At 42.1% G+C, this 139,357-nt stretch overlaps 17 protein-coding genes across 32 annotated transcripts in view; 9 read left to right on the top strand and 8 right to left on the bottom strand.

Annotated features, from left to right (window-relative positions):
* Window positions 1-1,881, top strand: part of LOC146252029 (serine/threonine-protein kinase WNK2) — a 35,497-nt gene extending 33,616 nt beyond the window's left edge. For all 8 annotated transcript variants that reach the window (XM_084679250.1, XM_084679248.1, XM_084679246.1 and 5 more), the window contains one exon: window positions 1-1,881. This exon is cut by the window's left edge and continues 713 nt beyond it. The gene's annotated coding sequence lies outside the window, so the exon portion shown is untranslated.
* A 174-nt stretch (window positions 1,882-2,055) lies between these two features.
* kctd6b (potassium channel tetramerization domain containing 6b) lies at window positions 2,056-4,565 on the top strand. Of its 3 annotated transcripts, none has more exons than XM_084679253.1 (3): window positions 2,056-2,203; window positions 2,873-2,987; window positions 3,093-4,565. In XM_084679253.1, the coding sequence occupies exons 2-3, from the start codon at window positions 2,961-2,963 to the stop codon at window positions 3,777-3,779; spliced, it is 714 nt and encodes a 237-aa protein (XP_084535379.1). In that variant the 5' UTR covers window positions 2,056-2,203; window positions 2,873-2,960; the 3' UTR covers window positions 3,780-4,565. The 3 variants fall into 3 exon arrangements, with proteins under 3 accessions (XP_084535379.1, XP_084535381.1, XP_084535380.1); XM_084679255.1 differs by having other exon boundaries at window positions 2,062-2,203; window positions 2,877-2,987; XM_084679254.1 differs by lacking the exon at window positions 2,056-2,203 and adding an exon at window positions 2,224-2,734.
* A 1,017-nt stretch (window positions 4,566-5,582) lies between these two features.
* Window positions 5,583-8,006, top strand: LOC146252027 (uncharacterized). The gene is made up of 2 exons (XM_084680488.1): window positions 5,583-5,720; window positions 6,817-8,006. Exon 2 carries the CDS (start codon window positions 6,856-6,858, stop codon window positions 7,855-7,857), a length of 1,002 nt encoding a protein of 333 aa, XP_084536614.1. The 5' UTR covers window positions 5,583-5,720; window positions 6,817-6,855; the 3' UTR covers window positions 7,858-8,006.
* Window positions 8,007-9,106: 1,100 nt separating this feature from the next.
* Window positions 9,107-10,455, top strand: uqcc5 (ubiquinol-cytochrome c reductase complex assembly factor 5). Its single transcript, XM_084680013.1, has 2 exons — window positions 9,107-9,413; window positions 9,736-10,455. Exons 1-2 carry the CDS (start codon window positions 9,260-9,262, stop codon window positions 9,795-9,797), a joined length of 216 nt encoding a protein of 71 aa, XP_084536139.1. The 5' UTR covers window positions 9,107-9,259; the 3' UTR covers window positions 9,798-10,455.
* On the bottom strand, window positions 10,279-12,137 carry ognb (osteoglycin, paralog b). Its single transcript, XM_084680011.1, has 6 exons — window positions 11,990-12,137; window positions 11,741-11,825; window positions 11,465-11,629; window positions 11,120-11,322; window positions 10,867-10,959; window positions 10,279-10,704 (listed from the first exon to the last, which is right to left on the bottom strand). The coding sequence occupies exons 1-6, from the start codon at window positions 12,083-12,085 to the stop codon at window positions 10,534-10,536; spliced, it is 813 nt and encodes a 270-aa protein (XP_084536137.1). The 5' UTR covers window positions 12,086-12,137; the 3' UTR covers window positions 10,279-10,533.
* Window positions 12,138-16,699: 4,562 nt separating this feature from the next.
* Window positions 16,700-21,127, top strand: LOC146252024 (14-3-3 protein beta/alpha-2). The gene is made up of 6 exons (XM_084680012.1): window positions 16,700-16,847; window positions 17,977-18,278; window positions 18,434-18,557; window positions 18,660-18,823; window positions 19,066-19,161; window positions 19,386-21,127. The coding sequence occupies exons 2-6, from the start codon at window positions 17,985-17,987 to the stop codon at window positions 19,440-19,442; spliced, it is 735 nt and encodes a 244-aa protein (XP_084536138.1). The 5' UTR covers window positions 16,700-16,847; window positions 17,977-17,984; the 3' UTR covers window positions 19,443-21,127.
* Window positions 21,128-21,283: 156 nt separating this feature from the next.
* pabpc1l (poly(A) binding protein, cytoplasmic 1-like) lies at window positions 21,284-26,931 on the top strand. 2 transcript variants are annotated; one of them, XM_084680006.1, is made up of 17 exons: window positions 21,284-21,442; window positions 22,166-22,365; window positions 22,540-22,733; window positions 22,844-22,959; window positions 23,218-23,304; window positions 23,604-23,743; window positions 23,890-23,984; window positions 24,190-24,327; window positions 24,453-24,548; window positions 24,632-24,895; window positions 25,116-25,203; window positions 25,283-25,402; window positions 25,607-25,746; window positions 25,829-25,937; window positions 26,044-26,174; window positions 26,321-26,396; window positions 26,713-26,931. In XM_084680006.1, exons 2-16 carry the CDS (start codon window positions 22,170-22,172, stop codon window positions 26,381-26,383), a joined length of 1,977 nt encoding a protein of 658 aa, XP_084536132.1. In that variant the 5' UTR covers window positions 21,284-21,442; window positions 22,166-22,169; the 3' UTR covers window positions 26,384-26,396; window positions 26,713-26,931. The 2 variants fall into 2 exon arrangements, with proteins under 2 accessions (XP_084536132.1, XP_084536131.1); XM_084680005.1 differs by having other exon boundaries at window positions 21,285-21,442; window positions 22,169-22,365.
* Window positions 26,932-27,469: 538 nt separating this feature from the next.
* or90j1 (odorant receptor, family 90, subfamily J, member 1) lies at window positions 27,470-28,414 on the bottom strand. The gene has a single exon (XM_084681442.1). It carries the CDS (start codon window positions 28,412-28,414, stop codon window positions 27,470-27,472), a length of 945 nt encoding a protein of 314 aa, XP_084537568.1.
* A 1,895-nt stretch (window positions 28,415-30,309) lies between these two features.
* Window positions 30,310-36,221, bottom strand: rbm39b (RNA binding motif protein 39b). 3 transcript variants are annotated; one of them, XM_084680009.1, is made up of 17 exons: window positions 36,135-36,221; window positions 35,807-35,937; window positions 35,393-35,447; window positions 33,797-33,846; window positions 33,490-33,684; window positions 33,024-33,089; window positions 32,863-32,916; window positions 32,648-32,765; window positions 32,381-32,533; window positions 32,098-32,235; window positions 31,859-31,924; window positions 31,546-31,750; window positions 31,329-31,418; window positions 31,075-31,210; window positions 30,854-30,959; window positions 30,598-30,676; window positions 30,310-30,486 (listed from the first exon to the last, which is right to left on the bottom strand). In XM_084680009.1, exons 3-17 carry the CDS (start codon window positions 35,441-35,443, stop codon window positions 30,386-30,388), a joined length of 1,608 nt encoding a protein of 535 aa, XP_084536135.1. In that variant the 5' UTR covers window positions 35,444-35,447; window positions 35,807-35,937; window positions 36,135-36,221; the 3' UTR covers window positions 30,310-30,385. The 3 variants fall into 3 exon arrangements, with proteins under 3 accessions (XP_084536135.1, XP_084536136.1, XP_084536133.1); XM_084680010.1 differs by having other exon boundaries at window positions 31,075-31,162; window positions 35,807-36,199; XM_084680007.1 differs by having other exon boundaries at window positions 35,807-36,198.
* Window positions 36,222-38,945: 2,724 nt separating this feature from the next.
* rh50 (Rh50-like protein) lies at window positions 38,946-40,825 on the bottom strand. The gene has a single exon (XM_084679228.1). It carries the CDS (start codon window positions 40,823-40,825, stop codon window positions 39,401-39,403), a length of 1,425 nt encoding a protein of 474 aa, XP_084535354.1. The 3' UTR covers window positions 38,946-39,400.
* Window positions 40,826-48,859: 8,034 nt separating this feature from the next.
* Window positions 48,860-87,123, bottom strand: slc12a5b (solute carrier family 12 member 5b). 2 transcript variants are annotated; one of them, XM_084679223.1, is made up of 26 exons: window positions 87,045-87,123; window positions 64,743-64,846; window positions 64,408-64,548; window positions 62,006-62,152; window positions 58,524-58,578; window positions 58,108-58,238; window positions 57,216-57,463; window positions 56,851-57,062; window positions 56,509-56,676; window positions 55,784-55,882; window positions 55,531-55,588; window positions 55,191-55,365; window positions 54,541-54,659; window positions 54,324-54,422; window positions 53,915-54,034; window positions 53,405-53,509; window positions 52,794-52,962; window positions 52,339-52,534; window positions 52,045-52,214; window positions 51,702-51,833; window positions 51,493-51,600; window positions 50,927-51,052; window positions 50,353-50,540; window positions 50,019-50,033; window positions 49,672-49,805; window positions 48,860-49,524 (listed from the first exon to the last, which is right to left on the bottom strand). In XM_084679223.1, the coding sequence occupies exons 1-26, from the start codon at window positions 87,097-87,099 to the stop codon at window positions 49,433-49,435; spliced, it is 3,366 nt and encodes a 1,121-aa protein (XP_084535349.1). In that variant the 5' UTR covers window positions 87,100-87,123; the 3' UTR covers window positions 48,860-49,432. The 2 variants fall into 2 exon arrangements, with proteins under 2 accessions (XP_084535349.1, XP_084535350.1); XM_084679224.1 differs by lacking the exon at window positions 50,019-50,033.
* Window positions 87,124-103,008: 15,885 nt separating this feature from the next.
* LOC146252018 (putative G-protein coupled receptor 139) lies at window positions 103,009-104,351 on the top strand. The gene is made up of 2 exons (XM_084681441.1): window positions 103,009-103,150; window positions 103,402-104,351. The coding sequence occupies exons 1-2, from the start codon at window positions 103,009-103,011 to the stop codon at window positions 104,349-104,351; spliced, it is 1,092 nt and encodes a 363-aa protein (XP_084537567.1).
* Window positions 104,352-105,236: 885 nt separating this feature from the next.
* Window positions 105,237-109,371, bottom strand: eif2d (eukaryotic translation initiation factor 2D). Of its 2 annotated transcripts, XM_084679227.1 has the most exons (16): window positions 109,168-109,371; window positions 108,731-108,921; window positions 108,557-108,640; window positions 108,349-108,439; window positions 108,085-108,192; window positions 107,698-107,969; window positions 107,464-107,581; window positions 107,330-107,375; window positions 107,127-107,233; window positions 106,874-107,029; window positions 106,692-106,781; window positions 106,465-106,560; window positions 106,258-106,378; window positions 105,980-106,154; window positions 105,791-105,883; window positions 105,237-105,638 (listed from the first exon to the last, which is right to left on the bottom strand). In XM_084679227.1, exons 1-15 carry the CDS (start codon window positions 109,221-109,223, stop codon window positions 105,813-105,815), a joined length of 1,782 nt encoding a protein of 593 aa, XP_084535353.1. In that variant the 5' UTR covers window positions 109,224-109,371; the 3' UTR covers window positions 105,237-105,638; window positions 105,791-105,812. The 2 variants fall into 2 exon arrangements, with proteins under 2 accessions (XP_084535353.1, XP_084535351.1); XM_084679225.1 differs by lacking the exon at window positions 105,237-105,638 and having other exon boundaries at window positions 105,675-105,883.
* A 693-nt stretch (window positions 109,372-110,064) lies between these two features.
* LOC146252016 (MAP kinase-activated protein kinase 2-like) lies at window positions 110,065-117,366 on the top strand. The gene is made up of 10 exons (XM_084680689.1): window positions 110,065-110,925; window positions 113,480-113,619; window positions 113,804-113,868; window positions 113,986-114,065; window positions 114,190-114,316; window positions 114,614-114,689; window positions 114,790-114,914; window positions 115,029-115,114; window positions 115,250-115,330; window positions 115,607-117,366. Exons 1-10 carry the CDS (start codon window positions 110,689-110,691, stop codon window positions 115,748-115,750), a joined length of 1,161 nt encoding a protein of 386 aa, XP_084536815.1. The 5' UTR covers window positions 110,065-110,688; the 3' UTR covers window positions 115,751-117,366.
* Window positions 117,367-119,505: 2,139 nt separating this feature from the next.
* fmodb (fibromodulin b) lies at window positions 119,506-121,118 on the top strand. The gene is made up of 2 exons (XM_084680731.1): window positions 119,506-120,403; window positions 120,616-121,118. Exons 1-2 carry the CDS (start codon window positions 119,506-119,508, stop codon window positions 120,765-120,767), a joined length of 1,050 nt encoding a protein of 349 aa, XP_084536857.1. The 3' UTR covers window positions 120,768-121,118.
* A 1,430-nt stretch (window positions 121,119-122,548) lies between these two features.
* Window positions 122,549-127,369, bottom strand: csf1b (colony stimulating factor 1b (macrophage)). Of its 2 annotated transcripts, XM_084680458.1 has the most exons (8): window positions 127,033-127,369; window positions 126,172-126,285; window positions 125,960-126,022; window positions 125,713-125,883; window positions 123,489-123,705; window positions 123,239-123,372; window positions 123,006-123,052; window positions 122,549-122,910 (listed from the first exon to the last, which is right to left on the bottom strand). In XM_084680458.1, the coding sequence occupies exons 1-8, from the start codon at window positions 127,072-127,074 to the stop codon at window positions 122,892-122,894; spliced, it is 807 nt and encodes a 268-aa protein (XP_084536584.1). In that variant the 5' UTR covers window positions 127,075-127,369; the 3' UTR covers window positions 122,549-122,891. The 2 variants fall into 2 exon arrangements, 1 of the variants encoding a protein (XP_084536584.1); XR_014732085.1 differs by having other exon boundaries at window positions 123,006-123,372.
* Window positions 127,370-129,536: 2,167 nt separating this feature from the next.
* Window positions 129,537-132,392, bottom strand: ren (renin). The gene is made up of 9 exons (XM_084681440.1): window positions 132,380-132,392; window positions 131,836-132,098; window positions 131,557-131,680; window positions 131,252-131,370; window positions 130,884-131,080; window positions 130,656-130,778; window positions 130,340-130,484; window positions 130,145-130,243; window positions 129,537-130,006 (listed from the first exon to the last, which is right to left on the bottom strand). The coding sequence occupies exons 1-9, from the start codon at window positions 132,390-132,392 to the stop codon at window positions 129,845-129,847; spliced, it is 1,245 nt and encodes a 414-aa protein (XP_084537566.1). The 3' UTR covers window positions 129,537-129,844.
* Window positions 132,393-139,357: the final 6,965 nt, after the last annotated feature.

The following is a 139,357-nucleotide window of genomic DNA, read 5'->3' as shown; positions in this document are numbered from 1 at the left end:
GGCAGTATGTCAGGTGAAGTGCTCTGAAGGAATGTAGTGCCTTGAACATTGCTTTTTCTGTGAAACTAAGCATGTCCACATCAGAGTTGTTTAATTCAGTGGTTTGAGTTCTGCTTTGTTTTTAATGCATTGCTGACACATTCCCTCCCCCCCATTGGTTTACATATGAATGCCCTTGTAGCACTGCACTATTAACACAGTATATGCTCTTATTTAAGTAATAAATCATGCTATTTGAATCCATGTTTACTCTCCACCCATGTGACAGAACGCCATAGAGGAGAGAAGTACATTTGCCTTGTGGGAACCGTGTGTGCGGTTGAAAAGACAACAACCGAAAACAGCAGAACTCATGAAGTTGTATCCAGGTTCATTTGTTTAGTTGGACAGAGTCTCATTTGGACATGATTTGATAAGACAAGACAAGTGAGCAATGCTAGGGGTTGGCTTTCAGTGGGAAAGCAGTAGTGCCCAGAGTAATATACAGTGTGCTAAAACATGTATATACATGACTGGTAGTTCAGGTCAGAATGGTGGTCGAAGTCAGAATGTAGCAATGTAGAAGTAGGTAGATTTGCTGAGTGAGACTGAAAGTGCAATTTCACTCCCCAAAAAGCTTTCGTAATGGCCTTGCCACAAGCCTTACCCAAGAAACCTGTGATAGGAGCTATAATAGCTTTTGTTTGCATTTAGTTTGACTTCATTTTCAGATTAACACTTTACTACTGCAAAACATGATCCTTTTTGCTCATCGCTGCTCTTATTAATCACATTGGTGGTTTTGCTTTGTGTGCAATATGTTGAGTTTCTGAAGTATTTTTGTTTTCTAATGAAGCTTGGTTTTGATGCTGCTAGTGGGCCAGAAGTGGTTGCCCTTAAGGCATCCTACTTTGGCCAAACTGATTAAACTACAAACATGGTACCCTAACACAACAATTCCTTCCCCCCCACCCAATTTTTTCCCCCCAGTAGGCCGCTCAAGTCAGTGATATTGCCTTGTTGAATTTAAGGAATTATGTATAATTGACCAGGTTGCTGCTGATTAAGGCCTTGCATTTTAAACTATTTTTGCTGTTTGAGTGTTTGATTTACTTGTTCAGTATGAAACACACATTCAGATAGTTACTTGATTGAGGAGATTTGCACAACAAGACATGTTCTCCGCCAATTCTAACCTGTGAAAATGTGTTTACCAACACTTTGTACATAGTCAGCTTGCTGCCCTGACCATTGATTATGAGCATGGCAAACTGTTCAGATTTGGACATGCGCAGAGATCATGATAACAGCCAGTCTGAAATTTCCCATTCCACTAAAACACTATCAGAAGGTTGCAGCACCCCAATTTTGCCAAGCTGTGAATTGTACAGTTTTTCTGTAATATTTGTAAAATGTGTTTGTTTTGACTGTAGGGGGATTTTGCTTCAATGTTTATTAATCCATCAATTCGGTTTGAATTGGACTTTTATAGGGCATTATGCAGAGTCCTCTGCTTTGGTGAAATACTTCTAGTAGTAAGAGATTTCTGTTCTCTGTTACTCGTCGTATCTGGCATTCACTGCTCCAACTCCCTGTCTGTTCACACTTGGTGAGCAGATGAGGGAAGATCTCAAGTATATTCATATTGATGCTATGTTCATGGATGGAGACATGCAATGCATAGTGCAGACAACAGAGAACAGTTTTTGGCCACATTTCTATCCAGACATTGCCTCTTTTGAATATGCTCTGATAGTTAGTCAAACATTAAAAGTGTGTGGGACTAGCTTCTGCCTGCTGTGTATGTCCCAGTTCATTACCAGACCCAACCCAGTCAGCTGCATTCTAATCGGAAAGACTGTACATGTTTAAAGAAATAAATAAACATTATTTTGTGCTTAACTTTGTGCTTAACTGTGTCTCAATGTATTACTGTAGCTAGCATTTTTGTCTGTTGATTTCATAATGCTCTGCAGTTTCATCCAAAGATAATTCATGTACACTTTATTGGTGCCGACTGAGGACCACATAGATCTAAGATGAGCGCCCCCTAAATTGATTGTGTTATTGCAATGTTTATAATACGTTGGTGCGATGCTAGGTTAGCTGTAGCATCATTTCTTCCAGCTGCCATTCGAAGTAGCCAAATGTCTGTTCCCGGTTAGCGTTAACTATCCGCTATACTCGGTTTGTTACAACGCCTTCGGAGTTTCTTGAGTTGAAGGTAAGACTGTCTTTTTATTTACTCGTTGGCAAGACTATGATATTAAAATAACCGTACTAGTTACACTACACAGCTGCAAAAACACCAGGGATGGAACGCTCTGCTGCAACTCGTGAGCTAACTAGCTATCAACGTAAGCCAACAGGCAACAACATGCACCTAATTATTCGGCAAATTTGTTAGTGGTGCATGCTTTAATTCAAGTTATGTTTTCTATAAGTAGGGGCTGCTATTCAGTGACAAGTACATTCAAACATAATTGCGAGATAGAACTGCTCCATACCATGAAAAGACAGCAAGATGTATACTACGTCTGGTCGGTAGTAAGCTAGCAATGCAATAGGCAGATACTGTAAAGTAGAGCAGAAGAATAATATCGGACTGCATGGCACCTGCCGTTTTGCTAACAATAATTATTCTATTTGTAAGTCCAGAAGTGAACACTAGAGTTAATTAACTCTAGTGTCTTTCAATATGTTCAACAAGCTACGTTCGAATGCGGTTCTATACGGTGGTATGTCGCAGGGGAAGGTATGCATTCTTGTGAACAAATTACAAAAAATGACGGTTCGCTGCTATCCGGAGTGATTGTAGCCTACTGGTGTAGGTCCCTTGCTAAGTCACTTCTCACGGTCTTCAACGAATAAACGTGTGTCTCTTCTCACGCAGGTAGGATTTAAGACAAGTGTTGACTGAACTAAAATCACCAACCTTATCTCTGGGTCCAATCTGGAAGTGGGCTGCTTTAATTGTACAAATGGATAATGGAGATTGGGGCCATAGGGTAAGTCATGGAAGTGTTTAACCACAAAATGAATGCACATTAATACAATTTGACTTCATTTATTCTTTGCTTGTCTTCCTCATTTTCTTTTTGTTGAACTTGTAGATGACTAAACCTGTAACACTGAATGTGGGAGGCCACTTGTACACCACCTCCCTATCTACCCTGCAGCGCTACCCAGACTCGATGCTGGGAGCCATGTTCCGTGGCGATTTCCCTACAACACGTGATACTCAAGGAAACTACTTTATTGACCGTGATGGTACTCTCTTTCGGTATGTGCTGAACTTCCTGCGGACGTCAGAGCTTACTCTACCAGCAGATTTTACAGAGACAGACCTCCTGAGAAAAGAGGCTGATTTTTACCAGATTGAGCCTCTAATCCACTGTCTTAATGACCCCAAGCCACTCTATCCTTTGGACATCTTTGAGCAAGTGGTGGAATTGTCCAGCACTAGGAAGTTGTCCAAGTACTCAAATCCAGTGGCTGTCATTATTACACAGCTTACTATTACCACCAAGGTCCATGCCCTCCTTGAAGGCATCTCTAACAACTTCACAAAATGGAACAAACATATGATGGACACCAGAGACTGCCAGGTATCCTTTACTTTTGGACCATGTGACTATCATCAAGAGGTATCCCTAAGAGTTCACCTCATGGACTACATTATGAAGCAAGGCTTCACCATTCGGAACACTCGTGTGCATCACATGAGTGAGCGTGCCAATGAAAACACAGTGGAGCATCACTGGACTTTTTGCAGGCCAGCTCTCAAGATAGAAGACTAACTACAAATTAGTAAATTATATAAAGTTTTATAAAGAGGTCAAGCCATTCAGTAGTAGAGTAGAAAAGTTACTATACTGCCATGATAATTTAATTAAGAAATACATTGAAAATACATAAGAAATAAATATCATAATTGAGTAATAAAAGAAAGTATACCATCTCTGCATTGAATTATGTCAGCCATGTAGACTACAAAGAACCGTTTATAAAAATTTAAAAAAGTACCAATTGTAAGATGGTGTATGTAGACTATATATGCATGGTGTACATTCAAAACATAAGCTGTTTTGCATGTATATGAGTAATCTATATATTTCCTGCAGTATTATGTTCATAATTAATTTTGATTGTCACTAGCATCGGGGGTTGATGTTTTTTCGTGTCTCGTAAACCTATCCTGACAACCTGTTGTGGCATGCATCTCTTTGATTATACCACATAATTGCTTTTTACTGTAGGTCATAGCACTAGGTCCAGTCCTGTCTGTGCTCCATGGAGCTGAATGACAAATTGTCCTCAATGATAATGTTATGTCCTCAATTATTTGCACCTGCCCATTCTCTTCCATTTGGCAAAAGGTTTTCAGAGACACAAACATGATAAGAGTCAAATTTGTGCTATAGTTTCTCTGATCTCTATACTCTGATATAAGGCATTCTCCTCTTCTCTGGAACAAACATCCTGCTTCAATTAAGGAGGCTGACACCATTACAACATTCAAAGCATTTTGCTTAGTGAGCTTTATGAAAAAAATTGAAATTATAAATAAAGCGAAGCTGACCTTGTTTGTTTGTTGTGTTTTCTAGTTGAAGAGGATAGGGCAGTCTTATTTAGAGTTTCTCTTCTCTGGAAAATACTTCACATTACACAAAACGTGTTTTAGTCAGTTAAACTGCTGCACTAGTTCACACTTGACCAGTGGGGACCTCACCCTTACTGTTATTGTAACTGTTATTTTGTATTCTTTAATCCTGTTTTCTTTTTTCTGTCCCCCTTCCACACCTCCTCAGTGGTGTGGGGGGTTGAGCTCTCAACATCTGCCTGTTGCCAAGTGGACATCATTCTCCTATGATGGATAACAGAGAGTTCCTGGTCCCTTCCTGTCCATCTACCTGGCTGTCCTGTGATGCTGTGCTCCCTACCCTGTGGCTACCACTGGCTAAACTGACATGTGCCAAGTCAGAACTCTGGATGTCTGTATTTCAACCTCCATTTGCACATTTTTACTTTCTACTCTTGATGCATGACTTTGTTTAGCCTTTGGTGTGCACTCTTCTGTCACCAACTGTCTCTGGAAGAGGGGGATCCCTCACCACAATGCTCCACCCAAGGTTTCTCCCACAGTTTTACTGTGTTTTTCCTTGGCTTCCTTGAGGGTTTAGGTTGGTGAGAGGCAGTTATTTGGGCATATGTGAAGCATAGGTGGAAATCCCGGGGGAGACGGGGGACACAACCCCCCCCCCCATCCTGGGAAAAATATGATTTGTCCCCCCCAATGAATCCTTATAAACATAAGGACATTTCAATAATGTTAATAAAATACGTTTAACATATTACAATGTAGGCTGTGTGTTACAGCAGTAATTTTGGTGTCCCCCTCAGGAATTGCTCTTGAGAAAATGTTATATAATTGTCCCCCCCAAAATTGATAGTAGATTTTCGCCACTGACGTGAAGCCCTATGTGACATGTAAAAAGGGCTATACAAATCAAATTTGATTTGACTCAGGTACGATGTGACTGGCTTCACACTCCAGCAGTAGGTGGCGGTGTATCCACTTTACAGTTAGTAGCAATCCGCCTAACAAAACCATAGAAGAAAGAGACAAAGGCTAGTTTGCAATGTTAACATTGGAGCGAGCTAGTTGTTTTTTTTCGATGCGATGACATGATGTTAATAACTGATCTGGACAATTTACCTAAACACCATATACCAATACAGTAAGTGTGGCGTGAATGTTGGTCAAAGTAAGCGCTAGCTGCCTAACTAGCTAACCAACTCTGTGTAGCTAGTGCTAGTAGTCGCCATTGAAGTGGTTGTATGAATAACAAAAGTAGTGATTCCAATACTTGGATATTCGACTGCTAGAAAAGCTTACAAGGGAAACACATTAAAAATGCATTAGACTCTTGGTAAGAGTGAGGTCTTAAAGTCAAAGGACGCTATGTAGCTCACAAACCTTGCTAGCTAATTTATGAAAGCAAGCTAAGTGTAGACCTCAGCCTGTCTCTTCTCTAGCTAGCTATGCTAGTCTGGTTAGATACGCGTTACGGTAGTAGGACATTTAAATTAGCGTATTGTAGCTAGGTAGTTTAATATTATCAAAAGTATAAGAAAAACGCATGTCTCCGCCTTCATCGGCGACATAGTGCCATCTGGCCAGGTCAAATAAGTCATTTATATTTCGTACAGTCATGCTTTGTTGTGCTGTAGGGCAAGCTAGGAATGAGGTTGTTAATAGAATTTGAAAGAATATTTGAGATATTTTATGAACGTGGTCACATGCGTATTCAACCACAAGTGCGCGAAAACAAGCAAGCGTTACAACTTTTTAAAATCTTTTTTTTCTTTCTGGGCTCCCAGTTGTGTCACCGCGTACAATTAGGCCGTAACGCAGGGGCCTAGCGTTAGTTCTTTTCCGGGCCTGGCCATACATGGCCTTCTCTCCCTCCCTGCTTATTCAGACTATCCCCAACTGTCTCTATATAAATGATATATGGTTAATAAAATATAACACCCCCCCCCCCTCCCCCAACATAAAAATAATAACACATATATATTTTTTATTTTATAACAAGCATGTTATAATAAACCTTGACCTTCAACTTGAGGCTATTATTATTAGATGTTTGAACACTTCACATATGTGACCTTACTAGTTCCATGTACTACTATACTGGAACAATACATTCATATTTCACGTGCAATGGCACTATTTTTGGTAATTGGAACAGAGTACAATTAGAACTTTGTTTACCAGATAATTTCTACCGAAATCTTGGCTAGCTTTTTACTTAGCTTTTTATTTCCTTACAGGTGAACAACAAGAATGTGTGACCCGTGAGTGGTAATGCCATGAGTTGTGATTCAGAAAAAGTTGTCCAGTCCCGGTCACAAATTACCTCATCTGGACAGTCTACTCTTCTACAGGCGCTGAGGGTGTTCAGTCCCATGTCTGTGGATCTCCCCCAAAATGAGAAGGAACTGGTCACTTTCATTGAGCAACTCAGAGGTGAGGGTAGCAAGCCTACCATTCTTAAAAGCAAGGACGTATATGGATACAAATCTTGCACTTCAATAATTAGGCCTATGGTAAAGTTGCATAAAACAGTAGACACTGTAGGCCCAAAGGTCCAGGAGCTTTGCAAAAAGAGGGGTAAACAAACAGTGGACAAGACTGAAATAAATTATGCCTCATTAAGTCCTGCAGCCAAAGTTGTCCTGAAAAATCAACCCAAGATTCTCCTGACAAATATGTCACAGGAGACCCTAAAACAGACTGTTTCAAAACCACATGCATTTGTAGCTGGACCAAGCAATATGTCCACTTGCTTGAAACTTACCAACATAAGTGGGCCGTCTACAGGCCACACAGCAAGACTGCAGTTTCACACAGGTGTATGGACGGGAGGCGTTACTATGTCGAACTCCCATCTTCCTCTATCAGCACAGCCATCCGATGGTTCCATAAGTTCAAAGAAAGCAGTATCTCTACGAAGAGGATATTCTGTAGTGTGTTCTCGCAGTTTGGACACAGCTTATAGAGTGCCTCTGCCTCATGTGCATCAGAATGGATGGGTTTTGAGGGAAAGCAATGGAATGCCTTGTTGGAGGGACCAGAAAAGGAAGTGGGTTGAGGAGGCAGAAGAGAAACTGTCTGTGAAGAAGTCCAGCCCTGTCTGGCTGGTTAAAACACAGGAAGACCTTAAAGTGAAACAAAATAATTTAAGATTTAAAGTCATAAAGATTGATGACTCAATAACTGATGATGAGGTTAGGAGAAAAGCCCAGAAGATACTGAAAGTCAACCTGTCTCCTGTCATAAAAATTCAACCACTTATTGCCTATCCTGTGTGAACAGCTGTTTTTACAGTCAAGTATACGTAACTTAGTTAAATTCATGTTTAACTACCCAGTGTCCTCTTAAAACCTGTTTAATTAATTTAATATTTGTCATTTGTAACATGCTGTGCTTGATCTGGGGTTTGTGTCTCAAACAAATAGCCATAAGTACAACATATTTTTATGTATACTGTGAAATACAATGTTTAGGAGGAAACTTCAAAATATAAATAAAAAATGGTCTTTCATGTACTGTATGTAAAAGCTTCCAAGATAGACTTGGATTGTTTGTTTCTTGGATTTATTTTTATTGTAGGTGTCAAGATATTTCTCTTTAGCAAATGCAATTCTAAAAAATGTATAACCGGTTATGAAGACTTTGGGTATGAAAGCTCTTCTCCTCACACTTGTGTAATAAAGCTTTTTTACCATATCTTTGTCAAGCATGTTTTGGTACCATAATTCCATACTTAAAACGTGCTAGTCTTTAATTTGCATTTCATAGTTTTAGTCTTCCTAACTGAATGGAAGTCCTAACTTGTGACGTCAACATTAATACCTGGTGGAGATGTAAAGGGCTGTGCCCTATGTAAACGACATACAATTTATATTTCAAAAATAGGATCTGGTATCATTCGGTCCAGAGTTCAGCGCCTGCTAATGACGTCCGTCACAATGCACTTTTGGAGCCAGGCACACTTTCTTTCGTGCAATTAATCAGGAATTGCATGCAATGTTTGAGTCACTTTTCACAAGTTCAAAAGGTAGGAACAATTTTTGTAAGTTAATGTTTGAAAAATAGATTGCCAGACTAATCTGAAAGGTTATTAGATCTAGAACCGAACATGCTACATTAGGTGTGTTCGACTTCATTCAGCACCGGCGGCGCTGACAACATATTTTTCTTGTTAAGGGTTAGGGTTAGCTACTTATGTTTAAGTTTTTATATTAGACGTTCTCTGGTCCGAGCCAATAAAACCATTTCAGGATATTACGTTGATGTTTTTCAATGGTATACATAGTTTTATACGCCGTGGTCTCTCCGTGATGTTGCCGGCCCGCCGGCATTCCACAGAGGACAGTGTGTATAATAATCTTAACATTCATACGAATTATATTGGAATGTTATGAACCTAAAGTATGTCAGATATAGAAAATAACATAATTCTATACTTTTTGGTTTTCAATTTGTTCATTGTGCTTTAGTCGATGTGAACAATTGCTCCACCCGCACATTGACGTCTAAAACGAGAGAACCTTCTTATGTCACGTACTGCAAACGGATGCTACTGTAGCAGTTAGATTGTAAACCAAAGGACAAGCCAAATCCACATTGCATTTGAGACCATTAATTATCAACTTTATTATTTGTTTTAATGTTATGTACTATTGAGTGTGTTAATCGGTCGAGTTCGACATGTTTCAGAAAAGCCGAAATGTAAAATATTTAATGAGTCTTGTCCCAGGCAAACGTCGCTTCGGGATGTACAGATTCTTGCCGTTCTTTTTTTGTGTTGGAGGTGGGATGGAATGGATCATGATTAACGTCAGGATTGGGAAGGAAACCTTCTGTAAGTAACATACCGCTGCACAATACTGTATGCAACCTGTGGTGTAACCTTATCAGACACCGAGTAAAATTACAGCACCCTTGAATATGTCAAAGCAACCAGGAAAAGTATTGCACACCTGAAATGTGGCTTTAAACTTTAAAACTGTTCAATGCATGGCATTTCCATACTGGTAACACACCTTTGCTATACCTGTCCATGTATTGTAGTTTGTGTACTAGCCCATCCTCAAATGGAGCCCACCACTGCTCTCCTGATTGTGTCCATCCACTTTATATGACCTTGGATTTTATAACATACTTGTCTTCATTTGATTTTTCAGATGACGTTTACAGAAGAAAACAATCAGAGAGACAATATGAGGCAAAGATCAAGCACGATTGATAGTTCTTGCTATATTATGAGCCAAGTGATTTATCGTTGGCAAACGAGACCCTGCACTCCTTAAAATCGTCTTGATGCAAGTAACTGGATTGCTTAGGCTGACTTTGAGAAATCATTGTGAGACTGAGAGAAGTGTGGTACGGAAACCAAATCCCAAAGGTTAATGTCTTGTTGATCAATCACTCAACTGTGTGGATCCTAAATTGTGACGCAACACCCAGTGTAAAGGTGCCTAAAACACTGCTTCAGAGTTTGTCATTTGTCTACATGCTGTATGTAACTGGGAATGCATCATAGCGAGCCATTGTGACAGTGGATTTTTGGAGCTGTGGTTTGAAAAAAAGGCTACTGTAAACCTATAAAGAAATGTTGCATTTTGAAATGTTTTACACCCAATGTACTTATTACTTTCCAATTAATAATAAATTATAGGACTTAATGCAATACTCACATGCCTTGATAAATGAAACAAAAACGAAAATGGTGTTTAACAGGAAAATATATTGTCAAGTTCAACATACAATAAAACAGCAATATGCATAATACAGTCCAGTCTCAAGATAAATTGATAGATTATTATTCAACTGATCAACCTGCAGTCATGAAAGAACAAAGTGTTTTCTGAAGTAAGCTTAATAAAAGGTGATTGTTTAAATCATTCAAATGAATCATGACGTTCCTCTACAGTGAATTGCCTCCTCTGAAACTTTAAATTGGAGCAGGCTATATGGTCATGTCAGTGGTAATTTCCGATTGGCAGAGCCCTAAGACAAACAAAGCTCTTTGGATGCTTAGCCAGCAACAGTGGATTGCCGTCAAGTCGCACCTCTTCCATGTTGGCTCTGATGTAATGGGTGTCATTCGTTTTGCAGAAAGTCTCATCTGATATGGTAGCAATGTTGTTTCTCTGCAGAAAAGACCAAGAAGAAAATAGAAAGTTCATAAAAATATTTATAAATAAAATATTATCTGTGGTCCTCTGCAGAACAGTTGGTGTAATAAGAACAAATTTGTCATGCTACCAAAATATGTTATCATTGTAATGGATTCAAAAGGATTGTCAACACACATATAGGTGCACGATGCGAAGACTCTCTGGTAATGGTGGGATTGCCTCCAGGTCATTGTTCCCAAGGTACAGATACGACAGTTTGTCAAGTTTCTGTAACAGTTTCACAGATGGAAAGATCCCCAGGTTATTTAAGGTACACAATGGTGGCATTGAAACATCACACACACGGCAAGTCATCCATCACCCAGCCTGTTAAAAGTTATTGTATTCAGAGTTTAATTCCAGAAGTTGGGACTTATTTTGGGCTCACCTTAAAAGCAGTTGATTTTACACCCTTGTTTTTAAGACGGTTGAAATTGGCATTGAATGAAATGAGTTTGGCAGGTAACATGGGTAGCTTGGCCAGTCTATTCTCTGCAAGAGTGAGCTCCTCCAGAAGAGTAAGTTTTGCAAATGCCCCATCTTCTATCTCAGAGATGAGGTTTCCAGTAAGATCAATTCTTCTCAGAGTAGCTGTAAAATGTTCAAATGACAATAAGTAATATCATCCTAAATTCAGTTGAGTAATGCATACGTTTTGAAGTCATATTGTACTGGAAATTCAAAAGAACACACAAAGACTATTCTATTCTGTATAACACGGAATTTCATTTACCAACGTCGGCAAAGTCTTTATTGGTTATTTTGGTGATTTTGTTGTAGCGAGCATAGAGATAGGCAGTTTCCTTGGGCAGTGCTGGAACTGCAGTCATCTCAGGGGAGACCTCCTCACAGTATACAGATCCAGTCAGACAAACACACAGGAGGCATGTGGGCAACTCTGAAAACAACATGTTCTTCTATGAATGCATCCCAAAACAATACATCACAATACTTTTCTCCTATACTGTGTGTGATGATGCGGATGATGATACACATATTTATTAATTACCACTGTCATCTGTTGAAGCTCTTGCTATTGGACTTGTGTCTGAATCTCCCAGAGTATCATAGTCCGATATGGTCACAACCTCATTCTATTGATTTGTAGAAAAAGAAACATTCTAAATCACCAACTGGGTCATCATTTTACATAAAAAGCAATCCCCACAAACCTACATAAGCGGTGTTGTTGTATTTAAAGAGAGTGTTGTGTTTCAATAAAGAGAGATTCTTAACTTTAATCACAAGCATGTTTTACCTTAGGTTTCTTAACTTCAAAAAATCTGTTATTTGCAGCTGAAGTGAGCGTCCATGGCAGCAAAATTATGAATAGAAACAAAGTCCTGTGGTCCATTATGTTTCTGACTGGGACGGGAGAGGTGCAGCACTGTCCGGTGGGCTGGGATTTTAAAAGCTTGTGCGTAGGAGAATCATTTTCCATACAGTTTTTATTAGAGACTGTCAGTGGCCTATTGAATAAGACTTAGAAACTAAAGTTAACCCAATGCTTGCTCTCACTGTAGTCAGATCATTTGGAAGTCTATCAGTATTCTAAGTACTCTGAGTACAGAGTATATTTTATAGAGCATCTCAATGCCTCCCAGTACTTTTCTATTTTGAACATGCTAAAACAGAATTAGATGAAAGAAGAGAGAGAGAAAGAAATATCAAACTTTGATAGAAGAATATATCACTAGTCTTAGAACATAATCTCCATATGAAAGCAAAATAATTGTAAATCAAAGTTCAAATTAAGTAAAAAGAAGACATTTTACCCTATTTTAAGAACACACCTTGTGTGTGTTTCAGGAATAGATGGAAAATGTTCCATGGAAAATGTGGCTTTTGGAACATTTATCTGACAAGTAGGACAGTGAAGTGAATGTGAACCTTAAGGCATGGAGCAGTGGGATATGATTACTGGAATTTTGGACCAAATTCTTTTTCATGAAGTGAACTATTGCCAAAAACAGCATTTAACAAGGGAAAGCTTTCTTCTAACCAAGTCCTCCCTTTTAGGAATCATAACACCTCCTAACTCCTCATCTATTTACTTCGAATGGATGTTATTGAAAATGATTGCTATTTTGTCAACACAAAATCTCTTTTACTATATAATCTATAGTATTTTATGAAGTTTGTTGTGATGGTTTATCTACTGACCTACAGTACTGTGCAAATGCCCTAGGCATTAACACAAAATGCATCAAAAGCAAAAATGCTTTAATAATGAAATGACTAGGAATAAACTACAATTTTTTTTGTCAACTGTATACTTTTATACTGTTGCAGAAATCTTGGGTGCTTTTTGCACAGTACTGTTTTTCCAGACTCACATAATAAGAGTGGATTACAAGTTTACCATGTGGTCGAAGCACACTATAGCACATCCCACAACAGAGTAGAGAGTGCATGTATTACTTGAGATACTAGATAAGATAGTAAAAGGAAAACACATGGAATTTGCCTTTCAAATGTTATGTAAGGAACAAATTACATTTCCATAAAGTATTTCCCAGAAAGGTTCTGCTCTAAACCTTGCCATGTATTTCAGTCTAAGGATATTTGATTGCTTGGAGAGGATGTCTTGTTTCGCTGGACTTTAGAGGGCTATTTGTATCTGACACCTATTATTTTTACAGTTACACAATTCCTGTTGGAAAAAACTATCAATGGAAAAACTAATACGTGAGATATTTTTACCTTTTGAGTCCATATCCTGATCACACAATACATGTGTATGTGAATCAAAACAATAAATCATCCTTCCAAAAAGTTATTTTTTATTCTCTAAGCATTTTTGTATTGTTATGTGGTCAGTTATTTTGTACAATGACAATTTTCCTTTTTGGAATTCTTATGTCCCTCCCATTCAGACATTTCTAGCAGCTTGATGCTGTCACTGTTATTCTCAGGGTTTTATCTGAAGCTTTGAAATTGTTGCATTTTTCATCCTGAGATTGTATTAGTTATAATTGACAAACTTATTGTGTGCACTGACTGATATGAACTAGGTCGAGACCAGACTTGATATTTTGCCTTGCCAATCTTCAGATTTACAGTGGAACTACTGAGAAGTTTTAATGCAATCCACAAATTTGTACTCAGTGTGTTTGTCAGTATCTGCTCTTGGTTCTTAGTGACCATAGAAGTATGATGTTTGACAAATTATTCTTTATTCATATTAATTCAAAATACAACACCATAATAACCTTTTAAATGCTTGTGTCATCCATTCTGTGACCTCTAGCACACCTTGAGTATTATATACAGTTATTTAATTACATATGTTACAATCTTCAATAAAATTCACTTCATCAATCCCAAAGACAATTCAAGCACTGCAGCACAATAAGTTATTTAAAGTAGTGGCCACAGTTCAAATAGCTTTGTATTACCACGTTTATTTTAGTTCCACAAATCGAATGGCTGAAAATATATTTTAATGCACTGATGCAGTAAATCAAATTGACAGCTTGTTTACTACCTGTGTAGTCGAAAACCCCAATGCTTTACTTTGTGTAGAGGAAAAACCCAAGGCTTCATTGTTAAAACAGAGTGTTCTGTGTATGCCTTATCATTGACCAATTCCTCACCTAGCATACACTTACCAACCATAGCTCTGTGAGTGTGTTCCAATGTGTCCATGGTTACTTACTGGAGGTTGACTCCCACTCAAGACCTTGTATATGGACACAGCACAAATGGATTAAGCCAGACATATAGCAGGCATTGCATTAAAAAAGAACCAAGAGAAAGGCTCAGAGAAATCAAGTCTTTACAGTTACCAAAGGAATCTACAATCCTGATACCTTTGGTCAAATACAAAAAGAGACACAGGTGGAAAGAGCTGCAAGTTTACACCATCAAAATAAACTTAGTTGGCACATTCACCTTTTCTCCTGGAAACAATGCTACATTCGATGAGTTCAGTGCAACAGTGTATCTTCGACCTCTAGTGGTGGTTTGGGTGAAAAGCACTCTCCAACATACAGTACACAGCAATTATCAAGACACTGAAAGCTCAGGAAAAATGGCACATTCTGTCGAGCAATATTTTGTTGTTTAACAGTCTGTGTGTGTGTGTGTATCATGTATGTTTGTTTGTACATGTGTGGTGGTGTATGTGTGACAGGAACCACACCATGAAGGCCTGCTGCCTCTGCTGATCATCTTCCGCTTCTTCAGTATCATCCCCAACATTCAGGTATACGCACTGGACCACAAACTAATACACCTTACATGTCTGGCTCAATAGTGTATGGCTATGATTCATCTAAAAAGTTACTTGTTTGGCCCCTGATTCTACTGTCCTAACCACCAGCTGATGGCTCTGGTGGCCAGCACCCTAATGAACCTGGTGAAGGACTTCCAAGCCTTTGCTGGGATTCTGGTTTTCACTGGAGGAGTGTGTCTACTCTGATTGTGAATTCACTGAAATTTGATGTGAAATTTGAAGTGTTTACAATAAATAAGAAGGTGTAGAAATATTCTTAGTCAAAACAAAAGTGTGGTTGCAGTACTCTGTCCACTTCACACTCTCTTCCTCCTCTTTTTCCATTTCCACCAGCTGCCTCTCGTGCTTGGCCACCTGTGTTCAAAAGTTAAAAACAGGATCTGCCACCTCCTCCACCACCTGGCCATCTCTCTCTTTCTCCCCAACCTTCTCTGCCACTTCCTCCTCCTCTACTCTCCCTCCTTTTTTGCCTCTTTCACCACTGCCACAGGCTCCACAGACGCCCTAGCCTCCCGGGGCTTGTTGGCAAAGGACTGAAGACAGTCTCTGAACAGGTGGGAGAACTCACCACACAGGTTGCGAGCCCTCCCATTAGGGCACTCTGCGAAGATGTGCCCAGTCTCCCACAGACAACTTCCTGGCATGCAATCACAAGGTTCCTGTGCTTCATGCACTTCTTGCACAATACAGGATGTCCCTGTTAATGCACAAAGTCCCTGTTTTCCCTCAACACAATGATTGAGGGCAACTGATTATTTTTTCTCTTCAGACGAAATGTTCAAGTCTGTTTACTTGTGTCCTTCATGTCCATGCCAATGTTTACAAATCCTAATGCAGACAACTGCGTTATGAGATAGTATGCATTATCAATGTATAATATCAACGTATGCCCAGTTATCAGTATGGCGCATACAATACATTTGTGTTGATTTATATTTCTTACTCATGTAATACAAGGCAGGAAATCCTTGTTTTATTGTCTTTAGACAGGTGCTGTTATACCCAAGTAAACCATGGGAGTGCCAACACCAGTTTTTTTTTTTTTTTACATTTAAGACATTTAGTACATTCGACAAACATTGTCACTGACTGTCTACACGTAAAGCCATATGAGAAACCTTTAGTTGCACCGTTGATACAAATTCAAAGGATTCAGTTTATTTCAGGAATCATACTATCAACATTTTATGCATTAATGCCATGTTTGTAGGTCAGAGTACTGTGCTGTCCGTCCGAAAATCCCGACTTTACGCCGCGTTAAGACGTCAAGTTGTTTAGATGTGCACTCCACAATAGCATCTCATCTGACTGGAAAACAATGAGAAAACAATGTTTTCTCCGAATTCAGATGTTTTCTCGCAATTGTATTACGTATCTCATAGGCTAATTCTGTGATCTTTATGGGTAATTCCGTGATATGCAGTTAGAATTTTTATTTTTTTTATGAATGCAATATGCTTCCGTACCAATCAGTGAGATGGATGGGTGCATACGCATTATTTAAGTAATATTTAGCGTAAAATCCTCAACAAATGATTGATAGATTGCAACATTTTGGAAATTTGATCGATGTGCTCTGTAAGTTCCAATACCTTATTTACGGAGTCCCTTTTTAATATGTAGATAATTCAGATTTGATTGCTCTTTTTTTTTTTTTTACATATTAGGCCGTCATTATATAACAATAAGTGTATATTTTGACATGCACAAAATCAAATATCAACAGGATCGGGAGACATGTTTTGGCCAGTTACTGTTAGAGGAAACAGAAGTGCCAATGTAGCGGAAGTGGTACTGCCCTGAACGATACGAGGAGCGAGACGGAGGACGGAGGTTGCATCGTCCATAGAAAAAAAGCTGGAATTTAAGTCCTAATACTGTAAGTTTTAACATCTAATACTCTGGGCAGAGTATTGTAACAATGTACATGTTAAGTGCCTATTTTGAATTTACGTAATACACCCATATTAGACGTAATTATATTCGCGAGCCATCCTGCGAGCTAGGTCGCTAATCAGACAGCGCTTTTCGTGAAGGCTGAACAAGGACTTGCTAGGTTGCTAAGCTCATGACACTTTGTTCTAGCGTGCTAGCTAACGTAGGCCATGTAAGCAATCGAAAGGAAATGATTTCATTGTTGAAAAATGTGTATGAACAGGGTTACAACGCCATCTAAGAAATGCAGTTGATTATATTTGTCACCGGACAAGATGTTATAAGCCTTGATAACTAACCGACGGACATAATATTTTCTGCGAGTGTTAGGTAGAGCTAGGTAGAGCTAGACAAGCAGCGTTACCCTTAGCACATTTTTGACAGCTCCAATGGCACTAGCTAGCTATCCAGCTTGCTAGCTATACAGCTCGCTAGGTAGCAGGCTCTGAGAGAGCACAGGCCGCTGCGGATTGCCGATGTCTTATTTTGACCCGCCTCGTCTCACGTTAGCAATTTAGCTAGACTAGCTAACTAGATAGTTCTCGTTATTTCATTTTGTTGTGACCGTAACATTAGCTGTTAATGCCGTTAGCACAGGATAGTATTTCATCAAAAAAAAGCTTGCTGCTAGATCAAAATAGTGCGTGTGATTTTATGGTGATTACAATTGGGGTTGGGCCGCTAGCAAGCAAACTAAAGCCAATGGATTGGCTTTAGTTCCGTCAAAATATATATCTATAAGGAACCACTAAAACACAAGGAAATATAAGCTAGCTAACAAGCATTATGTTAATAGAATATTTCTTATTGACAGCAATGAAAATGCCAACAATATCATTATTAAATGTAGTACTTAATAGAAACCACAAGATCAAAAACATTTTCTGAGGGGAGTGTATACCTCAATGAGTGAGGTATATGTTCAATCTGAGTCTTACTGGTCTCAATGACTGTAATTAATAATCTGAAATTCATTGGAAGGCATTAGGCAGTTGGATGTATTTAGGTTGAAGAGGTCAGACAAGACAAATCCACAAAATTATGACATGCTCCTAACCATCTCTTCTTTTTAGACGAAAGAATGGACAAGAACGACCTGGTACAGAAGGCCAAGCTTGCTGAGCAGGCAGAGCGCTATGATGACATGGCTGCTGCCATGAAGTTGGTGACGGAGCAGGGTGGGGAGCTCTCCAATGAGGAGCGCAACCTGCTGTCTGTGGCCTACAAGAACGTGGTGGGAGCTCGCCGCTCCTCCTGGCGTGTCATCTCCAGCATTGAGCAGAAGACTGAGGGAAATGAGAAGAAGCAGCAAATGGCCAGAGAGTATCGCGAGAAGATTGAGACTGAGCTGCAGGACATCTGCAATGATGTGCTGGTAAGAGTTTAAGATTTGGAAAGATGCAGTTCATCAGTGATCTTGACCGAAGACTGTCGGTCTAGCTTTGTGAATTTTGGTACTAAATATTGACCAATGAATGGGTCATTTTTCTTGTACTCCTTATAAATAAAATGTTAATGTTTGTTTTTCAGGTACTTCTTGATAAGTACCTCATTGTCAATGCAGTTGCAGCTGAAAGCAGGGTGTTCTACCTGAAAATGAAAGGCGATTATTACAGATACCTCTCTGAGGTAGCATCTGGGGATGCCAAGAAGAGTAAGTGAAGATGCTATTTTAGAACATGTTGTACTTGCCCTCATACTCAATGTGCAGAATAAATGACATCACTGCATTGTTTAATTGCGTCTCTTTCTACAGCCACAATGGATAACTCTCAGCAGGCATATCAGGATGCTTTTGACATCAGCAAGAAGGACATGCAGCCAACACACCCCATTAGGCTCGGCCTGGCCCTCAACTTCTCCGTATTCTACTATGAAATCCTGAACAATCCTGAGAAGGCCTGCACTCTGGCCAAGACGGTGAGTGCTGATTTAGCTTCTTAAAATGCCAAGTCATGCCTCTTCATCTTTTCCCTTGAGAATCAATATCACACACAGTTTAATTTAAAGAATGCAGAGCCAATGTGACTTGCTCTATCTTTTGGAAATGTGATAGAGTGCACATTTTGATTGTATTTGTGGGGAAATAACAATTTATAAAATGCTGCCAGTGCATTTAAAACAAGTTGATTCATAGATTGTATTCTTATCTCTCTTCTCAGGCATTTGATGAAGCCATTGCTGAGCTCGATACCTTAAATGAGGACTCCTACAAAGACAGCACATTGATCATGCAACTACTAAGGGACAACCTGACTGTAAGTTGTTTGTTCCCTTTTGTTTGAAGGCATGTGAAACTCCACCCAAACATGGAATTTCAAACATTTATTGAGGTAGCAGCAAGTTCTTGTGACATAGGTAAAGGGTGCTGGTGACAGCTCATGGGAACCAATTTACTAAAACGCAGTCAACATACTACTCAACCAAACTACTTAGGGTAGTCATCTCATCAGTAATAAGTGATATCTTACTCTCTTTACAGCTGTGGACATCGGAAAACCAGGGAGATGAGGGAGAGACCGGAGAAGGGGAAAACTAATGGAATTGCACTGTTAATCCACCTACACTCTTATCTTAAACACAAACAGCTTATATACATCCCCCTTCCACTCCATCAGCCCCTACCCCTTCTGTATGACAAGCAGCCTGAATTGCTCCTGACCAACTAGTTTACCCCTCTCAGGTCACTGAGGCGACATGGTAATGTTCAGTTGTTAGCAGGTTCAGTCATTTTGTTTGTGAAATAATGTTGTATTGAGTAGCAAGTCCATGTTGCTGTTGTTTTTGTTGGCTTTGTGTGAATGTGAGAGGGAGATGTGTGAATGATTGTGTATGTATGTGTGGGGGGTGGTGGTTGTGAATTCTAATTGTCCTTCCTTAATTCCTTTGTCCCACCTAGCTGGTTGTGCATTTTTCATCCTTTTTTTTTTTTTTAACAATCATTTTTGTGTGTGATTCGTCATGGTATTTGCAGGTTTTATCGTATGGTAATTAAACTGGCAGTTAATTTTCACCAAACACTGTGATGCTAAGTGTTGCATTTTCTTCCCTACTCCACAATTGCTTTTGAAATTCAGACACCGTACAATCCTGTATTAAACTAACAGTGCAATTCTGCTGTGGGCTCATACAGAAAGGAGGCAGGCTCTATTGTGACACTGACATCTGGGCATTTTGCTCTTAAATCATGTTCACAAATTCACTCTTTCAAAGTTGATTAAGGGACCCCTTAGTTTGCCATGTTAGATTCCCTGTATCATAAGACATTCCACCAGAATTGTATTAGGCTTTCTGAAAGGCAGTACTCTTTGAACTAAAGTGTGGATTATTGTCCTAGTGGTGTAATTCACTGTTCAAGATCAAGTGCTTGAATTCAGTACAATGAAAATTGTATGTGCTTAAATGTTGTTCCATGTATTTTGCAAGATTGACTATCATCTTTCTGTAAAACCTAAAGTAACTGAACCTTTTTTCGATGTTAATTGAGAATGTCTTATCACACTGTATCAACCCTGCTTGCAAAATATTCCTCTTAAAGCGGTTGTTTTCTCCAAAGTTTCTGTGCCTGGCTTTCTGTTATGGCTTCATTTTGTTAGTGTAAATTTTAATTTAAAATAGCATTGTTTGATTCTCCAAGTTAATATACAAAATGCCCTTAGAAAATGAGAAAAATAAGTAGCTGTGAACAAATCATTGTGAAGGTTGCTAATTGGAGACCCCATCCCATCAAGAAGCAAGAAGCTCAGTGTCAGTCCTACACACCACCATACATTCCACATAGCTGGAGACACCATTTCACTTATAGAGCACAGTCTGACCCATTTTATTTTAATGGACTGAGCAGAAATGTCCCCCTAAAGCTGAAAAGAAAAAAAAAAACAATCATCGTTGTCGATCTTTTATGCTTGATTAAAAAAAGATGCAGTTAGTGAGTGTTGAACAGAGCCTGTCTGTATATCAGGTATCTCAACTTGCTTTGTTTTTACTGATCAGTCTAATGGCTAAAATTTGCTTCTGTGACAGTCTATTGCCCAGTGCACAATTGTTGTGAGAAATTAGAATAGCTCTAAAAAGTAAAGCTAAAATGGAGAACTGGTTATTGGTGTAATTATAGATTTGTGTAGCTGTCGTTTAAAACCATCATAGTTTCACTTTACATGTAATGATTAGGAAAGTGTCAAAGACCATTAAGTGAAATAAAGTTTCGTTTAAGATAAGTCAGAATATGTCTCCATCTTCATTTGTTATCTAATGTTGCGTAAGATTGAAAGTTCTGCTGATACTCCATTCGAAAGCACTCAGGACAACGCATAGCCTACTTATTTATATAATTCAAACATAACTCAATTTGGAACTATTTTCCCTTGCGGAGTAATGGTATGGTACGCATCACAAAGGCTCAAATTGAAAGGTGATGGTTACTGAGTGAAAAGTCAGGTGCTTCACGGCAATAATTGAATTAAACAAAAACAATTTCAAAGTTTGAGTACTTTGTAGAGCTTATTAAAAAAAATCGAGTAGTGTTTCGACGGCCGTAAGGTAAGTAGCAAGATCTTACAGTTTTCTTGCTAACTGACGGGTGAAGTCTGTTAGTTTCAACTATTAATTTTAATAACGTGTTTTTGCTAGCTAGATTTTGCGTGACTAGCTACAGTAGCTAACTGGCTACTAGTACGAACAAGTTCAGAACAGGAGTGTTTTATAGTTAGCCTAGACTACTACTACTAAGCTATAATGTTTTCCACAAGACTAGCATTGCAGACATTGTCCCCCGACCCCAATTTCTACAGGCCATGATACTTAAAATATTGAATTAAATATTTGCCAACCAAATAGTGCGACGAGAACGTGTTCTACTTCATCCAAGTTTAATTTACTTTCTTGAATCAGCACAGGCCCACTCACGCTCTTAACCAAATTCTAGCTAGCACCATTTGCTAGCTAGTGCGTTAAATATTAAGGTCTATGACAACGAATGTGTCGATCATTTTGTTGGCAACTGTTACAATTTTTTTTTGTTTATAGGAAATGGAACTTAAACAGATTTGAGTGAGCGTGAGCACAGTAGACCGTTCAGCTATTAGGGCAAAGGGCAAAGGTCAATGACTGACTAAACAAGCGCGAATTCGCATTAACTACCAGCCGACCGACCGACAAAGCTACACAGCTGCTGCTGCTGCAAAAAAAAGGAACTTCAGTTCATCTTGAGGTGGCATTGTGTTGTCACACAGCTTCACTTGTACTCCCTGTATTTATCATAAGCAGGATGAACAGCAGTGGGCAACAAGCATACCCCCTGGCCTCCCTGTACGTAGGGGACCTGCACCCTGACGTGACAGAGGCCATGCTTTATCAGAAGTTCTCTCCTGCTGGACCAATTATGTCTATTCGTGTGTGTCGTGACATCATCACACGAAGATCTCTTGGATATGCATATATCAACTTCCAGCAGCCAGCTGATGGTAAAGTATTTCTTACTGTATCTACCATATACAAACACATCAAAAAATTGTGTATATAAAGTTGAAACATTTGAACACTGAATCCTATGAATATTTCACATTAGCCTTGTTAACTTGAGACCTCACCCAAAATAGGTTAACACTGATTGTTATTCTTTTGCATTTATTTTATAGCGGAGTGTGCTTTGGATACAATGAACTATGAGGTCCTCAAGGGTCGACCTATCAGGATAATGTGGTCTCAGCGTGACCCAGGACTAAGGAAGTCTGGCGTGGGAAACATTTTCATCAAGAACATGGACGAGTCCATTGACAACAAAGCCCTTTATGATACTTTTTCAGCCTTTGGGAATATACTGTCTTGTAAGGTAAGGTTGAAAGTAGCTCTGACCACTCTGAGAGTTCTTGTCAGTTATCATTGGGACGTTTTTGATGCATAACTGTTTAAGCTCCTTCTTAGACAAACTTGTAATTATAGGTTGTGTGTGACGAGAATGGCTCCAAGGGCTACGGCTTTGTTCACTTTGAGACACAAGAGGCGGCAAATCGTGCCATCGATACTATGAATGGAATGCTGCTCAATGACAGAAAAGTGTGAGTGAAGATGCTGCTTTAAACTTCTATTGTTTTAATATGTCATTATTGAAGCAGCATCTTAATGAGTATTGAATTGGGAACAGCCAGAGCTAATGAAAGCTGAGTGACTGATATGCTTTTCAGTTGTCAATGTATAACAAGTGGTCTACTTTTTGTCCTTGACTTTCTGTATACTACAAAGAAGCGAGTAGGAAGAATAGTATTTTATCATTTAAACTGTGATAAAATAATTGTTTAATTCTTTTTTTTATTCAGCCTAGAGACAGGTAGTGAGTTGGAATCTGGGATTGGTGACCCAAAGGCCTGTGTCCTGGGGAAAAATTGTCAGTTGTCCCCATTTAGGTCAGTGGAAATGTTAATGTCAAAACCTTCCAACAAATCAGAAAGCTCTTAGTTTGTTTTTCTCTGGAAGGGATTGGGAAAAGCCAGGTAATAATCAGGGGGAAATAAGTTCACTATCAGTATAGAATGTTGTAAGCCCTCAATACAAACTGTCAGGGATTCTATAGTAATGGCATGGAGGTCATCGCATCGATGTGATTTTGAGTGGTTTGTCGAGTATGCACGTTCTGATCAGTTAATGCATAAATGTTATGATCTGTCTAATGGTTAGTTTTTTGCTTCTCTCGTCCTTGCTTTAGTTTTGTTGGCCACTTTAAGTCCAGAAAAGAGCGTGAGGTGGAGTTTGGAGCTAAAGCCATGAGGTTCACCAACGTTTACATCAAGAACTTCAGCGAGGACTACACAGATGACAGATTGAAGGGGGTCTTCTCACAATTTGGTGAGATCATTGATGAAGAAAAAAGCTATATGTCATTAGCTTTTTTGACAAAAATGCATTGGTTTCAATGTAATTTCAAGCACATGGATTCAATCCACTGTGAAGAAGTCTGTGGCTAGTAAAAATAGTGTTGGCATCTCTCCTAGGCAGGACAATGAGTGTACGCGTGATGGTGGATGAAAGGGGACGCTCTCGGGGATTTGGCTTTGTAAATTACGAAAACCATGAGGATGCTCAAATGGTAAAGTTTAAACTGATGATATAGAAGATGTAGTGTATAGTACTCGTGTATAGTACTCAGAAACAATCACATCACATGTTTTAGTATTGTATTCTTATTTATAAAAAAAAGAAACAAACAAATGTAATTCTTAGCCTCTATTGAAGCTAATAAGTGCTACCTTGTTGACTAGCCATTTACCAGTGTCTTGTTTTGCCTTTTCCAGGCAGTTGAGGAAATGAATGGGAAAGAGCTGAATGGTAAAGTGCTGTATGTTGGGCGTGCTCAGAAAAGGCTTGAACGCCAGGGGGAGCTCAAGCGCAAGTTTGAACAAATTAAACAGGAGCGCATCCAACGCTATCAGGTCCCTTGGGAAGGGGCACAAATGATCTTGTCAACCTAAACATTAATTCACGGACGCAAGCACACCTGGTATAGTAAAGCACAAACATGCATAGTTGATACTGTGTCCTCTGTCTCTGATTTCAGGGGGTTAATCTGTATGTCAAAAACCTGGATGATGGAATAAACGATGAGAAACTCCGGAAGGAGTTTGCCCCTTATGGTACCATTACTAGTGCCAAGGTAACACTTACCAATTGCATTTGTAGGTCTGTGAAGAATCCACAAGGTTATGTGTTATTCTGATCCTGCCTTTTCTCCTTCAGGTGATGACGGATGGGGGACACAGCAAGGGGTTTGGCTTTGTGTGCTTCTCGTCCCCTGAGGAGGCCACAAAAGCTGTGACTGAAATGAATGGGCGCATCGTTGCCACCAAGCCACTCTATGTTGCTCTGGCCCAACGCAAAGAGGAACGCAAAGCCATCCTCACCAACAAGTACATGCAGAGACTTGCCACAGTCAGGACCATGCCTGGCCCTGTAATCGACTCCTACCAGCAGCCAGGGTACTACATGTCTGCTGTGCCTCAGGTACGCAGGACGGGTCATGATGGCGCTCCAGGTTAGAAAGAGCCTGAGGTGGGGACACTTTGAGGAGCCTCGATGCTTTTTCCTTACGTACCGTTGTTGTCATGACAAATCTTCGGGACACTTTCAATCACTCTTCCCAAGATGTTTATCGGCATGAGAGAATAGCTGTATGAGGGCAGTGTTTTATCCTGGTCTCTGAAGTGCTGTATGTGTCCTTCAGCCTCCCAGTCGTTCTTTCTTCAATCCCAATCAGATGGGCACCATCAGAACGTCACCTCGTTGGACTACACAGCCACCTAGACCACAGGGTTAGTGGCAGCTTTGTACTGTGTGTGTGTGTGTGTGTTGGTTTTGGCTCATGGATGTGTCGTTAATTGGCGTCAACAGGTCCGTACTCTGCCCAGTTTGTGAGGACTGCTGTTCCCCGACGTGCCTCCACCCCCATCAGTGGTGTCCGCCAGGCCTCCACCCAGGCACCACGCATCATGAACTACACACAGAGAATGGGTAACATCTATACTCTAAGACACTTGTTTTACCAACAACAATAGTAACATACTCTCCCATGATTCCCATTGTCACTTCCTGCTCTGTGTTCTCCCTTGCTGTCTTAGATTAGATTCAGCTTTATTGTCATTGCACTGTACAAGTCCTACTTGCTCTCGCGCATGTTTGTAAGGTGTCTCTTTTTTTTTTCTTCCTAATTATAAGCTAATATTGGCACGCAGACAGCGGGTGGTCGTGCAGGCCTGTCAGGAGGTATGGTCAGAGGCACCCAGTACAAGTACTCCTCTGGGGTCAGGAACCTCCAGCAGGTCATCACTGTGCCAACACCAATAACAATGCAACAGGTAACCTCACCTAAGGAGGCAATGTACAATAGCTTCCATGTGTGGGTCTGTTCCATGTTAATGTTTGGTACTGTGTGTTAAGGTCATACCCTATCCTGTGATGGAGCAGGCAGTGCATGTCCGGGGCCAGGAGCCTCTCACAGCCTCCATGCTGTCTTCAGCCCCTCTCATGGAGCAGAAACAGCTGCTGGGTATGTTCCTGTTGTAACACTGCTGAGCCATTAGTACCTTCAACACCTTGTGATGTTGCAGAACCTGTAAATGGGTGGATGAGCTGTTGTTTTTGTTTTAAAACAGGTGAGCGACTGTACCCTCTAATTCATGCCCTTCATCCAAAATTGGCTGGAAAAATAACTGGCATGTTACTGGAGATTGACAACTCAGAGTTGTTGCACATGCTGGAGTCCCCCGAGTCTCTGCATTCTAAGGTATCCCCCCTGTCCTGTCCTCAGGTAGAACCAGGCTAAGTGTGGCTTTAGGAGAACCATAAACTGTCTTGTCCAAGTTCAAACCTCTTACATCAGGGTCCCCCCTCCTACCCAACTCTCTCTCTCCCCTCTGTGTGCGTGTCCAGGTGGAGGAAGCTGTGGCTGTGCTGCAGGCCCACCAGGCCAAGGAACACTCTCCTAAGAAGTAAAGGACCCCTTCAGGTGTGCTGCCACTTGTCGTCCTCAGACAACCAGAGCACCACACCATATCAGTTACTGATTACATACACATGGAAACTTTTCAAGTAAACACAAAGTAAGGTGTGTGTGTGTGTGTGGCTGGGGGGGGGGTTGTTGCTGGAGAGAGAGGGTGTATATAGCTAATGCATCATTTTGTTTATGTATCCTATTGGAAATGTGTAGTTGATTAGATCTGACTACACCATGGTACCCTGTCCTTCTGGTGCTATACATTGCATACAGTTTTACAACTGGGAGATATATACAGTTGTATTAAGGCTATTTGTTTAAATTGTAGGACTACAAAACGGCAACGATTTTCTGAAGGAGAAGGAAAAAAAAAAAAAAAAGGAAAATGTCAAAAAAGGAAACTTGGTGTATGTTTAATGTCACTTGATTATTTGACAATTTAATTATTCAATGTTTGCTCAACAGAAATCACCCTGCTGTTTGCAATGGGTTGTTAGATTTTTCTTTTGTTAAAAAAAAAAAAGAATAAAGTGCGTGCAGTAAACCACTGTTCTAAATGATTATTTTTTGCTGTAGTATAAAGTCATCATAATATACATTGGATACTGCTTTACGACAGTTCTGTACACATCAACAGAAACATTTTAGATTTAATAACAGATGTTGTATTCTTATTTCACGAGGATTAAAAAATACTATAAGGAAAGCAAACAGGTGTAGTAACATTGCTATTTAGATACATTTCTGTACAACTGTTGTAGAATTCTGAAGTAAAGCATGCCTGGAATCATAGAATAAACAATAACATGACCAGTTATATAATCAAATATGTTGACCAAGCAAGTTCACAAATAGACATGATGAGGTCCGTCCGCAACTCCCTCTGCCTGCACATGACAGTATGGACAGTGGACAGTATAGACAGACTGGATTTACTTTTTTTACTGGGAAAAATGAGCTGTGATCGTTTCTCATGATCAAATGCATTGGTTCAGTTTGTACACCAATTATTTTGGTGTCCTATTTAACAATGCAATCTGCTATACTTTACCACAACATCAAACAGGATATGCCTTTCCCCCAAACTATTGTAGTCGGTCAGCTGTTGGTTTCAGCATAGCCTTAGGTCGTCTACAGAGAAGAGATCTCTTCATATGCTTCTTGAAATTCTGATCCCTTAACCCATAAATTAAAGGGCTTAGCAGCCTGGGTAGCATATTGGTTATGATGTAAGTACAAAATAAAATGACTGAACGGGATTGAGGGAAGAGTTTGTAGAGGCCAGAATCTAGAATAGGAGAGATAAAGGACAGCATACAGATGGCCAGCTGTACCCCATGCAGAAGAACAGTCTTATGGGCTTTCCTAGCCAAAGACTGATCTGAGGCTGCAGATTTAGCTGAAAACATCACTTTAAAATAAGTGTAGAACAGTATGATCCACACAAAGCACATGTAAATTATATTACAGGCAACATTGTTGTTTTGATGGTAAACGGAAGTAAAAACATTTTGCCGAAAGCAAAGTTTATTTACTGTAAAAAATGAAAAAGGATTTAAAATAAAGGTTAAAATCAGATCTATAAATCCAGGCAGGGCTCCCACAATCCAAATACAGGCTATGTACAAATAAGTCCTGTGTACCGTACAGATCAATGGGTGCTGTAAAGGATAGCAGATGGCTACAAAACGCTCTATTGCCATTCCTGCCAAGGTTAAAGGGGTGTTTAAAAATGTGTTTATGCCTATTAGAATCAGTGTGATACAGAAAGACACATTGATTAAATAAGAAAGATATGCAAAGACTACCATAAGCACAGTACAAGACAGCATGATCATGTCATTTATAACTAGTTGTACATACAGAATATACCTGGAGTTGCTGTGGAATGTTTGGTTGGTGAAGTAAGTGTACAGCAAGGTCCCATTGATGTAGTTGATGATGATAGCTATCAGAACTGCTACAATGGTTTTGAGCATTGCCTCTTCTAACAAGTCTTTACGATAAATGAACTCAGAGGAGTTGCTCATAGTTCTGTCCTTTCACTGCTGTGTCAACACAACAGTGCACACTGATGTTACCTGTTACGGTATATTCACCTGTCATTGACCTCTTCATGAGAGGGTGGGAACGAGATGTTCTCTTTGGGGTCCTAAGTTGCCTTCTTATAGTCACTGATAACATACAAAACATCCCTCAATAACTCTCTGGTGATGGGTGTCATGCAGGAGGATCTATCCACAAGGGCCCTGTTTTAATGTCAAAGCCCAAAGGTCAACAAAGTTTCACAAACAGCACTCTGTTGTCAGTGCTCTCTCAAATGCTGAAATCAAGCATATAGTTTGACTTTTGCACCCCTTTGTTGCTGGCTGTTTATCTCCAAACTAATTAACACCAATAAAAAGGTTTTTAGGACAAAGTTTTTACTTTGATATACGTACATTTCATGATCATGCAATGCATTGATAATGAAACAAAATACTGGTGAAATCCAAACTGAAGCAAAGTATGGTAATATGCCTCCACAGTTTGAATTACTCTCCTTGATCTGTGTCCAATTATGATAAACATGCATGTGATTTACATGTTCACCTGTGTTGACTATGATGGAATACATTGACTGTAGATCAACAATAGCTGACTCTTGTGGGACTAGTAGAGGTGCTCAGTTGATAAACATGATAAGGGCTTTAGGGATCAAGTGATATTTTATGTTCTAATTAGTCAGACCTCCAGCATCACAAACAAACTATTTGTTTTCATTAGAGGCTGTTAAAGGTCAGGACTTGTTAGTAACTAATGGAACTCTGGGGCCAATCAAGGATCACTGACCTTGAACTAGCTAAACCAAGTAAACAAGTTGTCTTAAAGGTGCAATGGGTAACATTATAAAATAAATTCAAATATGAGAAACAGCACCCTCAAATTCTTGTCTGAACTTCCCCGCATTTACCCAGCCGGAGTTTGACAGTGATTTCCCCAAATAAGTCAAAGAGGAAGGCAAATCTATTCCAAAGAGATTGGCTGGAAAATAATTGGCAGGAAAGTAGCAAGCCGTTAAAATTCAAAACTGACATTCCACTGGCACTGTCTCTAAACAACTCTCAGAGGGCCTCATTAGCTTTGACAAGATGGTTATCAGGGACAACACTTTTCTTTTACTGAAAGTACCTATTGTAATCCTTAAACTCCAACTTTCCTTTTCAGAAATATAGCATCTGATCCTGGTGCTGGTCCATGTTATTTCAGTTAAAACAAGATGACCAGTAGTTGTAAACCAAGCTTTTATTACAAATACATCTGACATTGCTCTCTGTTCCAGTTGAAGTTATTGAAAGTAGTAAAAGAAACAGAACATATCACATTGACTACCCAGATTACATATTTTGAAGATCTTAATCAGAGGTTCTGTACAAAGTCTAATCTTTATTACAAAAAGTTATAAATGCAAAGTGGTCTCAAACAAAATGAACACCTTCAGCTGATGACAAGAAAATCATTTTATGATTTATAGGTTTTCCTTTCATGAACACTTCTTGAACATACCTGCTCGTTGAATAATATAAAGCACAACAATCTGAACTTCTAAATGCAAAGGATCACTAAAGGGCTGACATTTTAAAAAGTGTAGTCCTCAACAGCAGTATGTCAGAATCGCACATTGTTGAACTACATCTTCAAAACTGGTTACTTTTTTTGTGGCAGTTTTCAAATGGGAAACTTTCCATTCCCTCTGATTACAACATCAGTACAATTGATACTCCTTAATCAAATTCCTGACTGTTGGATTTTTACAACACATTTTCACTTGCACTAAAGTAGCTAATGAACTAATGTACAAGTGCCGTCACAGAAATGTAAAGTCTTTGTTGAATGACAGGAAATCTCCTTCAAACAAATAATGAAAAGATGCTGTAACTGCCTATTCAGAGCCAATTGAGTTTAATTTTCAAACGTATGTACATTCTAGAATTGATAGGCAACAGTCTCCGTACTGATGTTCACCGGCGCGCTGGCATCAGGAGCTGGGTTACTGTTACTGAGTCAGGGAACAAGTTGTGGTAGGTTGGTAGGGGAACATATGCAGCAGTGATCATTTTTCCTGTTAGAGAGGAAAACAAAATGATCATTATTAATGATCAACATAGCATCCTCCTACTTCATGTGACCATTTTAAAAGGATTCACTAAACTGGATTGAAGCTCAAACACACCTGCAAACCAACGTCCATGGAGAGCATTTACTGCAGCCATTGCTGTTGGTATAGTGGGGCACTTCACATATACATTGCCCTGTAGGAAAGCGGGAAATCATTCATTAACAGTGGGTAAACCTACATGTTATTTAACATCTGAACTAATATTCAATATTTTCATTTCATTGTACTTACGGAATTGTAATTAAGTAAAGTTTGGCGCTGAGGAGAGCAGGTTCTGTTTACCTGCTTACATGATGCGGTCAGGACTCACCTGGGGGGAGTTTTTGTCAACATAGATGTGAACAATCCCTCCGTGTTTGTTACACTCCTCGATGACATCATCCTGGATCTCAATGTCCCAGCCAGGCTCATTCTCCCTAGAAAACAGGAACAGTAATAGACAATGGCAAAGTAAGTTGCATTGTTTTATTACCACTTGATGAAACTTCTCTAATCAAATCATCATTTTAAAATAATCGAAAAAGCGCTTACGACTGTGGGTTGAACATGTTAGAGAGCTGTAGGCAGTGTGTAGCCAGCGGTTGTGTTGGGAGGTTCATGGACTGGTTCATGCTGGAGCCTAGGTTCATAGAAGGGGTGGCGGCCGCAGCAGCGGCGGCAGCAGCAGCTTCAAGAGACAGTTGACAACGTTATTCAAAGATTTGTTATTATTAATTGCATTATTTTTCATAGGCTGTCAATTTCACACGAGCGACATGCTATGATCATACAGCCATCACACCTACCTGTAGCAGCAGCTGCCATGTTTCCAAAGGGGATGGATCCACTCATCTGCAGAGCCTGCTGTGCAGCAGGGGGGATCTGGAGACCAGTACCTGGCAGAACCCACAAACAACAGGTTGGTCCCGAACTGCACGCAGGTTTGGTTTCTTCCACAACAACCTCACTTCAAAATCAAATAAACATCCCACAACTTCTGGTATTGCAACATTTCGGCCTTACCCTCTGCCAGCCTAGCCATAAGCTGCAGACGCCCTGTGGTTCCCAGGTCGATGCCAGTCCTCTCCAGCTCGTCATTGTCCAGGAAGGAGCTGGCCGTGGAGGCGTCAGTGCGCTCTGTCACGTGACCCACCTTCATGGGCCGCCCTGCCAGCTCAAAACCATTCAGCTGCTCCAGGGCTTTCTTTGCACATTCCGCATCTGCAAACTGAAATGTGCCAATACAAAGGCTCGCTCACGGTGCCAAATAAAGCAGAACAGGACACACTGTAACAATCCAGATCTTGTATTAATCACAAAATAGTCGAATTCTTACCGAAATGAAGCCATATCCTTTGGATCTTCCAGTTTCACTGTCCATCATCAGCTGGATACTCTCAATCTGTGGAAGAGAAAACAACCATTCTGGATACAGATTATGTCTGTGTATCGTTAGACTTTGTGAGGCTGAAAACCCATATGGACAGTGCATGATATCACAGGACAAAAAAAAAAAAAAAAACATAGGAATCAGTATGGCACTTTGAAATAGAAGATTGATTATATTCCACCCACCCTTCCAAAAGGCTCAAAGATTCCTCTCAGCATGTCCTCTGTGATGTTGAAGTGCAGTGAGCCCACATACAGCCTCATTGGTCCAGCATTGCCCTTCTGCAGGTTGTTGGCCATTGCTGCGGCCCTGTTTTTCTCAGCCTGCAGAAAGTTACAAATAGTGATGAGCATTAGCTGTTTGATCAGAATTTTAAGACCAAACTGATGATACAATATGGTGGCTTTTCCTATTTTCAAGCTAATGAAGCCGATATTAGAAGCAATTTATAGAAAAACATTGATTCACCTGAGAGGCCTGGACGATAATCGGAACTCCTAGAAGCCTTTGCCCAGTCAGACCAATTGCCAGAGGAACTGAATTCGCTTCCAGAAACTCAATGTAGGCAATGCCTTTTGATCTTCGGGAGTTTCTGTCCGAGATCATGCGCACATCCCGAACCTTGACAGATCAAACATCAGACGAGCATATTGAGAGCATGCTACTTCTCAGACTCAGGTCCATTACACACCAAACAATGATCAAATATGATCAAATTAAGATTTGAGAACATACCTTTCCAACTGCTGAGAAGAAGTCCTCCAGGTCTCGAGGTCTGATCCTGGCTGCAAGCTGCATGCAGAACACAGTACGGGCATCCCTCTCCTCTGGGGTTAAGTTGTCAATTGGTTGCCTTCAAAATAAATCAATCTTCAGTATATGGCATGGTGACCAAAGAGTAGAGAATGTGACAACCAGGGGACGGTAATCTGCACAGGACTGTTTCTTACCTTACAGGACTCTTGTCTTTCCTGAAGGGACTTCGGCTTCTGGAACGTCTCCGGCTGAAATAATATCTCTAAAGATTAATTAATCCGATCATGAAACGCAAACTCCATTGACAGGACATCCAACAGGTCACCAACACGACAAATAATTTAATCATAAAAACCTTAGTTTGTTGGCATGTGGTGGGCCAATTTTTCCTCCTGGACCACCATTAAATTTTGGACCCAAACTAGAGAGAAAAACAAGGCTCAGCTCAGGTTGTATTTTCTGGGTTTCCAGTGTGGACCTGCACAGCTCAGGTGCAGGAACCCTAAGATGAATATGGGGGAGTAGGCAGCATCTGTTTTTCTGCTCTGCTGAAGCAGAACAGAATTACCACTTGACTCATACATTCCTGTCAAGAGCAGGATGGCAAGTGACCATATTGTGTTCTTTACATTTTATGGGAGGGTCCCATCTCTTGTATACAACAAACCTCAGCTCCAGTTTCAGGAATACATCAAACTGTATTGAAAGAACTAAGAGTAATATAGCTAAATTCTTGGACATTTGTTACGTACATTTCTGACAGAATTGGTATGGATTTTTTAAGAGCTGCCGTTTGAGCTGTTTTCTAAACAGTTACGTACAAGGGGCTGCGACGTCCTCTGTAGCGGCCAGTGCGCTCTTTGCTGCGAGAGCGACTGCGACGGCGCTCTTTGCTGCGGCTGCGTTTTTTCTCCCGGCTCTTGCTAGTCTTCCGGTCGCGGTTCTTCTTCCTGTCCTTGCTCTTGCTTCTCTTCTCAGAGCTCGGGCTCTGGCTCCGACTTCGGCTCCTCTTTTTCCTTGAACACAATATGAGATCACCATGACGACCTTTCTGATCATGAATTTTTGCGAGGCGCATGTAAGTACCAGTCAACAGCTAAAGGGTTACATGGACAAAAAGACACTTACTTCTTACTGCGCTCCTCATGTCCATTTGCATTAGAGGACTTGATCTCATCCTAAGCAGGGTCGATAGAAGAACATCATGAGGACGTAGAGGAAACAATTCAAGTCGTCAGGGTAAGAGGGGGAGGGGGTAGGGGCAAGAGAAAATACAGAATATATTCATTTAGTAAAAATACTTTTAACAATACTTTCATGTCTGGACAAATAGGTGTCTTTTAATGACCCCTTTAGACTTTCATCCCACTCCCCCATATAACTACTTTGTACAGTTCTCAGTCCAACCAAACATCAAGTTAACATCTACGGGGAATGTATCTTACATTTAGGCATACTAGTCAGCCTTGGGGAATACTTTGGTCATCTCAACCCAACTCAGTCTGATTAGTCGTACCAATACCACTATCTGTGCCTAAGCCCAATGAGGCCATCATGCATGGCCCACAGCCACTAAAAGAGATCCTGTGTGGTTGGTGTCAGTCCAGTGATCTTCACCCATTTTCGTTCTTGGACTGTAAGAGCTCGATGCCACCTCTGTCACACATCTCGCCCTGAAGCAAACAGGGATTCACACTGCTTAGTAATATCGACTCCGAAGAAAAACTGAAAAGAAAAAATCCACTAGTTCAGCCTAATGTTAACTGGCCATGGCATTTCTGAGCCAGATGAATGGAGGTAAACCATTTAGGATTTAATTTCATGACGGGAAAAACTAATCCTACTGGTGAAATTATTAACTTTGAAATGTATAATGAAAAACAAGTTTCTATTTTACAAATTAAATGAAATCATATAGCACTGGTGTTGAGGCATGCAGTCAAGATGCTGATTTTCCTATCTGAAAACAATTACAAGAGAATTTGGTAAAGAGGCAGTATTCATATTTCATTATAAATTGATTCAATTGTAAAAACAAAAAAACAAAGACAAATAAATAAATAAAATACCACTTAAAACATGTCATCTTAGTGATTGTGTACAACTTTAAAAAAATAGACCACAATACTATTGAAACAGTACTGAACAAATAATCAACTTGTATGTAAGAATTTTTTGTTTGAGCCATTCCAGTGTACATTAAAGCTAGAAGTTATAGCCTACTATGGTTTTAGTTCAGGGTAGAGTTGCAGGCTCAATTTGTATAACAACACTCAATGAAATAGTAAGGTCTCACATGGTAGAACTACTATACACCTTTACCATGCCAACAGAAAATCTGAATACTGCCTCCATGTCTGGTAAAATGCGCTTATCATCCATTTTGCATTCACCTTGTTGCAATCGAACAGGTGATTGGATGTTCTAAGATGAGGCTCTTTAAAGTCCTAGGGGGATCACAGTACATCAATACATTGCGCAATTGCTACCTTACTTTTTTCACAGTTCACACTGGGATCAAAGGTGAATTCATGGGAGTAGAGGTGAGATATCATTAGGCAAGTCTACAAAGAGAGATAGATGGGCATTTATTCAAAATCTGGATCATGTTTGAAAGCATCACACCACTCCACATTCATACAGCAGCAACACGAAGTAATTTAACCGTAGACTACAGGTTTCACAGTATAAACTGTATGAAAATTAAACTTCCAAACCACCCACCTTTCTGTACGGAGCCTCCAGCATGGCTTCAATATCAAAATCGTCTGCCATGGTCCTATGGGAAAGCACACGTCAAACATCTGAACACGTTCGAGATTATGGAGGTATCTTTTCGTGTATTCATTCATTTAATTTACTTTAGCTGGCTCTCTAGCATACTTGTATGCATTTCGTTTGCTTGATTATTCACGTTATGCCAGCTTCAACCAATATAAACCGTAGCTAAACGTTATTTCAAGACAGGCTCAGAAGCTGGGTTGTTTTTCAGTGTCTAGAGCTAGAGACAGTGGTACAAACCTATTAGCTCAATAGCTACGGAAGTAAATTGTAGTTATCTACTACTTAGCCAGCAGGTGACTTTGAATGTTACTTTCAACTAACAGTATACTCATATGTAACTGTAGCTTTAAATACCTTTGGAAAATGCGTCGTGACGAACACTACGGATTCCACAGAAATGTCCTCGCCGTCGTCAAGGCTCTTCGTTACCACCCAAGGAGCGGGTATGCAGCAGGGCCTCACCTCACGTTCCCTCGGCCTGCTAGCTAGCTTATACAAGATCGCCACCAAGTTAGCAAACTAGCATTAGCAAGGCCCAATTTGACCTCGTCACGGGATCTTAACTTTGCGATTGATTCCTCCGTTTTGTTTGCGTTAAATTTGTTTTCTTATACAAAGTTATATATTGATTTATCTTTGCTAACTTTGACATTAGTCATTAGAGTTTGAAGTTTTGTCTCACAGTAAACAATGTCCAGTCTCTGCAAAGCTCCTCGTCCAACGCGAAATGGCGCAGGAATCGGCCTTTCTCATCTCGCGAGAAGTGAATTTACCAGGCATGTCAACTGACTGCTTCCAAAAATCCGTTATCAGAATCCGAATGGGTTTCATTTGCCATGAAAGTTTGCACAGACAAGGAATCTGCTTTGGCAGGAAGGTGCATACATTCAACATATAGGAATCTTAAAATTGTTAATATGTGGTCTAAATATACTTAGGGTACATAAACGAGCAATACTAAGTGGTTTAGAATTAAAATAAAATAGCCTATACAATAAAATATATTATATATTTTTTTAATATACAAAAAATATAAATGGTACAAAAGATAACATTGTGTAAGGCAGTGCAAAATGCCATGTGTTTAAGACATTAAAGTCATTTAAAGTCATTGAACCCTTGGCCTTGTTGAAGAGGCCAACAGCGGATGGGAAGAAACTGTTTTTGTGGCGTGTGGTATTTGTCTACCACTACCAATGCAGCCCCTGGACAATTATATAATGTTTTTAACAGAACCTTATTAAAATCTACGGACACCTATATATATATATATATATATATATATATATATATACTTTTTTTTAATTTTCTTACTTTTTTTTTTATATACAATGTTTTACATCTATTCCAGAATGTATTAAGTTGTCGATATGGATTCGAACTCTGAGACAGTTTTTAGGTGAATGCCAGCTATGCTTCTGGTGAAGACGAGAATCCCATTGCAGAGAGATACAAATATTTAACCTCCCTTGTTAGAGACATGGCTCTTTAACGCCACCTACTGCTGGGATGCTAAAAGCACCTACTGTTTTTTTTATTTATTTTTATCAACCCCATAGTGTTGATAAAAACCGCATCGTAGGTAGGCATATTGTATGGAAGCCTATAAAAAAAGAAACAAAAGATGACAAATTAAGTCATAATTAGGCCTATGAGATACTAAGTCGGAATTATGAGATACAAAAGAATTACGAGATACTAACAGTGCGTGTCCACTACAGAGCGGGCGGCGCGGCGTTCCTGTTTATAACAAAGTTACGTAATGTGACGAACCATATTTCCCGACATGACTTCACTCTCGGTTAGTAAGTAGTTATTCTAGGCCTACTCTAATTTTGCACTAGGAACTGCAACATGGACTTGTAAAATATTGTGTAGCCTATTTTTACACAAATGTTGTGTAAAAGTGGTATTTTGATCGATATTGTGAGTACATTAACCCAAGTCTGCACGCTTGGCCATGACTACTACTACAACAGTGACCAGAGAACTACATCATTAACCTGTCAGACACGCCTCCAAGCGTGGTGAATTGCAGTGTTAAAAAACGCTGTAGTTAGTAGCCTCATCTAATAGCTTACTAAGTGTCATAATTACGCTATCTCATAATTTCGATTTTGTATCTTATAATTATGACTTACGTATCTCATAATTATGACTTAGTATCTCATAATTTCGATTTAGGATCTCATAATTTCGATTTAGTATCTCATAATTATGACTTAATTTGTCATCGATTATTTTTTTACTGACGGAAATGGGCTTCCATACATAGGCTACAATACACGGTGGAAACATCTTATTTAATGAGAACATCTGTTCTTTGGCTTCCATCAAATAGCCTATATTGGAGATTCCAAACAATGAATAGATGTGTAATGGCATTTAATTGATATATAGGTATGAATACCCTCGTCCATCCATCCCAATGCATGCCAGTTTATTTGGTGGAATAGTTAGGCTACTCTATGGCACTCTGCTATACTTTGCTACATAACCTTAAATGTTTCTCAGATTCTGACCATTACGGACCATTAGCCTGCTTTTCACCTAAATTACCTTTCACTTTTCTAAATACTGGATTCAGTGTTACAACATGATAAGGAACACAATGTATCAGGTGGTTGAAATAGTTATTTATTCATGATTATAATATCAAATTATATTGGTGTGGATTTTTGTATGAGTGTTGTGGATTTTTTAAGAGAACCAATCGTTAAACTGAGTTATGAGTGAATTATAGGGGTGTAACAATATATATTGTGGTACAATACATCGCGTTGCAAAAATGTAACAATATGTATCCTAGAGTCATGGCGATTTTTCTTTTAGATATGACATCCGTTTTATTCTATTGATTGAGCTACCAACACGCAACCTCTTGCACCTGCGTCACACGTGCACACAGAATTGATCATTCACAGCTTGAACTGCGCAGTAGTCTAGCAGGACAAAACGAGTTAGGCTGAAACTGAAATAGAAGATTCCCCGTCCCCAGTCCGACGTCTGGCAGCATTTCGGTTTTCCAGTCACTCGACAAGAGGACGGTCAAAACAAACAGACAAAACACGACCTGCATGGAAATACTGTTAAAAAACACTACGTCGTAGTAACTCATTGTCTAATTTAAAACGGTACCACAACGACAAAGTATGTCAATGGGTGCAACTAAAACCTGCTTTAAGAAGTTCTGCCTTCTAATTTCTTGTCAAACATAAGTTTTGTTGTTCAGTGACACACAAATTAACACAAACATTGTTACTTAACATGTTGATCAGATGGCATCAGAAGTAGCGCACGCCCAAACAGCGTCTAACAAGTTCTGATTAACATATCTTCAGCTTCGACATTTAAAGGAGTGCCCTGGAATTGTCAATCATCTGGTCTCTCTAAACAACATATCTATCAATATAAACATTGAACACTCTTCTCCACAATGGATGTCTCAACAGGAAAAGGTAATGCATCTTCTCTTCAACACATTCCCCAAAACTTTAAACTCTTAAATCACCCAAACTTTGTGTCGCTGGATTTCCCTCCCTGGTCAGACTAGCCCCCTAACCAACATTTCTCTAAATCCTTCACCCCTCTTAACCTAACTCCTTTTTTGCAAAAATGTAAGCTAGTCACAGGATGTTCCTTAACAATGAACAAAGGAGCTTACAATTCAACCACAATTAAAACACATTCATTTAACATACAACCCCAAATTTTATTACAATGAGGTTACATAATTGTGTTGTTTGTTGTTGACATAGTTATCTGTGGTTATCACACAGTTTGAGTCAAATGTTATGGATGTTTTCACCTGTGTAATAAATCTATCTTGTGATTGGTAATCCATAATTAATACCTACGTTGAACTGTAAAAACTGTAAATAAAAAACACAATAAAAAATTATTTTGAGAAAAGAACCTGCCTAATTGCTTAGCCAACATGAATATGTTTTAAGCTTCAGAATCCTCAGTTTTTGTATTATTGAGGCCCATTGGAGAGTCATAGTCAGATGGAACTTCAAAAAACAACTCATCATCAAAGCAAAGGTCATCTGATGGTGATGCAAGATATGGCAGACTCAAGACAAATCCTGTGAAAATGCCTCCCAGTGTTGACATACCAATTGTGGAGAAGACAGCTGCTACTTGGTAGAGGGCCTGCTCCTTTGCACTACGACCCAGGCCAGGCTGCAAACCAGGGATCAATGCCTGGAGCTCAAGAAGCTTCGGGTCCCCCTCCATGGGTGCCCTATGACTAAATATCTCATACATGCTAGGCCCATACACTTCCTCAGAGGCTGTCAGTATGGCTGCTACCCCTGCAGTGCAGGATATGAGTCCGGTCAGGCCATGTAGGTTATGTATGCCACACTGATCCTGGACCCTGAGGTGTTGAGCCAAAAAGGGGCTGAGGTATTTGTACCCCAGCATACAGGCAGTGCAGCCCATCATACCCAATGCATAAGCAGCTGCTGGGGATATCATCATATCCACACATGCCCCCACTGTCACCCCTCCAGCCAAGGTCACATTCTGGACGTCAGCCATCGTGATCTTTCCATTCTTGTTAAGCATTGCAGATAGGGCGAAGGCTGTGAGTGTGGACGCGCTCAGGCCAATAAAGGTGTGGAGAACGGCCCTGTGCTGGTCGTCTCCCTTCAGGGTCAGTGCAGAGTTGAAGGAGGGCCAGAACACCCACAGGATCAGGGTCCCCATCACAGACAGGATGTCCGAATGGTAGCTGGTGCTCTCTTTTGCATGGCCCTGATTTAAACACGGCCTGTAGAGCATGAATGTGACACCTAGGCCAAAGTAACATGCAAACAAGTGGATTAATATAGAGCCACCTGCATCGGTGATTCGTATGTACTCCAGCACAACCCATTCATTAATGGCGAAGATGGGAACCTCCAATAGGGCCATGACCAATAGTTGCACAGGGCTGGTTTTGCCTAACACGGCTCCACAAGAAATGAGCACCACAGCACAGGCAAACTCAGCATTGATCAGGTTGGCAACCCCCAGGTGGATCTTACCGTCATCGAATCTGAACTGAAAAAAACCCTGCACTAGAATAGCCCACTGGATAGAAAAGGTAGCAGTGAGGAAGTTGAAAACCATCCCTCCAAAGCCATAGAGTCTGAAAAATGCTAGGAGGCACCCAAAACCCAAGAATATCATGACCTGTATGTCAGCAAAGAAGGGGTAGTCTTGATACAGTGTGTTATCCATGGGGTTGGTGTCATTGCTCTGTAGTCTGGCATTAGCTTGGTCATCGTAGGTAACAAAGGCAGCATAGAGACTTAGGAGGAGCCCCTCCAGGACAAGCACTAGAACAGGGAGCCTGATCCGGAGACTGGTGGAACGCTTCTTCATGCTTGAAAATTTGACAGCCAAATGAGCAGCATTACTTTACTGGCTGTATATGACTGTATCACTACACAGATAAGGAAGGCAGGACATTGGTTGATCTTTCCTTCTGACTGATGATCATAAGCCACATCAGTCTAGCAGGAAACGGCTATTTGTACTTTGGCCCTCATAAGCCAGTTCTGAGAATTCAGCATGTCTGTAACCGTGACTACAGAGTAAAAGCCCCAATAAAACAACAAAATCACAAGAACAAAGACTGCATATCTGACATCCAAATGATCTTTGTAAGCTAGCTACCCGAGGTTACAGTGCCTATGTGTAGGTGTTTGTGCACATGTTTGTGTTCCCTTTCACGAAGCATTATATAATACTTCTTTGATGAAAGCATGGAGAGAAATTACCCACTAAGAGCATTATCACACTATTGTTACCAAGAGGAAAAAGTTTGTTGGACTTTGAACAGTATGCCCTTTCTTTCTGAGACTTGCGTCAAACATTTACAACTTCATGCAACAAAAACAATGGATCGTTTTTATTTTTATTTTAAACCAGGGGGGTATTCCAGGTATCGGGTTTAACAAACTCTGAGATTAACCCTGAACTCTGAGTTGAGTTACTCTAACATGGGAAACTCAGAAGATTCGGTTCCAGAAAAGCTGATATGAATTTGTTAACTCAACTCGGAGTAGCAACTCTGAGTTTAGCGCGTGCATGAATACTACCAAAAGCCAACATCTAGAGCTCCGATACTAGGATTCACCATGGCAACCGAGACAAAAAACATTGTCCTACTTCACCACACTTTAGATGTAAGTTTTATTTTGTGTTCATGGTCAATCGGAGCACATATTCCGGAAAAAAAGCAACACGGTTGTAGCAGCGTAGCCTATAGCTACAATTGGCGTGGGAGACAATCTGCTGAGTCAATGGATTTACTATTTGAATGCAATAGCCAGTCCATACATTGAACATTTAACTCCACTGTCCGTTAATATTACAGGAGAAAAAGTGGTGGACTTAAATAAAATAGGATGTTCAATGTAATATTAGGCTACATATAAAAACATACTACGAACAGGTAATGCATATTTTGATTTTAGGCTACGCTTGTGATTGTAGCCTCGACGTCACCATTATTTTAATCATATTCGACATGATACAAAGTTTAAATATAAATTGGTGCCTATTTCAACTTGTACTTTAGTAGCAGTTTCCCTCAACAGAATGCTTTTTATCTAAGGATGATGATGATGATTAAGATGACGAAGAGACATTAATGACTTCTGCCGCAAAAATGGATGCAGAGAATTGTGTATGGTAGCTACTGGTAGTTCTCTCTCCATGTAGCCTACTTTTATATACAGGCTTTTTTTGTAATTGTCAGTTACACTGACATTACGAGAATAATTAATATGAAAACGATTTGCACATTCTGACAACAGGCCCAAGGGCTGAGAATGTTACTAAAATAAATTACAGAATGTGACGCAAAACGGTAACGTTAACTTAGGTATTCATCAGGGAATTAAAGCACATTAAATCGCAATCTTAAAATCGTCTCCCAGCGTATAACTAAGCAAATAAGATTTTGTTTGAGATCGCTCGGCTGAACCAGGAAATTATATGCCATGTCTGCCAAAGCTATCGGGCTCATAAAGTGGGAGGGGATCGGTAGAAACGCAGAGTTTGGCATGGAAAACCTGCTAGCGAGCAGGTTAGTTTTACGGAGTAAGTTACCATGGAAACTTACCAAAAGGATTTCGTTAACTCTTTCTGGAACGTGGAACTCGGAGTATGCCACTTTTCAGGGTTAAACAACTCAAAGTTTTCACTAAACCCGCTACCTGGAATAGCTCCCTGGAATACCCCCCAGGGTAGCACAAATATTTACAGTTAACGTAAGCCAATTTGGGGATAATGTAAAGACTGCATTTTAGTTTGTCACCAGTCATAGCCTACTGTAGAAACTATAGTCTGCCCCTTGATATCTGCTGCTTTATGGCCCATGTCTGAAGAATTTCTTCAAGAAGAAGAATTGCCCAGCAATGTCTAACCATAATTTAGGATGTAACACATTCACAACAGTCAGCATGGAAACCTGTTCAAACTTGGATTGCACAAGTTATTGAAGTCACTGTCAACTAATATTACCTACAGTTTAAGGTTTTCTTAAAATGACAGTATACATGTCATTTCATAACTCAAGATCAAGAGAAAATCTTTATACCAAGACTGGAGCAAGAATTGGAGCAACAAAGTCCAGCCAAAATAAAAATATTGGTCTTGGTTTCTATGATAAGCATTTTGTAAGTTTTTAAGGCTTTTATTGGCAAAAACAATAAATGTATGCAAAGAGTCCACCCTTTTACAGCAGTCAGTCTGCTCTTATTTACCAATCAGACCGATAGAGTGATTTCACCTGACTAGTTTGTTCATATTTTCCGATGTGCTGATAATATGATTAGTGAAATTATGTTAGCTGTACATTTTCTGCAAGGGCTGAAAAACAGAAACACGTGTTTGCTTTGTGTTTGTTTGGGGCCAATGAAGCTTTCATTTAAAATGCATCTGACCACTCTGCACAATTATCTAGAAACAATTTGAATCAACACCACAACCACTGCAGCAGCAAACTTTTTGATACACAAAACTTATGCCACTGCCAATAGTTTTGGCCATTACTTTACAATGGATTCAACAAATAACACTTCTTCGAGGAGGCTGTAGTAAAATGACTTTAATTTATTGCATTTTGTGCAGACAAATCTATAAAATGGTTTTGGGAAACCATTAGCCATAGACGTATAAGCATTTGACATGGTAAAACAACATGGTAAAACAACTGTTTAAATAGCATTATTTAACACAATAGATAATACATATTCCTATATCTGTAAAATATTAAACTTGCATTGACACACAAAGTAAACATCTAAGCTCTAATTTGCTCTTAACCATTAATGTATTTACAGATGTCCCATCTTTGACCCTTCCCATACAGATACCCTGCACTCTCCCTTACATATTAATGTATATGTGTGTATGCGTGCACAAACACAGACACAGACACACAAACAAAACACACAAACACATACATGCATGCATACACACATTCATGCACACACACACAGAAATGCATTCACGCATGCATGAACACACGCAAATACTGAAACACACAATCACATGCACACACACAGACACACGCACACACACAGAAGCATGGTTGTGCACATGCACACACACATCATATATCTTCCTTTCCTGGGGAAGGGAACCAATAATTGTGAACACAAAACTTCTAATAACTAGTCAAGATATCTATTTTAGATCTATATTAATGTATTTTAAAAATGCATCACAATGCTCTTATGGATCAAGTATAAATACAGTATCATATGTGAAGATTTAGAAACACTAGCTCTTGTTTTTTTGTTCTTGCTCGCATTACGTGCACACACTTCTTAGGAGGATGTGGGAATAATTTACGGTTGCACACACTTCAACATTAGAAAATGGAGACTTAATTAACTTTAGTACAATGAGGTGAGATTTACTTGACTGCAATGAAAACAATACACCTACATGCATATACTTGGTTCTAACATCTGAGGAAACCAGAATTGCAAGGGAACAAAAGGGAATTCTCAGTAAAAGCTAACTACAGAATTATTCTCATATTATGAAATGTTTCAGACAATCCATATTTCTTAATCAAGAATCAATATGGAGAACAGTTATTTGAGAATAATTTGTCATGGTGAACACAAAAGGTTTAGTACAGTACAGTATGGAGCTACTAGAAGGAAGGGTCTAACTCTTGCTTCACAAGATATATCTTTAGAAAATATAAATGGTGATGGTTGTACAGTAAGTCCCCTATTCTGATGATAACACCATACTTAAATATTATGCACTGTGGCATACAGTTTACTTGGGAACCAAATAGTTATTTTTTCTTTGATAATGAGTAGCCAATCTCTTAATTCAAATTAAAGAGCCAAAACACAAAAAGTAAGAAGAAACATCTGCAATAACAGAACATAACTACTAGCATGCATGAAGGATGAAAATAATAACGATTCACTTTGCACTGCATACTTCATACTGTATGTGCTAGAACAATCACAGTGAAAAGCCAGAACCTGCTTCAACTCTAACATAAAGCCTTCACCAATATTACAAAATTGATTTAGCACTAATTAATGGAATTGGCCAAGTAATTTATGTCATTCAACAGGGTTAAAAAAACTGATTTTCTATCAAACTTAACTTTAAAGTATGGAGCTCACAGCAAAACCCAATGACACAGGGTAAGGATGCATGCATCGAAGAGCCCTTTTCAAACCCTGTTTAAGAATACAAATAATCTGACATCTTTAATATTGAATTAATATGTATTTTTTTTGCAATAGGGTTCAACTCTTGTCTGTTTGACACGATTGTTGGGAAACACCTGAATGATGGCTGCTTTCTGCAGCAATTCTGCCTCTGAGAACACTCTCAGCTCTGGGGTCATCAAACATGTTGATCACCACTGCATAAAGGCCTTATTTATCTTTGTCAAGCCCTGGTTTATAGTTACTGATCATCACTGATGAGATAAACTACCACAGTCACACTGCTGGTGGATCAGTTAGTCATTAAGTTTTAGGGGGACGTTATGCCTCTTGAAATGCCACATAACTAGGAGAAACCTTGCGAAACATTGTAGCTGAACATATATCTGTACAAGATGTAAGCAAAATCACTTGTAATAACATTCATTTAAACATAGTAATAATATACTTCCAATCAAAAGATTTGAGACACATTAGGCTCATCGTTTAACTTAAGATCCAGGTATAGTCACTCCGTTAAAATCTTGTGCAGCATTACTCACATTTAGAACAATTAGTATTAAACTAATTTCATTTGTTCAAATTGCATAAAGCCCCGGATTACAGTTTTCAACTCTTAAACACAAATTTGATCTGTAAACACATCTATTCTAGTGTAACTCTTATTTTTTCCTGAAAAATTGTGATGTACCAGTTACAGTTAGCAACATTAACAATAAGTTTAGTCACTGTCGACTGAAATAATGTGCCCCATAAATTACCCTAACCCAAGTCGCCATTGGTCTCTTATGGAAAGAAAATCAACTGGGAAAAAGCAAGAGAATAGCAGTGCAATTAATGGTCGCATTGCAGTAGCATGTGAATCATGAAGATAATGTAAAATTTAGTATCTAATTTAATCTGTACTAATGCAGTGAATGTTCTAGTCTATCACTCGACAAGTGTGGCGGTCAACAACACGGTGCTGCAACGTCATTTACCAGGTGGAGAAAAGGAGACAACATTGTGTGCCTCCATGATATAGCTTGACATCCCACTGTTTTAGTAGACACTGTATGGGTCAACAGTAACAAATGCCATGCAAACAACAATATGATTACATTGTTTCTAATGTCAAACTTTCTGACATATCCTATCATAATTATATGCCCAATTATTCTATTTACATTATTTGATTCTACTTAAATATACTCGTACAGTCTGTACAGCTAAAGGTATATATGAATATTATTTTGATTGTAGGTAGTATTTGCATGACACAATTATTTTTGTAAGTAATTTGCTGGCTGAAGATATGTTTATCATAATAATATGATACAGGGATCAGATTACCATTTTCCCTAATTCATAATTAAAATGATCAGAAATTAAGTTTAGTTCAAACACAGTCAGTCATAGGTTTTAGCTTACAATTTACAGTAATCAGCACATAAGTACATAACTTCTTGAACCATACAACCGACCCTAACCAACAGCAACCCTATTTGGATCTGCAATTATAGCTAAATATTTTCTTCATTTTCCAAGGTCCAAGGTCCACATTTGATGACTGTTACAATAGGGCATCAATCTAAATTTGACATTGAACAGTGGCTACAACTACAATTGTTGATTAGCAGTAACAACTTAGATCATGATTTTATTTTTTTAAACTTCAAGGACAGCAGAGGAAAAAAAAATACTTGTGCCAAATGACCCTGCTTGCTATTTAAGTAATTTTAACCCTGTCTACCTGCTCTTCAGCCCCATTTCCTATGGATTCCCTTACTGTTGCGTTTTGACTCAATATGTACACGTCAATTTGTATAGCAGCATTTGAAATTTCATACATCATGTTTTGAAAGTATACTCTTCACTGAAATACAGCAAACACCAAGCACTAAATATATTTTAATCTATTAAAGAATACATAAATTCAATTATTGTATTTTTTTCTCAAAACAAATAGCATACAAAAAATAATTGATATATTTATCAAGATATATTTTTATATCGTATACTCTATTTCTACCACATGGTAATAAATTACAGTGCCCTCCTTGCATACATCTAATATGTGAAACACTTGTAAATATGAGATCTACCTATATGTACATTTTGATACTTTATATTTGTTTAAAAAAATAATATGATTAAATTATTAGTACAAGGATTATGCTTTAGGCATGTCCTTCACAAATACAATATATATATATATATATATATATATATATATATATATCAAATATATATTTTTTTTTATGAATATTGTTGAATGACTTACCACCAGAAAACTGTGCCACACTAAAATCAGTCTGAACATTATTCCCATTACAGACAAGGTTGTATGAAAGTTTAGATAGATGCTGGATTCAAAATCTGCTATAATTTCATTGTTAAATTCCACTTACACATACTCCACATTTCATTTGACATTTGACTTGTACTAAAAAAGAGGTTGGTATAAAACTTTTCTTCACTGTATATGGCACGATTTGCTGTTGGTATTTGGCAAAAATTGTAGAGTTCACAATTCTAGATTGGAATTATTTTTAACCAAATAAGAAGAAAAGAATGTATTTACTCTTTGAACAAATAGTGTCAATAAATATCTTTCAATTAGTTGACGCTTTAAATCTATTGTTATAATGTATTCTGACGAATTCCATAAGGAATTTTAAAATCATTTATTATCTTCTCATGAATAAGCTATACTGTACTATTTACATAACTAATATTGAGACATTTGAGACATTCACAGTACTCCACTGTATTATAGCAATAGAGACAAACATGTAGCTACCAGTGACCATGTCATCAGGCCCTGATGAAGTGGAGCAGTTGGGGCAGGACGCTTTTAGGAATATCAAATGGCTGCACACTATTTACAGTGATCAGCACTAGGGTTAAAAGTTGAGGTCACGGTGTATCTCGCAGCATATCATTCATTTGACTTTTTCTTCTCAAACACAGATGAAAGCCACAGAGGTTCATAGCATCACAGTATAACAGCCAGGGCTGGGGTTCAACAACCAAATATATCTGAAAGAACCCTCTCTTTTAGTCACATAACTTGCCTGACTTGTGGTATATGACAATACACTTGATCAACCATGCAACTATTTCAATTTACCCAAATGAATTTACCCAAGTGTAGATTATTTATCAAAGTTCATTAAAGATGACCCCTACCCTGGTAAAAGTACACTGCCTAAGCCTCAATTGAAACCGATGGCATTTCTCTCTTTGGCATTTTAAAGCCAGGGAGCCTCAATCCTCCCAATTTCTCGTGTCACACACGGAACACGAGACAACTGCATATCACACATGGTAAGGGCATCTCAAACTGCTTCTTCTGGGCAGTGGAGAATGACACACTCACTATTCTTCATCTTAAATACTAGATAAAAAAGCTTCTGGAAAAACTAAAGCAACTGAAAAGAGTGTAAATATTTGGAGAAAGCCAGAAGGTTTTATCTCTCTCATGTTACTCTGTGCTGTGTCACCGTAGTTGCTCACTGTGGACGGATATGAGATACCATACTCAACTCAACTACCATACCCAACTGAACTTGTCCCCAAGGTGACAATTCATAGGAAGACATGTTCATTATGATTGATTAATTCTCGACCCCTCCCTTATCCTTAGCACAACCAATTTAACACAATGTACATTAGTGCTACATATAAAAGAAACGCACAGACAACACAGACAAAATGGTTGAGTTGTACTGTCAAATTAAAGGAATAAAGAAATTGTAAAAAATAAACACTTATAATCTTTTAAACTAGCCATTCCTCTCATTGAGAGGCCCACATCTCAAAAAAGAAAAACAGCCACATGACAGGTGAAACATTCAACAAGGAAAAAAGAGTTGAAAACAAAAGCCTGATGAGCAGAAATTACCATTAGGTTGGGATTAGTTGGTCTTTGGGAGTCCATTCCTGAAAGGAAATGTCCTACTTTCTCTCAGATGCTTTTTGTAAAATAAAACGTATATGCTAATGTCCTGCTATCTATCACCTGACAATTGAAGTATATAGGTGAGATGATTGCACAAATCTATAGGCTAGACAATGGTCGGAGCAAATATAAGCCTCCATATGATGCTGGTTGTGGTTGTCTGGACATAGCTCGTGCCTAAGGGGTGTGTGTACAGGGGATGACCATGATACATAGTGCAAAGTGGACTGATATGTGATGATTGATGTGGAGGTGGTGTGCGTGGAGGAGGGGGGGCACAACCCATGTAGACACAGGGGGAGGCGGGATTATGTCAGTCAGATTGTCCCTTCAGGAGTAAATGGTGATGACCTCACGTCCGCCCCCACGAACCAATAGGACCCGGTTGAGCCCCTCTGTAAGAACCTCAAGGAACTCCATGTCTGGGGGACACAACAGTGAAGGAATCTGTAGATGTGGATGTGACTGACTTACCTTCCACACCTACATGTGTGCTCTATCTTTCATACAGAAATATACTATTATCAATATCAATATTTGAGCAGTTTATCAAACATGCAACAGGATACAGTTTTCGTCGCCCATGCGGTTTTTAGGCGGTCCGGGCATGTTGAGCAGAACCAGCTTGGCCTCTTTAGACTTCTTCATGATGACCTCATTGAGGCGCAGCGCTGTATGCATGCGCCTCACATTAGACTGGTTCCTGTTGACAGTTGAAGGTCAGTCAGGAAGCAGGGGAAGACACACACATGGAGTCATCGACATACAGTAGACACATGTAACTAGGATACATCAGACCCTAATTAAAAAGGAAATTCCTTTAACAGTATCTTCTCTCTACTTGACCATTGATCAGTATTCCAACTTGTGGTGTCTTTGTAAAACAATTCAAAAGGTGTGATGTGGTGATACTTACAGGCTCTCCCACTCCCTGCAGCAGTGTCATAAAAAATTACACAGTCACTCATTGCATTGAACATACAGTATTATGTACTGTTTACATGATCCTAATCTGATATACGATTACATGCTGGCATGCAAAAAAGCTTGAACATAAACTTTGCATGTTTCAGTTTATGGCTGAAACATACAAAAATAAATATATTGTTGGATATTTTGTTTAAATTAAACAAAATATCCACTTCTATCTTGTTATTGACTTGAGCATGGTATTTCTGTTCCTCCTGTCAGGTCACTGTGTGGTCATTACAGGTCTGGGGACTGATGTAATGAGTGAACAGCACACTCACGGCTTCATGTTGAAGATATCTTTGATGCTGTCTGTGTTGGCTGCTGCCTGGCTCTTCCCTTTCTCCGCCTCTTCTGTCCAGGTCATCTGCACCTCCTGCCCTGGTGTGCCAGCGCCCCCTGGGGGCCCGGTGGGGGAGGTGGGGTTGGTGGAGGTTGGCGTGGCATTCTTATTGTGGATCAACTGCACCTGTTTGGGGCGGGAGACAGCAACAGGCTAAGAGAGGGAGACCACACAACACCATGAGAGGGTGAAGGAGAGAAAGAGACACCTGTCAGTACGGGTGAAACTCAAACGCATGAGGTGTGGAGGAACATGTCCCCAAAGAATACCCCAGCTAGAGGACACTGTCAAAGCCAGAGCATGAATGTTTGACAGATAACAGAGGATTCAGTCAGGCAGCACAGACGATACAGTCCAGTGTAGAGCAAGAAAGACCCCAGAGAATACAAGTCAGCCAATGGAAATGCGAGAGAGACTTTGTGAGCAGTTTAACGATAGCCAGATGAGGTGTGATAATGAGTGCAGGCTTTACAGAGAGATGCTTCATCTACAGAATGGGGGGTTTTCAATACCTCTTCCTCTGGTTTCTCCGCCAGGCTGGCTCCAGCAGGCTCCTCGCTGGTGCTCTGCTGGGGGCGCAGGTTAGACGGGTTCTTACGGCGGATGGAGCCACGGGACGAATCAGTGATGCTCTGGATCTAGTCACCAAAGAAACAATGTTTGGAAATTTAGGATTTAAATATAAATTGTTATTAGCGTTTGAGGCCACGTTTCGGGAAATCTTTTGAAAAGCACGGTCAAACAAGGACTTTAAATTGCTTCATCATTTCATAAGTTCCTGTGGAGCTTTATATACTGTATTTAATCACTTTATTTCAACTAATGAGAGCGATCACACCGGGCAAGTGCAGGCACAGAGATTTAATTTCCAACTCTGACTTGCTAATTATAAATCATTCCCTTGCTGCCTCCCTTGGTTGGTGGCTTTGATAATTAGATGTGATGGTGGGAGGTTGAAAACAAACAACACTAAGCAGAAGCAGAAGCCTGCTACAATATGCCATTACAATGTCACCTCCAGTTATATATTCATTCAGTTACGTAAAAAAAAACAAAAAACCTTCAAGTGATGTCTCACCTCTCTCTCCCTCTCATTCTTGGTCAAGTGCATCTGTTTGAGGATCTGCGAGCGTTGTTCCATCACCAGAGTCTTCTCATAAGTGTAGGCTGAGATGTCACTGTCATGCTGGGGGCGGGGAGATGGATAGATATTCAACACTCTAGAATACATGTTGGGACTGCTTTTTTTCCAGATCTGTCATTTGGAGGAAATGTGAGAAGTCTCACCATCTCCACCACCTCCACCTCCGCATCAATACGTAGGTGGTACAGGAAGGTGATCAGGTCCTTCTTCATCTGGATGCTGTTGTCGTCCAACTGGGCCACGGTGAAGATGCGCATCTTGCACTTCCTCCACACCTGTTAATGCAACCACATTTCTCGTGGGTGGTTCTTTTGCTAAAACTAAAATAACCCATTGGTTACTTATCATCCTCTAAACATCTGGTATCTCTCCATTCATCCTTTTTCCAAACCTTATGATATTCCCATAATGTGCAATCTTGTCATGATAATTCTTATCCTAATCGTGAGAAAACGTGGGATTCATTCCTGAGGAGCCATTGGTCACCTTGTGCTGGCGAAGAAGGAAGGGCAGCAGCATCAGCATGCCTCCATCATGGACGATCCACCACACGTCAATGTGGCCTTCAGTGAAGCGCTCACCATTGGATGGGTACGCAGCAATGTTCTTAGGGACAATCAGGGCCAAGCTGGCAGCAGTTGTCTCTCTAACCACCTCTGCATCCGGGAAGAACACATAGACCATACTGAGAACATCTCTTGCTTTCACTGTCAGATCATTATTCTCAAAAGCCTGGTAACTAACAGGAGGTCTAAACCAACAGATCCACAATATGCTCACCAACAAAGTTCCTCAAGCGCAGGTTTTCTTCAGGCTGTTTCCAGGTGCGTGGCCAGCTGACCAGCACAGTGTTGTGCTTCAGGCCTCCCAGACCCCCAACCTGGATCAGGTGCGACGTGCCATCCCTCAGGTTGGAGGAGATGACCACCTGTGAGAAGCCCTTCACTTTTTCTGTCTCCATCAGCTTCCTCAGAGCCTAGGGGGGGAGGGGGGAGATATGGTGGTCAGTGCACAGGGCTGTGGGGAGGGACAGGATTGTGTGTGCTTTAGTATGCAAATGTCATGTGTAATTACTGTATGTGTCTTGTAGGTCTATCTGAATGCCTATCCAGCACATTTTTCTGTTTGCATGCTACATTTTGTGTGTTTGTCTGTGCATATGTGTATGTGTGCATCTGTGCATCTGTGTAAGATTTGCAGGGTATGTGTGTGTGCCCTTGTGTGTAAACACTAACCTGGTCTGCCCTCTGGGCCTCTGCACTGTTGTTGAGGAAGGTGCCCTCCACAGACGTGCCAACAATAGTCAGACCCTTTCCTGCTTTCAGCTGATTGGTCAGGGACAGCATGCGGGGCTGCTCAACATTCTGCTCTGCATCCACACTCACCAGGACCAGGATCTGGGGCCTAACCAGAGGGAGTACAAACACTGCTACTGCAACTGGGACATGGGTTTGTACAGCAAAAGGACAGGAAATGATCTGCCCAGCATGGCACAGGACAGGACTGACCTGAATATGCTAATGTAAGTGAAAATGCCACATGACACAATGTTCTCCACCAGGGTTAGAGTGAACTACGAAAGTGAGTTTTATTTAGAATGTTTACAGTAAAAGTTGAACATGTTTGAAATTATTCAAATATTTTAATAAACAAAACCTAAAATATTATGGAACTGTTAAATTATTGAAATAAATTCAGAATTAATGGAACTGAAATTGAAATTACTCCAACCCTCTTCTCCACTATTGAGTCAGATCTGTTTATCTGTTTAAAAAATGATTGGTTACTTTGGAAAGTAATTAAAATGTATGATTCAAATGTCAAATGTATGTGTGTGTGTGGGGACCTCCAGTTCTTGGTATGCGGCGGTCCTTCCTCCAGCCTCATGAGGGCGAAGCGTGCAGCGCTGAGGGAGATGCCACGTATCCCATCTCCCCACTCCTTCTCCGCCCTGTCACACACACCACAGGCAGACAGGTTAAGGTGCCCCTCAGCTTGCACATCCTCATGCTGCTGTGGCTTACAGCAGCTTAACAGTCCACAGCTGTTAAACATGCTTAACCTCTAAAGAATCTAAGTAGAAACCTTTTGTCTTTAGCTAAGAACACTGGATCATTTGTGTTTGTGCTAAACAGAAAAGTCAGTCTGTGTTTTCCTTAAAGGAGCCAAGTTCATCAGTGCCACTAAGTTAATAAAACGTGATAACCCACTACAACAGACATGGCCAGACAAACTGAGAATGACAGGGTCTCTCTCTCGCTCCAGCCAAGCTTGTCTAGTTTGATGCAATAATATATATATTTTTCTGCTGATAGTCCAAGGTTATTCTCAGAGGGCTGAGAGCTAGCTCACTCACCCACAGAACTCAATGTATTTGTAGATGCAAGTAGCGATCACCATGGCAACGATGGCATAGTACCAGGAACAGATGAACATGAGCGACAGACACAAGCTCATGCCCAGGAAGGAGAGAGCCCTGCAGGGGACAGGAAGTCACAATATCAGTCTGTTGCTAACTGCTGCTACATTCACACCAGAGGGAGATGGTGACAATAGTGAACACAGATTGGGGACAGGATATATATGTCATATTTAGTCTGTTGCTATTGTGTTGCTGCCAGTAAAGATAAACAAAATCATAGTCTCCAAATTCCCATTGTGACAAACAGGTAGCCTCGTCTGCCCCAAAGTGTGCCCTCTTCAGCTATATTTCACAGCCGTTACAAAACTGTAATTTCGGACAGCATGTTTAAATACTAACTGACCAGTGGTAGAACTTGAATCGAGGTCTCCAGTTTGGGGTTCTCAGTAGAGTCTGCAGGGCACAGGCCAAGTTGACAAACATGTAGCACATCAAGAAGAACCTAAAGAGGAGAACAACTTTGAGCATCAGTAGTCCTGTCCAGTACAGATTTAGGGCAGTAATTAGAAGAACAACCATTAAGGGACTGGAATAAGAAGATTAGCCAAGATTAGCCTTACATGGACAGGATGGGAGCCACAGCATCTAAGGAGGCAATGATGATGCCAATCTCACAGATACTGGCTGTGAGAAGCAAGGCCCATGTGGGCTCCCCATTGGCCTTTCCATGGCCAAACACCTATGAGACACAAAACACAGACATTCAACCTGAATGTACACCCACACATGAGCACAAAGCTAACACTCACACAGTATGACACACGGGCATTTTATGCGCAAAACATTTACACATGCAAATACAGGCCCAGGCCCCCTCCTCAAACACATTCCCCCTCCACCTTGTAGCTACTTTCTCAAGCTCTGAAATACAGTTGAGGTGTTCCAGCCCTCATTCAGGTCACATTGGTCCCCCATGCATGGTCATTAATCATTGCTGTCTCAAACGCTGCAGACAGGTCTGCTGCTCTGCCTGGACTGCTGGTCCTTTTTTAATCAGTGGGCGCTAGACAGCTCCCTTCACAGCACGTCAACTTGAGGTCGGACTGTTAGTCTGGCCATGCATAGGTAATCACCGCTTTCTACTGAAACTATTTGCTTATCTAAGTTGAGTAAACCATAGTCTAGTAAGTGTGTGGATGTGTGCGTGTGTACTGAACAATCTCTGTGTGTGTGTGTGTGTGGTATGGTTCTACGTGATGTGTGTACTCACTCTCAGGAAAGGGATGATGCCATCGCGAGAGATAGCCTGGAGGAGACGTGGCGCTCCGGTCAAACTCTGAAGCCCCGCCCCACAAGTAGAGAAGAAGGAGCCAATCACAATGACCCAAGGGGAAGGCCATGCCAGTGTACCTATCACAAGGTTACCATTGACCCCTTCACCAAACCTAAGGGAGAACATGAGGATTGATGATAAACAGACTCTTTTACATGTGTACTAATTGGTAATGCCTTCTGCACATTTGAACATAAAGCTTCTTAACTTGAAGTAGATCAAAACAAATGTAACTGGAGAAATACTTTTGGAAGTTTGGAATAGAAAAATGACTCACTTGTCCCTCAGGACAACTCCTTCAATGCAAGCTCCAAACAGCACCACAGCAGACATGTCTGGAAGGAGCGATTAAGGACGAAATGATCTCCACTCTTTGGTCAAAACTACAAACAAATCTCCATGTTTTACTTTTACAAATGTAAAATTGAAAAAAATGGAATGTGAATTAGTTAGGAAGAACAGTGATGGTTACAGAGGACAGTACATCATTCAGCACCACGGCCACTCGTGAGCCTGCTGATAAAGGATACACACTATAGATGTGGTTGTGATGGCAGCGATGGTGCCAATGGGGATGGACTTCTGGGCATCACGCAGGTCTCCAGAGCGGTTGGAGCCAGCCATGATACCTGGTAGGTAGACAGGCAGGATGATGACAGGATGTGTTTAACCCAAACATCTGACAGAGACACCTTTTCCTTACATCTTTGCTTTACACGGTATAAATACAAACGGTTTTCATCTAACTTCATCAGATAGTTTTTGATCAGATGAGGTACAACAAAAACAAACGACTTGTCAAAGTCTATGCTTGATTTATTTTTCTTAATTTAGAGTGCAATCTTGCTGTAATGTCACAGAACAACAACAAAGTTGATTTATACTGTTCTATGCGTGGCTGTTGGTAGTGGGACTGTGACTCATGTATTCCCCAGAATTTCTGCTGATGCGTTTTTTTGGCAAAACGTCCACTTCCTCTAGTTTCGCCTCACTCAACTTCACTTGTGTCATCAGTTTGTAGAAAATATTTGAATCTACTCACATTTGGCATCAGGGAGAGAAACTCCCTATTCACTCTTCATGCTTTTTTATACTATAAAGGTGCTCTGCAAAGTACATCCAAAGGCATGACTACTGCCCCAAACAAAGTATTTTCAGTACTGACAAAGCCAATGGTACAGATATGGAACATATCATGTTCAGATAATGGACTCAGAGCAGTGTTCATTGTATAAGACTGCCTACTGTGGCTGACCTGTGACGGAGGGGAAGTAGATCCCCACCAGCAGGGTGAAGAAGCTAGTGATGTCAGCCAGGACGTAGCGGTTGCTGTTGGTCATGGGAGCATCAGGGTCCGCTACGGACGGCACCCCACGTTTCTCCAAGACATCACCCTTATCCAGGTAGTAACCAAACAGGTTCTCTGTAACACAATGAGAGGAAATGGTTTGAGGGTGAACAGTAGGTATCCTAAGTATCCTTAAGTATAAGTATCAGTATCCTTTAAGTATTTTAAAAGCCCTAAACATGCCCTTTAATGACTACTGCTTGATGTGATTGGATCTGGTCCTGCATGCCAGACTGGATGGGATCCCACCTGCCAGGATGCCGCTGGCGACCCCTGGAATGCCCTGGATCTCCGTCACGTTGTTGTTGACAAAGAAATCATCACAGGTGGCGTTCAGGAAGGGCGAGTCACAGAATATGCGCCACAGCTTGGTGGTGACGGTACCGTTGTCTTTCTCGATGACCTTGGCACACACGTCGAAGCCCTTGGAGATCAGTGTTCGATTTCCCAACACACAGATGCTGTAGAGCATAGCAGACACAGCATTACTGCCCCTAGGTTCCAGTAAATGATGGTTATGCAAGAGCCACTAATAGGGGTAGATGTTACCTATAGAAGATTTATAAGAAGCTCTTCCTCCTCTATAAGTTAGATCAGGAAGAAAATTTACTCACGGGAAGTCTGGAGGATCGATGGCAGTCTTGATGACTCCAGCGTACACAGCCACAATGGACAGGATGACACAGGCCAAGAAAAGCAGGGCCAACTTGTTTACATATTTGACCCCCACAAACACCACCAGGGCCATGAGACTGAGCACGATGGTGCCGTACACACGCATGTTGTTGAGCAGGGCCGCCTCGGCCTCGGGCCCCTCCAGGCCCTCCAGCTTAAAGATGGCTGCCTGGGGTAAGATGTAGATCTGGGAGAGGAAGAGAGAGAGGGACGAGTTGGGAGGAAGAATATTATCTATTTGTATTTTATATTAATGTTCTTACCTTGCTTCTATCATCTTAACTGTAGCACGTTGAGATTTGCTTCAAATGTTAAGTGCATTACAAATGAAATCTATTATTATTATTAGAAGAGATGGGAACGATAAGCAGGGAGTGAGGAGTGTTTGGGATAGAATGAGCAAGAGAGAAAGGGAGGGAGGTAGGGAGGGAGAGATGAAGACATTATCTCTGGAAATGGTGAGAACTTGATAAATAATGAAAAGCTTTTATGTTGCAATGATGACTGTGACAGCTCCAACAACTGACTCGCTATATCACAGAGATATTGAATGATAATTCACTATTTTCTGACAAACGTCAGAAAAAAATAATACGTCTGTAGAGTGCTTGTTGAAGAAAATCACTTTATTTAGAATAGAATAGATTAAATGTGCTTTGTAAATAGTGTGGCTATGTGTACCTACAAATGAACAAAATGTAAGCGTGCATCACTACTCCACATTCATAAATATTTCATGTAACCATGCCCAGAATAAAGTTCTGTACAAGAAACTGGGGAATAAAAACAGATAGCATGCAAAGCAGGCCAGATGAAATCAGGGTTCCTCACCAGTAGAAGCTCTATGGAGCCCAGGATGTACATGGCACCCGCAAACGTGGTTCCCAGGTAGAAACAGATTCCAACAGCTCCCCCAAACTCAGGCCCAAGAGAACGAGAGATCATGTAGTAGGAGCCTCCAGCTGGAACACACACACACACACAGGAATACATGTATACACACACAAGCTGTTGGTAATATATATAACTCAATTGGAAAACGTATTTGTTGTGATTTAAGATAAGTATAAAGTGGTATGGCAGTGATTAGGCCATTGCAGTAGCCTGTCCAGTACTTCTACACATCTGAGCAACGGGCACCTCATCAGAGGGCACTAAAACCTAATGGGCTTGAAAGAACAAGAGGATTGCACTGTAGCACCCACACCTCTCCTGGGATACACACACAAACACACACACCAATTTACCTGGCACAACTCCATTTGTCGCAATGGCACTCATGGAAATGGCGGTCAGCATGGTCTAAAAGGAAAAGAAAACCCTTTTAAATGTAGCAGGATAAAAGCTATGTTAGCCTCTCGCATATCACTCCAACCTTACAACTAACGTTGCACTGCACTATATACATGACTAATTATTACAAATTGGTGGCCTTCAAATGAATTGTACCTCAGTAATGTATTCATAATTGTATCAGTAAGAAACCCAAGTGGATTGAAGTGACGTGACACATCATTACATAACAAGCTTGACTAATCATTATATTTGTGTGGGAGCGACCTGCATAGCTTGTTATGTGTGTTCTATCCTTTCAGCTGTGTCCGTGAGCAACACAGGAGACAAGGACATAGGCTAAATAAAGGATTAATAATGAATATGTTGGGCAGACAGACTGTCTGCTAATGCTCAGTGATGCAGAGAGGGCATTTCACTCGACACAAGGCAGTGACAAGGGGAGACGGAGAAAGAGAGAGATAAAGAACGAAGAGAGACAGAGTGAGAGAAAAAAAAGTATAGGTGGGTGTGATAAATGGCAAGACAAACGAGTGGGAGAAGAATATCAAAGGAATGAGAAGCTGATGAAAATACCGGTGAAAGACTAAAAGAGAGGGAGAGAGTGAAAGAATGGGGCAAAAAGTGGGAGGAAGTAGATCAACGTGATGAGGAGAAAGGGAAATAGATGCAAAAGACAAAGGGAAGGGGAGGACATGATATAGTGTTAGTCAATAATCTGAAGACAATAGTTAGCCAAGAAGGAAAGAAATAGCCAGGGGAGTGGAAAAGATGGCTGGACTGATATAAATACTGAATAGGTCAGAATGAGAGTCTGGGAGAGAAAAGGGTGGTTTTAGAGGTAGTGAAGAACAGAGATCCTAGAAAAGGAGTTGCTGTCAGCCACAGAAACATGTATTAGGAGTGACAGAGGGAGGTGAAAGAAAAAGTCAGTGATGAGAGGGAGAAACAGAGGGAGATAGTGGACGAGAGAACAAAACGAGAGAGATGATGGAAGCTGATCAATAACCACAATGTGCATGTGTCTCCAGGGCTCTGCAGCTGGGTGCGTGTGTACATAGATCAATGTTCAATTCAGATCCAGCCTACCTTTTCTGGCAAGCCTGGAGACTGTGCTAAGTGACTCTGTAATCAGGTCCTAATGAAGTGACCCTGGTCTCTGTGGATCACTGATAAGAACCTAATTGTTTTAGTGCTATCTACGTGAAACTGCTGCAAAGATAAGTGGGTGGCTGCTGGCGACTGGGCAGGATGTGTAGTGGACAAGCAGAGCGAACGCGTGGCAGGTTTGCAGTCATCTTGGATCTAGGGTAATGGACTGTGTGAAACACTATGATCATGGATATTGTGTTAGAGGCTACTTATATTTACACTTGAGGATACATCCCGATGAGGGATACATCTATAAAAATCCATGTTTTTTGAAGCAGCACTTCTCCAAACATAGCCACCCATGCTCTTCTCCCATGCATGAAAACCCTGCTGTCAAATCTCCTCAGGTCATCTGAGGGCTTCTCCCCATGCTTGTCCACTAACTGCTGGACAAAGAGGGAGGCGTGGGTGCGTGGTGCTGTGGGCCAGTCCATTAGTACTGTCACACACTGGCACAGCACCTCCCTGTGGTGGCACTAAAGAGGGCTCCCTCGGGAGGCCAGGTCACCACCTCCGTGTACGGCTGCAGGTGACGGGGGAGGGGGAGGGGGAGGGAGCAGGGAGCAGGGGCTGGACGCCAGATCAGAGGAGCTGGGCTGTGTGCTGGTCTTTGATCAGTGCGTGCTTTAGGGTGGCTTCTCTGCCATCATCAACAGTGATGGAGCAGATAGCAGCTCACTGAATCTGCATGGTCCAAACAGGAGGACGCTTGGTGCTGTAGGAGCTCATAAGCTCAGGGAGGGGAGGTGTTGGTCTTCAATGCTATCATGCAGATTTGAGTCTTTTATATTACCATTACTGTGTGTAAAGGCATTTGGATTTGGAAATTGCCCAAATGCCCAAATTGCATAAGGATGTAAAAGAAAAATCATCTGATGGAATAACAAAGCTGCCCAACTGGGTGAAATATGTGTACTTTTTGTAAATGAGAGGATGAGTTGTACATGTATTTGAAAGCTTTTACAGCTACCTCAGGTCAAAATAGGATTAAAATGGGATTTGCACAACAGTGAGAGCTTTTAACATCAAACAGAATGAACATGGGAATGGCATGTTCTGATCTGGGCTGAAAACTGCCCTTACTCTGCCCAGCTCACACTGCCCTTACTCTGCCCAGCTCACACTGCCCTTACTCTGCCCAGCTCACACTGCCCTTACTCTGCCCAGCTCACACTGCCCTTACTCTGCCCAGCTCACACTGCCCTTACTCTGCCCAGCTCACACTGCCCTTACTCTGCCCAGCTCACACTGCCCTTACTCTGCCCAGCTCACACTGCCCTTACTCTGCCCAGCTCACACTGCCCTTACTCTGCCCAGCTCACACTGCCCTTACTCTGCCCAGCTCACACTGCCCTTACTCTGCCCAGCTCACACTGCCCTTACTCTGCCCAGCTCACACTGCCCTTACTCTGCCCAGCTCACACTGCCCTTACTCTGCCCAGCTCACACTGGCACACAGTCCATCCTAACACCCATAAACAAGAGAGAGATAGAGAGAGAGAGAGAGAGAGAGAGAGAGAGAGAGAGAGAGAGAGAGAGAGAGAGAGAGAGAGAGAGAGAGAGAGAGAGAGAGAGAGAGAGAGAGGTAGATAGGGAGAAGGACACAGAGAGGGAGAAGCCAATACACAAGATAGGCAAAGGTACATCCTGTGAGATAGAAAAGAGAATGATGGACCAATTGTCGATGCAAGACAGACATAGAGATATATGGGGAGATACAGACACAGACACAGTACTGGAGAGGTAACGGTGTGCACAGTTGTAATAGTGAAAGGATGATCCAAAATACAAGATTAAATGTAGTGCAGAATGGGAATAGTAGTCATGAAACCAGGACTCAGATGAGAAAGATTGTCTCCAAGTACAGTACAACAGATAAATATGGCTGGAGTCTAGACCATGTATTATTATCCCATGTATGTTGGAAGCGACAAGGAAATGGTTGAGCTTGGGCTTTCATGCTGCTCCCCTCCTACCAAAGTACTGGATCTCATGTCGGGAGAGAAGGCACCAACGTGATGCTGTGTGCGTGTGATCCCACCACAGATGCTAATGATTCAGATGGCATTTGAAGCAGACCATACGTCAGATCTGACTTTTTTTCCAAGCATATGGCTTTGAATGACGCAGTAAATGTTCAAACACGGTGCCTTGGTTTGATATTTTTTCTACGTTTTAAACTTTTGTGTCAGCAGTGTTTGCACTTGGTCAACGTTGGAGATGACCTTTCAGGCATCTTCCCTTCAACCCTGAGTAGGCCATGCTAGACAGAAAATGCACTTACTGTGGAGCAACACATGAAGACGATGATGAAGGAGCCCAAGACCCCTCCGATCCCCACCATCCAGGTCATCCGCAGGAACAGGATCACTCCAAAGATGTTCTGGATGCAGGGCAGGTACACGCCCATCAGAGTGCCCAGCTGAGGAGCCTGGGAAGCAAACGCAGCCCAAGCGAGAGACAGTTCATCACCAGTCTCACACTCACACACAGTAGAACTGATCAAAGACGCCCTTCCTCTGCCATGAAGTGAACAAATAGAATCATTCCCCAATTAGCTGTGGATTATGAGATTGGGTCAGCCCCCCCCCCCCCCCCCCCCCCAACATCCTCTCAACCCAACCCTTTTCGTCCTCCTCAATTCAGTCACTAAGACTCATCACCATCTGAGGAGAAGATGACAACCTCTTTGTTCAGTCAGAATGGGAACATCTCTCTCATTAACCTGTTTGAATGGCTGTGTGAGATAGGGCTGTCTTCTCCTTTTCCTCATTATTTTGGTCTGGTGATAAGTTTTTGGCTCTGAAATGGCGGAAGGTCTTTTGTGTCTGAGGCAATTAAGCCCAAAATCGGGCTTATGCTTCACTGTGTCTTTTTGAAAGCAAGGAACCTATAGTAGATGTGTTTATACTGTGTCTGTGCAAACACATCTCTCCCATCATGTTTATGGCTGTCTACGCATCGTGCACTCACCCATTTTCGAATGACTAGGATAGAGGGAGAAAAGCCCTCATTAACTTCTGCTGGTGTGTCCTGTCTGTCTATGTATGTGGGAGATAAATGTAATTATCTCTACAATGTCTGCCCACGGCACAGTTCCTAAACTACGCACTTGATGAGAAATGGCTGTGTCAACTGAGTTCAAATCTCTCATAGGACCTCAGCAGAATGTGCTGTCATATAGAGCCCCTCCTCACAGTCAGATGGTGGGAGCCGCTGTCCAGTCATGTGGGACGTTTCTCATTACTGAGCAGGATGAAATATTTGTTCCATTACATTGGTTGCTACTAAAACCAATATTTCCCAGGATAAGATTGAAAGGATGGCAGTTTTAATCCCAGTTGTTCATAAAACATTCTCATTTTTGTCATGACAGGAAGTGACATCACTGGCAGTGTTAAACACAGCCCAAGTGAAAGAACTCATTTGTCCTCTCAGTCCTGGCCTGTCTCTCTGACATTCTGATTAAGCGTCTGAAACTCCTCATTTAAATTCGGTGGAGCCCAGGGAAGGGCCGTGAGATGAAGAGAAAATTGAAATATGCATGGAGAGAAGGATGTCATTGCCCTGGAGGTCTGCTGTATCCATGGGGGAGAGACAGCTAGAGGTAGCCCACTGTAGAGACACTCTGACAGGCTGTATGGCTCAGGTTTTGCCCTTGGACCATCAGAGTTCCAGGTGACTCTATCATTTTAGGGCCTTGCACATAAAGCACCCAATCCTCAGCATTCTACAATGGTTTATCTGATCGCTGGAATTGGAAACACTATTTTCCATGATACATACATATGCATCAGCTTTTCTCAACATAAACTAATTCTCTAAACACATCTCTGAAGATGGAAACACACTATTACAAAAATGAACAGTGGGATGTATTAGTATGCAGTGGAGTCATGTGTCCCACATTCAGCACATCACACGTCAAGCTGTTGAGTAAAGCTGGCGTGACGCTTCAAAACCCTCCTTGCGTGGACCATGCTTACCATGCTACAGTAGGAAATACATCCCATCCACTCAGCCATACATCTACCCATTTTTGTCTCTTATCATGTGGTTCCCTTCTGGCCTTCTGGCTGTGGATTCAGGCTGGAATGATGAAAGAAGCGGACCGAAGCAGGAAGTTGAGCGGCAGGCAGAGAGAGCAGCTTGTTGTAGCTGTCTTCTGCTCCGCTGCTCCCATGGGTGATAATGGGCCTAACGTTGCCCTGCTGAGGCCAGATAAATTACCAAACTGCTGTGTAACGGCTGGAAAGAAAAGGGTAGCGCACACGGCCATCAATAACTTTCAGTCCAGCTCTAAACATTGGGGACAAGATCATTAATAATAGGGCCCGTACTTGACCTATTACTATAGACCTTGCCTGGAAGAGGATGGAGGAACACACTCTGCTAGCCGTGATCAGCTCAAAGCTTAATTATGTTTGGAAGTTGTGCCTTCCGCCCGAGATTGAAGGCTCTGAGGAGTGATGAGTCAGCGCAGATTTAATCTCCCCAATCACAAACCTCGCCTTTTGGCGGTAGATTACTTTTTAGAACAGTTTTACGGAACAACATCTGTGACTTTGTGTTTTTTTCCATGTCCAGATCAGAGAAATGAGAACTAAGTCCGCATACGAAAAGGCTTTGTGTTGTTTCAGTGCTTGATGGGGACAGAGAGGACGGACGTAGCAGAGGGGGAGGTACCTTGATGGGCTTCTTGGACGGACGGGCCCCCTCCTCGTTGTTTTCCGCCTCCTCATGCTCTTTGCTGCCCTGGGGCAGGTTGGAGTAGTTGGCCAGACTGCTGAGGAGAGACGACACCATCGGGCTGGTGTCCATCTCCTCCTGCATCACAGACACACCACAAACACACACACACACACAAACACACACACACACACAAACACACACACAAACAGACAGACATGCATCAATACAACAGAATTTAATATGCTGTCTGACGCACCACATGTAGCACGTGTACCATAAATGCAGTCCCTTCATGAAGTGTGTTCCAGTATTGATAATGGATATCTGACCTCAAAAAGAGCCATGGTCTTGCCATCATACTGCTGGCTCTTCTCCACATCACTGGCACTGCTGCTGTTGATGAAGGGACTGCTCTCCTTGGGATTTCCATCACCTGCAGCACACACACACACACACACACACACACAGCACAGGTTTAATATGCTTGTAGTATTCTCTCTGAAAGAGAAATCCAATTGTTTCAACGGGAAAGTAAAATGATTAGGTCCCATGAATATGAATGGGTTGTTTGTTAATAAATGATGTTAGCTTCGTGAAATAATTCATCATTCAGGATTTAATTATGAAGCACACATGGGGTATTCACACGAGCCCTAAAACAGTCTATTTAGATAGAACTGTACACAGATTGTTGGTGAGTGTTCGTGCTGTGACTGCAAAAGTTGACCAGAGACATCAAATGATGTGTATTCATCATCTTCATGTTTATTTCCAAAGCTCACTAGGAAACATCCTACAGAGAGTCAAATATTAGAGAGTTCAGGATTCTGAAGTACATAATAGTGAACTTTAAAGGAGGGAAGACAGTCGTTTGCACACACCCAAACATACTTGAGCAAACAGACACACAAACCCATCTCTTGCTCCAATCAATCCTTTCTGGATCGTCTGGGCTGTATCCCTTCCAGTCTGGCCTGGGGGTGTGATGGTGTCCCCTGCCTTGCTGCCGTCTTCCTACCTGACACACACTCTGTGCGCACAGCCTATTTTTAGCCTGGCGCGGTGGCAAATAGGGGCAGTGGCTGCCTCCCTTCCCCTGCACGTCCCTGGAGAGACCCTCCTCAGACAGCAGTAGAGGAATACTAAAGACCCACTGCAGTGCATCACAGCCAGGCTGCTACCAGCAGCCACAAGCCTCCACACAGGCCAGTGAACACCAGGCCAGCATACAGAACCCACCCTGTAGAGAACCAGCCCATACCCAAACCTTACCAGCTGATGGATTCAAATCTAAAACATCTTTCTAAAACCAAATCAATAACCCCTCCATCCTTTCCATCCCACCTCCAAGAAAACAACCGACCAGAGGGTGGGATGAAGAGACAACTTAAGGCAGAGTGTGTTCATGGAGACAGAATTCCAAAAGATTTTGGTTCATCTTATTAATATGTGTATGGATTTCCCCACACTGAAATAATAAACTTGTTATCTACTTGCGCAAATGGTAAACCTAGATATTTTGGTGTCAGTGAAGTATTCCTCCTATAATCTTTGATTTATTTTTTGTTCTACTTTTGATGTTTTAATCCCCTGTGGAGAACAGGTGCACATTCTTGTTAAATGTTGCCTGTCAAAATCAGCTAAACCTTTGGGGGGGGGGGGATTTGCTTTCTTTTATACTGAGCACATATTGGCTGAGAATGTTGTTAAGGACCTGCGTGATGTTTATTTTATTGCTCTATTGGACTCAGATGAAACAGGTATCTGCATGGCCGTGCTGTGTAGCCTGGTTAGACATGCATTTATTCAGCTGTATGTAACTTCCCACTGTGTCTGTGAAATTCAGCACAGCATCATATGGTTTTCAATGATCAAAGTCTCACATACTGTCGACGAGCATTCACACAGCAGTAAACCATCCATGACTACAATCTTAACTGAACCATATCGTAGCATCGTATGTTGCATTATACAAAGTACTACCATCTGTACCTCCTACTTGGCATCCATACTGCATCTCTATGAAGTGACTATTGATTCCTTTCTTCCCCTCAAATGGATGTCACAGCATGAGACAAGGGACCAATAAAAAGCAGTCCAGAAGGAGTGCTCTATGTCATTAAACATTATTAGTGAACATGGCCATACATAGTACCCATCAGTATGCTGTTCACTGTGAGCTCATATTGACCTGTTCCAGAGCATGTTCTCCTTCATCAGGTGTTCTCCACCCACATGCATATTGGAAATGTAATGTCATGTGTTTTTTCATTGTACTCTAGGCTCTAATTTGCATTCATATTGACTGACACATTAAACTCAACATTGTTTGTTATAAATCACAGAATTTCAAAAATGAAATACATTACACGTTGTGCAGTTCCCCTACATGTGCATTTTCTGTGTGTGTATGTGTGTGTGTGTGTGTGCAAACTATATTGACTTGACCTCTCGTGAATTTACATACACCCTCTTTGTCCTCTACCTGCTGTATTGATCAGTCAGGAGAAGGACATTCAGACACTTTGGTTGTGAACCTACTCCCTCCCTCCCTCCCTCCCTCCCTCCCTCCCTCCCTCCCTCCCTCCCTCCCTCCCTCCCTCCCTCCCTCCCTCCCTCCCTCCCTCCCTCCCTCCCTCCCTCCCTCCCTCCCTCCCTCCCTCCCTCCCTCCCTCCCTCCCTCCCTCCCTCCCTCCCTCCCTCCCTCCCTCCCTCCCTCCCTCCCTCCCTCCCTCCCTCCGGCTCAGTTCTCCCTCTCTACTGATGTCAGGCCTGTGTCTCACCATGCACCTCCACCAATAGCAGGACAGCAGAGGGGTACACAGCTACTGTAGGACATGGGGAGGGTATAGATCCCATTTACGGCAAGGATAAGGTAATTAGGTGAGGAAGGGAGGGAGGAAGAGAGAAGGTGTTTGTATGTGTATGTCTTTTTTAGTGACCTTCACATTACAAATGCCCTCTTAGTGATGAGGCTCCTTAGACCATGCTGCCCTGCCTTCATGCGGTCCAACAAGCCATCGACTCTTTAATAATCCACTGTACACAACAGTCTGTGTGCCACACAGATCAATGGAGTTTATAGTGCACGTCAATTACATCAATACTTATAGGAATGACAATAAATAAAAATGAAATCCATTAGTATCACCATCTACCACCATATACCAAGTATAGGTCTGACATGACAATCACAGTCAAGAAATCAAGCTGACGGTAAAATCCTAGTCATCCTGATAGTTCCTGTGTAATTGGTGAACAAAACAACATCTTGGTCCCCGAGGTGTTTTTAAACAGTGATATACTAGCTGCAGTACCTGACTGAAAGAGCCAAAACACTTGTTGGGAGAGTGCCAGGCAGTGAAGAGCCAAAGTCCTGGAATAGATCGGCTGGAGAGAAAAAGAAGCTGGTGGATAGGACAAGGATACCTCAGGGTCCTCTCTCTCTCTCTCTCTCTCTCTCTCTCTCTCTCTCTCTCTCTCTCTCTCTCTCTCTCTCTCTCTCTCTCTCTCTCTCTCTCTCTCTCTCTCTCTCTCTCTCTCTCTCTCTCTCTCTCTCTCTGTCTCTCTCTCTCTCTCTCTCTCTCTCTCTCTCTCTCTCTCTCTCTCTCTCTCTCTCTCTCTCTCTCTCTCTCTCTCTTGTCTCTCTCTCTCTCTCTCTCTCTCTCTCATGACACTACTTTGGTCTGTGTGAAGAGATACTGAAACTTCTCCTGACCATATCCACTATTCATTACAGTCAAATGAGCAGCGGCAACTCCTAGGAGAGCAAACACTAGCTTAAGATAGGGGAACTGTCTCTAGCCAGCTTTAATACAGCCTTGGACTGGCAAACACTAACAATGTTGTTTATCTGGGAGGAAGAAACAGCCTAGCTATCAGTGTTTTGTCTGACAGCATCCTTCAGCAAGACCTTCCTCAAGAACATTAACATTCCAAACAGTGTACAGAGGAAAACGGACATGATCCATCGGCAAAATCACCCCTCTGCATGATGTTTCCTCAGCATTCTCACAGCTGAAATAAGCCTGTAAATGATGGATCCAGAGAGGCAAAGCAAATGTCATACATATACATGAGCTACTGTTGGGGCTGGCAGACGGTCCAGGCATTGCATACATTAGCCTACAGATGGAGCATCTGCAGACGGCGGACCGTGCACTTGAAACACCCCTGGAAAGATCAAAAGAGGGGAACTCCTCTGCATGTCCAGAACATCAGAAAGCAAGTGATGTTTCCATAGCTATTCTCAGTGCCAGGACAGGAAGAAGCCTGAGTGTTGCGTCACTGACTGGGGGCTGTATCTCGCAGACTCAGCCCACTGCACCAAACACAGCAACGTCTGCTGTGATTAACTCTAAAAAGAACATGCCGTGCCTAACCTCTCCTCCACCATATTCTAGCTAGGGATAACCTATTCAGGAAATAACTGAATAAATAAGTTGTCCTCTGGGCCAAGCCTGTGGAGTGAAACACTGCACTTCCTCTGGTGTCTTTCTCACACTCCCTCTAACTTCCTTGACATACTGAACATCACCCTGACAAAGGTCCAGTTGAGGAAACATTTCACATACTTGACTACCACAAGAAATGAATGTGTGTGATTTTTCAATATGGTGTAAATGCTCTGTTAGCACCTTAGTGGGTATTCCTTCCTGTTCAGTTAATTGAGCTATTATGAACACTTTAAACTGCTGAGGAGCTGATGATGCACAAACAAATGACCAAGAGAACGTTGCAATCCAGCTCTCATGGCGTCAGTGTTACCTCCCAGGTCTCAGACCACAACTTGTCCATTCATAAAGAGCTGTCTGGCTGTAAAGGGTTAGGTCACTCCTAGACTTGGCCACTGGCTGAACCCAGCAGCTCACAGTCATGTTCCTCATTCCAAAACAGCAATGGTATTATACTCTAATCTTAAAAGCAAGGAGAAACAGTCAAAGACCAGCCAGCCAAATAGCTTTAACGCAGCACGTAATCCTTTGAAACTTGGAACATTTCCCTAAAGACGCATTACCTGTCAAATTGGATTAGAAAACATTTCAATTTCATGTAGTTTGGGGTTGCAGTGGGGATTAGAGCATTTATTTGCATTATTGGGCATACCCTCTATCCATACTTGAATTCAATGCTCCTTTAGCCAATACTACTCAGCAGTTACATCTAGACACTATCGTAAAAAAAACTGTATAGCAAATTCATTAGTTGACAGTTATGATGCAGTTCATTCTAGCTAATTAGTGTGTGTTTACTGTCATTACCAAGTAATTGCCAAACACCTGAGGATTTGCTGGACATTGCACTTCAAACCCATTTTTACTCAAACTTGGCTTGTATTTGTACAACATGTTTGTGTGTGCATTTGTGTGTGTGTGTATGGTTATATGTGTGCATGGGACAGAAAAAGCAAGAGTGAGAGAGAGAGAGAGAGAGAGAGCGAGAGAGAGAGAGAGAGAGAGAGAGAGAGAGAGAGAAAGAGAAAGAGAGAGGGAGAGAGGGATAGGGAGAGAGAGAGATAGGGAGAGAGAGAGAGAGAGAGAGAGAGAGAGAGAGAGAGAGAGGGAGAGAGAGAGAGAGAGAGAGAGAGGGAGAGAGAGACAGAAAGGGGGGAGGGGATATATCTCCCTCAGTGCCATCTCATGAGCACTTTGAGCCAAAGTCTCAAAACAGGAGCGTCATACACCAGAACATTTTCTAATCTTTGATTGGATGGCCAGGGGATGGGGGATTAGCTGCCCTTGAGGTCAGGCAGACAAGCATCCCAGTCCTCGGCTGTGGTTAACCTCTCATGAGGCTCTCCTAGAGCTGCACAGTTCCTCATCCAGCCCACGCAAACCCAGTACTCTAAAACATGTCAATGCTCTCACTTCTCACGTAATGAAGCCAGCTGTCAATGTCAATAAATTAACAGTGACGTATTGTCGCTGCAGCCCTGAGATATTACCCCTGGAACTCAATTAAACTCAAGTAAATCTCCTGTATTACACAGTACCCTGGTAAAACAGCAACACAGGCTATATTTATTTTCCGATTCAAGAGGTTATGGGAGCAGACTCACCAGAGGTATGCAAAAACACCAAAGAGTAAAGCCTTCAGGGAGATTGGCCCATCCACCTTGCTTCTCTGTCCAATACAGGTTAGAGATAGCCTAGAGGTCATATAGTACAGTGCATGAATTTCAAGAAAATAATCCATAGGATGTTATCTGCAATGCATCCCTCAACTCCTGTCCTTCTCTCCTCTCTCTAAAGAATTTGGGAACATTAACCTTTTGACCATACAGCTATATAAGGGGGCATGTAGGTCAACATTGTGAGTGATACTTCTGGACAGGTGTATTACCATTATGGAAACAATGTTCTGCTTTCAACCAGTCATAGATGATCAGAATGTCTGAGGTGCTGGTTCATGTCCAATCTGGATTGGACATGACATACTGTATCTAGCTAGCAGCAAGGTTCACTGAACAGCAAGAGGAAAGAGAAAGAAGACGTTATTAGGAGCGACAAGGTCAGATTTTGAGTCTGTCTTGGGAATCTTTCTCAATGCAAGTACCCCCCAATTAGACAGCTTTCTCTCCTGTCAGTGGCCCACCTGCTCACAGGGCCCAGGTCAGGCCTGGCTGCTGCTGCTGCTGCTGCTGATCTGTGGAGATCAGGTGTGTGGAGCCTCACAAAGAAACCTGCCTGTCTCTTTCTAATGACTGACCCCTCTAAATTCAACCTTCTTCTCCTGCTTTCTACCTTCCCGCTGTGCCCCCTTCCCCTCCAGCACGCACACACTCCTGACACCAGCCACAACTCGATGAATCCTTATCTCCCTCTGGCCCAAATCATGGTGTGTTCAAACTGAACCCAGACAGACACAGAGCCTGTTATTGATTATCTCATTGACACAAACTGTAAATCAGAGGCATCTAAAATTCCAGAGTTAACCTCACGGCATTAGTTATGAAGACAACAGTGCCAATACAAATGGTGACTAATTGATTGCTTTGGCTGGAGGGCTCACACACTGAATAATTCATTTACAGACAAATTCTGTGCACTGAATGGTAGATGTAGAGAGCAAGACAACACAGTGCAAGTAAACAAGAAACCACAACCTCAGAAATGTATTGCGTGCTGAATGCCAACTGCATGCACCGTTTTATATTTGTTTAATTGCATGCAGATCCCCTGTTATCATTCAGTATTTCCCTTGCTGTGTGAGAGGAGCCTGGGGGATGTCTCTGAATGAATGGGCACGTTTTCACATGGTCATATGGGGACCACTGGCTCAATGAGCAGACGCTCTGGGCGGATGATGTGGGACGAGGACGGGGAGCTTGCTGACTGGATGAGGGAGAAAATGAAGGGGAACAGACCAACGTCCGTGACGAAGAACATCAACATCATCCTAAAGATTCTGAGGGCGAAATGAGATCCTGATCAGTCACCGAGAGATTAGCTTAGTTGAACAGCTGGTCAAACACTTAGGAGGGGGTTTGCTTTCATAGGAAGGGAAGCCTCGCTTGCAGAAATGAATGCAACATACTACAGAAGAAAACAGTGTTGACGCATCAAAGGTGCTGATAATCAGCACTGAGTCTATGCAAGACTCCCAGGCTTCCACCTGAGGGATTACCAGCTATTGGCTGAATGAGCATTGTCTGTTTGTGGAGGTAATCTGGATGTGTAGACAGAACACAGAGCTACTGTAATCCCTGCCATCCTGCGGACTCATTTTATAGGTCAGACATCACAGGGAACTGAGAGGAAGAGAAGCCTCTGCTGACCCATATCAAGCCTGCCCATGGCATTCGCCTCAAAGATGTGTGATGTGTGATAGTCCATGTGCCTGTATGAATATATGAATGCATGAAAACACAGGCACACACATATGCACACACAAATGGACACCTCCACACACATATGCACACAAAAATTGGCACAGACCAAGACACAGATGAACACATAAAACACACACTCTTATGGATATCTCCAACACACAGGACACAGCAGCAACACACAGTGAGGGCGAAACTCCCTCTGGCAAGTCCACACACTGGTGCTAGCAGCACCCTGAGAGAGGCTGAGGAAAGGCCCACTGTACCCCTGCAGCTCAATGACTAGAGTTATGAATTAGCATATGCAGGGCTGGAGGTTAAGGGCTTAAAACTGCCGACAAAGGGTGTTTAACTCAGAACCTAAAATTGTACATGGTGCTGTCAGAGCCCACTGTTAACCCGCTGGCAGAAAGTGTGAGCAAGGCCCCAGAGTTCATTAGCTGGCTGGATAAAACCCCTGTGCCTCTGTGGCCCAGCTGAGCTATGGCATTTAGGAGAGCGGGATGCTGCATGGCAGATAAGCTGCCATTTTCCTTTCCTTACCGCCTAATTGCCACTGCAGACCTAAAATAATTGACTTGTCATCCTAGTGGCACATTTAAAGGCAACGGCATTATAATGTCTTGGTGACGTGTCCCTGTCAAGTTAATGATCTGGCAACAAAAAAAGCCACTGCAAAAATTAATCATGCCCACTTTTTTGTAGCAAAGCCACATCGCCATAAAATTAATCATGCAATCTGTTTTTAGAAGCCTCTCTCATTCCGTTTTTTCTCCCTTCTCTCTCAGGCAGGGTAGCAGTGACCTGAGAACAAGACAGGTTACCCTCTGAGTGGACGCAAGGCCGAAGCTGGAGCTTGTACCCTTCATGTGACATGGTTATTACAAAATGGACAGTTTATACCGGCTTTTAAAAGCTTAATAGAATGCAGGCTCAAGGGGATTATCTAGCAGCTGCTGGAGGCCATAGTGGATGGCAGAAATTAACCTCTGCATGTGAAGTGACTCTTTACCTCAACAACCTCACTGTTACCTCTACCTGCAAAACGCCACATGACCACACTCCCCACATCAACTGTGGCCGGGAAATTCCAGGTAATTCCTCCAAGTATGTCACTTAATCTGTTCTTTCAGAGCAGAGAATGATCCAGGGCTCTACCTCTAGAGTAGGGTCAGCAGAGCCTGTTGCCAGGCATACCCCCTGCATGCCCTAGCCTGCATGCCTATCTGTCTGCCTGCCCACCTGTCTGGCTCTCAGAGCTGCTGTCGCAGTGCTCCTCTGCTCATCATCCTCAGTCGAGCCATCAGAGATGCCTCTGAAATGGATCACACTCTGCCAGCACCGCATCCACTTGAAATGTCAAATGTGCCTTTCATTGCCAATTGTCATCAAAAAGATTCACTGCTGTGTAAAAGAGTAAGCAGCCCGTAAGGCAGAGTGGAGGGAATACCAAGTGGAGGAATGACACCGCACTTTCTGTGTGAGAGGTAGAGGCGGACAGGAAGTCACTGCAGGAGAGCTGTCCTTGAAGTCACTGGAAGGTGAACTGTGATCAAGTCCAATTAGCAACACTGAGTTACCTACCCCTGCATGGCTGTAAGAAACCAGACATCACTTGGTGTGCACACTTCAGTGTGAGCTTTATGTTGGAGAGTTACTTACGGATGGTTCCCTTTATAAAGGCAAGTGCAGCATTTTTCACACAGTTAAATATCTATATCAAAACCATACGGCAGAAGAGAATATTGCCAACCATTACCAATTAAAACACCACGCATTGTTGGTTTTACAATAAACAGTGCTGTTAAACTAATAAACCACCTGCACATTGTTGCCTTGCGAGATTGACTGAAAGAGATCCAGTACACTGTAAAGCTGTCAGCTGAAATAGGTACTCCATGCACACGGCCCTGAGGGTAACCCAGATTGTCCCAGAAATTCGATTATTAAACTGCCTCCACACCACCATTTGAGTGTACTGAAGTCAATGGCACAGGTCAATCTTTCTGTGATCTCCTCCATCCCTTCCTATTCTGGAAGGTAACTGAGTGCTGGGGAGATAAGATGGTGCAGGGAAGATAAGATAAGGAGGCCATGTGGTGGGAGGGTGACCCTATCTGATCCAAATGAAATTACAGCCCCTTGTTGTCTAAATTATAGCTATTGACAGGCTTGCAGGTATTAATGGAATCAGAGTTTGGTATGCAGGCTGGCACTGTTTGACTGGACTGAGAGGGCCAGTGTCTGGGTCACTCCTTGTCCAGGACACTTGTATAATGTACAGTAATGTTGAACCTGGCACAGGGATAAAACTCTCCCTCTCTCTCTCTTCTCTCTCTCACCCACTTTCTGTACAGCAAGGAAACCTTCTTAATTCTTAAGTCTTCAAAAGGCTCTCAATGTTGGAGTACTTATGTTAAAAAATTGCTGGGTGGAAATTGTTATGGTGGAAGAGAAGGGCTTCACAAATGGCATTCATAATATTACAGAGAATGGTGCTATACTGTTGCCTGCCTCCTCCTCGTTGTGGAGTGTGAGAGCTAAGCTGACTCCTCTAATTCTTATATAACTGTCTTTCTCAGGATTCTCTCTCCGCCCAGGTATCCATCTGACAGCGGAGAGGATATAAATAAATCTGCCGACCGTCTTCAAAGTACGCCACAAGGAGGAGAAGAAAAGAGAGGAGACGAGGTTGGAGGAGAAGGGAGGAGAAGAGAGGAGAGAACAGGAGAAGAGGGGAAAGAAAAGAGGAGGCCACTGGAGAAAAGAAGCCTCGACAGAAGACGAGAGAAGTGAGAGGAGAAGAGATGCGAGAGAGCAGGTTCCATGTTGGAGTACAGAGGAATAGAGGTGAAGTGACCCACTTAGGGCAGTCTCACCAATATGGGCTCCTCTCCAGGCGAATGTCATCCGGACCAAGTCATTCCTGGACCCAGCACCGACAGTTCAGCTCTCATCTCTGAATCCTCACGCTGCCTTTCAATAGATCAGGCATTTGTATGGGAAAGGGATTCTATTCTAGATGATCTGCCTTTGAATGCAGTTCTCACCAAGCAGAGACTGCAGAATCTTTGAAATCATGTTGCACCCTTGAACAAGTCTGCACACCTCCACAGCCTGCCTCTGGTGCAGAGCACACACATGGCCACCCTGGAGAATAGCACCAAGCTTCTGGTGACAATACTCAGGGGAGACGCCTCCTCACTGGAGCCTTGGCGATAATGAGAGCACTCTGTTCCTGTGTTTGTTACCGTGTTAGCAGGCGGTGACAGGGTGAGGGGGGGGGGACTCTGAGGGGGACTGGCAGTCACAGACCTGTGGAGGCAGCTAAGCAGGTCATGCAATGTAGAAATAGCAGTACATAGAAATTCCTATTAAGATTCCCTAGGGGGTGTATTTGCAGCCAGTTGTGTACTTGCTTTGGCTGCATGTGTATACCACCCAGGGAAGTATGGCACGCAATTGTGATGTTTCCATAAATATTTTCAAGGTATATCGTTTTGCTGTGTCAATTCTATTGATTCGAATGCTAAGATCTTTCTCTGCAGCTTGACCTATATAGTCGGGAGGAGAGAAGCCTGGCCGATGGTGCAGGCAGCTGCTCAGGCTACAGAATGAGCTCACACTGCAGAGGAAGGACACCAGACTGAGAATCCATACGCTCACAGCTTTATTCCTCTTTAAATCTGTGATCAGCCTATGTGTTTGTGCCCCTCTGAACAGTTCAGCACAACAGTTACAGCATGTTGTATACACAGCATATGATAGTCGATGCCAGACAATAGTGATATCCTTCCAGAGTCCAGAATGTAGGTGATGCGTGAGAGGGAGGTAGATGAGGGGTAAGCGACACACACACACACACCCACACACACACACACACACACACACACACACACACACACACACACACACACACACACACAGCTCTGGTGCTAAAGTGCAGCCCAGGGCTGTAGCTGAGTGGAGTCCTGTGGACAGGCTGCTTCCACTGAGCTTCAGACCGTCACACACGCAACCTCTCTGTGAGGAACAGCAGAGGAGGGGGCTGATCTGTGAATGGCATGTGTCTATGAGGCTGCTGTTCAGCTCCATGCTGAAGGTTACTCATGGTTCGTTCAGGCAGAACACAGCCACACGGACGCTCCTCTCCTCACACGGATGTCATCCGTCATGCAATGGTGACACCACTTATATCGCAACACATGACATTACAGGAGCATGCTAAGGGATGCTTGGCTGTCAGTGAAACTACACCAAAAGAATCACATTGTCAATCTAAATCTCAGACAGAACATCTGTGGTTGTGCGACAGCTTGTTCATGGATTCCTACAATAAAAGCATGGAATACAGTTTCACAAATGTAATGGAAAAAAAGATTCTGCCCAAAACCGAGTATGGCCACCTTTTTGCTGGCTGGATGATAATCCTCTGTTTGTTAGTCCTAATCCTGCCCCTCTGGTTCCCAATGCAATGTAAAAAAAAGGATTACCCTTTTTCCTGTTTGGGCTTAGTCAATCCTAAACCTCAGCAGGCAGTGCTTCAAAGTCATGTCAAAGGGCAGGAAGCAGGGTTCTACCCAAAGACCGAACAACTAAAACCATGATGACGTTTCTGAATTAGTTGATAAAAATACATCAATACATTATCTTATGAGAGTAAGGATTCAGTTTTTTTGGCTTGAATGTGGCTGATATATTCACCAACACACCTGGATTGCTGGTTGCATCCCTGCAGCTGAGAAGGCCAGGGGCAGCAAACATGCAAGTGGCAAGACACCAGATTTGGTATGCTAAACATAAATAGATTTTCATGTATGCATTTATGTTGATAACAGCTTGTCATTTCCACAGTGGTTGTGCATTTTAATGAATGTCATGGTTCTCTTTCTGTTTACTTTGAAAATGGCATTCAATTGTTTTCATAAATCTAATAACCAGAGAGTGCTACTATCTTTAGACCAGAGGCATGTTTGAGCACCAACCACAACGACGGCACTAGGGTTTTTCCCTTGACTCTATAAACCGTATCTTTGCTCCCTGAGGGAAGTTCATTTCAAGGTGTTGTTGTTAAGAGGCTTATGACTAAGAAGAACACTCAAATGCTTCAAATTTGGGTTGGCTGGTGGAGCCCGACCACAGAGCTAAGAGAGAAGAGCTAGCCAGCAGACACTGAGAGGAGACGTGCCTGCAATGCCAACCAGCCCAGAGACCCCCCGCACATTACAGCAGACCTCAGAGCCAAGATCAATGATGCATATGCTTAATCTCATCTGGTGACAATAAATGTGCCTTTGTTTGTTTGTGGAAAAAAGTTGGAAAGGCAGCAAGCACCAGCGGTGTCTGCTGGGTGACTCAGATGGGCTTTTTTGGAGGAAAACAATTGGGACCCTGAGGACAGACACATGCAAGCCTCTTTCCTTCCTCTTTCCCCCCTTCAGCTCCTCCCATCCCTCTCTTCAGGTGCACCTACTGCTATTGGTGCTTGGAGATGCGTGGCGTCCCTGTGTAGGTGTCTGTCATACAGTACCATACATGGTCATAAAGAGGGAGCGTGGGCCTTGAGCAGCTTCCTTGGGGCTGTTTCCCTATGATGTGTGGTTCAATGATCTGGCATCAATTATCCTCCAACACATGGTGCTGTTAGAGGAGTAGTGGACCAGACTAAGAGTGTGTGGGAGGGTGTGTGTTTGTGTCCTTTCTCCTCTCCTGTCAGTATTTGGCCATTAGGATTCTGTACTGTAGATACAAATATCGGCCTATAAACCCTGTCATGCCCTGTCATGTCATAAACAAGGTTGTGAAAATGAGAGTGACATGGAGAAGGGAAGGGGCAGGGTGTTAAATAAGAGCCAGAACAGAGAGAAACAGGAAGAGACAGAGAGCTGGAGTTGATGAGCTGATCAGTACATCACACTAGGGCTGGACAGAACTCAACCTTTCTCTCCCCCCCCCCCAGCACCTCAAAGGGATTTTCGCCATTTAATCGACCACTATAATTTTCAATATTTTGCACCGATATTTGATACCCCATTTTCTGAGATGCTCTACATGCTCTATATGTTCAACATTCCTAAAGTTGTCTCCTAGCTTTCCATTGGCACCCATGGGTTGTGTGGCATCCTCTCCCTGCTACCTGTACTACAAACAGTCCCTCCTGTGGGCACAGCTGCCTTGTGTCAGCCTCTCTCTCTCTCCCCTCTGATGATCAAAACCCCCAGCCAGCTCCTGAACCTCATTACCCAGTGAAAACATTTACCCAACGCTTTGATCACGCCACGCTGGCGCATCATCAACCCGCGCCGTTGACAGCCACAGCTAATCAGGCAAGAAGTCACAGCTGATAGGTGGCGCGGTAGCAGCTACGACGTAGCAGAACTGGAGCATTGTTCCCCTGCTTTGATGTTCTATTTTCTCCCCGTATGCCCTTCTGGCTGTGAAAATGACAGGATTTCACGGAGACTGAGTGCAAACATTGATGGCTCTCAGGTAAATATTTTACTACTTTGGTTGGATGGTGTGAGTTTGTACTACATTACCGGTACCCTAGGGGGAGGGCTGTCTGTCAATGGATATGAAACAGGTAACAAAGCCCTGTAACAATGCTGTAATCTACACAAGGTACAGCTTCACACTCGATCCTCAACACCAACTCCATTACTGAATTACAAGTATACATCCGCCTGTCTGTCCACCATAACGAGATAAAATACTGAATACCACTATTGTCTCGAACAGTATATTTGAACATACATTTCTGTGAAGAAAAGGGGGCTCGTGGCAGGCTGTAGTCTAGGAGGCAGCCATGTCGTGGAGGAGGCTGTGGACCCCTGCTATGCCTCTGAAGACAGCTGAGATCTGGCAGGGAGAGGGACAGTGACGAGGAGAGGGGGATTAGACGGAGCTATATTTCATAATCTTCAATCTTTGAGCGCTGGGTGGGAGAGAAAGCATCAGATGTATTGGCTTAGCAGAAAGATTAGTGCAATGTGCTCTGTGTGGTTCTTCTTCTATCTTTTCATCCCTCGCTTTCTGTCTATCTCTCATCAGCATTGTATAAGTGGTCTCTAGACCTCTTCTGATTGTGGTCCCACATCAAGTAGAATGCAGTTCTCGAGAGGTTTCAGTTAAGACAAGAGATGTTCATAATGAGCTGAGTACTGCACTCCTGCAGGTCTGATCCTGGGATCTCATTCAAAGAGTAGGGAGGAGTTAACACAGCAACCACCAGGGCCAGGACAACACAGCTTTTGATTGCATCGACAGATAAGAGTGATTTTCAATCAATACGGTACACAGCATCAAGACCCGTAATTTGTTAAGATGTTACACACTCAACGGCAGCCAATGTGAGGGTTTTATGTACTGGTACAACAGTATGTCATGGTGATTGTTTTACAGTACGTAAAACTGGCTGACTAATGAATACTGATGTCAACAAAAACAGGGGTGTTTTATGTTCTGGCCTAAATCTTCTTATTCAGTCTATCTGTTTTAGTGCATAAAACATCATCTATAATGTGACTTAAACATCCTGACATCTTCAATAGATGAAGGACACAGTCTAACATAATGACAATGGTTTAGAAGCCAAGCAAGCCCAACTTCAACATAACTCCCTGCCTTGACATCCATGGCCACCTAGGGATGCACAGATATCGGTCATCCCCGCCCCACCTTACAAAGGGGCGGTCTGAGATCTTTAACCTGCATCAACATCACCACCATCATCGCTGTAACCAGCCCCAGTGTCCTTTCCTTCACTCCAGCCGCCAACAGCTGGCAATCGCAATTTAACAAAGCCGTAAATCAACTGAGAATACATCAGTGGAATTACCAGGGAGCAGCGATATTAAATTCCTGTATATGGTATTAAGAGGAGGAGGACCTTATATAATGCAATGCTCTTCTGCAATGACATAATACCCAACACACGCCACAATTACATAATGACTGCTCGTCTCTCTCGCTACATCCTGCCAACGGATATATGAACCAGAAAAGGACTGAATGAAGGAGTCGTTGAGTAAAAGATACAACAAAAATGAACATTTGACAGAGGTATAAAACCATTCTTAAAAGGTTTCCGGGATTACAAAATTGTAAAAATGTTCTATCGACCTGCACAGTATATCACATATTCTTTATGTACAGTATTTAGCACATGTAGCTCGTCTCACTTTGGGGACAATCTGCACCATTTATCAACAGAGTTTAACAGAGCAGGGACTTGTCGAGGTGTGAGAGCAGATGTCCAGTAGAACAGCCCAGGCACCCACCTGAGCAGGTCCACCTCCTCTCGCTCTGTCTCCCTGCAGTCAAACTGCAATAGGGTCGTTCTGCATTAGCGTATGGACAATCACGCAAATTGATTCAGATCCAAACAGTGCTGGATGAGCTGACGACATCTGGCCAGCAGATTAGGCAATTTTAGAGGGAGAGAGAAAGGAAGAAAGAGAGAGATAGAGTGAGAGAGTGAGATAGAAAGATGCATCTGGTCAGGCCCACTAACCTTGAAGGGGAAATGTTTCATTTACTTCCATTAAGCACTACGGTCCTAATACCAAACGCCAGCAGTCATCCATCATTTACCTTGAAGTGGCCAGAGGTGACATGTTGGGGAGCAATTTGGTTAAAGCAATTCTCCTGAAAGTAATCAAATTCAATACAGCGATGAATGATAAGGGGGTTATGTAAGTGGTACTATAGAGATATCAAATCACATCTGACATCAAAAATAATGCCAACATTTGCTGTAATCCCACTGCCTGGGTTGTTGGACATGTTCCCAATGCACTAAATAGCACCATGAGGTCTGAGTGAGAGGGTCCATGGGAAGCGTTAGTGGGTGACTGCCCCACAGTGGCTTCTGTGGTCTGCATTTACATATGGCATGAATCCTATCTAGTCAACGCAGGCCCAACACAACACAGGAGGGTCTGAACCATATGGCCCTGGAGCTCACTTTGACCAGCTCCAGTTAGACAAGGACAGGCAGGCAGGCAGGCAGCCAGGCAGCCAGGCAGACAAACAGGCAGCCAGGCAGACAAACAGACGTACAAACAGACGGACAGACAGACAGACAGACAGACAGGCAGGCAGGCAGGCAGGCAGGCAGGCAGGCAGGCAGGCAGGCAGGCAGGCAGGTCACCAGTCCAGCTCCTGCAACACTGTCACTCACTGTTCTGTCATGCACTGGTGGTGCAATTTTGAATGACATTTTGAAAATATAATATACGTCAAGTAAATCTGTTTGCATTGTAGGATCACAAGTACAGTACATCAAGTAGCTCAAGATTAGTTGAAAGAACATTCATTGTTGATCAGTAGATACGATATGTCACCTGGATGACATATATGAATTAAACATATTTGAAAATGAATTGTTACTCTGGAAGTTTCAAATGTATCCTTTACATGCCTGCCTCCTACACCCTCATCAGATAGAAAACCTTCATTTGAAAATTCACATTATCAAGACATTGACTCAGTCAATCAGTCAATGTCTTTGGATACTCTGTCTGTACTGTAGTGTGCTGCATTAAGAGGAACGGACATTTGGTTTGTTTGTGTTTATGTTAACAGTCTTCTCTCTCTTTCCACCCATCATCCCAGTCATAGCATAACACTCTGACAACTGATTGCATTTCCACTCAGACTGACAACGTTCAGCTGGCCCCAGAGGCTGTTACATAAGCGCTTCCCAGACTATCTACAGTATGTTGCCCTGGCTGGAGGGGAAAGTCTTGTAGATATTCTCGTGGTCCATCTACAGTACCAGAAGAGAACACTTCCGTCAGTACAGCCTACCTTAAACCTTTATCATCGTTTGAGTCTGCCATCTTACCTTTTGGGGTCCATCATTATCCAGACCAGAACCAGTATTTCAGACCACTACTATATTTGTTTCTGGGTATAAATGCTATTTCCTGTGAATAAATCCCAGATGTCTGGACCAAAATGCTCCTCAAAATGCCCTTATTCACCATGCTATAGGCAGAGCTGACACAGTGATTTGTGGCCATGATTGGAAAGGATTGATTGGGATACAAGACCAGACTCTAATCTGACAAAACCACTATTTCTGCATCCCTTTCAGACTCCGATTTTACTAATGGCATAAAGGAATTTATCGAGCTTTGATTATGATCTCAACAGGAGTCTTTAAAGGAGCTGTCAGCTGCAAGGCAAAGAACAGACATATCATTGATTACACATAAAAGGGCAAACAAACACAGTGTGTTGTGGAAGGGGGCAGCCATGGGGAATACACACACACACTGTACATACAGCAGCAGCATAAACAATAATACATTATCAAATGACCCAATGAACAATGTGCATATAATGTACTCTGCGGATTTATGTATGTTAGGTGTGTGTGTGTGTGTGTGTGTGAGAGAGAGAAAGAGAGAGACAAACAAGGAGACAGAGCATGAAAATAATCTGTATATATTTGTTGTTCCAAGTAAACTTTAAATATGACATTTTATGTCTATAAGTCTATAAGTATCAAGATTAAAAGATATTATAGAGGATTACTGTTTAGATGTTCGGAGAAGTGAGGAAGAGAAACACATTATATGGACTAGACTTGACAGTGGATGTGTAAATACTGGATAAAAATAGCTCATAATTATTTGGAGAAAAAAGTAATGCTCCTACTGCTCCTGACTATATACTGTACCTCTCATGCTGATAATAATTGATTTCCGCGGTGCTGTTTGCATGTTCTGCTATGTGGTTGGCTATACCTGAATGATGAATCCATCCATTAGTAATGCATCCTTGAGCATGTTCAAAGGAACAAGCATGTACATGCATGCAGTACATCACATAGAAAACAATTATGCTTAAGCAACCTATGATTGCTGTTTCTAGGCAGAAGACAGTATGGAAGCAGGGAGATAATTCACCAGGCAAGTCAATACTTATTTCTAACAGAAAGGGAGTGAATTAAAGTGTTTCTGATGATCAAGCCTATTTCAGGGACCAAGCCCCTCTTCCCTCTCCTCACCTCAGCACCACTCCCATTGATAGCCTATTGATTAGGGCCAAACACGTCCATTTTCTTTGCTCCTTGGCAGAGTGGGGACTCGACGCCCTCAGTTTTCTTTGAAGCGTTGAGAAGAAGTTCAATTATTTTTGTTGTTAAGGCAGCATAATAGAGAGGCATTTTAGAGGAGCCTAGCTTGTTTACTTACTATCCTTGTTCTGGGCTTGTTTTCCTAGTGTGTTCTCGTTCTGTCTGCCTCTGTGTACCCAATGATCACTCTCTGGCTTCCCCACGAGAAGACCTCAGACCCCGCCTCATTATTTTGCTCTGTGGCATAATGATGTATCTCAAATGACGGTTTGAAAAACAAAAGGTCAGCTTCCACCTGTGCGCTCCTATACGTCTGCTGTTAATGATAATTGGAATTGGGGACGTGTCTCTGAGTTCCACTGAGCTAAAGAACCCTCACTGAGGGGATGCTTCCCCAGTGTGTGTGAAGCTCAGGGGTATTCTGACTTCATTTTAAGACTCTGCATCTACTTGCCCCTTTTCTCTCTCTGTCGATCTGTAAAGGCAGTTTCTGCTGATGTCTCGGTCAGCGTACAGAATGATAATCAAGATGTAATTATGTGGAATCCCACACAGAGGAGAATGGAGCGTTATGCACTCAGACATAACCCAAGCATACTGTAGTTTAGGAAACAAACTGGGGAGTAGGAGGGTAGGAGTGGTTGAAGGAGTCTGTTTCTGTCTCTTGTTTTCGCTCTCTTTCTTTAAGCTACACAGTGTCTGTCTCTGTCTCACCCTTGCTCTCCCCTCTCCATCTTATACCCGATACTTGCTGAACAATTGGAAGCATGTTTTTCACTGGCACCAGTGTATTTGCACGTTACCATTACACGCCCACTTGGCAACAAAAAAAAACACTGAGCGGTGACACAAACACTCAGGATAGGAAATTCTATTTTTCAACTCCACAGGATACAGAATCATGGGGAGTCATGGCTGAGCAGTCCTCTTCCCCTCCTGAGATAACAATCTGTCTGTCCAGTTGACAGCAGGCCACGGCTTATTTATCAAGCGTATCAATTTCCATTTGTCTTGCCATTACACTCCTCTGCGCTGTCCACTTACTCCCTAGCAATTTCACAAACGTGTAAAATTAAACCCGTGTCATCTGATTTGGCCATGCTCTCACTCCCCCGCCTCTCCCTCCATGGGCACATATTTGAGGCTCAATAGGGAGAAAAAAGAAAGACAAGAATCTGCAGCCTACTGGTCACAGTCTCTCACCCTAATATCTCGCTCTGAGATACAAACGACAGAGTTTAGTCACAGAAAACAAAAACTATTTTCATCATAGCCAACACTACAATCCACCAGACTGAAGAACCTAAATACCCAGTGCTACAGTAATGTTGAGTTATACATTAGAGCAACAGAGCAATTACCATTAAGTAGATGGCAGGCTCTGCTGCAGAATTGGAGCTTCCTAGCCTATATCTTGTTTTCACTGAGCCATTCATTTCTTTCTTTCAGTAATAATCTGGATGTATGCACTACTATGTCCTGACGGTGTGTTACACTGACACATACCGTTCTGCCATCTTGTCCTGGAACACTGACCTTTGGCTGTGTCAGAGTCTCCACCATCACTTCTTACTCAGCGAGGAGAAGGACGAGAGTGTGTGAGTGTGTGTTTTAGTGATCTCAGCAGCACCAACACACCGCAGCAAGAGGGCCAGTGTTCACTGCATCTCCAGTCAATAGACATAAAGTAAGTCTTTCATGTTAATCCAATTTCTACCGTAATCCTGTAAAATGGCAAGCCTTGTGACAAATGCCAAGGCAGGCAGTCAATCCCAAATCTTCCTGCCAGAATCCTTCTCTCTTTATTCTCACACAGAGCAGGGTGTCTACTCTGACCTACACTGCATCCCACCGTTTTCAACCTACAATAGCTGTGGAGGTGACTGTGGTATTTTAGTTAAAGGTGCTGTGGTGGCATGCCAATTTAATCTCCATATTCCTCCTCTGTACAGCATACAGCACAGGCTCTGTGCCCATTTTATGCAGTAGAGGGTAATAACTCAACTTAAGACAATGACCAATGATAAGCCCAAAATGGGCCAAGACCACTGCACCACCAGGAGCGGAACAAGATCCCAAGAAGACTACAGAATGATCTCCACACATGCACACGCTAGCATGGGCACACACATGCGCCCACATTCTTTAAAGGTGCCCACAGCCCTCATCCACAAACACACACACTCACAACATAGAAAATTCTACCATTTTCTGAAGAAGAGATTTGGAGTAAGCATTGGTAATAGAGTGGGGCACCAGCAGTGAGAGAACACAATTCACACAGCGCTGTTTAAGCACCATGGACAGAGTCTAATCCCATGACGTGTGCACCACTGCATGAAGAAGTACCCTGGGCTGGAGCAGCAGTGCACACTCACACATAATGAATCCACAAGACCAAATTCAGCACCATGGACCGAGGAAGAGCCCATGCCAGCACCAAGAGTAATATGTGCGTCACTGTCTTCACACTGCAGTACTTACTGAACTGGAGGATTGCCTCATATTTGCACTGTGAAGTTAAAATGCCGAATAGACTGGCATGTAGAAATAACAGCAGATTATTGCATTTAGGGAAATCCCTGTGATTCATAATTAATTTGTCTTATCAGCACATAATTAATCCTGCCTTACAGCATTGCTGAATTTCAGAGAGAACTCACAAGCTTTCTCTCACACACACAAATACACATTCAGTAAGTGTTTTCATAAGAATGCAGTTTGGTTGCAACTTAATACTGCATGAATCAAAACCATTTTGTTTCCTTTAGTTCAATGTTAATCTGAACAAAGTGTGACAAATGTGACTACAAACAAACACACCCACACACACACAAACACACACACACCAGCCAATATACAGTACCCTCGTGAATGGCTCATTTTGCCCATGGGATGATGTTGTTGATGGGAAAAGACATCAGCATGAATGAGTTGTGTCGATCCCTGGAGTTTAATCTAAGCAGCTAAAGACAGGATTCCCTAGACCCTCTGCGGGGGCTGCACTCTGTTCACTCTAAGCCTTATTACATAGCGTGGAGGATGGATGTATCACCCACAGGCTGAACCTCTGCATACCTATCGGAAGGGACTATTTCTGGGCTTGACTGTTCCGCCACTCACACTCAGGGGTCCAGGGGATGTCTGTCCTCTGCCCATATTGACTCAACTTCAGAAAAAGCAGAGAGATTAGTAAACAGAGGAAATGGCCTGAACCCTCAGCAAACAGATGGGGGTTGACAAATGCATCCCCAGGAGGTACCCTTGCCCAAACATCAGCCTGTCAGTGAAGCCAAGTGACAGAACCCCAAAGCAGACAGGTCGTCTACTGCATCAGGAGCAGGTCTATCTCTCTTCTCCTCTCTTCTCCCACTCAGGTCTATCGCTCTTCTCCTCACTTCTTCCACTCACTCACTCCAACACCATTATCATTCCTGTCACAGCAACCTTGCAGTAAAAGCGTGAGCACAGCACACCAGGGGGAAAAGCAGTGAAAGAGTGCGGGGTAACATTCCAGATAAAATCAGTGTCTTTCTCTCGCGCTGATACAAAACTAATTAACGAGGACAAACACAGGTGGACAGACACCCCAGCATAACTCACTTAACCCCCCCCCCCCCCTTTACAAAAACGTACCCGCACATGCACACACACACACATGCTCCGTACCACGCACCCACACCCCCTCACATCTCCATGACAGATTTCGTCACTCACCCTGGCTGTTGGGTCCCCCCTCTCCCTCCTCCGTGTCCGTCATGTTGTTTAGCATCCTCTCTTCCGCAGGGGGCTCCAGAGCTCCTCGCCGACGAGTGCTCTGTGGGCTGGAGCCACGGCAGGAATAATAGCACCAACGTCGAGAAGCGCTGTTTGATTTCTGCGGCTCACTGCTTCTTTCCTGTCCCTCTCAGGCTCAGCAAAAGAGCAGTGCAGAGAGGAGAGTCTTTGCCTCGGCGGATTTTTTCTCTCTCTCTCTCTCTCTCTCTCTCCCACTTCTTGTCGTCTTCTCCCTGGCGTGTTGCGTGATTCTCTCTCTCTCTCTCTCTCTCTCTCTCTCTCTCTCTCTCTCTCTCTCTCTGTTCAGGAGGAGGTGGGGAGAGTGAGAGAGGCTGCAGGGTATAGTAGATGATGGAGCGCCTGTGAGCACGGTCTCGCACACACTCGCTCACATGCTCTCTCCTCTCTCTCTCTCTCTCTCTCTCTCTCCCTCTCTCTCTCTCTCTCTCTCTCTCCCTCTCTCTCTCTCTCTCTCTCTCTTGCGCGCACAACACTGCTACAATCGGCCCCCAGTCAGTCTAAGCCTGATGACTAAATTCATCATGCATTCAGAAGGCATTATCTCTCTCTCTATCTTTCTCTCTATACCTCTTTCTAACTCACTCTCTCACACACTCACCAGTCACCATATCATCATGAGATGAGTAAAATATAGAGGGAAGGAGGGATAGAAGGATAGAGAGAGAGAAAAATGAGGAGATGGAGAGATGGAGAAAGAGGATGTGCATCTAATAACAGAGTGCTGCCTTCTGAGATTAAAGATCTTGTTTGATGTTCTTTTCAGATGTACGATAAGATTCCATTTCATTACTGCTTATTCATCCCTCCTTTGTTCAGTTTTTTCCTGTTTCTCTCTTTTATTCATTTGTCCCTGGTAAAAGACAGTTATCTACAGTACGGCTGCAGGCTGCATTTCTGTAACAGTCTCTAATCTATCGAGTCTAATTATTTGAAGCTGAATGCTTTTACTGTTCATGTGCAGTGATTGCAACAGGCCTTAAACAGTATCAAGGTCAAGCTGAGACATTTTCTTGGGTCACAAGAACTTACAATTGTAGTACAAACATAGAATATATAATTTAGATTTTTTTTTTATGGCTACAGGATATACAGTTATCTTTTAACTTAAATGTATTGAGAGGACATATGCCCTGTCAGTTCTCAGCTATACACTGTGAAAAATTATGTATTCCATATGACCTCTGCAGAGCTGAAAGGGGGTTCTTGGTGTTCTGAATGGGAGAGCAAGAACACGAGCCAGATAGGAAGTTCAGAATAATTATGGGGTCTACATATTTCATACACATAGTTTCTGGGTTTGGTGGTTGAAAAAAAATCTCCACATTAAGAAGTCATGTCAATGAATTCTCACTAGAGCTTTTACTAGAACAACATGTCAATCCCAGGGTGTCGTTTTTAGAAGTTAGTGCTTTACTGTGACGCAATCCACATTTGAGTGCTGAAGATTTCTATTAATAAACAGGAGATGGGGAATGTGAAAAGGGTGCTCCTGGAGAGGGTCTGCAGGAGAAGGACCTGAGAGCCAGTGAAAATGTAGGCTAACCCATAGGGAAGACGCCAGCACTTAGCAACGAATAGAGAGGGATAGAAAGATATAGAGGGAAAGATGAAAGAGAGTTGGAAATAGTAAGAAATGTGTAGAATAGAGAAGAGTGGGGATTGGCAGGGAAAGTAGGAAAAAGTTGGACGTGAGTGGAGTAAAGAATGGAATAAGAAAAGGGGAGTGGGAAGAGATACTAAAGAGTGCATGGAGGGAACAAACTGGATACGATGAGATGGGGGGAAGAGAAAGAAGGAAGGATGAGTAGAGGGGCAATCAAAGGAGGAGGTAGGCTGGGATGGAATGTTCATGGATTATAGATTTTTCTCCCATGGTACTATAGTATCTGGGGTGTGCTTCACTAGAGTTGAAGGAGAGAGGGAGAAGGGACTAATCCATAAAGCACTCAATGTGCCACCGACTGCCTACCAACGTGGCCAACAACAAGATACAGATACAGGAGAAGTGACTGACTTCACCACTACTACTTAAGAAAAGAAAAAATGTACACGGCATAGTTGTTAATGTCATTGTGAACTGTGGGCAACCTCTGCTAAAACCCAGTTTTTTGGCAGACAGTCAGCAGAAATACATCCTGGCCGACTAAAAACAACTCTTTATGTGTATGTACTGCCAATCACATGTCCTTGTGATCATTCAAACTGTGAAAGGTCAATGCAATTTAATTGCAAATGGGAACATGACACAAAACATGAACAAGGTGATCATGTATATGTATAAAACCTAATGCATATTACATATCCGATGCAAAGTTTAGCTTGTGAATATATCACATTTAATTCCTTTAAACTGACTTTGTAAACAGTCATTGTAAACACATTTTCGTCTTAGGATTTTTTTGGGGGGCCTTGCCATTTAGAATGACTCTTACTCTAGGTGAAATATCGATCAATCACACAGCAGTGAGGGAACGCAATTCCAGCTATCAGCATGACAGCAACAGTGATATCTGACTTGTGAGCCGTCAGTGAGAGGCCGGAGGACAGGGGCTTGTCACTGATGAGCAGGGCTGGGGTACCACTGGGTGGAGAAGAGGAGAAGAGGAGGGTGTACATAAGTATTTGGAAGGGTCCAGAGTGCACACTCGCTCCAGGGCTGTGAAACTAATTAAGTGCAAGGTGCACAGGGGAGGGAGGTGGGTTGCTAAGATGCTGGCTATCATAGAGGAATGCAGGTCATTCTAAGTGGCAAGTTTGTTTTAATACACTATCAGATGAATATATTATCACTCAAAAACATTTAAGGGTTATAAAGGATAGTGATTTAAGTGGTACTGGTTACAGTAGATACGAGAGAACACTGTTTCTACCCCTTATTCTTCACTGCAAGCACACTTCAAGACAATTATTTCACTGGGAACCCACCCGTAAGTTATTCTTATTTTACATCTTTGATCCACCTACCATAAACCTCTCAAAACTGGTTTCTTAGCATCTGAGGATTTCAACAATACAAGACACATGCCTCTCTATCTAAGCCAGTATTCAAATCTGGGTCATACTGAGTGGGCATGGTTGTGCTGATGAGCAGAGAGGACTCGCTGCCTAATTAAGATTACCACTAATGAGAAACATCTTCAATCAAGCAGAGGAACTGCTTGACCATTAAGCTTCACAACAGATATGGTGATTATTCCAGATGCCGCTCTGTTCTTTGATCAGATCTGGAGCACTGACCTGCTGTTGTGGTCCTGCTGAATAAGTTGTGTATATAATGGTGCCTGATGGTTGTTGTCAGGGAAACTGATCCAATATCAAAACCATTTTAATAGAGGTAGATTTCATTTGGCTTGTCACAGATAGATGGATGGAAGATGAGACTGTGTTTGACTCTTCAGAGTGGCTCGTGTCAATGGCAATAGAAGCTTCCACCCAGCAACAGTAGCAGAAAATAATGTTTCTCCTAAAAGCATTTCACAGTGTAATGTTGACTATTTTAGGAGCATGCAGCGATGGAGAGCAGCCATTCGTCTGTGTTCTCCCATAGGGAGAGAAGGAGAGAGCTGCTTCTGTCAGGGTAAGCATCTCTCTCAGTACCCAGGGATGCTTGGTACATGGTACACCACGCTATACTCTGCATGACTGAACCTTGATGTGGTGGCATTGCTCTTGTAAAATTGCTAATTAAGACGGATGTCAAGACACAAGAGATACTTGACCTCAAAGAAAGGACTGGTTTATCGAACACTTCCAGATGTATGGCATTGCCTTACTCTGATCTTTACGAAAGCATGGATATACACTAAAAGCACTCTCAAATATTGAAATCAAAACCCGATTTCCATAATTTTGGAGAAGCCTGATTGGACAGCTGTAAAAGCTCCTTCATGATTAAACGTACCTGCAGCTGGCAGGCAGCTGAGTGACAAGTGTGAATGGGAACCCAGAGCGCCACTCTACGACAGCGATGGCAACGCTCAGTGATTTTAATGAGTTGATGTGTATCTTGATATGAAGTGGAGTGATTTGTTACAAGTGCTGGATATTTTCCAGTGCTGCGTTCCGATATGAGGTCTTGATAAAAATCCAAATTGGCCCCATGACCTGATCAGATATGAGAAGTGGTTCAAATTCGGAGCGTAGATTTACAGCATTAGGACATGTGAACACTGTGGTAAACTGCCACATACCTCCCTGCTCCCAGAAGGTTGGTCCACTGTTGCTGGGATGAGTATACATTATTGGTGGTTGTATTCTACAGTAGCACAACATGTCCAGCTCTAACAGGTTCCTGCATTTCCATGTTGGAGACAGAGCCAACACACATGCTCTCCAGAAGGGGGGGGTGAACAGAGGATAAAGGGGTCTATCAGACGTGATATGGGGGGTGTGGCCTTCTCAAACGTGTCTCGGTGAGAGTGGGTTGTTGGCAGTCGCAGTGTGATTGGCCGACAGCCTGAGAGCTATCTTCATCTGGGCCAAGCGGCTTTAGTTCTTAACCCATGGGCACCTCCCTTCCTGCATGCCGGCCCGACGCACATGAAACGCCAACCTTTGCCTTTGAATCACATACACATGCACACGCAAATGAATACTGTGCATACACGCACACACAGACATGGTGTTTACATGTACGCATGTGCACACACACACACACACAATGGCATAAGAATACACACATTTACACACACTAACACACATGTTTAGCATAAACACACACACACACACACACACACAACTGACTGAAATGTATGATGCCCTAATCCCTCAGATTAAGGCCATGGAGCCCAGGCCAGGCTGAAATTCACTTCTCTTTCTACTGCTCATGCAGGCTCAGACTGGGTTCCATTGCTCTGCTGTTCTCTATCTCCATCCTTCCCTGGGTCAATACTGGCCTGGCACCTAAACTCAAACAAAACCTTGGCTATTCTACTGGAAAACTAGCTGCAGTTCCCACCATCTGTTTCTTACCTATCTGGTCCTTTTATATTAGTGGCCAAGACTGAGAGGAACAGGAAATTCAGCAACTGAAAATAGTTGATCTTAAGGTCTGGACTGTTTTTTAATATTCTGTTTTTAAATGTGATTAATCTTCACAACTACCAGAACTAACACATTGAGAACTACTGTAACACACACATACACACACACAGACTTCACTGCTACACAGCGTCAATGTGCCTAACTAGTTTGCTGTTCACACGCCATAGTATCCACTGCAGGCTACAGTAGACTGGGTAGCTCTCCAGTCTGAGCCTTCTACAGGGGAGTGCCATGCTTGGGGAAGATCCTCCCTGCCTGGCTGCCTGCAGGCCTGCCTCCAGGGCAACTCAGATTGAGGCCTACACATGTAGGGGCCTCTTACAATGTAAGTGCTCTGCACAGATGCTATCTCTCCTGCTCCACAAACAAACTGCTGCTCCACGGTGCATGTCATGTTGTATGTTGTCAGTCATATTGCTCAACCTTGTCCTATCTTTTCATGGCTGTGTGTTTAATGATGAATATGCAGTAGTATGTACAGTATACTGTACAGCAATTTCATGCCTTTTCTCCGTATTTGATACACTAACTGTGGAGATAAGCAGAAGAGTGCAGGTCAGCTCAGTTTCCTTTGGTGTACTCTTGGTGCACTTGTGTTGATGTACTTTTCCCCCTTCCTGATCTATATGCAAAATCATACAATACACAAAGTGTGGTGCATACAGTCTTTTTTTTTATGATATGGGGAGTCAGATGGCTGACCGGTTAGGGAATAGGACTAGTAACCTGAAGGTTGCCAGATCGATTCTTGGCTGTGCCAAATGACGTGTCCTCGGGCAAGGCACCCTACTTGCCTCGGGGGGAATGTCCCTGTACTTACTGTAAGTCGCTCTGGATAAGAGCGTCTGCTAAATGTAAATATGCTTTTTGCATATTGCTTTATTGGACAGTTTTTAAGAGAAGTTTGACAAAAGGCAGGGAGAGAGAGAGAGAGAGAGCGAGCGAGGGGACAATATGCAGCAAACTGCCAAGATCGGAACCCAAGCCGCTGCGTGGCACTCCAGGAGCATACAGTCCTGAAGTTGATTTGCAGTGCATTTTGGCTACATTCATTAAAAGACTATGGAGGGGACTGTGTCATTATTGGCACTGTGCTCTATCGGGTTTTGAGATTTACGAGTGATAGGGGACTCTGAGAGTGGGTGGAAGGAGGCATGAGAGATGGAGCTGTCCTGAATCTGTCCCCTGATGCTCTGCAAGGGCATCCAAAGACAGAAGTGATGGGCTCTGTGCTCAGGGGCTCTGCTGCCCTGACCTCCAAACCATCTGTCTGTCATTTCCTGTGGTCCTATAACACTACAGGGAGACACAGATGCTAGTTCACACACACACACACACACACACACACACACACACACACATGCACAACCACACACACACACACACTCAGAGTACACAAAACATTCAAGAACACACATCCACATACGTGTACACACATGCTTTTTTATTTAGAAATGCATGTAAGCGGGGAAATGCAGAAACAGTCTTAATGATGTATACTAGATATGTATTTTAAAGCCAGCGGTGCTTCATGGTCACAAGCTTTATGGGAGCATGAGTGATTCTTAAACTTCTTTGTTCAACTGGGCCTGTTTCCAAATGACCTTGGGTCAATCAGACCTGTCCTCAAACGACTTCAATTACTCCAGCTCTGATGCTTCCCTCAGTTAACCAACCTACAGTACTTTGGCACTAAACGGTTATTCATTCTGGTTTATTTTTTGAGGTGAAACCCAACTCATAGCTGGATCTACATGATACAATACAGATCAAACATGAGGCTGTGTCAAAGCTTGCTTCTCAACAAAGGGACCTTTGTTAAAGATTAGAAGAGAAGGACTACCTGTGGATGCAGCATTCTCTGACACACTGGATCCCTTTGTCTTACCCTGAATGAGTGTGAAGGAGAGAAATAAACAGGCCCATCAACTGGCATACCATTTTTTCCAATCAGTTTCCATAGAGTGATGCAGTTTAGCAGCACCAAGCAGAGGATACATCATGGGATTTGATCCTGGTTGACCCGAGCATCCAGTGTGTCTCTCTGGCTGTCCTTCACTATGGCCAGATACCCAGTCTCATCATCCTCACATTATGCCAACAGTCAGAAACATGCTAACCCTTCCATTACAGTCATTACATATGATCCCCCGCATGTCACAAATGTTTTGCATAAACACACACTCAATATTTAGATTTTGATTGAGGCACTGAACCTTTTAAAGCATCCATCTAACCTTTTTAAAGCTTACATCTACTATGTATCCAGGATGTATCCAGGATGTATTCAGGATCGACTAAACTCAGGGTCTGTGCCTGAGTGGATTTGACTTTTCATATTTAGAAAGTAAAGAACCAGAAGGGAATATTCACACCATCCTTCTTGAGGCTACAATGGACAAATTGCAACACCCACTGTCATCTAGACACATTATCATGCATGCATGATAACCAATCAATCATACTCTTCCTTCATTTACACTTTCATAAATCTCATGGATTTCCAATGGGGAGTCTGCTGTGCAGATTCATACAGGAAAATCATTCATTTCCCAATTACTCCGGAATACAAGATGAATGGCCACTGTCACAGTGCTTGAATTATGCAAATAGCTTTGATGAGGGCCATTCTTAGGCTGCTGTTTACATACAAGTGTGCGGGTCCCTCGGATGGGTGAAAGAACCGGAAGGCTGTTTTTGTGATTGAGTGCAAATTTGGTTATAGGTCACTCAAATTGTATTCATGAGATTGCGATTTGGTATGATTCATTCAACTGCAATTTCCAGGGAGGACACTTTGAGAAAACTGAAATGCAGGCTGCTGCATCACTGCTTCAGGGGGGAAAAGCTGATGACAGAAATGACCCAGCAATCAAAGTGACATGGACAGATCCAGGCAGCTAGACCCTTGGCTTATTTATGATGAGTATGTCAGCACCCCATTACAAATGAACAATCAGTGGTGAAGCAAGAAACTAGGGCCACCAAACCTCAAACACGCTGGGCCACCAAGGAAAGGCATCAGGCTGGGCTGAGGAGTTAGAAGGCTTGGCTCCTCCTGTAACAAGAAGACTGCTGAAGGAAGCACGAAGCATAGGATTCACCAGGTTCTTTCACTTCTCTTCCCCCCGCCCGTTCCAAGGTCAGGGCTCTGTCTGTCTGTCTTCCTGTTTGTCAGAGGGGTCTTGGTAAGAAGAGGATGGTTAACTTGCTTCCAAGGATGAGAAAAATAGCACCAAGCCTCTGCAGTGACTCATCCAGAAGGCCTTGGAGGTAAAGGAACAGCCTCTATTGGTTTGTAAATATTTTTCTCATTAGTACACTTTTTTTATGTTGGATTATTTTACCCTATTTTACACGGTACCTCTGACATTAAGTTGCCAGTCTGCCTTTCTACAATGTATGGAGAATAGACATGCAGTGTTAAAATACATTCTTCAATTCACTGTCTGTTCAAGGCAAATTAGATCGATGTAGAGAGAGGGGGAGGACAGATGGAGAAATCTGGGGAATCAGAACGTTGCCAGGCATTTGTACAAGCGCAATATTAGCAGCCTGATGACATTAAAGGGCGTAAGATTAAACTGCACACTGTGAAATATATTTTTCCTTGAGTCATAATGAGCTGAGCTGTGTCTAATGAAAGAGAAGCAGAGGTAGAAATGACAGCCAGGAGCTTTGATTCTCCAGGTCTCAGAGAGAGAGAGAGAGAGAGAGCACTGGTCAAAGGGGGCATGTAGGCAAGGTCATTGCAATTAAACAGCAAGACTGAACGTATGGAGAGATTGCTTGGAGATTTAACACACAGTTGAATCAAGATTACTGTTGAAATAATAATTATAATACATTGCAGTTATTCAACATAATGCAAAAGATAATGCAAAAAAATCTCATACAGCATTAGTCTCTCATTGTAGAATAGCTCTCATAAATGTTAATGTATTAATAATGGTATAAGGATTCTCATCATCCTGAATATGAATTATAAATACTGACATTTCCAGACTTTCCAGACATACTAAGTGGCTACTGAGTGAATGTAATCTCTGTGCATACTGCATGGGAGATCCACACACTTCTGCAGACATCTCTGACAGATATCTGACAGGTACCCCATGATCCCTCTCTCCAGGAACACACACCTCCTCCATCCTCCCCTCGGGAAGACCCCCAGAACATGGGCATGAGATGAGAGGGCAGAGAGAGAGAGAGAGAGAGAGAGAGAGAGAGGTTTAAAAAGGGGAAAGAGAACAATCATGTTGTATCTTAACAGTGTGGAGAGAACTCTGTAAATGAATTAAGAGCGAGAAGGTTATAAATAGCGCAGAGATGGGGGGGAAGGAGTCTCGGCTGATGAATTATGCAACAAGCTGTGAAAGATATTTGGGATGACAATTATGTCCACATCCCACTTATGTGAAGCATTAGCCCACTGGCGTGTGAGGGAGACGCACCAACGGGGGAAATCTGAGAGGGCGTTGCTGATGACCGTGCAAGCTACAGCGGCTAGCTACAGTGGCTAGCTAACCCAGCCAAGGTGGACACTCAGGATAATCCCTTTTTTCATATACATAATTTCAGGTCACCGGAACTTTTAAATCATATGGATTTCCCACCAACATACAAAGAAAGCACATACAGTACAACACAGCTGTGGAACACCTTTCCAACTTGTCATGGGACTCAATTGAGCTAGTTCTGCAGTACACTGGCTGGAGAGCTGGGCAGTCTCAAGGGATGGGGGAGAGGTACAAGGGGAGTAACAGCATGGAGGGAGAAGATTAGTGAGCGGGTGATTTACGAAAAACACTGTTATGGAGGTATAGAATGTGCACATATAGATAAGGAGGAGTGAAGGAAAATGTACTCTGGTCTGTGGTAGCAAAAAGCATAGAACTGTCCACCAGAGTGGCTTTGTAGAGACTTTAATATTTCTCCCCCAAGAATGTCCTCTTTTTTCTGCCATTAAAAATGTAAACTTCCCATCAGTGAAAAAACACCATAGTTGAGTGAGTTCCGAGTGCTCTTCAAAGAGCCTTTTTACAGAGCGCGCGTGTGTGTACTGTTCATGCATGTGTGTTTGCGTGCATTTTGTGTATGTTGAAGTGTTAATATTGTATGTGTGTGTCATTATCCCAAATGAAGGGACATCACTGATATCAAATCATTCTTTAGCATCTGATATTGAAATGAATAATGGCAGGAGAAAATCAGATATCAGGAACCCCCGCGGATAGATTAGCACCTTTCCTCGGAACCGTGATGTTGCAAGGTTGAAAGGCATGCAGAAGAGTAGCATACTCCTAATGAATCTTGCATGCCTCATCATCTAAATGGCAAGTCAGAGAAGGACATACGAAGGAGGAATTCCCAAAGTGTGAATACATTCTCACCAAACTCCAGAAACAAAAATGAACAGCAACTTTTCCAAATTTAGACATTATGTTTTTCATTTTATTGAGAATCACAGCACGTCACCACTAACTGAATATTTGTGAATATGTGGAATTTAATCATTACATTACGTAATCAAACTTGTGTGTAATTATCTGTAATTATCTTAATGTATCCTGTAAATGTAAATGTATCCTGGCATGCTTTCCTGCAGGCCAGGACTAAAATGTCACGACAAAGCCTTCTTCCGAATTCGTGTTTAGCACTCCTCTCTCCGGCAACAACAGATTGCAGCAAGCATACATAATTCACAATTGTCACCATAATCGTGATTCCAAACAGCGCAATGCAGTGAATCACATCAGGGATCATCATGCAAACTTACAACAGCTAACCCTGACATGAAACATCTCAAAGAGCAGCTGAAGAGGCATGCACTGTACACACACGCACACATTCCAAAACATATTCATACTGAACACCCTCCCACATACACACACACACACACACACACACACACACACACACACACACACACACACACACACTGCTCTAAAAGCATAATGATCTCTCTGCCTCTGCCTTCCAGTAAACAGTGGAGAGCGACCAGGAGATTCTGCTCTCACAGCTGGTGCTAGGCGTCTTTATAAAGGTGAGGCCAATTCATCATCTGCAACTGTTGCAGGAAGGCAGAGGGGGAGGGGGGAAGCAATTACTTTACAACAGCAGCACTGCTAATACTCTGACACAAGACGAATGCGCCTAAAATGCAATGTGTTGCATAACTGTTGATAGTGGCACATTCTGACCTGTTAAATATTTTCAGGATTTCCACAGGGAATTGGCTGTGGAATGTGCTATGGATAAGCACTATAGAGCAGCCGTGGGCTGGAGGAGAGGGCAAAGGGACAGGGTTCAGTACACCTGGAGCAGCTCTCTGGAGTAGATGTCCACCTATATGCAGTGACATGCAGGGCTCGGCTCATGGAACAATGCAATCCAGGATTCTCTGGGGCTGCTGGCCCCTTTTTTTCCCACATACGCCCACCCCCTTTACCCCCCCCCCCCTTTTACCCCCCCCCCCCCCCCCCCCCCCCCATCAAAGCAATAAAGCCACCATTTAGGGAAAGGTTTTTCTAACAGAGATTTCCCTCAGGCCTACAAGATGATTTAAACGGGGATCTGATGCTGGATTGAATTCCATAAAATAAGCATTTGTGGTTTTTGCTGAACACAAAACCTATTGATCCTTCTGTGAAGGTAGTGTTCACTAAATCCTAGAATGTATATCCTTTAGAGGGGTTCCCTGGTATCTACAGTAGGGAGGACTTCTCTCTTCTCTATCTCTCAGATCAACAGCCATACAGTTAAGGCTACTAGAAAATAAAGACTTTGTGGGAGTTGTGATGATTGTTTGGATCATTTACATGTCCATGCTGTCCTCAAATACCCAGCAACCATCCATGACTCAACCACAGTAATCCCAGCAGAACAAGAGCTGGACCAGAGGAATCTGATCTCCCTTCGTCATGAATGTCTTTTTTTCTCATCAAGCAGCTAAGCAGTTTTGGGCAAAAAAAAAATCAAGCAGTATAATCCATTTTATCAGTCCAATCCTCTCAGCATGATGATGACATAATATGTTCAATGGATCAGTGATGAAGAGCGTCTCCAGAGTTCACTCTGTGTCTCATGAAACAAAGAGGACCCTGGCAGAGAGATAGAGACAGAGAGAGATAAAGAGAGAGACAGAGGGTAAACAGTAAGGCATTTGTGGACGAACACTCTTTCCAGATTAGAGTGTGGCATAGAATGGCATTACAGAGAGTCTAGTTCTGAACACAGAGGAATGTTCAGCAGCGCAGTGATGCAGCCTGGTCCGGACCTCTGTTAGCTCTACTCTACCCAGCCCCATACCAGAGGAGGGCACTCAGGGGACTCATTAGCGAGCCACCCTGGGACCTAAACATGGTTGTGGGCACGATGTGCAGGCAGTGTCTGCTGGTGCCACAGTTTTGAAGTAGAAATGTCCTGAGAGAGGAGAGAAGAGGAAGAAGGGCTACTGGCCGAGCTGGAAAAGATGTCATTAGCTCAGTGATCATTAGCTCAGTGATCAAACCTCTTACCACCTAAAAGTGGTTGGTACACAGATTCTATGGGATCTATCATTAGTTGAGTGCAACCTGATAGTGGAACAGCTACTAACCTGAAAGACAACAGTCACTTGCACTTACAGCAGCTAGACTGTGGTCAGCTTGAAGTTAGGAAGTCATGTTCCAAGCAAGCATGCTGTGTGAGGAGCATGGTGCTTTAGCCAAAGACAGTGGAACTGTTCCCAGCAGGAGTTTACATGTGATGTGCTGCCCACCTACGGCCCAGCGAGACCTTTTCATCTGTGTGTGGAGGGAATGGAAGTTGACGTGGACAATCAATACTATGATGGATACAACCAAGCTAGGCCAGCCTCCTAGAGCATCTCCAGATCAGACCATAAAGGCCTGTCTATGATGAGCATCACTTACAAGACAGACTCAACCTGCCACTGGCCCCCACAGTTTGTGGAAGAAGACTAAGACTAAACAAAATAGATTGATGTGTGATAGTTTGAGTTTGTTGACTCAGTATCTACACCTAGATTATAAGACTGTTGATGTCATGAAAGAGACTCCAGACTGGAATTTTTATACAGTTATTAAACTGAACAGCAAATAGACTTCTGAACAATACCCACAATACGATACAGTACTGTAGTTTATGGTGTCTGAATGGTAAATCATTGATGGACTGTCAGAACACTGGGTGTAATATCCGTGAAACTACGCAAGAACCATTTCCTTTTCCTTTCCATCCCTCCAGGCTGTGGTTACACACAAGCAGCCATGCGTTATAATCATCCTGATCCTGATACACAGTCACACAAGACCAAGACACAGCTCCTGTTTGCCTGTCTGTCTCTTTATATGGACAGCTATGCTAATTGAGCAGCATGCACCCTAGCGTTTCAAAGATATTTGTTATTCAATGATTTCAAAACAGCCCTTCAGAACAAATATAAAGGAAAGGTATCCAGTAGGGTGATGGTTTCTTGGTTTCTGAAGGCTTCATAGAAATACATGGTTTCATCTATTATCCAGTACGGTGTGGTGAAACAGATCAGTGGAGATAATCTGAACATCACTGCAACAGTGACAGACACCCCTTTTACCACCATCGTATACTGGAAGGTGGATGCCAAATACAGATTTTAGAACTGTTTAAAAACATCTTTGCAAATGACCAGCTTACAGCTTACAGGCTTATATAACATCCTGAGGCGCTGAGTGCGCACGGTCATGTTGCTGTTTAGTGTTTCGGGGCTGCATCTAAGGTTGATCCCTGGGTTGTGTCCAGGTACCATCCCTATACCTCCGGGTAATGGCCAGAGCAATAAATAGTCTGGGTGGAGAGAGGCTTGGGGATGTGTGAAGTATTAGATGACCCCAGATGTGAGCGGAGGCATCAAATCTTCTGCGGCGAGTCCTCTTACTGTTCAGAATACTGATCACGGAACCCTAGTTTCCCTGGCAACAGGGCTCCTCTTCTAATATAGCAACCAGTGCACGTGTCAGAAGAGGTTTTTTCTTTCTTCTTCTATTCCTACCGCTACTCTGCTGCCTTTTCAATCAGAGGCATGTCTGTGTGGTGGTGTGCACTCCTCTGAGGCTCTGCTTTCAACAGGGTGGATAAGAGGGACCCTGTTCCAATCAGTCAGTTATCGTGAAGGGCTCCATTGTAAAATGTCAAGCAACTCAGGCACCCAAGGATGAACACTAATTGAGGTTAAGTTGAAAATCACATAGCTGGAGACTATTACCTACTAAATTAGGGCCTCAAGTCACGATTATTGTCATTACTGTCTCCATGCCCCCGCTTGCCAAAAATACCAACAATTTACTGCCCTGGGTCATTCAGCCATGGAAAAAAGAAACGCCATCTCCAGTATAGAAGACTTCAGGCCTGCTAATTGCCATGTAAAAGCGTGAAATTCAGTACAAACCAGATTTCTAGGTTGCAGCTACATAAATGTGAGCTCTAAAAAACACAGCAAACCACAGGAAATGCCTTGGCTAACCATGCCTACGTAGCACCATCTGTTGGTTAGTTTTGTTAGTGTACTAAACCTCTACCTTCATGTCAAATATGTTTGGTTGCATAGGCTACATGTGTTAAGATTAAAGTATTTCTGTTTCAATTTACAGGCAGCATATAAATAGGTTAGGACGATTACAGCTTTTATCTGCTTTCCTGTCAAGGAAACGTAATTGCTGATGATGTAGACACATGAAAAACCCAGTCACACACCAAGACCTCCACCTCTGAACTGACACAGGGTCATGAGCTGCTCTCACAGCAGTTCTGCCTCTCAGCAGAAACACAATAACTCTCTCTGCACAAGAGGGTCATCAGCAGTGTCAGCACAGAGCTTTCCTTAGCACGCTCCTCACTGTTTGTCAGGAATGAGCCGGAATAATGACTGTCTGAGTCATTATTCGTTTAGTCGTTTAGCCTCTGGGTATAGTGGTGGCAGAACCAGACAAATGGGCTCACCTGGGCAAGGATCACCCTGGGACTCCTGCCATGGCTGTCAGAGATGCAGTCTACACTGCACCACTGGTCCCATACTGAACACACTCTACATAGATGGATGCCCTCTCCCTTCACACCAACTCACCCATGAGGGGACACAGGAAAGGTTGAGTCTGCAGAATCTATACTCAGACGAAGCTTACACTGGCATTCCTCCTAAACATTCACTTTTGGCATATGGATTCAAAATAACAATATGTCTTGATTTTGTTATTACAATAGATACTGCATGTGAGTGTGGCTGAGGGATGCAATAGTATAAAATAGTTCAATATGTGAAAGTGTAATCTGATTTTTATGACTTTTATAAAGGACTATTGTTTATCTATACAGCATTCTAGTTTCTTTATTCCAACCCCATCCTTCCACCCACACACAAGCATATAGGTCTCCAGATGATGGGTGACTTATATTAGCCACAGAAACATCAAATCCATAGACAGGGTTCTCATCTTCAAAGAGAACAAAAATATGACAATGGTTTCCTGGCCTGTCGGGAAAATGCACCGGGCCATTCCTGTAAAGTATATTCCCTGGAATGGCCCCAGGAGAGAAGGGAAGTGTGTCAGAAGGAGACATCTCTGATGTGCACAAATCCCTACTACCAACCCTGCCATCATTCCCATCTATAAACTGAGAGAGAGCCCTAGTAGCCTACAAAGCAGCAAACACATATAAACATGTCTGTGCTTCTGAGGTCATCACACTGTAATGATTAACATGAGGTAAACATAGACGCTATCCAATTTGTGTGTGTGTGTGACCATCACTCTTTATAAGGAGGCACGGCACTGAGTCTCCGCAGTGAGATGTTGTGGGGATGGTGGGAGCAAAGGAGGACCAGCTGTTGGTTCTGATTGTAAAACCCTTACTAGGTGAAGACATGAGGCCCCAGGAGGAGCACTGGATGGACACCCTGCAGGGGGTGTTCTATACTGCCCTGGCTGTGGTCGGGATCCCCTGTAAGTATCAGTACACCTCACTGCAGGGTGTCTACTGCGCCAATCGCTAAATACACTGTCTCGTCTATGGCACAACATTATAGGTTGAAGTGTTAAGCCCGATTCATCAGTATGTTATCTTTAGACTCTGTGATCAATGTGTCTTAATGCAATTTCTCTAGTCATTTATTACACTGTTACAGTGTAATAAACTGTAACACTAAAATGACTGTTTCAAAAGAAGCCCTCAATTATGGGATTCTGTCCTCCAGCTAACATCATTACCTTCTTGATATTCTGGAGGAGGAACTGCATGCTCTCAAGGTCCAGCACCTTCTACCTGATGGCCATCTCTGTGGCTGACATCTTGGTCCTGGTTTTCATAGTGGTCTTGGAGCTTACTGTCAAATACCACCAGCAGGAGCCCTTTTGGAGCCATCAACCTTGGTGCAGTCTGAGGGACATCTTCAGCTATGGGGCCAATAATGCCTCCACCTGGCTTGTGGTGGCCTTTACAGCAGAGCGCTTTGTTGCCATCCATACATGGAACATCAAGATCAGACTCTGCAACTCGAGGTGTGCCCTCTGGATCATTACCACCATCTTCCTCCTAAGTCACCTACTGGCCATCCCCTATTACTGGTCCAATGCATCAGTCGCAATCTCCCAAGACAACCAGACAAGATGGGTCTGTATCTACAGACACGAGGCCCCCTCTCACTTTGTCCACGCCCTGGTGTGGGCCCAGACCCTGCTGACCTACGTCTTGCCGTTCCTCATCATCCTCAGTCTGAACGGGCTGACGGTGCGGCAGATCTCCCTCAGTAACAGGGTCCACATCACCACAAGCCTGGCCTCCGGGGTCTACAGGGTGACCCCCCTGCTGCGCAGCAGGAAGAGGAGGTCAGTGGTGCTACTGATGACGGTGTCCATGAGCTTTGTGCTGCTGTCTATCACACGCTCCATTACCCAGATCATCCTGCGCACCACACACTACTATGGGCAGGACCGGAACAACTACACCCTCCAGATCAACATAGCCGCTGACATAGGCAGCATGCTGAGCCTCAGTAACGCAGCGGTCAACATGTACCTGTACGCCTGCACGCAGGCCAGGTTTCGACAGGAGTACATCGCCTATGTTCAACAGGTTTTCTCTCATTGCAAGACAAGCAAGACTACTAAAACATTGCCTAATAACAGCCTTGCTATCTGTTATTAGTAGCATTAAGGTACTGTATTTAAGGAAGTCGTGAATATGGACTTTCCCCCGTTTCTCAGAAGAGTGGTTAAGATCTAGCAAACATTCATGATGGTTTATGGGTCAATTCCTACTCACACATATTTGAAATTGAACAGGAACTCCATAAAACCTGACTTAATTTGCTTCCCTGCAAGCATGTTTGTGTGTTTTACTCATTTGGTTCATCTGTAAAAGTAGTACAACAGAACCCCTATCAGTGTTAACATTTCTGACACACACATGCACTGTTTACCCCCACAGTTTGGATTCGGAAATTAATTTCCTAGAACAGGTATCCAGGCATAATGTAAACAAAAAGGCACAATACATGATTGGAATGGTCTTCACTCCTGGCAGTAGAAGTTTTAATTTCCTAAAATAGGTGTTTTAATGGTTTAACAATACTCAATCACGTAACATGTTGTATGCTTAAATTCACTAGAGTTTTCTTTCTTTCATATATATCTAATGAGAGCCATGTAGACTGGGAGCTTTGGATTCTGCACTGCACTTCATACAATGCTGTTTATTCACAATGAATCTACTGTTTATTTAATGTGTGCCACGGCAAAAAAACTACAAGAAAAAGTACTTTTGCTTTACTCATTCAAATGGATTAGATGGTAAAGAGATTTTAAAGGTATTAATATTTATTAGAAGTAAGTGCAATGTACACTTTTGACCTCAGATAAGCCTTCGATGGAATTTCCTCTTGGAAGTCAAAATTCTATAGTTCATGAAAAATAATATTGACTATTGAAAACTATGATAAATTTCAGAGATTTTGTAAATCTCCTACTTAGATATGCTGTGGGACATGTGTAAAATTATAATTGTCGATTATATTTTGTAACTATTCTTAAATATGTTGTACTTTTTTTTAATGGATTATCATGATTACATACACATTGTTCTATTGAACAAATCCTCATTATAAAGCAGCCTTGACCACACCATTACCTTGGGCACCAGACAAAAAAATATTGTCCAGACTCATCATTAACAAGGGATATTTTGTAGGAGATTTATGTTTGTTTCAGATTGTGATACAATTCCAAGGGAGAGAATATCTTCCCAGAACTGAGACCACAGCCAAAACAGCTAACTGACGCTATGGCAAGGACACCTTACCCCACTGATCATGAGTCAGAAGCTGTCTGGCCTGGTGCTTCCCTGACTAGCTCGGCCCAGTAAGGAGGCGTTGAGGAATAGGGTGACTATCTCAAACTGGCATCCAAGAAGAACAATCGATCTCATGAGACAAATCTATTAAATCAACAAAAACAATTTGAACAATTTAGATTATTTTAGATTTTTGACTTTATTCCACAAATGCAGTTGGTTATTTTTATATACAATATACAGTATATGTATAGATGGTGGATAACATTTGTAGGTGCTATCTGACTTCCTCTTACAGTGGATAATAGTCAGGTTGTGCTATTTCTTCTTGCCAGGTTTTGTAGCTTTGTCAAGTCCCTGGATGTACTTGTGAGGAATTTGATAGTAATCTGAACAGAAAAGAAAAAGCAAATTGCACTCATTAGAAAAATATAACAAACCACATAATTCAGTGTTACTTGAATTGTGGTTAAAAGTTTGCCAACCTAGCAGCAGTTTTCCTACATGCTGGACCTGGTTGCCCTGGATTTGGACTACAACTTTTTCTTTGGAACCAGGGATAGGGTTCAGCACTGAGCTGGCCTGGACCCTGCGCTGCAAGGCTGCGGACACAGCTGTGGGGTCCAGACCATATAGCTCCAGATTCTTTATCAAAGTCACCTACAGCAAGGGAGCATATAGAAAGGAGAGAAAGGAAAGACAGGTTATGGAATCCCAGTACAGTTAAAATACTCACAACTGAGAACAGAGTAACAGAACATACCTTCTTGTTGGACCCCCTGGAGGCCACAGAAATGTCAATGGGCTCTATGTGGCCCTTCTTGATTACAGGTGCACAGCCAGGGAACACCATCTGATGGCATTGTTGCATTTTGTCTAGTGTCCTGTGAACACAAGATGGTGCTATTTTGTTTCTTGGTAGTAACACAATTCTGTGTGTCTATATCTCCCTGGTATGAAAGTTATTTACCGGCTGAACAGATCATCCCACTTGAGGGCCTCTACTTCCTGGTACTCTGACTTCTCCAGCAGGCAGTCACAGAGGGTCGGGTTGATAATGACGTAACTGAGAAGTAATATTGACAATTTACTAAACTTATTGACATAAAAACTAATAAATCCATTTAAATCATTCAAATAATTAAATGTTTTCAATCCACTTTTAATTTATCAAATGTATTATATTGTCGGTCTTACTTCTTATTATTCTCATCTACCAACTCATTCCTCTTGACAAAGTCTGTGATAATATTTCTTACTTCCGCCGGCTGAAGCACTGCCCCTTTTCTGGAATACAAAGCCCACATAGGATAAAGAAATGCATCTTAAACAGAATTGGTGGCAAATTTGCTTAGACACTAGCACACCTAGTAACCCACCTCTTATTGGCATCAAGGAAGAGGGGCTGAAGGCGAGCAGACACAGAAAAGAGCATGCTGATCTCAGGGGGATGGTACGGCTTCTCTCCTTCCCCTCCCACCTCTACTGAAGCCTCCTCTACCACAGAATCCTCAGGGGCTTGGAAGCGGCGCAGTCTGCCAGGAGTCCCAAACATTAAAAGTTGAATCATGTCAGGGACTTCAACTGGGCCTAGGACAGAATACAGAGCTAGAGGCTACAGTGTTGACTCACTCTTGGTTCTTCCAGTCCACCTCCACGATGCTCTCTACTCCCTTGCTCAGCTCCTTCACTCGCACCAGGCCGCGCTGCTGCTGCATGCTCTGCAGGAACTTGGATAACTATGGATAAATCAGGCTATGTGTCACAGTACATCTCTGGGTTAAGTGATTAAACGAGTCAACACAGTGTTAAATATGAATATCTTCTGAGATTACCTTCTTAAAGCTGGATTTCTTAATATCAAGTTGCTTTCCACTTGGACTGCAAAACAACAATTCTGGAGTATGAGTGATATAACTTCTCTTTACTAGCTGAACTCCTATCAGACACATGGGTAACCCATTCTTACCAGCAGGAGACCATATGGATGCGCAAGAAAGTGCTGGTCAGCAGGGGAAGCTCTGATTTCTTCACCTTGCTCTTAAGTGCATGGAGAAAACATTGCAGCAGCAGTGCATCCATCGTTTCTGTTAGGTCCAGACAGACAAGACAGGCATAAACATGTTTGCAACTACGTTATGGAATGATACACAGGAATATTACTGAAAAGGAAGACAGAAGACAAGCGTGATCCAGTAGTTACCTTGTGGTGTTCTCTGCTCCTCTGGGTCTTCCTCTGTCTCCTCTTCGCCCTGCTCCCCCCCCTCCTGCTCTCTCTCACAAAGGCTCAGTTCCTGGACATTGGGACAGGATGCATCTGTAGCCTGATCACATTTAGAATTGGGACATGGTTCATCTTCGTCTTTCTTTGACTCCTCGTCCCTCTCTTCTCCACCATTCTCGTCCTCCAGCTCCTGCAAACCTTCAATGTCCACATGAGGAATGGAGGGGGGGGCAGACTTGTCTCCGAACGCCCTGTCAAGTTCAAACAAAAACACAGTAGAGAAAAATCGAATTTTGTAGGATAAGCATTGATATGAACGTGAGCATATGAACAGACAGCTTAATCAGGATGCAAGCAGCCACTCACCACAATGTGTCCATGTAAGTGTGGAGGACTGACACCCCTCTTCCCTTCATACCCACACCTCGCATATCTGCACTTGACGTGGTGGCAGTGCCCACTGCCACTGGAGCCCTTAAAACAGACAAAGACAAACACATACAGATTCAAAGATGATTCCTCATTAGCAAAGATCACTCACCAAAGTGGTCTTTTAAGAAGAAAAATTATAAAATAAACTAAGAATCAACTTAACTAAACCAAACGATTATATATTGTGTAGTAGTCTACCTGCTGCTGACCACTGTAACTGCACAACAGTCATGCTGTTTCACCTCTGGGAGACCACATAAAGGCACTACCACTCCAGGCAGCATGAGATCTATACAGGGGAAACAACAAGGTTTTTGGTAAAGGTTACCAGTATCCCTATTACATTTAGAACTTGATCTCAGATATGGTGTCTAATTCCTCAATCATACAAAACCAAAAAGCTAACCTGCCCCTCCAATTAACTTCTGGAGCACTGCAGGCCATGTCATGAATGTTGGCAAGGCACTGGGATAACGCCAAAGGGTATACACTGAAAATCAGCATAACATCCATAGCAGTTACAATAAACATCTACTTGCATAAGTCCTTACAGAATCGATAATTATCAGATAAATATTACCTGTGGGAAAGAGATGCTTGTCAACTTCAAAGAACATTGGGTTCTTATGAAGCACATAGAGTGTAACTGCATCTCCTTTGTGTGCATAAACCTTCACTACGTTCAGTTCCTCCTTGTTTGGGACCAACTCGGACACCTCCTCAGCAGACAATGAGGGAAAGGCAGCAGCTATATCTGTCTTCAGTTTCCTCCTGTAGACGATGGTAGATCTTGGTAAGGTTTTTGGTGTATAAGCTACAAAACATCCTCATTTGGCGTAATAACCAGTGACAGGAATATTCACACAAAAACCTGAAACTACCACTACTTCACATTGACAAGATTTTAGATAGCTACACTTTAACTGCATTTTGAAGAGTGACGGTATTCAGCTAGCTAGCTAAGAACAATTCGTGGCTTGGCTAGTTGATCAGCTAGATGGCTGTGAGCTCTCTCACCTGTCAGATCCTTTTATTACGGTATTAGACTTGACACGAAACGCTTTAGCAAACATCTTCGCCAATCCGTTCAGATTAGCATGTGATTGGTATTACGTATCACGCTTAAACACCCTTCTTTCTAACATGAACAATATTTTACTGTCAAAAGTCAGCACCTGGACAGCATCGCTGCACAGTGACTTTATTTGTTGTAACACCAAATGGGTCCGGGTTAAATCGCAGAAAGACATTAGTTCCGCATTAAAGATGTCCGTCTTATCAACTAAACTAAACACCCCGAACCTTAAACACGACTAAAATAACGATACTAGACTTGATACAGCTACAAAGAAGGTGGTATCTGTTTGACCAGTGTCAAATGTTTTTCATGGACCAGGCATTCTAATTCCACCCCTACTTCTTATCCACATTGAACTGTAAAACGGTTACTATGTAATGAGTATGGCATTGTAAGTGTATTAAAGTAACTATTTAATATCATTTATAGATTCAATATAAATAAATTAATACATGTCAATGATCGGCATACGTAATCTGTACGACTGATCAATGAACCTCTCAAATACTGGAAGCAATACTAGTCTTTGGGACTGGACTGTCTTAGACTACAGGAAAAAGACACTACAGTCTGACCAGAGAATATCTAATATATGCTTAAACAGGCTCTGGTCTGACCTTAGTTTGATCACTCTGTCCGGGTCACCCTATCACGTCATTGTTGTCAAGAGACAAAACATATTTTTGTAAAATATGTCCCAGCCATCTACATAATAAATGTTGAATTTTGTTATGAGTAGTCACTTTCAGTTCCCATTTATAAAACAACAGCGACGTCTGATGTCTGCAACTGCAGTTTTAAATGACTTGAGGCTAGTAGAACTGATCCACCTTATTGAAGTGAGGTCATCATGGCCAACAATACAAGCAAGAGTGAGGAAATGAGCTAGATTAGCTAGGGACCATTGTAGCTCAGATAACACTCGTTGTGTTATCTCATATCCGACTTTATCCATAGTGAGAGACAAGCGAGCGTAGTAATTGATTTGTTAATGACATCTAGGGAACATTTTTGACTAGCGGTGGAAAAAAGAACTCTCCCTTGCTCCCTTTCACTATTTAGAGGCTCTTCAAAGCAGTTGGCAGTGAAACGAAGCCGCTCAAGTTTGTTTGCATTTTGGCTACCAAGATAGCTGAACGCCGGTAATTAAGCTATGACTATAGAGCCGATTGAGCGTTGGCTTCGCAATATGACTTAATTGTTGGTGTAAAATTACAACAATTTGTATTTCCATTGCCCTGTAGCTATAGGCTAGATTTGGGAAACGAGACTTGTCACACGCAAACAAGCTATTGTGCTATAGCAGCATGCTACTTCTGGACAACCAGGTTTTGACAGGTAGGACTACCTAGCTAGCTAGTTAGTAAAGCAAGGGAACCACAATTTCATGTAATTTACTGATAATACATAGGGTATTCTGACTTTTTAAAAGTAGCCCGCGCTCAAACCAAAGAAGAACAATGTTATCGAATGCAGGGAACCAGAACCAACAAGCGTTCCCAAACCAGCAACAAGCGCCAAATCTAAACTCAGCATCCCTTCCTCAATTTTTCGTTAAACCACACAACCCTCTTCAAACAAAAAAGCATGCCATAACTGACGATTACACGGTTACACGTCAAGTACTTGGAATGGGAATAAATGGAAAAGTATTGGAAATATTCCGGAAAGCAAGTGGGGAGAAATACGCACTGAAGGTAAACATTTTATTTTCCTCTTAGGTTTGTTACTGTACATTCTTGCTATCTGCCAGTCAAACATTTCAGACTGTATTCTACTGGGAAATTACAAGTTATATAATGGAGTAGCCTAACTGAAGGGTGAATCCAGGTGGATGCAAATGGAACTAACATTAAACAAATTATGTCAAGTTTAATTGATTGCAAAGTTGCCAATATCACCGTTCTATAAGTGAAGGCACAGAGAAGTTGCAGATGTGTTGTTTACATAACAGAACATTTTATATTGGTTTATCTAGCTTATTGAAATTATATATTAAATATAACAATATACATTATGTCAAATGTAGGCCATGAGTTCTTCCCTTTGAAGCACCCCAAAGATTTGTAATTGTTTGTTTGCAATGTCCTATTTGTCATGTTTTCTGACTTGTGCTTTAGAGCCAGTGTGTAAGTCTGTGGATGTGTTGTTGATACAAAAACGAGCATTGGTTCCAAGCAGGTCTTTCCTTCACAGGACTGGGTAGTGGGTGAAGTAATGCTGCAGCTGTCATTCTGATCCACAAATAGCTTTGGCCTCTAGTCTTCCCTGTCGGCTATCGGAAACGGAAACTAACAAAGGACCTTCTGCTGTTATTAGGCCTATTTGTCTAAGCTGTGATACAGTATACATATATATATTTTTTTCAAATACGGTGAATTTAGACTAAATTAGATATGTTCCACTTCAAAAATACATTGTGTTGGGTGTCTGTTTTATTTAAATTGCAAGTTAATGTAGTACATGTTTCATAATCTGTTCAAGGCTTTTAAGGTTTTTGTTACGACATCCTCCGTTCAGCTTAGGCTTTCACTAGCCATAATGAAATGTTGCTTTCCAGGTCTTTAAGACCTACCGTTCAAGCCCCACACCTACTCCCTCCTTTAATGTTACACAGTCACACTAACAGCTCTCATTCTCCCCTCCTTCCCTCCAAGGCATTGTTATTGCATGCTGAGTCCTAGTGTTGATGTGGAAGCCAGAATAATTGAGAGACATGGATCCCTTCCTGTGATATTACCCTTGGGATCTGTTCTCAGAGCTGAGGCACGTGTGTCGCCAGGCCCCCTCCTCCAGAACACCTGCTCCCATTGGACGGTGTGGGTGACGGCATTAGAATGCAGAGTGTTGCCTGTCATTGCAACGGAGAGGGCGAGGAAGAGGCGACACTGTTAAGGTGTCACATGGTTATGGGTTATTGACTGGCCTGTGTCTTGTGATGGAGTACCTCAGTGTCTTTGGCTCTACAACAAGACCTCTCCATTCTCCAATGACTTGAAGCATGAGGCTTTATGGTTGGTTGATCTGGTGATGCTTATTATACACCTCCAGTAATGGCATTATCTAATAGAGATGTTGCTCAACAGAAAGAGAGTACTTGTGATGTTTTGATTGCATTTTGCAATCTAATTCTCTAAAGTTTTGTGTCTAAAATTAGTTTTGTGGGAGAGCCCATACATGACAGAAGGGATTATTGGGTGTGGTTTGCAGCAGTACTGTCCTCTAGGTTACATTCTCAGCTTTTATTAACCAAGAAAGTGCCTGGGGGCCAGTACACATCCCCCAGAAGGGCCTCCCTGGTACTATGTTCTGCATCCATCCTTCCAAGAAGATCTTCTGTCACAATTCCCCGGCTGGTGTGGGTTTGTGAAAAATTGGTCTTTCTTCTCAGCCCTTCCTCTGCTGTTTTGTGAGGGTGATTCCTCTTCATCCTGTCAATTGACTTTATTTGAATTGTACTGCCTGGGAGAATAGTCTGCTGTGTGTGTGTGTGTGTGTGTGTTGTGTGTGTGTGTGTGTGTGTGTGTGTACTGCTGTGAGAGGTCTGAAACACAGCTGTGGTGGTGTGTGTTGCTGTGGAGATGGCAGTGCCAGCTGGTATGAAGCCCCCCTCCCGAGGGCAGTGCATGACGACACACTGTGTGACTCATGGTTAGTTGTTGAAGTGGTCAAACACTGTCTAAAGGAGGATTGGGGATGGCAGCAGCACAGAGCCCCTCTGATTGAACTTTAAATACGAAATAACTGTCTGCCTTCCTACAGACTAAATTAAACGAGATTTCGAAGGAAACTGCAATTAGGCCTTTTGTAACGTCTCCCTACATAGTGTTGTTTATAAATTCACAGGTCTTGATTCTCCATAACACCTGGTTCTTCCTCCCCCTTGTCCATCCTCTCTCCCGGAGATCGCTGAGTGAAGCCATTAGGCTGCATTGTTTCTGGTTCAGGAGCAGATGCATCTCGGAAGGAGGGAAATTGTGTTATGGAGATGTGTCTGCTGTCTGGGACAGACAGTAAGGCATATGATTAGAATTAAGGATGAAGTCAAAGGCATCTGTGGTTCAGAATGTCATACCTTCACAACGAGTTGAAATGTGCTGCTAATCAGAGATTTGAGTAATCTGATCCTAGATTAGCGTCAGTGTTGCCCCGAGAGAAAACTGAGAGGATAAAGGCACAAAACTGTTCAGCCCATTTACTGCTCATCGCTCAGAATTGGTAAGGTTTTCATTCTCCTCGCTCATGTCTCAGATGCTGCAAGATTGCCCCAAAGGTCGACGAGAGGTGGAGCTACACTGGAGGGCGTCACCCTGCTCACACATCGTACGCATCGTGGATGTTTACGAGAACCTTTACCAGGGCAGGAAGTGCTTTCTCATCGTCATGGAGTGGTGGGTGTACAGTCACAAACCAGTCTCTGTCGTTGACCTGATTCCTGTGCTCATAAACCCTAGCCATTCACATTGTTTACAATATTTGAATTGCAGGACCTTTTAAATGGATTATCAATTAAACATCTCAAGTGGTTCATGAGCTATCTATTTCCTGTGTTCTGTTTCTTTTTTTTCTCTTCAGCATGGATGGCGGTGAGCTGTTCAGTCATATTCAGGACAGAGGGAACCAAGCCTTCACAGAAAGAGGTAAAGAGACATTCTTCATTCAAATTCCAGTTACCTCATTCCCAACCTAATGTTGCGCTTTAAATGCATCTTAATCCCCTTGTCTGTCCCTCTTTATTTCTCTTTTTCTCTCTGTAGAGGCTTCTGACATCATGAAGAGTATAGGTGAGGCCATCCAGTATCTGCATGCCATTGACATTGCCCACAGAGATATAAAGGTAAGCCTGGCTGGTTACTAGATGAATATGAATATTCCTGCCTTAATGTCTAATGATTAAACTTCAGAAACCCTTTATGTCCAGATGGAAAGGATCAACTTTGTCTGTGTTTGTCTGTTTTCAGCCAGAGAACCTCCTGTATACCTCAGAAAGGCCAGATGCCCTACTCAAACTGACAGACTTTGGCTTTGCCAAGGAAATCACCACACTGAATTCCCTGGCCACACCGTGCTATACCCCCTACTATGTTGGTAAGGACGTGTGGTCTGAACTGAATGCAACATGTGGTTCCCCTTGATGACTTACAGGGTTAGAAATCTCTGACAGCACATTCTGCTGACCAACATTTCCTGTTGATTCCACCAACATACTGTAAATGTTATGAGCGTAGAGGAAATCCTTTAGTCAAGGGTCGGTCATAGTCGGATGCCTTTTGAATAATGATGACATTACATGAAGAATTATGAATTTCAGAATGTCAGTTACATTAGTCATGAAACACAAGATGCGAATGTATTATGATTCTTAGTTGTTGAGCTGTCTCCTAGCTCCAGAGGTTCTTGGTCCAGAGAAGTACGACAAGTCCTGCGATATGTGGTCTCTGGGCGTCATCATGTATATCCTGTGAGTACAGCACATATGAATACTATTGGACTGTGCAGGAATACTTGTGCTCCAATATGCATGTTGCTTATCCTCCACTCAACTCCTTATCTGTCCCCAGACTTTGTGGATACCCCCCCTTCTACTCTAACCACGGCCTGGCCATATCTCCAGGGATGAAGAAGCGCATTCGCAACGGGCAGTACGAGTTTCCCAACCCTGAGTGGTCTGACGTGTCTGAAGAAGGTACTTGAGACGGCAGGGCTGTATGTATACAGAACCATGAGACACTGGTGGTGATGTAGATGAGGTGTATACGCAGACATGTGAACCCCTTGGTTTCCACATCCTGTGTTCCAGCCCAGCAGCTGATCCGCCACCTGCTGAAGACTGAGCCCAGCCAGAGGATGAGCATCACAGAGTTCATGAACCACCCTTGGATCAATGTAAGTAGTTTGCCTCCCACAGTATGCTGGAGGTTCCCTGGAGGCCTTGCATCAAGGACATGAAAAGCTATTGAAATGAGCTACTTTGTGATGTGCTTTGTCGATACTGATTCCATCGTTGATGTGATTGTGCAGCAGTCTATGGTGGTGCCTCAGACTCCTCTTCACACAAGTCGTGTTCTGAAGGAAGAGCAGGATGTCTGGGAGGAGGTGAAGGTGAGCAGAGCACCGTTCTGATATGAGTTTAGCACCCATCACTCATCAGGCACCCATCACTACAGGCTTGATGAGGGGGGGGGGTTTCCTTTTCTGATTTTGGATTTAAAAATATTTTCATAGTCGGAGCTTTGGCCTTTTACCAGTGTAATTCTGGGACAGCATTGTGCCTGGAATTATATTGGCAAAATGGCTTAAACTGTTTCATAATACTTACTCTAGGGACTGGCGGCAAGCCATTTACCCAGGTTGCATTGTTGATATTTGTGTCATTAGGAGGAAATGACAAGTGCCCTGGCAACCATGAGAGTGGATTATGAGCAGATTAAAATCAAAACCATCCAGGAGTCGACGAATCCTCTGCTGATGAAAAGAAGGAAGAAGGCCAACAATGCTACCACTCAGGCTCCAGGACTGTGAGACAAAGACACTTTAAGAAACTCGCACACACACACGCACACGCACACACACACACACACACACTCTTGAAACAGAGAAGCCTGTTTGGTAATCATTTTTTTTATTTTTTATTGTCAGTGTTAATTTTTGCTTGATTTTAGATTTTAGAAGAAGGACAAATATATATATATATTTGTCCTTCTTCTTAGTTGAACCCTTTTTACCCCTTGCCATTGAAGTAAATACATCTGGTTCATTTAATTGTCACCATAGTAATCAGATGTTGATCATAACAGGATTGCCTTGATGTAACTATGGAAGTGTTGTTTAACCTTGCAGAGCCAGAAGCACTGTAACTAATGTAGAATCAAGCCGAGCTCTGTTCACTGTTGTTTTATTTTTACTTGTGCCCACATGTTTCACAGCCTGTTTCAAGATCTGTGTATAGTAGGGCCCTGGGTACAAGGCCCATACAACCATATCAATGAAACCACTCTAATATGACTGTGATGGTCCTTTAAAACTAATGTCAAAGAAATAATTATGCATTGGGTTGGGGATATATATGTGCACTGAAGGACTATATATTTGTTAATCCTCACAGGGAGAATAATTTTTGTTTAACAGCCTACAAAGTGCCAGTAACTTACGAGGTGAAGCATAATAGAAAGATGATTTCCTGATCAAATAATTGGTGACATTGATCCCTTAGACAGTATTTAATACTTTACTGTAGAGAACATTTGATACTGTACTGTAGGACTGTTGTTACTAATTATCACCAGTTTGCACACCAATTAATTTACGATGTAATATACACTGAAAGTATTGTAGAAACGTTTGAATTGTTTAATTGAATGTCTCTCCCTCAGCGTTCGGTGTATATACTTATTCACATCTCACAAGTACAGGTTTTCTATTTGTGGTGGGAGTTTTGTTGCCATGAAATCTGCTTCACTTTAGACTTCAAATGTATGATGGCCATTGATTGTGTTTTACTGTGGGTCGGGTCTTTTTTTTGCCAACATGTCTGTGTGCCTAGAGTTATGTATGTATACATTGCAGATCTTATTTTTTAACTTACTGTTTAGAAAGAATTAGTGCCTTGAGAGTACTGGGGAGAGTTCTAATGTTGGGTCTGTCTGCCTAACCTTTCACACAAACCTCCCAATGAGTCTATGCATGATTTGGAGTTGTGGGTGTGCTGATCTCATGTTAAAGATATCCAAGGTAAGGACGGTGAATAAACAATATCACCACAATGTGGTAGTATCCAATTGATGTCATTATCTCCACACCCCTCAGCGGGCCATAGGGGACATTTTGACCATGCCAGCCCTGGTCCAACACACAAATAGATGCTGATTGCACATGGTTCTCCACTGCTCAAGAACAGGACTGTTAGGATGAGTGTCAGCATCCACACAGCAGTAATAGAGATTCTTGCTCCTCGCTCTACGAATGAACTTCCTCCAGTTTGACAGTCATAAGTAAATGTAAGTTGCAGAGCATCATTGTAGCTTCATAGGTGTGCTGAGTAGATGTACAGTATAACATGTAGCACATCTCAAACCCTCTGGACACTTTACTCGTGTCCAGTGTCCTTTACTGTGGAATAAACCCCCTTTAACCCCAAATACTTTGTCATCTTGTGCCTTGTTATGTGGTTTAATTGCGCATACATATCTCAGCACTTTGTCTTTTTTTATGGTGTGAGAGCACTTTCTGTAATTGACATTTGACAAACATTGCCCTCTTCTGGAAGAAAACTCAAAGAGAATGACGCTGTCCCTACTTAAAAATAATTGCCTTAAATGTATTCTTGACAAAATACTTTTTTCCTACTGATACCCTTGTAATAGGTTTTCATATGTAGAAAGTATGTGGGCTTACTTTTGGTACCACATCCATCAACCTCAGATTATCTATAGTATCCTATTCCATAAATGACTATGTAGAAGTAATGACCAGTCAATACCCTGACGGCTTATGCTATAGCAATTTACAAATATTTTAAGATGTCTATGTTTTTTTTGTTTTTTTTACTTTTGTCTAATGTGGAATGTTTTGCAGGGACAAAATGTTTTCATCTGGTCTATGGCACTAATACAGCTCCCTCTCTTCCAAACAGATAAGGCTGTGCATCAGGAAACACTCTGCATTCTTCCTGCTTGGTGTCATGTGGATCAGAGTAGCTTTCCTATTTGGAACACCGCAGACACAGTCACTGGTGCCAGTACCAAATCACTGACATGTCAGCTAAGACATTTGGAGAACAAATGACTTAAAAAAGGAGGTATTCTTCCCAAAATACAAATAATATGATTATAGACCTAAGGCTGTTCCTGGTTAGTGTGCTAGAGAAACGTATGATATCCAGTAATGCATAATAATAAAGCAGTGTTATAATACGCATTCAGCTGCTGGTAAAACTGGCCAAAATGATACCCTGGGCTCTGACTAGATATAAAGTTATTTAAATAATAATAATGTTTTCATTATAAATTATTATGTGGGTAAAATCGAAACATTGTCAGACCACCTTGGCTGTGGCCCTTCCCTAACTTAAAATTTGAATTTGAGGTGAGAAATTCACTTTGTCAGTATGTCACTTTCAACTGTACAGCTGCCTAAGGCTCCATTTGTTCTTGGTCTAATAGAGACAGAGCCCAAGGACAGAGTTGTGAAGAAAGTGTAGGCAGGTCATAGTGATCATCTGTCATCAACAGGGTGACAGTTGGCTGACTTTCTTCACAGCATCGAGCCTATAATTTCCTTGAGGTGCCCCACGGGCCAGACACAACACTCTGGAATGAGGAACTTACCAACACTGGTTGACATGCAAAAAGTACTGCTCAAGGAGGTCATGTACTTAAAGGAAAGTCTAACAGATCAGTGCAACACTAAATCAGATTATTTGCATAAAATATGTTGATGTACTGTATCATGTATCCATGTTTACTTTGGCATATGCTTCTCAGTTTCATAAGGGAGTAACAGTTTTATGCAAAAGTATGGACACCCCAGGCAAAAAATGGTGTTACTGTGAATAACAAATCGAGTAAAAGTGACACTAATCTTGCTTAAAATGTTAAAAATAATGTTTCAACTTTAACTTTATGCCTTTTGGAGATCAGTTTATCTTCTTATCACTTAACTATTCAGAGTAACAGAAATGTTGGCCAGGGGTGCCAAAAGGTTTGCATAAACCTGTACATAATAACAACCTGAGCTCACAGTTGTGGGAGTACAGCATGCAATTATTGCAGTTTTCCCTATATCTGAACCCTCAGAACCATCTGTCTTTCCACTGTAACCTAAAGACATACAGCAAAAAATAACAAGACATACCCCATGTAGCTGAGCTAATGATAAGGCACAACACAGTGTGTGAATAACAAGGCTGTTAAATAACAGATGTCCATGTCAGAGCCCAGATGGGATTGATACTGACATGACTGGAGGCGATATGTTGCTGTTAAAACACTACATGTGCGTGGAAAATATATGTTATATTGTGACTATGGCTGCACGTTTGGAGGAAAACAGACAGGAAGGGGTGTTTACCCTATACCAGTCCTCCTCTTTAGTCTAAGAGAGTCATTGCTACAGAGACTACCTCTATACAACAGGCTGGTAGGTTACTGTAGCCTACGTGTACTATTTATTTGCCAAATAGTATACTTAAATAACATACATGTTTATAGATGTGTTGGATGATGTATCCGTTTTTTTTATTCACAGGATATCGATAACTATTCATATCTGCGGTGATCATGCGAGCAGTGTTGCTGCTGATTATAGCTGGGCTGGTGGACCTCGGCTTTCCCCAGAGCCCCGGCTCCTTCCATTGGCTGTCGTACCTGCGTGGCCGCAGGCGCCACCCCGACACCCTGTGGATGGACCGCGTGGGTGAGGACTGCCCACTGGAGTGTGACTGCCCCTCCGCTTACCCAACAGCCATGTATTGTCACAGCCGTAACCTGCAGCATGTTCCTTATGTCCCCTCTCGCATGAAGTATGTCTACTTGCAACGCAACCAGATCACCGGCATCAAGGAGGGGGTGTTTGACAACGCCACAAACCTGGTCTGGGTCATGCTCCACCACAACCAGCTCAGCTCTGACAAACTGGGTCCGAATGTTTTCAGCAAGCTTAAAAATCTGGACCGACTCTACCTGAATCACAACCAGCTGACCCGCTTGCCCCTGAACCTGCCCAAGTCTATTAAAGATCTTAGGATAAACCACAATAAGATATCAAAGATTCTGGCTAGCTCTTTTGAGGGGATGACTAACTTAACCAAACTCCATCTGTATGCCAATTCACTTGAGGAGGTTGGGGGGGCTTTCAAGGGGCTTAAGTCTTTGAACATACTGGACATCAGGAAAAACCAACTGAAGAAAATTCCAGGGAACCTCCCAGAAATGCTGCATCAACTCTACCTGGAGTATAATAATATTGAGAGTGTGCCGGAAAACTTCTTCATTAGTTATCCTATGCTGCAGTTTCTAAGGTTAGCTCATAACAAGTTGACAGATGGAGGGATTCCCCGCAACACCTTCAACGTCAGCACTCTGGTGGAACTGGACCTGTCCCACAACAAGCTGGAGAGGATCCCTATTGTCAGTAAAAGTCTTGAAAACCTCTATCTACAGGCCAATCAAATCAAAGGTACAGTATGTGACTTCATATTTAGCCCTGTCCTCTGTGATGCACTATCGTATCATGGGGAAGTGACAGCATAACCTCAATTAAGTACAATGCTCGTGGTGGAATACATATACTAAGCTGTACCATAATTTGTCACAGCAATCCACAATAAATTTATTTTATTTATAATAAAATGTACAGTACTACTATTACTCTCTGTCTTTCCCTCTCAGAGTTCTCTCTGGGTAGTTTCTGTGCTAAGGTGGACATGGCAAACTACTCCAAGTTGAAGGTGCTGCGTTTGGATGCCAATCAGATTAGTCCCAAAGATGTGCCACCTGAAGCTGCCTACTGTCTACGTCTCGTTGCCTACATCGATGTTTAGCTCCTTTATTTTTGTACATTTTATTCTGTTTTTGAATAACCTATCCTGGATCTCGTTAATAACTTGTAAACCTCTGTTACTAGTTATTACAAGAATCTCATCTGTTTCTCTTCAAATAGAGCCTAATGTATTTTGTAAGTCATCATGGCTTAGCTCCATGTCTTAAATTGATGATGAATGTTTAGTAAAATCGCCATATTTTCATTTTATTCATTCTGAGGGTATACAACTAATGGGTTACACTTCTAATGTACTTACTCTTAACTACTTCTCATCATGTTCAATACTTATGATTAAAGAGTTGTGTTGTTTATGGTGCTGTGTTAAAAAATCTTCCTATAATCTTAAATGTTTTTCCCCTTATATGTGAAAGATTTTAATAGTTTAGAGTAGTTGGCTGTTTTGGCTGCCACCTAGTGGTATAATAACACACTTAACAGTTACTCACATCTGTAATAATAATAAACCACCAAAACAATAATTTGTATGGACAATAATTAAGACCAAGGATTTTAGTGGAAGCCTGACAGTGTGAGAATTATGGTGATGTTGAAAGAATCTTGAAATTAACATTTTAAATAGTGATTCTGATCAATTGGAATGAGATTTTCCCACAAACTAATGCTTTAGTTTGTTTTAAAATCAAAACCATGGTTCTTTGGCTTTTCCTTCCTTTTATACTAGAAAGAACACATGCTGGGAGGATGGGCTCCCTCCAAATAACACTAAACTGGTCTTGGGCCAGCCTTCACATATTGAAGAGACTTGAGACTCCATCAAAGGCTCATATTTCCATCGACAGCTGCCTTTAATCTCGAACAGATTATGGAGTTTCCATAATACTGTCCATAATACCCTTGTAAAGAGAGTTGGATTGGAAAATCAGTGAAGCCTAGTTCACGTCAGTGCACATACCAAGTTGAATAGCCGACATGGCTCGTAACATGTGAAGGGAACATGCTTTTTGCTTTACTGTGAGATAGAAGCAGAAATTTGTCATGGGTGATCAACTTTTGTGTGAATGCACAACAAACAAGCCGTGAAAAAACGAAACCAGATTTTTTACTTTCGATAAACTTCAGGTCATGGCCCTTTTTATGAATCAAAGAACTTCACTTTCAAAGAAAGGATTCAAGCTACTGAAAACCAACACCTTCATATTCAGCTGGGTTGTTAGCAGTACTGACTAGATTTTTGATGAATCCATTTACCGGACTAATGTGCGCACCATGTAGACTGAGGCCTCTCCACGGCAGCCTGGGTTTGAGTCTGGCCCAAGCCCTTTACCACATAATCTCTCTCTCTCCCTACATTTCTTGTCCTCTCCGAACATACTATCCCAGTCAGAAATATATGATAAAGCCACCAAAAATATATATCTTAAAAAAAAACATATGGATAAAATCCATATGTTCCAACAGTGGATTTATAGAATGATGACATACCTCTGAAGACATGTTAAAGATTCAAATGATGATCTGATTCAAATTTGATCTGATTCAAATATGCCTGGTGAGCATATGCATTATGTGGTGCAGAATCCTTCTTCTGTCAAGGCCACTGCAACAACAGATTAGGGAGTAAACTAAACAGATAACTATAGAGTTTTGATTGACAAAGAATCACAATACACATAATACAAAATACAAATACATTCTGATGAGCATTTTGCTGTGTTTAAACAATAAACAACAGAAGATTGTCAGAATAAAAGATAATGATAGTTGTCAGCGTAATGTGATTTTGTTTTAATCATATTTATTTCATATGGATAACCAACCAACAGACATTCACATAACATTTCACAAAAAAAGATTGCATATTAAGATATTCATTGTTCACAGATCTCTTCCGGTCTGAGCAGTCATCTCAATTATGTTGCTTCTGAGAAGGCAGGCAGGCAGACAAGCGGACAGGCAGGCAGGCAGGAAGGCTGCAAAACAACACTTCAGTCAGTTGTACTGCCAGCCAGACAGGGTGCAGTTTGACAGACACACTGACACACAGAAAACACATAAGGAGGAAGTTTGGACACCTGGTATACAGGCAGGGAGGCAGGCAGGCAGGCAGGCAGGCAGGCAGGCAGGCAGGCAGGCAGGCAGGCAGAGATGGAAATTAATTTCTTCACATGTCTGAATGTGACCTGTAAAATTAAATGTGTTATTTAGAGGTCTCACAGGTCAGACATTTTTTGTTTCAGACTTCTTTGCATATTACTAATAATGTAGATGTCCTCACCTTGAAGTGAATATTGAGTGCGATGTGTTAATCTTACTAAAGTATTTCTGTTTTGAAAAAAAAAAAAAAAAGTAAAATCAGCAGTACAGTTAAATAATAGAAACATTTGTTTTTCCAAATGTAAGGAACACACACAGTGTTGCTGTGTTTAGCTTAATCAGATTCTTTCTGGTCTGCCAGAAAGCTTGCCTTTGGCAGAGCAGATGCTTCTCAGTGTTATTATTTAGTATTACCCGCTGTGTGATTATGCAGAGAATAAGCACAAGCAGCCCTCCTCCGCTGAGAGACACCACTATGAAGCCAAACTTGTACTTGTTGCTCTCTGAACCAGTCTGGGAGGCTGTCTTTGAATTCTTATCAGATCTGACTGGGGGACGGACAGTTCATAACTTTTAATTACAACTGTGCAATATTGTCCGGGACAGGTGCTACCAGAACATAAAAGGGAGATTTGATTAGCCTTGGTTCCTTAGAAGGACTCACCAGTTGTTGAAGAGAGTTGTGTGCTGAGCTCAGTGGGTGATGTGTATAGGTGCGTAGCAAGTCCTGAGCTCTCTGCGTACTCCCTCTGGCAGTCCCAGTCCACTGGTGTGTTACTGGTAGTTACCAGCTCCCAGTACACAGACAGGATCTCCTGGATTCTGGACAGTGCTTCTGATGGGGACTCTCTGAAAGTCACCTCAAAGCTGACTGGATCATCCTGAACAGTGCACAAAGAGACTAAATTAGAATGTGTAATAAAATATCTGCTTTGTTAAAGATCCCATGACATGCTGCTTTTGGAAGCTATTATATAGGCCTTAGCGGCCCCCTAATACTGTATCTGAGGTCTCTTTCACGAAATTCAGCCTTGGTGCAGAATTACAGGCACTACGAGCAGTCCCACAATGAGCTTTCTTCAGGACGCGCTGTTTCTGTCTGTAGCTTTAAATGCTGTGATGTAGAAAGAGGCGGGGTTAACTGCCATGTTTCGGTCGTTTGCAAGCCATGATGTTTAGAGGAAAAACCAATGTCGCGCTCGCACGGTCGTAGCTCAATTTTTCATTGGTGGGACAAATTCTCTATGTGGGCAAAGCAGAGAAATGGGAGGTAACCTTCCTAAATGTGACGTCACAATAGGGGATTTTCAAAACCGAGCGTTTGAGCTCTCATTTTCTAAAAGGCGGAGAAGAATACCCAGGGCTTGGTTTACACCTATTGAAATTTCTAGCCACTGGGGGACCAAAGGCCGGCTATGGGAACTCATTAATGTTAATTAACCTCCTAAAGTTTTTATGTCATGGGACCTTTAAAAAGTTTCATTGCTTTACTCATCTGTTTTGGAAAATTATTTAGAAAACATGTTTAAAAAGCTTGTTACAGTTTTTTCAGATTGCTTTTTTTCTTCTTTTTTTCACACAGGTACATACACCCTTGCACTTTTCAAGGTTCATGTTGTTTAATTGTATTTTGTTTAACTACATGTTCTTATGGTTCTTCACTTTGGGACGTATTTAGTTTTCACAATGTATGCTTTATGTTTTGGTTACCCGCAATGTTTGGGGCAATCTTGTTGTTATGATCAGTGACCTATGCACTTTTGTAAAGCTCTCTTTTGGAAGTCGCTTTGGAAAAAAGCATCTGCTAAATGCATAAATGCACAATTTTGAAAATAGGGCTCACTTTGTACATATACTATTCAAAGTGCATGAATATGTGGACCAAACACAACACACAAGACCAGTACTGCTCACTGATGAAAATATGTACTATATTCTCCACATTGTCTAGGTAAAGGTTGCATTTTGTGCAGAATATCAGAACATATTTCAAATCAAATACTGTAGGAGGCTACATCCTGTAAACACAGCAAATACATTTGTGGAGACAAAAAAAAGCATACAGAACAAAGCATAGAGCATATGAAATAAAGTACATTGTTTTAATCATGGACTCCAGTGCATGTGTACAAAAATATAATGATGTGGTGCATATAGTAGGCTACATTTTACTGTACTGGAGACAGAGAAAAGTAGTTTTCACCTGTGTTCTTGTCGAAATGTCCAAATTAAAGTTGCAACAGTATATCTGCTGAGGTTTGGCAGGTCTCTGTCCAGCCTCTCTCAATATTGCCCCATTGTTCACAATGTGGTCAACCAATGTTGCTCGAATTTCATTAAATACTGTAAATTTAGCCCTATTCTTCTACGGCCTCGAGGTATAACTCTCCCTCTCCCTACCACTCTTCCTCCATGGACTCCCCCTCTCATCCTCCCTCTCTCTCTTCCTCTTACTGCAACATTGCCTTCCATTTTTGATGAGGACAGGTATACTGACCTGTTGCCTTTTTATAGTGCTTACACCTGATTGGTATGTTTACAGCTAAGCACTTTGGTGCTTGCACACCTGATGCCTGTGTTTGATCCATTTGTTCACGTGTGGCATTTTACAAGGCAGTGTCTTGAAAAGGCAATTAAGTGACAAAATTTATGTTGTCTAATTTAGAAAAGTGTGTTTGGTTATTTGCAAAACATTGTGTGTGGTATTTTGCAAATAGTGAGAGGCTGAGAATGTGCCTATTTTTGTGCAAATCTGGGCTGCTGTTTTGCTCCTCGAGTGTCAGGTTTCACTAACTGTGTGTTATTTGACAAGCAATCGGAAAAAACTGTAACAGATTCCTTGGAACCTTGTAAACACTCAAGTACACTGTTCAGGGGCAATATCGCACCTCCAGCTCCTCATTGATCTGTGGAACACATTTCTGAGAATAGATGTTGTGGATGAGAGATTTTAGCAACTGGACATATCTGTCGTTGTCGGAGCCTCTGGTGTACTGGAAGTGGGCAGTCAGAAGATCCAGGATCCATGGTAACGCAGCTTTAACATAGCAGCATTTACTCTGCAGTGGCACAGCAGAAGAGAATCAGCCAGGGAAAGGAAAGCAGAAAAAGAAAATTAAAACAATGTGGCCTTACCAAAGTTCTTTGATCAATGAAAGTGTAGGTTATCCAACATCCACTTCTCAGCTGGTTATCTTTCTGGGTACAGAGAAAACAAAGGCCTGGACTTAAAACAATCAATATATAACAGTGAATGAATGAGGCGTGTGTGTTTGTGTGTTTGTGTTCAAGAGTTAGGTGCTCTTGTGTGAGCGTGCGTGCATGCTGATATGTTTGTGTCTGCTCACCAAGTGTTTGAGGGTCAGCATGTGCTCCTTAGTGATTGAGTGTCTGCATGGGCCAGGGATCTCACCCATTGCCAGTGAGAAACTCAGAAATATTATGACACTAAGACACTTCACCTGAAACATTTAAAAAAAGCTTAACTTTTATCTAAGCATCAGTTGTGAAGGTAATTTTAACTATGTATATAGACTTTTGTTGACATCATCTAAAAAGGGATTTATGTAGGCATAACAGGATGTTACCAAAAAAACGTAATATTTAGCATCCCTAAATTCAGTCAACAAAGCTTGTTTATTGAATAAGTCATGACATTCCACTTTCTTGATTTTATCATATTTGTCAAACATGTAATTTGTATTTTTTAAGACACAAATGCAAAGATATATCTTTCTTACCATGAGGACTCACAAGTCAATATGATGTTTGAAAAACATGCTTTAAAAGCATGTTATGTTATAAATGTTAAAGCTATTACGGCTAATGCTACAACTGTGACTTGTCATGTTTGACCCTTGGGTGGCATAATGTATTAAAGCCAGCCATATTTAATTAAATACAATCAATTATACTTTTCAAAACTCTGTCACATAATGTCAGAGATCTATTCCATGCCATCCATACTACATTGATATGTTTCATGTATTACCTGTACATGTAGGCCATTTAAAATTAATTTAATTTGTAACAAGACAAACTAATCACATCCACCACATTCATATTAACAGTTGTCATGATATTGCACTGCTAAGATTACATATTCCACTTGAAACCAGTGCATAAACGATCAATGCCTTTTTGTGATCCAATTTTACTGTTAGTAGTAGGTCTTGGAGGTACAACATGGGGGTAACGGTTTCACTCACCTTGGTCGGACACTGAATGAGGGAAGGTACCAAGAGGGTCATCTGGCTTGGAAAGGACAGAAGAGAATCCCCCACTCCTGAGTCACAAACATTGAAGCCCTTTTTCCCACACTGGAAACAAGATGCAGACGTCTGGCACCGTGGGATGGGGTTCTGCTTCCTTCAGCGCTGTGTAGAGTTTAGAGAGAGCTTGCTCCAGTTGAAAAGCTGTGTTAAGACCTCCCTCCTGCTTTTTGATGTTCCTCAGGAGAAATAGTGCTTCTTAAATTCCACCGTCTTGTCATGCAATGCATGATTTTTAAAACTATTGTCTGTTTGTTACATTATTATTTAAGTACTGTACATCACAAAGAATAGTTGAAACGTAAAATTAATTTACGTGCACGCACATACTCACACACACACATACACACACTCACAGACACATACACACACACAGACAAACACGGACACACACACGCAACAGACTCAACCCACTGTATGAATGGATTGTCATATCTTTATGCTGAGAAAACGTGACGTTTTCCAGTGTTTACTAAGAAAACCAACATTTCTTGCACAAATCAAACCAGGGTAGATAGTTTTCTTTCAGTCCAGTCAGTCTTGTCAGTCCAATCCAGAGAAGGAGTTATAATTCAATTTACAAAACTAAAACATGTGAACATGTGCTTTGGCCCAATAACACCAGACTTTCTGGACTAAGGATGATAAAACTGATAAAAACAGACATTTGACTAGTTTATACATTATATATTTATACAAAGATCCAGTTCAAATCCATGCGGTCTGCACCATTGTTTACATTTCTTTGTTGTTTTTATTAAATTATCTTTGCTGGGTTTTAGGATTGGCTGGCTGTGTAAGAGACAGAGGGAAAACATTTAGCCTGACCAAGGGGCGTTGTTAGACCCTTTTTACTGGGGAACGTAGTAAAAACGTGGTAAGTGCCCCAGTAAAACCAGTAAAAAAATTGACTTTTAACAATTTACTTTATTAGTCAGTGCATTAATTTAGATTGATAATCCCGAAAATAATAAACGCAGTATCCCAATCAACGCTTGTAAAAGTGTAAAACCCAAACCGATGTACGTAGAATTCCATGTCAGCGTGCTCTTCTGAGCTTGCCAAATGCAAGCTTGAAAGAAAAAAAAAATTATATGAATAGGGGCCTGTGCCCCATTAGAGTTTTATGTCTAACAACGCCTCTGGCCTGACCAGATGCACCAGCAAAGACTAAACGGATCCATCTTCCCATGTGTACACACTCATACACTAGGAAAGTACCGGTCTGCCCTGTTATAGTCCAGAATCTGATCTCTGAACAGATTTTTATTTCCCTTTAGACCTAAGTTAAAGCTTCCTTCATACTGTCAAATTCCCCTTTTGATGAATGTAGACATCAAACCATACTGGTTCTCCATTTACAGTAACATAAACTTGGCTGGTCAGTGTGGAAAGAGCAGAAAAAGAAAAGGTGTTCAAAGTAACTATCTTCATTTTGGCCTTTTGTCAAAAATACATCTAAATAAATTCCAAGCTAAACAATTCCAGGATGAGAGGGACAGGAAACTCATTAAGACTACATCCTTACTGCCTTTTAAAATGCAATTTAAGCATCACCAAAATATCCCAGGAAATACAAAGTTCTCATAAATATAAGTCTTATCTGTTATTGAAATGAAATATGCTGTGTCACCCTGGGGCCGAGTTTCATACTGCCTGTCTCTACCTCCTATGGCACATTTGAAAGACTCATCTCAACCTCTGAAACTTCTGATCTTTGAGCTTGACCTCTGTGGGTAGTTAGTTTGCTGAAAAATGTGATAACTCCATCCCTTTATTTTTTGAATTGGACAAGGACTTGATTTGTATTTCCTAATAACCTCTTTGAGTTTTTTTAAATAGTGTTATTGTGTTTTGATTATTTGCTTCAGAAGAGTGATGGTTCTTGCATTGTATGTTTTTTCATGTAGAATTTTCATGCTATAAAACTACCATTCCTCTTCTTCCAGAAAATTCTGGTATGTACATAGTGGTCTGAGACTAGACAGCCAAGAGGATGAAGGTTCAGAACTCACACTGTGAGCAGACGTCTTCATTTAGACAAAGCAGCAGGAAAGATTGTAAATCACTTCTATCTTTCCATCTCACAGTACAATATGTGATATGTTTCACGCAGTCCTTTGAACCCTGTATCAACAAATTGTGCAACATGAAGCATTGCCATAAGATGGAGGCATCAGTCCATTGAGGATCCCCAGCTCAAGGAAACATTAGGATTTACTACTGGCTTTGATTAAATAAACAGTACCATATTTAAATATATTAGTTTAGCTTGTTCCTGTGAATGGATCATAAGTAGTTTGTTGGTCATAAAAAAAATCATAAGAAACCAATGAAATCACATTGAACACATTTTATTCTTGTTTTGTACAATACCATACAGATATAGTTGCCTATTGGCTTAATGTAATGAATGAAGAAAAAATCACCTTTTTGTCTTGTAATATTGTTTTTAGTTATTAGCATGCCCACAAAACAAGCAATTTGTCATTATCAAATAATTTCCAGTCAACTAAAACTAAAGATGAATGGTACAGTATGTGAGTGCAAGTCAAAATATAAAAAAGTGCAATTGTCACAAATTGGCAGCTCTTGTACTTAAAATAATGCAAACATGAAGAACAATAGATATTAGAATGGGGGGGCAAGCCCCTGTGCCAAACAAAAGAGTCTGAAAGAGAGAGATAATGGGGGTGGAAGTAGAGTTAGAGTAAGTAAGAGGGGAGATCCTATGCTCTTATAGCTGGTGTCAGACAGCATTGGCAAAGCCAATGCGGTCATTGTGGCGGTCAAACTCAGTGTAATAACGGGCGATGAAGTTGGCTCCCAGTATCCAGATGGGCCCAGTCGGGGGTGGAACATCCAAGCCCTTGAAGGTGACGGTGCAGATGTCCTCTCCAAATGGGGATTGCTGACAACCAAAACCAGGAACACATCACATACATGCTGCAGATCATAGGTTACTTACAGGCTGTAATAGTACAGAATGTCATAGGGTACAAGTGCAAATTATATAGATAAATGGTTGAGTAATTCAGATGAAGCTTACCCATAAGATGTAGTCCTCTTGAGTGAGAGCATACTCATGGCCCCCGAGGTGAAAGGTTACACTGGGTAGGGACTTCACCAGGTCACAATTCACTGTGAACTAGGAAGATACAATCAGACTAGGTTAGTCTGTCCTGTACCACGAAGGACATACTGTGTATCACTAGTGCAACTGTATTTGTGATATGATACACACCCCACCCTCAGCCAGCTCAGTTGCTCCAATGGTCTTCATGAGGACAGACACAGAGGAGGCGGGGCCTGTGATGTAGGAGGAGCCAGTGTCAATCACTGTGGTGCACCCTTCTTTACAGAAGAGCATCTCCTCCCCCACTGACACACTGGATAAAATAGATGGAGAGAGAGACATTCACAGGTAAAGAGAAAGAGAGAGACACAGGTAGAGACAGAGACAAAGACAGACAGATAGAGAGAGAGGGAGAACATTACAAATACACTCATGCAATATATCCTTCTAAATGAGGTAACATACTATTGTTGGCATAGCTCACCCTTTCATGGTGACTTCCCATTTGCCTGACTCAGTGGTGCCAAGGTAATGAAAAGATCCAGTATAGTAGTTAGGGTCTGTTCCTCCCAATACCAACTCTCCTCCTGGAGAATGCGAAGGGTCCCTGAAAACCATCAACCACTCTTTAAGACCAATATGTATGGACTATAATAATGCAGTATTGACTGAATTTCCACAGTTAAAGAGGGTATTACGCTAGATCAAGCACCTGCTGTAGTAGACTGAGAAGACCTCCTCCTTAAGAATGTGCTGGGACATGATGCGGTCGAACACAGGTGTGATGCCATCAATGGCCACATTGGGGTAGCCCATGCCCAAGACGCCGTCAAACTTGGCGAAGATGAAGGGGATGGCGGGTAGGGCAGTGGCCTCAGCAAACACCTGCACCACCGGAATGCCTCCTACCTACAGACACATGCAGATGAAAGGTCAGAGGCCTGGTCTGGAGCTGTGTCCTCAGCTTGTGGATGTCAAGTGGTACGCACTTAACGTGTAGGACTCTTCCATTTCAATTAGCTTGTACAAAGGTCTGTTTCACAAACTTAGTCGATTGACAAACAGAAACGTGGGCCTCACCACAACAACATCCTCGCTCAGAAACCCCCGGACATTCCCAGAGGCGTACTGGATGGAGAAACCAGTCCCATTCCCAATGTGAGTCCGAGATTTAGAGGCATCATACCTGTTGTGAGTAACTGAAAGTTCACAGATTCACGGGTTATGATGTACAAAATCATAAACCGTCCAAATCATGGAAATATGTTCTGGCATTTTATTTTATGGCCCAAATGTACAATGATGAATTATCACTTTGTAATTTCGATGATGTTCCAATCAATGTGTTCCATGTGTGTGTCTGCGATGTGTGTGTGTGTACCCACAGCAGGCTGTATAAAGAGGAGAGCAGTTGTAGGACGGCACCCACAGGTTGGCCGACCCAGTGTCAAACACCACATTGAACATCTGGGCAGGAGAGCCAATGCTGATTTCCCCAAAGTACTGAGTCTGAGAGAAAGAAGGAAGGACACATCTGGTCTCACTCCGTGCACATTTCAGATTTCAGATTTCTGCATTGTTATTCTCCCAAAAGGAGAATATGGGTTTATAGTCACATTAAGTTAGCAGAAGTATGATAAACACATAGATAATTCATCTCTTACATCCAGGTAGTTAGTGAGGGGCGTGGGAGCAGTGCCATTGCTTGGGTCATCTGTGCTCTTCAGTGCCTGCTCAGCAAACACCTGGGACGGTGACACGCCCATTTCTCTCAGGGTCTCTCTGATGGACAACATCTTCTTCAGTGTAACCCTGTGTGACAGAAGGCCATGGACAAGGGGGGATGAAGGGGTGAAAGATGTTTTAGAGAGAAGGGATGGGGGTGGGGAAAAGGCATCATGCTTCCTCCATAGCAGTGTATTTATGACTAAACATTTTTTGCACAGTCACTGGGCATCATGTAGCTTTCAAAAGAGAAAACAATATCCTGAACTTCAACAGTTATAATACATAACCTTAAGGAGCTAAATGGTTTTCAGTACTTCACAGCATAATATTGCCTTCATCAGGAAAAAACGAAACAAATGTATTTGTCTACTCCCATTGCTGTAGATTTAGCAGTAGATACAATTTAGTCTTCAATTCTACAAAATGCGCCTATAAAACATGCTCATGAAGCTTCAGAAGAAGGTATATACGGGCTCTTACCTTCGTAAGGCATGGCTTGTGGTCAGTGTTAGAACGAGTGCAATCACACACACACACAAGTTAGTCAGCACAGCCATGAAGTCTGTAGAGAGTATCACAGAGTACTGGCCACGGGTAGAAACACAGCTTATCCCAGTCCAGTTATTCTGCTCAGGTTATCCCTTCGTTGGCCAGAGGAGCTGTTTGTTTATCTGACCCCGTAAAAGCCTGACTAGTTTTTCTATCCCCCTATCTCTTTCTCTTCTCTTTTTATACGATCCCTCCTTCTCTAAGCTCTGACCCACAGGCCTCTGGCTCCAGCTCCAAGATTTCAGATCAAAGCATTGACCATAAACAACCAACCCCCAACCCCCTTCCCTGGTCACCCCTCCCCTGATTAACTGGTCCCACAGAGAGGTCAGAACTTTGACCCCCAGGGAAAACTGGAGACAGAAAGCAGGGACGCAGTTCTTCCTTATGGAGATGGCTGGCCAGAGGATTGGACTGGCAATGAAGCTGGCATTTCATCTGGCTCTGGGTCTGGGGTTCTATCTGGAACTTGGGTTTTATCTGGGTTAGGTCTGGCTCTGGGTTTGGGTCTGGGGTTTTCTCTGGATCACAGACCTTGGGTCTGGGGTTTTCTCTGGATCATAGACCTAGGGTCTGAATCTTCTTCCCTCTTGCTAAGCAGGAGATGGAGCTGCAGCTAGAGCTACTCCCCCTGGCTCTGGCTCTGGCTCTAGATCTGAGTCTGGATCTGAGTCTGGTCTGGACGAGGCTCTGGGTCTGAGTCTGAATTTGGTCTAGATCCAGGGTTGGTCTAGGTGTGGTTTTGGATCTGGTCAGTAGACGTGCGTTTTGGAAGGAAACACATGCTGCTTTAGTTGTGGACAATTGTCATGAATACTTTGTTGTGTTTGCATTGGTCAGCGCTCCACAATTCTCCTTTGCAAAAAAACGGCCCAGCTCAAGAGATATATGTTTCCACCCTTTTTCTTCCATCTTGCTAAACAGAAGATGAAGCTGCAGCTAGACCTACTTCCCCTGTAGCCGCACCACTTTCCATTGTAGTGGTATTGATTCTCTGACACTATTTACATAAATCCACAGGGACAAAGACCACTTATGTCTCTAAATGATCCAAATCAATAACGTGGCTCAGAATGTGGCGGAATATAGGTCCATTTTCAGTGAATCCTGCCAGTTGTGGTTCAGGTTTAGTGATGTTGTAGGCCTAACTAAGGGTTCCATCGGTCACTTCCAGTTCAGTGGAGCTGAGCTCTCTCTAACTGAAAGGCTGGCCTATTCCCACAGAATCTCCTCTGTCAGGCTGGGGGTTGTATGTTAGCACTGTACTTACCACCCTGCCCAGAAGAACATATGGCTGTCCACGTCAGGCAGGGATATGGACACCAATAGAAGGTCACAGGTCAGGCCTTCGGATATTCCCAGTGGACAGAGCTACCAGGAAACTGGTCAAGATCAGCGTACGGGTGCTATGATGTAGCATCTGGCTGGAGCCACTACAGGGAGACTATTCTTTCTGAGAACTGCAGGAGCTCCCATGTTCCCCTAAGGATGTGATAAAGACACATGTTAATGTACATCAAGACACCTATGCCGTTCCCTGAGGTGATGCAGGAGATGTTTCTGATGATGGATGGAACAGTTCCACCACTTCAGGTTGGGAGATAGAAAAAGCCTCTGTACCACACACCACAGGCAGTTTTGCCTCTTCATCAGCCCAGGGTGCTCTATCAATCTTGTAGACACACGTTGGCAGCAGCTCCATGGCAGTGTCAGGAACATCTGACCTCTAACCTAAGCAGCAAGATTGATGCCCTCAAGTCTCTTTCCCACACTGCCTGACGAAACCCATACGTCACTCAGGCATGGCCTCCCACCCCCTCTGATGAACACGGGCTCCACTGGTGGTCATGGGAAACCCCTTAGCAGTCCAACTCATACTGTTACATCACATACCTGCCACTCATTGATGTTATTAAAGTCTGCATCTGGGTTTTTGGTTTATACCATGTCAACATTACTTCACCTGTAAGAAAAGCTCATATTAAATGAAATTCCCATGTGACCAACAAAGTATTGAATTCACTGACAGAGAGCTAATGACAGAGAGATAATGAGGGTCAGCGACTCAATCAGACTAGGGCAAAATTTGCAGCAAACCAACATTTCTCCACATCGTTGAAACGTCCAACACAAAGCTTTATTTCCAGCTGATTACTTTATCATTGTTCTACTTTACACTTTGTGTTGTCTGCTTAAGATGACTTCTTCCATCATTCTCCTATCCATATAGCAGACATCTGCAAACGCAAAGCTTGGACTCCATCAATTGGGACTGGAGCTGGAGGAGTAGGAGAAAAAGTGTTCATTGTTGAATGAACCAATAAGACCAAAGCAACCACTTATCCTCACAGCCAGTTCACAGCTCTGTTAGAAAACTGATGGGAGCCATTACAACTGAAGGTACAGTTGTCAAACCGTCACCCACCCTTTCTCTGATGCTGGCATTATTTATCGGTCAACACTTGTAGTAATACAAATGTAAAACATACTTTCTATTGATTACTGTGTTTCTCACTGGCTTTACTTAGTGTACTGTAAATGTAGTGCACAAACCAAAGGATGCATCCAAGTCATTGCTTTTGAGATGTCACCAATCAATCAAGATGAGAAAGCTATTGCACAGTCAGAACTAATCCCACAGTAAACTGTGACTGAAAAAAAACTGCACACTTTCCATTAAACAATACAACCAAAAAAACTTTTTGTATTATTTGTTCGTGTGCATCATATTTAACCTTTGTATGTGTACTGGTTCCATCTAGAGGCAACATTTTTATCCATCATTTTCAATCTGCAATATACTTTTTCACCAGCAGAGAGAAGCATTACCTTTGTAAAACAGGATTAATTTGTCAGGATACATCCAGACTTTTCAGATCTTGAGTACTAAAGAATGTGAGGTAATGTAGAACTTCTTATTGATCTTAATTCTACATTGTGAGCATAAAAGAGGGCAGGAGGACCTAGCAGCAGCCATCTTCATTTGGTGGATTCATTAGTTATCCACTATGGGAAGTGTGGAGATCACCTGCATGCTCTCCTCTGCAGGCTTTATTTGAATCTGAGGTGATAAAACAAAATGTTCACCTCTGGAGTATGACTGATTTAGCAAGGGGAGCCTATGTGTGTATATCATTCTTCTCAATTAAAACTATTTAGCTATAAAGACTCAAAATAACCCTCCTTTGATTTTCTTTCCGTCTCCCTCTTTTTCCTACTTCTCTCCAACCTCTCTCTGCGAACTCACAGCAAATCCATTGTGACAAACATGTGGGTTGAATGACTGTTTACCTGATTAGTGCTTCCAGTCCTCAAGCACCTTTCAGTAACAATGTGCCCTGGCAAGGCAGGGACTGACAGAGAGAACAAATCAATTTACAGAAACAGATCCATTTAAACACCTCAAGGCTGGGCTCTTCTGCTGCCACCACTGGACTGGTCTGTGTTACATTTACAAAGAGGATCTTTATTTGTAAACAGGTGAAGACTTCAAACCAAACTGGCTAAGCGGAAGCAACCATACAGCAAGGACAATAAAAGGCATCTGCCGTCAGTAGTTACAATTGCCGTCGCTGCCTAAGTCAAAACATATCATTATATCCTGGACTTAATGGCAGTCATGCGTCCTTATTCTTCATTCAGGTTCAGTATTGAGCCCCAAAGCAGAGAGATAGGAGTGGGTGCAGGCTTCAGCTGGTCCTGTGAAGAAGAGCCACCTCAGCACTGTGCTCAGGGAAAGGCTATTAGAGAAGCTGAACAGGTGTTCTATATTGGAGAGTACCTCCAGTAAACACACAAAGCTCCATGGCAACTAATCTTGTTTTTTTCCACGTGTTAGCAACAAGAAAAAGTCTGTTAGTCCACCTACTGTACTCATAAACACATGAATTTTTTATTACGCAACTGCTGCTGTATTAAAGCACTGCTGAGGAGTCCAAGGCCTTGTTAAACTTGTGGACAGGCTCATCTTGTGGACTGTTATTTCTCTGGTTCATATATATCTTGTTGACAAGGGACACCATTTTCTATTCATATACAGTATCCAGTTCATCTGTGCCATGCATATTATCTGCACCCCCTCTAAAGCTTGGTTCTACTTCAATACCTCCAACCACTAGGAAGGTGTTTGTATTAGATCTACACTTTAAGATTATTATTAGTGTATGTTTGTGTGTGTGTCTATTCTCACCATTTCAGTGCACTGCTGATAAAAATAGACCCTCAGCAGTGATTTAGGAGCCAATGATTAAATATGTGAATAAGCTAAGCTCTTGTTCAAAGCTCTGTAAAGCCAATTGTTTAGAACTTCAAAGTTCTGCTAAAAGAGCAAGACTGACGGCTCTCTGGTGAATTCATTCCGTAGCATAAATAATCATCCAGCATCTAAAGGCTTGGAGCCAAGCTGAACCATTGGGAAATTTCACCCTCCAACATATTGGGCAATGTCCCATCCTTTTAGTATCTCTCCTCTTCAGCTGTTATAGATTTTCATAGATATATCACTGTAATATATCTGTGATTGTTCAGGGACTTCTAACCTGTAACATAAAGTCAAATGAACATTAATAAAACTGGTGAGCAACAGATGCCTTTAAAGACAAGTGCTGACTTGGCATGTTACTACTTTGATCACATGGTCGTATTGTGCACAGGATATCCTGGTGTAAAGAATGCACTATGTACCATGTCCTTTCATTCAGCAAACATCCCCTATGCAAGGCCGATGGCTGGGTTAGGATGAGGAGGACGGGCACTCTCTTTCCAAGGGTACCAAATACAGTGTACTGTCAGAATGTCAGAATCAAAGAGACTGAAGGAGGAAAAACCGGGCAATATCTGTTACTGTATTTTTTTTTTTTATGACCTTTGAATGTAACCAAAGCTATTAAACTGATATAAAGCCTATAAAGTGTCACAGATTAATCATAGTCTCGCTCTCCTCAGATTAAGTTAATCTGTATGCCTCTCAAAACAGGAAAACCACCTTGTTTTTAGCAAAGGAATGCTGCTATGTGATCACAATAAGTGTAAGGTAGTGAGGAATCCTAAAGGGCAAAATATTGTTATTTGACAATGAGGCCTGTCATTCACACCCCTAGGGGGGGCATTAAAATATGAATTATAGGAGACAGGTTTATTGCCATATTACCAGTGCACATTATCACACATTAGCATACTTCATATTCTACCCAATGCTGGGTTAGTTTGACCTTTGATCCCAGATGATCTCAGGGGATGTCATGAAGAAGACAAGCACATGCAACGTACTCAACAGACCATAAGCCCATACAATAGGCAGACACACACACACAAAATGAACACAAAAACTCTTAAGAGGCATTTCTGCATCAGATCATCTTGCATCTCACAAGATAAGTACGCCTTCGAGATAGACGTACAGAACTGACACAACAAATGCTTATTTTTAATCAGCAGAAAGCTGAAAGCTTAGCTTCTGTAGCTTTGTATGCGTAAGGGCCGTTTTGGACAGCCAGGGGATAACAATGTAAGCTGTCACCCTATCAGACGTTCAATTGCAACATCAAGCATGGGTGGATGTTACAGGGTTCACATGAAAGCCTTTTAGCCCCAGTAGACAGAGTGAAAAGATTTTGGGACATCTACCGGACCATCTTCTGACTCATGAAAAGCTGGTAAACATTTAACCTCATGGAATGTGTGTGGTTGTGTGCATGTGTTTCCAAAACATTTTAACAGACAAAATGTAAATTGATCTTCATCATATAATTTATAATCAGAAGTGGCCATTTTGAACAAGCACAATAGTCTTGTGAAGACCAACTCTACACCCTGCTCAACTAATAGAATACCTTGGGTTCCTCCATCTAAGGTGAATGGAACCCCTAGTTCCTTGCAGTACTGCTGTGTTCTCTGTCCCTGAATAATTCAATCACACTCAGTATCTGCTCCTCTTGTATGTCACACGGTTGAGAACCAGTGAAGAGGAAGGCTGTATGCATGGGGACAGGCCTTGTTTTCTATGCCTGCAGCCAAGTGAGTGGTTTATGTAAGTAAGGGAATGGAGGGGGTGGGGGCACCACAGTGCAATCTATGCCTCTAGTCTTTCAACTAGTATCTCTGCCACTCTACTTTAGCTTACAATCACAATCAAACTTGACAAACAGCTGGCATGGAGATGTCTCTCAATAATTTGAAGCATCTCTGACAAAATATTTTTTACACATGAATTGTACATCTTTGTGTGCAGTCATAAACAACTAAAACATGTTTTGTTCCTGAAACATGCGATGCCGTCTTGGCATCTCTTAGTGTAAATATCTCTTTAGGCCTTTGTAAGGTTTTTTACAGAAGGTGTTTGGAACCGAGTCCCATATGAGATGTGTAATAGGAGAATTCAGCTGCTAACTTTTGCATTATTGAACAGATACCAAACCTGCAGCCATCTGATTTCCCTCAGGTATACAGACACAGGCATATGTTCCTAATTATTTCACAACAGATAACAGACAAATAAAATTGCCTACACATCTCATTGCATACCAGTGTGTGTTCAGTCCATTACTGTTGCCTAATACACCTATATGATTTTAATGTTCTGCTTTTGTTACCGTTTTGAAGGAAAAACAGCTAAGATTAATTGAGATCATTGAGAAGTTTTATACATCCCACCCTCCACACAAAGATTTGATGTTTCTTGACAATGTACATTTTGTGCTATAAACTGAGAAGACGAAACGCGTTAAAACAGCAGTCCAGCTGTCCAGAGACCAGCTGTTCTGGTGCACCACCCTGTGAGCTGAAGGAGACAGTTCACACAGCAACACGATTCTCTGCATGTCCCTGCAATTCTCTTCATGAATACAGCATTCTAGCTTCATGTAATACTACTAGGCATATCTATTTAGCTGAGTTTGTACATAGGAGTTC

The sequence above is a fragment of the Hypomesus nipponensis genome, chromosome 18 (assembly GCF_054491055.1).
Source record: "Hypomesus nipponensis isolate SF chromosome 18, ASM5449105v1, whole genome shotgun sequence".
Lineage (NCBI taxonomy): Eukaryota > Metazoa > Chordata > Actinopteri > Osmeriformes > Osmeridae > Hypomesus > Hypomesus nipponensis.
This window is presented reverse-complemented; position numbering and strand designations above follow the sequence as displayed.

Coding starts and splice junctions, on each gene's coding strand:
- kctd6b (XM_084679253.1), top strand. CDS start 2,961: ATGGATAATGGAGATTGGGGCCATAGG. Junction 2,988..3,092: donor ATGGAGATTGGGGCCATAGG/GTAAGTCATGGA, acceptor TTGAACTTGTAG/ATGACTAAACCTGTAACACT.
- LOC146252027 (XM_084680488.1), top strand. CDS start 6,856: ATGAGTTGTGATTCAGAAAAAGTTGTCCAGTCCCGGTCACAAATTACC.
- uqcc5 (XM_084680013.1), top strand. CDS start 9,260: ATGTTTCAGAAAAGCCGAAATGTAAAATATTTAATGAGTCTTGTCCCA. Junction 9,414..9,735: donor GATTGGGAAGGAAACCTTCT/GTAAGTAACATA, acceptor TTGATTTTTCAG/ATGACGTTTACAGAAGAAAA.
- ognb (XM_084680011.1), bottom strand. CDS start 12,085: ATGGACCACAGGACTTTGTTTCTATTCATAATTTTGCTGCCATGGACG. Junction 11,826..11,989: donor TTGAAGTTAAGAAACCTAAG/GTAAAACATGCT, acceptor ACAAATCAATAG/AATGAGGTTGTGACCATATC. Junction 10,960..11,119: donor TAAAATCAACTGCTTTTAAG/GTGAGCCCAAAA, acceptor AAACTGTTACAG/AAACTTGACAAACTGTCGTA.
- LOC146252024 (XM_084680012.1), top strand. CDS start 17,985: ATGGACAAGAACGACCTGGTACAGAAGGCCAAGCTTGCTGAGCAGGCA. Junction 18,279..18,433: donor ACATCTGCAATGATGTGCTG/GTAAGAGTTTAA, acceptor TTTGTTTTTCAG/GTACTTCTTGATAAGTACCT. Junction 18,558..18,659: donor ATCTGGGGATGCCAAGAAGA/GTAAGTGAAGAT, acceptor CTCTTTCTACAG/CCACAATGGATAACTCTCAG.
- pabpc1l (XM_084680006.1), top strand. CDS start 22,170: ATGAACAGCAGTGGGCAACAAGCATACCCCCTGGCCTCCCTGTACGTA. Junction 22,734..22,843: donor GGAATATACTGTCTTGTAAG/GTAAGGTTGAAA, acceptor TTGTAATTATAG/GTTGTGTGTGACGAGAATGG. Junction 25,938..26,043: donor GGAGCAGAAACAGCTGCTGG/GTATGTTCCTGT, acceptor GTTTTAAAACAG/GTGAGCGACTGTACCCTCTA.
- or90j1 (XM_084681442.1), bottom strand. CDS start 28,414: ATGAGCAACTCCTCTGAGTTCATTTATCGTAAAGACTTGTTAGAAGAG.
- rbm39b (XM_084680009.1), bottom strand. CDS start 35,443: ATGGCAGACGATTTTGATATTGAAGCCATGCTGGAGGCTCCGTACAGA. Junction 32,766..32,862: donor AAAGACAAGAGTCCTGTAAG/GTAAGAAACAGT, acceptor TTTATTTTGAAG/GCAACCAATTGACAACTTAA. Junction 32,534..32,647: donor TCTTCTCAGCAGTTGGAAAG/GTATGTTCTCAA, acceptor TGATCTGTCAAG/GTTCGGGATGTGCGCATGAT.
- rh50 (XM_084679228.1), bottom strand. CDS start 40,825: ATGAAGAAGCGTTCCACCAGTCTCCGGATCAGGCTCCCTGTTCTAGTG.
- slc12a5b (XM_084679223.1), bottom strand. CDS start 87,099: ATGCTAAACAACATGACGGACACGGAGGAGGGAGAGGGGGGACCCAAC. Junction 54,660..55,190: donor GCATCATCCCTTTCCTGAGA/GTGAGTACACAC, acceptor TGTGTCTCATAG/GTGTTTGGCCATGGAAAGGC. Junction 51,834..52,044: donor TCCTTCTTCGCCAGCACAAG/GTGACCAATGGC, acceptor TTGCATTAACAG/GTGTGGAGGAAGTGCAAGAT.
- LOC146252018 (XM_084681441.1), top strand. CDS start 103,009: ATGGTGGGAGCAAAGGAGGACCAGCTGTTGGTTCTGATTGTAAAACCC. Junction 103,151..103,401: donor GGCTGTGGTCGGGATCCCCT/GTAAGTATCAGT, acceptor TCTGTCCTCCAG/CTAACATCATTACCTTCTTG.
- eif2d (XM_084679227.1), bottom strand. CDS start 109,223: ATGTTTGCTAAAGCGTTTCGTGTCAAGTCTAATACCGTAATAAAAGGA. Junction 108,922..109,167: donor GTAATAAAAGGATCTGACAG/GTGAGAGAGCTC, acceptor CATCGTCTACAG/GAGGAAACTGAAGACAGATA. Junction 107,582..107,697: donor GGAGCAGAGAACACCACAAG/GTAACTACTGGA, acceptor TGGACCTAACAG/AAACGATGGATGCACTGCTG.
- LOC146252016 (XM_084680689.1), top strand. CDS start 110,689: ATGTTATCGAATGCAGGGAACCAGAACCAACAAGCGTTCCCAAACCAG. Junction 113,869..113,985: donor CCAAGCCTTCACAGAAAGAG/GTAAAGAGACAT, acceptor TTCTCTCTGTAG/AGGCTTCTGACATCATGAAG. Junction 114,690..114,789: donor GGCGTCATCATGTATATCCT/GTGAGTACAGCA, acceptor ATCTGTCCCCAG/ACTTTGTGGATACCCCCCCT.
- fmodb (XM_084680731.1), top strand. CDS start 119,506: ATGCGAGCAGTGTTGCTGCTGATTATAGCTGGGCTGGTGGACCTCGGC. Junction 120,404..120,615: donor ACAGGCCAATCAAATCAAAG/GTACAGTATGTG, acceptor TTTCCCTCTCAG/AGTTCTCTCTGGGTAGTTTC.
- csf1b (XM_084680458.1), bottom strand. CDS start 127,074: ATGACCCTCTTGGTACCTTCCCTCATTCAGTGTCCGACCAAG. Junction 126,286..127,032: donor TCATTCAGTGTCCGACCAAG/GTGAGTGAAACC, acceptor TAAATGTTTCAG/GTGAAGTGTCTTAGTGTCAT. Junction 123,053..123,238: donor TCTGCATAATCACACAGCGG/GTAATACTAAAT, acceptor TTTTCAAAACAG/AAATACTTTAGTAAGATTAA.
- ren (XM_084681440.1), bottom strand. Junction 131,681..131,835: donor CCCTCACTAACTACCTGGAT/GTAAGAGATGAA, acceptor TCTTTCTCTCAG/ACTCAGTACTTTGGGGAAAT. Junction 131,371..131,556: donor TCCTCTTTATACAGCCTGCT/GTGGGTACACAC, acceptor GTGAACTTTCAG/TTACTCACAACAGGTATGAT.